General features: G+C 47.0%; 1 protein-coding gene across 2 annotated transcripts; it reads left to right on the top strand.

Annotated features, from left to right (window-relative positions):
* The first annotated feature begins 36,428 nt into the window (after positions 1–36,428).
* Positions 36,429–111,289, top strand: LOC129712462 (G protein-activated inward rectifier potassium channel 4-like). Of its 2 annotated transcripts, none has more exons than XM_055660925.1 (4): positions 36,429–36,525; positions 76,776–76,903; positions 82,379–83,355; positions 108,939–111,289. In XM_055660925.1, exons 3-4 carry the CDS (start codon positions 82,422–82,424, stop codon positions 109,316–109,318), a joined length of 1,314 nt encoding a protein of 437 aa, XP_055516900.1. In that variant the 5' UTR covers positions 36,429–36,525; positions 76,776–76,903; positions 82,379–82,421; the 3' UTR covers positions 109,319–111,289. The 2 variants fall into 2 exon arrangements, with proteins under 2 accessions (XP_055516900.1, XP_055516899.1); XM_055660924.1 differs by lacking the exon at positions 36,429–36,525 and adding an exon at positions 37,415–37,676.
* The last annotated feature ends 32,890 nt before the right edge of the window (positions 111,290–144,179 follow it).

The raw sequence follows: 144,179 nt of genomic DNA on the forward strand, positions 1-144,179 counted from the left end.
CAAGTCAATGGATATTTTTAAGGCAGACTTGATGGGTCAAATCGTCTAATTCTGCTCATATCCCTTATGACCCTTACCACCTTATAACTAAACATTATTCCCTTATCATGTAATCTATACATTGTAAATGGCTTGCTTGTAAACATGGATTGTCTTTCCGCTGACTGGATAGCACGCAACAAAAGCTTTTCACTGTACCTCGGTACATGTGACGATAAACTAAACTAATTGACGAGACCAAGCGCAGGCTCGGCCATCGTTTCGCTGAACACCTCCGCTCAGTCCGCCTGGACCGGTTGCCAAACACTTCAACTCCCCCTCCCATTCCTACACTGACCTTTCTGTCCTGGGCCTCCTCCATTGTCAGAGTGAGGCCCAGCACAAATTGGAGGAACAGCACCTCATATGTTGCTTGGTCAGTTTACACCCCGGCAGTATGAACATTGACTTCTCTAACTTCAGATAGCCCTTGCTTTCCCTCTCTTCATCCCCTCCCCTTCCCAGTTCTCCCACCAGTCTTATTGTGTCCAACTACATTCTATCTTTGTACCCCTCCCCCCCCGACATCAGTCTGAAGAAGGGTCTCGACCCGAAACGTCGCCCATTCCTTCTTCAGAGACGCTGCCTGACCCGCTGAGTTACTCCAGCACTTTGTACCTGTCCACGTTCTCCACAGAGATGCTGCCTCACCCGCTGAGTTACTCCAGCACTTTGTACCTGTCCACATTCTCCACAGAGATGGTGCCTCACCCGTTCAGTTACGCCAGCACTTTGTGTCTACCTTTGATTTAAACCAGCATCTGCAGTTCTTACCCACTCCGCAGTAATTAAAGAGTCCTTTTCAGAATGGCAGGCAGTGACTAGTGGGGTGCCGCAAGGCTCGGTGCTGGGACCACTGTTATTTTTTACAATATATAAAATCATGTATAAAATCATGAGGGGAATAGATCGGGTAGAGAGACGCACAGAGTCTCTAGCCCAGAGTTGGGAAATCGAGGACCAGAGAACCCAGGGCAAAGTGAAGGGGAAAAGATTTAATAGGAATCTGAGGGGTAACGTTTCCAGATAGAGGGTGGTGGGTGTATGGAACGAGCTGCTGGAGGAGGTAGTTGAAACTGGGACTAAGAAAACAGGTGGACATGTACATGGATAGGACAGGTTTGGAGGGATATGGGCCAAATGCAGGCAGGTGGGACTAGTGTAGCTGGGACATGTTGGCCGGTGTGGGCAAGTTGGATCGAAGGAACTGTTTCCACGCTCTATCACTCTTTGTCTATATTAATGATTTAGACATAAATGGTAAATCTCCAAGTTTGTGGATGACACAAAGCTGGGTGGCAGTGTGAGCTGTGAGGAGGATTCTATGAGGCTGCAGGGTGACTTGGATAGGCTGGGTGAGTGGGCAGATGCATGGCAGATGCAGTTTAATGTGGATAAATGTGAGGTTATCCACTTTGGTGGCCAGAACTAGGCAGATTATTATCTGAATGGTGTTGGATTAGGAAAAGGGGAGATGCAGCTAGACCTGGGTGTCCTTGTACATCAGTCACTGAAAGTAAGCAAAAAAGCTGGAGAAACTCAGCGGGTGCAGCAGCATCTATGGAGCGAAGGAAATAGTCAACGTTTCGGGCCGAAACCCTTCTTTAGACTGATCGCAGGCGGGGGGATGGGAGGAGACAGCAGGGGGACTGCGGAAGGGGAGGAGATAGCAAGGACCAACAAAATTGGGAGAATTCGATGTTCATGCCCCCAGGATGCAGACTCCCCAAGCGGAATATGACGTGTTGTTCCTCCAATTTCCGGTGCTGCTCGCTGTGGCCATGGAGGAGACCCAGGACAGAGAGGTAATCCTCCATCAGTTTCGCCACCTCCAACGTGACCCCACCACTCGCCACATCTTCCCATCTCCCCCCATATCTGCCTTCCGCAAAGATCGCTCCTTCCATAACTCCCTTGTCAATTCTTCCCTTCCCTCTCGTACCACCCCCTCCCCGGGCACTTTCCCTTGCAACCGCAAGAGATGCAACACTTGTCCCTTTACCTCCCCCCCTCGACTCCGTTCAATGACCCAAGCAATCGTTCCAGGTGCGACAGAGGTTTACCTGCATCTCCTCCAACCTCATCTATTGCATCCGCTGCTCTAGATGTCAGCAGATCTATATTGGTGAGACCAAGCGGAGGTTGGGCGATCGTTTCGCCGAACACCTCCGCTCGGTCCGCAATAACCAAGCTGACCTCCCGGTGGCTCAGCACTTCAATTCCCCCTCCCACTCCGTCTCCGACCTCTCTGTCCTGGGTCTCCTCCATGGCCACAGCGAGCAGCACCGGAAATTGGAGGAACAGCACCTCATATTCCGTTTGGGGAGTCTGCATCCTGGGGGCATGAACATCGAATTCTCCCAATTTGTGTGTGTGTGTGTGTGTGTGTGTGTGTGTGTGTGTGTGTGTGTGTGTGTGTGTGTGTGTGTGTGTGTGTGTGTGTGTGTGTGTGTGTGTGTGTGTGTGTGTGTGTGTGTGTGTGTGTGTGTGTGTGTGTGTGTCCTTGTTCAATTTAGTTTACTTTAGAGATACAGCGCGGAAACAGGCCCTTCGGCCCACCGAGACCGCACCGACCAGCAATCCCCGCACACTAACCCTATCCCGCACACACTAGGGGACAATTTAAAATTTTACCAGCCAATTAACCTGCAAACCCGCCCGTCTTTGGAGTGTGGGAGGAAAGCGGAGCTCCCAGAGAAAACCCACGCAGGTCACGGGGAGATCGTGCAAACTCCGCACAGACAGCACCCGTGGACGGGACAGAACCCGGGGCTCTGGCGCCGCGAGGCAGCAACTCTACTGCCACGCCGCGCTGTGTTGGCTGGGGAAGCGGGGGGGGGTCTCAGATGGAGATGTGGATCACGGGGGTCTCAGGTAACGGCTCCAATCAGTTCCTCTCCTCACCCCGTTGCTGGTATTCATCTCGTGTGGCCCTCAGAGGAGACAGGAGCACGTCGTCCAGCTGTGGAAACAGCTGTAACACAGTCCAACATCTGTCAGAGAGTTGGGGCCAGAGGGGAGGGGAGGGAGTTACAGAGACCGGGGGGGGGGGGGCGGGGGGGTGGGGTTACCTTGGTCAGAGATTTGACCATTTTCATGAGGACAGAGGTGATGAAGATGATTTGTGTGTGTGGTTTAGAAACTCTCACCTGAACCATAAACAACGTCACAGGTAAACCTTCTGCCTTCTCTCTGTCACCCTGCGGCAGAGGCAAGTAGATGAGATTCAGCACTCCCTCCTTAACACCCCTCATTCCCTCTCCCCCTCCCTCATCCTCTCTCTCTCTCTCTCTCTCTATCCCTCCCTCATCCTCCTCTCCCTCCCTCATCCTCTCTCTCTCTCTCTCTCTCTCCCTCATCCTCTCCCCCTCCCTCATCCTCTCTCTCCCTCCCTCATCCTCTCTCCTCCCTCCCTTCCTCTCTCCATCCTACCTGCATGAAATACTGGTGCAGGAGACAGTCGACCCACGGATCAGAAACCGCAGAGACCACATCTCATTCGAAGCGTCACAGCATTTAATTAGAACCTGCTCAAGGGGGGAGGGGAGGATTTGTGATTTGTGAAGTTAAAGACCTCTACATATTGCGTGAAATCGGACATTTTACCCTTGTGTTTTTCCCCATGTCCGTAGCGAGAATCAGCTCTCATCCACTGATCAAACCCCAACTATTTATAGCCCCCCCCCCCCCCCCGCCGCCGTTGATGGCTCCTCACGTGACATAAGCGGCGGCTGCAACCAGAGCGCGTGTCATGTGGACAACTCCAGCCCACGGCGGAAAAAGGCGCCAAAAGCCTCCCCCCACACCACCCCACCACCCCCCCCTGGCGAAGTTGGCGCAAGACTCGCGACCAACGGCTTTTGGCGCCTTTTCCCGCCGTGGGCTGGAGTTGTCCACGTGACCCGCGCTCTGGTTGCAGCCGCCGCTCACGTCACGTCACCATATAATATAACCATATAATAATTACAGCACGGAAACAGGCCATCTCGACCCTTCTAGTCCGTGCCGAACACATAATCTCCCCTAGTCCCATATACCTGCGCTCAGACCATAACCCTCCATTCCCTTCCCATCCATATAACTATCCAATTTATTTTTAAATGATAAAAACGAACCTGCCTCCACTACCTTCACTGGAAGCTCATTCCACACAGCTACCCCTCTCTGAGTAAAGAAGTTCCCCCTCATGTTACCCCTAAACTTCAGTCCCTTAATTCTCATGTCATGTCCCCTTGTTTGAATCTTCCCTACTCTCAGTGGGAAAAGCTTTTCCACGTCAACTCTGTCTATCCCTCTCATCATTTTAAAAACCTCTATCAAGTCCCCCCTTAACCTTCTGCGCTCCAAAGAATAAAGCCCTAACTTGTTCAACCTTTCTCTGTAACTTAGTTGCTGAAACCCAGGCAACATTCTAGTAAATCTCCTCTGTACTCTCTCTATTTTGTTGGCATCCTTCCTATAATTAGGCGACCAAAATTGTACACCATACTCCAGAATTGGCCTCACCAATGCCTTGTACAATTTTAACATTACATCCCAACTTCTATACTCGATGCTCTGATTTATAAAGGCCAGCACACCGTCTAGTAAGAGCAGCTCACCGAGGGCCGGTGTGAGTGGAAGCTGGTCTGTGCTCTGACATTGCTCCCAGACAGTATCACTCAATAAAATAGATGATATGCATGCGTTAGTTTTGCACCAGTCATATACATCATGCTCCCAGTCTCTGAGCTGTTCCAAAACGCGTAGTAAGGAACTGCAGATACACGTTTACACCGAAGATAGACACAAAATGCTGGAGTAACTCAGTGGGTCAGGCAGCATCTCTGGAGAAAAAGCAATATGTGCCATTTTGGGTCAGGTCGGGTCTCAACTCGAAACATCACCTATTCCTTTTCTCCAGAGATACTGCCTGACCCGCTGAGTTACCCCAGCACTCTGTTTCTATCCTCTGAGCTCTGACACCTCTCCTGACTTGCAGTGTCCAGCTTGCTGCTCTGTGTGTAGTATCTGAGCGCAGGGTTCCTGCAGAGTGTGAGTGGAGCATTAGCTTACAGCCAGGGGATGGAAGGTAACCGAGTTATTGGATGTGCTGGATTGCCTCATAGATTGTGACCATCACGTCCACGAGCTCCTCAGCCCCACCCCTACACCTACCCTGAAGGGCAGCAAATGGCACAGCTTGTGGAGCCGCTGACACACACGACAGAGACCCGGGTTCAATCCTGACTTCGGACACACTATGTGGAGTTTGCACATTCTCCCTGTGACCGCATGCATTTTCTCCAGGTGCTCCAGTTTCCTTCCGCATTTCCAAGGCATACAGATTGTGGAGGCACAGTGGCACATAAGTATTGTTGCCTTACAGCGCCAGAGTCCCGTGTTTGATCCTGACTACAAGTGCTGTCTGTACGGAGTTTGTACATTCCCCCTGTGGATTTCCTCTAGGTGCGGCTTCCTCACACATTCCAAAGATGTGCAGGTTTGTAGGTTGACTTGGGATGTGGGAACAACTGGAGAAAATCCACACGATCACAATGAGAACATGCAAACTCCACACAGACAGTACCTGGGGTCAGGATGGAACCCGGGTCTCTGGCGCTGTGGGGCAGCAGCTCTACCAGCATCGTAATCAATCTCATTTTCTTCATCAACCACGTTGTCATGGACAGAAAGACAACATCGGCCGCCCTGACGCACCAACAAGGAACAGACAAAAATGTGTTGGAAGGAACTGCAGATGCTGGTTTAAACCGAAGATAGGCACAAATAGCTGAAGTAACTCAATGCGTCAGACAGTATCTCTGGAGAAAATGAATATGTGATGATTCGAGTTGAGTCCTTCCTTTTCTCCAGAGATGCTGTCTGATCCGCTGATTTACCCCAGCTTTTTGTGTCTATCTTAGGCAAAGTGTGTCAGACCAGGTTAACTTCCAAGTAAAATGTCAACAAAACCGCAGCAGCACTCTACACTCATGCTGAACTAACAGGAAGAACTAAATAATCCACAACCAAAGCATACAAGCAGCGCAGTGGTGCAGCAGTAGAGTTGCTGCCTTACAGCGCTAGAGACCTGGGTTCGATCCTGACTACGGGTGCTGTCTGTACGGAGTTTGTATGTTCTCCCCATGACCGTGTGGGGTTTTCTCTGGGTGCTCCAGTTTCCTCCCACACTCCAAAAACGTGCGGGATTGTAGGATAAATTACTTTGGTAAGTTGTAAAAATTGTACCTAGTATGTGGGATACTGTCAGTGTACAGCGTGATCATTGGCCGGCATTGACTCGGCAATCCTGGTGAACAAAATGCTACCAATCAACACGAGAAAATAGCTACAGCACCAAATAATTAAAGAAACAATTTGTGGAGTTATCAAGCACCATTTATCCTTAATGCAAAACAGCACTTTTCATCCAAACACAGACTTGAAGCTGAACAAATGTTCACTGACCCTGGTTCCAGGTCAGCATTAACTAGATGTGGCAACAGGGAACCCTGAATGCACCCTATAATTCCCACTACCCTGTTTAAGTCTCTGCTTAATTTTGATGTGGTTATGTATCTTGTTCAACCTCCAAATCGCAGGCCATTGTCACCTGGAGACATATTGCCATTCTTTCATCATCACGTTACCAGACTCCAGGAACAGTTTTGTCGTGGCAAGAATTCACCAGTGGGCAGAGGAACAAATTCAGGGACATTCACAAAGTCTTAAACAATTGTAACATCTTCATGGACTCCTGGGGATCCATGGCCCGTGACAAGTGGAGTTAAAGAAGGAACATTTGGAATGATCCTGATAAATTTAAGACCATATGTTGAGAATAAATGGAGGAAGGAGTGCACCATCTCATGCCTTGCCATCTTTCTCATCAGTCCCATCCTGCCTCATCTGTGGAGGCATCTAAGGATCACACAGTGCTCGTCACTGCCTCAGATGCCAAAGAACGAGAGTGGAAGCACGTGGAAATGGTGAGAGCTCCAAATTCCTCAGCTTAAATATTACCAGCAATCTGTTCTACACCAACCACATTGAAACGACAGCCAAAAATGTACCTTTCATCACAGTGGGGAATGTGAGGTTGCCGAAAAAACAAGATGGACGTGCTAACTGTACTGATGAGGACTCGGAGGGAGTGCCGTGAGTGCAGTGATCTCAGTGTTTTGCGGGGACAAGGCTCCATAAGGACATTCCGGAGTCTAGTGCGAGTGCGGATGTCTTTCTGACTGTTTAGGGGGACAGGGACTGCAGGGAGAGTTACAGCAGTCGGTACAACTCTGGTCATATCACGGTGAAGGAGCGTGTGCGTGGCCCGGACATTGAACTCTAGGATGTGGGTCTCCGCTTATGCTGGGTGCCCTGGGGATTCTTACACACCGTTATGGTGGTTGTTTAAGTCTATGTTTAATTTTGATGTGGTTATGTATCTTGTTGCTTTTTTTAATAACTGTTGGCAAATCAAATCCTTATTTGTTTACATACTTGGCTAATAAATTAATTATAATTACAATTACGAAAGCACATCACGCCTTTACTTCCTCAGGAGACTGGCATGTCTCTCAGATGACTTCATAGAAAGCATGCTGTCAGGTTGCATCACAGTTTGTTTTGGGAACAGCTCTGTCTAAGACAGCAAGAAATTGAAGTGAGTTGTGGATGTAGCCCAGTCCACTATATAGACCAGACTCCCCACCATTGACTTCATATGCACTGCCTCAGAAAAGTAGCCAACATAATCAAGGACCTTTCCTACCCCCATCAATACTTTATCTCCCTGCTCCCATTGGGAAGAAGTTATAGAAGCTTAAAAGCGTGCACCCCCAGACTCAGGAACAGATTCTTCCCCTCTGTTTTTAGACTTCTGAAAGGTCCTTCCACAAGCTAGGATCCAGTCCTGATTCTCCACTCTACCTCATTGTAAACATTGAACTTTTTATCTGTAGCTTTTATGTTACAATGGTGAGAACTATATTCTTTCTCAACACTCTACCTATTGTACTTGTGTTTGGCTTGATTGTATTCATGTACAGTATTATCTGACTTGATCGGATAGCGTGTAAACAAAGTTTTCCACAGTATCTTGGTACACGGGTGATTCTTCAGTAAGTGTCTACTTTTGAGTTTCTGGAAACCCGATTATAAAGTTTAAATTTTTGCAACTTTGATTGGTGTTTCACATAGATGAACATCTCTACTGGGGGAAAAATATGCTTGGCGCAATCTTTTAGAGAATTTAATACATGTTTTCCTCTTATTTGACCATTGCATTCAGTCATATCTGTCATTTTTATGATGAACAACAACTGTAAAATATAACTGATTAAGAATATAAAATCAAATTTTACACATTATGAGCATAAAATGCTCATGTGACGAATGACTCACTTTGATGGAGATGATCAAGTTTGGGAGTGTCATGTGATGGAGATGACTAAAACTATCTTAAGGCTCCAACAGTTTGTTAAAGGTTGAGAACAGGAAGCAACATATGAACAGGGATTAGTGTTTCCCTGACACTGGTGACATGGTGATGGAGATGGAGATGGAGATGGAGATGGAGATGGAGATAGGGATAGAGATAGTAATAGACATAGAGATGGAGCTGGAGCTGGAGCTGGAGATGGAGCTGGAGCTGGAGCTGGAGCTGGAGCTGGAGCTGGAGCTGGCGATTGAGCCGTAGCTGGAGCTGGAGATGGAGCTGGAGTCCAGGAGATTGGGGGTTAAATGACAGAGATGACCATTACGGATATGACGGCCCGAACCTTTAGCCCAGCATGGCCTTGCCGGGAGGCAATGCCTGGCGATATCGTTTGTATGTATGGCCTTGCCGGGAGGCGATGCCTGGCAATATCGTTTGTATGTATGGCACACGACACTCTGTTATCTACACTGCAAATCAAAAAACTGAAAAGTTTAGATTTTCTAAAAGTTCTACAGCATTGGGATATGACGCTGATTAAATATACTATAACCATATAACAATTACAGCACGGGAACAGGCCATCTCGGCCCTACAAGTCCGTGCCGAACAATTATTTTCCCTTAGTCCCACCTGCCTGCACTCATACCATAACCCTCCATTCCCTTCTCATCCATATGCCTATCCAATTTATTTTTAAATTATACCATCGAACCTGCCTCCACCACTTCCACTGGAAGCTCATTCCACACCGCTACCCCTCTCTGAGTAAAGAAGTTCCCCCTCATGTTACCCCTAAACTTCTCATCCATTATGCTGTGAAAACCGTAGTTTTGACACGCTTCTCGTTCCGTAAAGCAGGAGAAACTCACACGATTAGTGACTTTCAAATCCTGCGGTCTTTTAAGACAGGAAGTGCGCGTCTACTCCATTTATACCCTTGAGGGATGGCGCAACATGCATTTATACCCATGAGGCATGACAGTATCTGACTCCAATCGTCGGGACAATACATTTTTGGAATAAAACAGTAAGATTTATAATTTTATAAAGAATAAATGCATATTTTTAAGGGTGAAAATATTTAAGTGATTAATACCTACCATTTAAGAGTATTTTCATTTCAGATAGATCCCCCATCAAATAAATATGCCGACTGGAAATTTTACAAGTTACCATCGGGACATGGGGTTTTCCGGGGCAGGGGAAATTAAAAAAAATATAACACTTTATTCATCTAGGGTTTAATAGTAAGATTAAACGAGAACTTACCAGTTCGAAGTTTGATCTGTATTTTATGAGGAGTTACGATGAGGGATTACGTGAAGAACCCGCCTCAGCACGCATGCGCGGCATACTTCAAAGCAGCGGTGTGGAATCACAGATAGACACAGTTATTTGAAGTAAACATAGTAAGACAAGGAGACATCAGTTTGCTAGTTTGATCTATATAATGAGGGTGGGAGCGGAGGGCACGTAATCCCTCATCGTAACTCCTCATAAAATACAAATCAAACTTCGAACTGGTAAGTTCTCGTTTAATCTTACTATTTTACTTCGGAGTCACGTGAGTGACTACGTGAAGACCTCAAAGCTCTGTGATTTCAAACCGTGTAACAGTTCATACTTCACTCGCTGCCGAAGTCATTCGAGGGAGGAAGTATCTTATCGTAATCAACCATGAATCTGTTTGTAAAACAATAATGGTGTTATTAACAACAACAAGATCAATTGCTCCCCCGGGCTTAAATTATATATTTTTTGCAGATTCTTTTTCTGCAAACGATACTGGTTCTGTCAGTGGTTTGTTAAAAAACGTTTGGAACGTATACTCCCTGGAGTGGTGAATCTCTGGAACTCTCTGCCACAGAGGGTAGTTGAGGCCAGTTCATTGGCTATATTTAAGAGGGAGTTAGATGTGGCCCTTGTGGCTAAGGGGATCAGGGGGTATGGAGAGAAGGCAGGTACGGGATACTGAGTTGGATGATCAGCCATGATCATATTGAATGGCGGTGCAGACTCAAAGGGCCGAATGGCCTACTCCTGCACCTAATTTCTATGTTTCTATGTTTCTATGGACCAACCTGCAGTAGCCAGGATGAGGTCCATAGGATCTTCCATTCTCTTAGTCACTGACGTGGGAGCCGTCCTGGTGGAATAAGACTTATACACGTCAGTATTTTCTCCAGCAACTCCCAGTACCTGCTTGAGCCACTAGAGATAGTTTAGCTCGTCACCCGACCAAGAGGTTTATTGTGGCTGACCCATAAGGCTTTTTCCTCTCCCTCGGTATTCCTTATTGTGTCGATGTAGATCTCTGAGTGGTTCATGACACATAAAACGTGGTTCAGGTGGGTATGCTCGGATTTCATGACTGGACCTGATGTTCCTGGTCTGTTCTGTTTGGCCAACCCTTGAATGGGAATGTGACACTATCTGGTGTCATAACCATGTTGTCCCATCGCAGTAGATGGGAGAACTGGCTCTTTGTGTTGATGTAAGGCCACCAGCATGTCCATCTTCAGGGTAGGCTGTTCCAGGGTGAGTGACCTGGCTGGTGATCATCCCCTAAGGTACGTCAGGGTTTCACTGACATCCCAATTTGGGTGTACCTATTTCTGGGGAATGGACTGAATATACCTCTCCTGTATCTGATCACCAGTGAGCGGTACCCAAGTTGAGTAGGCTGACAGAACATTTCCTTCATTGTGGTGAAGACCTGCCAAGAGCTCCAGTACAGTTTTGTTGTAGTTGAATGTGTAATTCTTGTTTTGGAAAAAACAGTGTCCCATTTCTTGATGCTCCTCAGGTATGTTCCTTAGGATATGCGACGGAATGCTGTCATCAGGTTGATAGCGTTGCTGATCCAAACACAGCAGTGGTCTTCCCAATTTTGCAATTCTTTTAATGACCATATTGAGGATCACTGGGAAGTTTGCCTGTAGACTTGGTCCACTGTAATTTGCGTAGTACCCGACTGATGAAGCCGTAGTACCTATTGAAGAGGTAGAAGGAAAGGAGAATTTAGAGATTAGATTTCCCCCACCCCTCAATACGTGGGAATGTCTCCATTGCCGCTGCCTTGAAATTGGTTTCATGTGACGCAAGTTAATACGTGGTGATTTGATTGGATATAAGGAATTGATATCTGGTGTCCATATTGCTTAGTAATTTCAGCAAATATTTTTGGTTTAAATGTATGTTTACAGTATTTAGCTCACCTGATAGGTGAGGTTACTGATGGTCAAATATGTTTGACGACATACGGTTACCAATTGTTAATAAATTGTCACCTAATATCGATGTTCCCTGCCCAAGTGGTTTGGTATATGCCACCACTGTGATGTTGTTAACTTATAAATGAACATGCAAATTTTGTGGGTTACTGAGCAATGCTTCACTAGAATTAAGTAAGTTAATATATAAAACGTTTAAGTCAATTTTGCTTAGGCACTAAGTATTACAAGCTCAGTAACACATCAGGACACATAAGATGTTACTCAAAACAGGTGGAAGAGTACAACCATAATCCTTCCTGCTGATAATTCCATGATAACACTCCAGATTAATCCATATGCCCCCATATCACAGGTATGGATATAGATTTGAACACTAGTATCTCAGCTCATAGGAAAGGTACAATGTTCAGTAGCTGGTAATGCTGCTACTATCCCAATACTTTGCCACGTAGTTGATTGGTGGTTAATGTTACCATAACTGATAGTCTTAATGAATACCAGATGAAAGTTGTGGATGGTCACGTAATATCTAGATATATGCCCGCTAAATAAATCAGTATCTAATGCAGCTAACGCTGTATCAGAGGATAGTGTGTCGTTAATATATAGACATGCCATGACGGATGTTTCTTAAGTGTCAGGGCTGGTTGATACAGGATAGCTTTGACTTAAATGCCGCAATGCTCATCATGGTTACTCCATCCAGGTAATTGCGGTATCCGAAACTTATATGAGAAGGTACTGAATAGTATGCATCTTCAAGGTTGATGTCTACCATAAAGTATCTTGGTCCCATGGTAATAGTTACAAATCCCATGAATGAGTATACCTGGTGAATATTCAAGTGGTTTATGAATGATGGTGCGACATTCACCATCGCGGGAGGGTAGACCCCTTGGGGTGCTTGCTAAATTGGTGGCAAGATATTGTATATAGCTACCAAAGTGATAGCTTCCTAACCAGGTGTGATTCACCCACCCCTTGTTAGTACAACCCTTCACCTTTATGTGGTGGTAGGAACCATACTTATCTGTCTTTATTGCTGTTTTCTTTGGTTTCTGGTTCCTTATTCTTGTAGGGATGATGTTTGTTAGGGGTGGCACATTTTCCCTGGGGCCTGCTCTGGGCCGTGGCCTAAAACCTACGGGTTTGGCATGCAGGCTCCGAGCTTTCACCAGTACCTTGGGGTAGACGCCGCTGGTGGACGCGGAGAGGTACTGCTGTCTGGTATTCTGTGTGGTGCTCATTCCAGACTCTGCCCTCTTGTGCCGAATAGTTTGAACACTTCGTCCAGTTTTTTAGGACTGGTTTGGTAAATGCCAGGTAGCAGGTTCTGTGCTTGTGAGGTTGGCATTCTCATAATCCTGTTAATTTCTTAGATTGAGGGCAGGTTTGTGACTTCACTAGAGAAGTTCTGGGATATACCGTTGAACATTTGGGTCTGGTGTTTTGCCATACTACCCTGCCCTTCTGGAATGAGCAGGTGGACATGATAGCCGACGTCAGGTATCAAATGCATTTTTTAAAACATTTAGGTTAAATGCGCTGCTCAATGTATCCCCCAATAATGGCGGGCACTTTGAGTAAATGCAATTTAGGGGTGGCGTGATAAATCCAACGCCTCATGGCTACCTGTCTTGGAGAGGTTTTTTGGAAAAGACAGGTAGTAGGCTGGCCATCAGTTGAAACTGAAGCCATTTCACTCGTGGTGAAACCACGTAGCGGCCACACCCAGCAGCTCTTCCTGTTCCTGTACCTCATGCGTACTCCCGATGTTGTTCAGCCAGTGCCCCTCTTCTTGACCAGCCCAGCTCTGGTCGCCAAAGCTGTCCTTATATGAGGAAGGAGCAATGGCCAGTGCATGAGGCACTGTGGAGGGAGTGCCTGAACTCCCTCTGCGAAACTGCTCCCCATAAGCAAGTCTCGCTGGAGCTTATGCTCCACGAGCCATTCCATGTGGCTCAGGCGGCTGTCTCTGCCCTAAACGGGCGGTGAGACGTCCCCGTCCAACGAATTGGAACCACCGGCCGGATTGTTGACATCCAGTCCGCTGCTCAGGCGCTAGTGGAACTGGGCTCGGCTCGGTGTCGGGGATGGCAGAGCGCTGGGTTGGCGGTCCTACCGCCCTCTGTCCCCCTGTGATGAGACGCCTGTCTGCTGGAGCCGAGCTGGGGACAGGTTTCTTGGAGAGTCTTGTTCTGTTCTTTCTTCTTGGCTGTTGGAACAAGCAAAGAACTCTCCTTTGCCAGTTAAACCGACCTCAGAGTAGACTTACCTGATGGTCCATTCTTTAGCGGAACGCCTGACTCCCATGTTTTCTGGACTGGAACCCGGCACAGTTCCCTGTCTGTGGACCGCAGCGTGTGCGGTCCTGGTGGCATCTTTCCCCCCTTCTGCGAACGGAACACTCCTTCCCCGGAGTCCAACGGGGGTCGCTTGCATCCGGGCTGGCACCGGTGCAGCTCCCTGTCCGCGGACCGCAGCATGTGCGGCCCTGGTGGCGCTCTCCCCCTTCCGTGAAACGGAAAATACTCCTTACCTGGAGTCCAACGGGGGCCGCTTGCGTCTGGACTGGCACCGGCGCAGCTCCCTGTCCGTGGTCCGCAGCGTGTGCAGTCCTGATGGCGCTCTCCCCCTTCCGTGGAACGGAACACTCCTTCCCCGGAGTCCAACGGGGGCCGCTTCTTCTGCTGCTTTGCTCCTCCTGGAGCAACAAACAGACGCGAGTCGCTGTTGACCTGAAGGTAAGACTTAACTAGCTTCCTTTCAGGGTTGTAGCGAGAGAGCTGGGAAGGAACTGCAAATGCTGGTTTTTTCCCAGCCTAACTCCCGCCTGCCGCTATTGCCTGCTGAAACGTAATGCCGCGCATGCGTGCTGAGGCGGGTTCTTCACGTAATCACTCACGTGACTCCGAAGTAAAATCATTATTTATCAGGATTATGTTTATTAACAATATAGAAAAAGAAGAAATGGTAAAGAAGTATGGAATTTCTGTATATAAGGCATCAAAGTAGAGGGACACCAAAGTAGACAGTTACTGAAGAATCACCCATACATGACAAGAATAACACTAAATCATCCTCCATTATCCGACAAACCTGCACGTTTTGGACTGTGGGAGGAAACTGAAGATCTCAAAGAAAACCCAAACAGGTCCTTACGGACAGCACCCTTAGTCAGGATTAAACCCAGGTCTCTGGCGCTGTAAGGCATCAACTCTACCACTGCGCCACCGTGCCGCTATACATCAGAAGGCTCATTGTCCCATTCTCATGGGCAATTAGCGATGGAAATAAGCCCCCTTTGTTCAAAAAGCTCATAATTTGAGAATTCATCTAAAAAGTTTTATTTAATTGAGTAAATCATATTCACTGGCATCAATCAAAATGATGCTGAAAGCCTATAATTGTAAAAATCCAGCTGCTTCATAAATTAATTATTCATTATTCGAATAAAGAAGCAAGGAATCCCAGGTTGGAGATTTGCCAAATCTCTGAGAAAAGATATTGTGATTTGTTTTGGCCCCAGTATACCTGCCAATCATATGACAATAATTCCCTTCCATGCCAGTTGGCGAACACACCGATGTAATGATTGTACCAATGGTAATCATTGCTAGCTATTCAGACTCCTGGCTAGTGAGCCAGAGATCAATGCAGACTGTGGAAGCTGAGAAATGTCACTTAAACTACGTACTGTAGCTACCTGTGAAATAAAAGGCTGCCACTGGTGTCCTGAGTGAGGGTATTATACTGTCCAGACGTGGGCTATGAAGAGCCCGACCCAAAATGTCACTTACCCTTGTTCTCCAGAGATGCTGAGTGAGTGAGTTTAAAATGATAGGGAGATTCCGGAGATGGTCTACGTGAATTTGAGTGCAGGATGGAAATTAGTAGTGAAGTTAATTAAGTCCGTGAGTTCTGCATGGGTGCAGGAGGTGGTCGAAGGGTCTCGACCTGAAACGTCACCCAATCCCTTCTCTCCAGAGATGCTGCCTGTCCCGTTGAGTTACGCCAGCACTTTGTGTTCTGTGTAAGAATCCAAGATCTGCACTTCCTTATATCCTCAGACTAACTTCCCTAGGCTAATTGAGACTTCAGATTCACAGCAATATTGATTACTGCTGATTGCTCTCTGGAATAACATACAAAGGGCAAATAGGGAGGGCAGCAAATGGACTTGCAGTAACACTCACCTCCTGTAATAAAAAATATTGGTGATGATATGCCAGAATTTGTCCCGTCCCCACCTCTCTTCTCCCAGTTTTCTACCCTTTCAATGGTTCAATAGTCATGTATGCATAGCACAATGAAATTCTTTTGCACAACCCACAAATGCGTGGTCACCGTTATTTTGCTGCCGTTTAAAATAAAGAGAAAAAAAACACAGAAAGCACAAACAGTTCCAACTGCAAAGTGCAGTCCAGGTGTTAAAGGTTTTGCAGCACCCACAATCCAGGTGAACCAAGGCAAGCCACCCAGGGTTGCCTCCTGCAGCCGACCTTAATGGAGCTGGAGTCAATACCCTCGCCTACCGGCCCACTCCTCATGTCCGTCATCGCCAGCCGCTCCCTCATCCTCCACTCTCCGTTCTTTAGGGCTCTGAGCTTCCTCCATACGTCGCCATTGGATCTTCAATCTCAGTGGCCGTAGAGTCTTCATTCTCATTGACCGCCGGGCTGTCCTTGTTTTCGTCGGTCCTTGTCCAGTTTGTCCACTTTGTCCTCATTCTCCCTGGTCATTTGGGCCGCCGGGTTCAGGCCTGTTTGCAGCAACCACCAGCCAGGTCTGGACTTGACTGTCTCCACGACATCACCAGGAGCTCCCCTTCTGTCCGACTGAAGAAGGGTCCAGACCCAAAATGAATCCCGACCATTACCTCCACTGATGTTGCCTGACCCATTAAGTTCCAGCGGTTTGCTGTGTTACTGACAATGTGGGAGTTGGGGCCGGTTGTGACTTTAGGCACCTAGCCGTCTTTGTGGTAACTGCTCCACTCATCCATTAGAAACTGGCCCAACGACAGAGGAGAAAAATCCTGAAGAAGGGCAGTCACCTGTTAAACCCTTGTGGCTCCTCCAACATTGCTACACTTCCACCGCTGTTTACACATTGAGCATTACAGACAGGCTGGGAGTTGTGGATGTAGTCCAGTCCATCACACAGACCAAAGTCCCCATCATTGACTCCATCACACCACGCTGCCTCAGGAAAGCACCCAACATAATCAAAGATCTTTCCCACCCTGATCATTCCTTAATTTCCCCGCTCCCATTGGGCAGAAAATACAGTTGCTTCAAATGTTCTTCTGGCAGCACGGTGGCGCAACGAAAGAGTTGCTGCCTTACAGTACCAGTGATCCTGACTATGGGTGCTGTCTGGACAGAGTTTGTATGTTCTCCCCGTGACCTGGGTACTTTGGTTTCTTCCCACGCCAAAGACGTACAATTTTGTAGGTTAATTGGCTTCTGTAAATTGTAAATTGGGTGAATCAAATTGGCAGGGGTGCTGAGGAAGAGGATTGCTTGGAATGTATGCGGGATAGTTATCTAAATCAACATGTAGAGGAACCAACGAGAGAGCAGGCTATTTTAGACTGGGTATTGAGTAATGAGGAAGGGTTAGTTAGCAATCTTGTTGTACGTGCCCCCTTGGGCAAGAGTGACCATAATATGGTTGAGTTCTTCATTAGGATGGAGAGTGACATTGTTAATTCAGAAACAATGGTTCTGAACTTAAAGAAAGGTAACTTTGAGGGTATGAGACGTGAATTGGCCAAGATTGACTGGCAATTAATTCTAAAAGGGTTGACGGTGGATATGCAATGGAAGACATTTAAAGACTGCATGGATGAACTACAAAAATTGTTCATCCCAGTTTGGCAAAAGAATAAATCAGGGAAGGTAGTACATCCATGGATATCAAGGGAAATCAGGGATAGTATCAAAGCGAAGGATGATGCGTACAAATTAGCCAGAAAAAGCAGCATACCGGAGGACTGGGAGAAATTCAAAGACCAGCAGAGGAGGACAAAGGGCTTAATTAGGAAAGGAAAAATAGATTATGAAAGAAAACTGGCAGGGAACATAAAAACTGACTGCAAAAGTTTTTATAGATATGTGAAAAGAAAGAGATTAGTTAAAACAAATGTAGGTCCCTTGCAGTCAGAAACAGGGGAGTTGATCATGGGGAACAAGGATATGGCGGACCAATTGAATAACTACTTTGGTTCCGTCTTCACTAAGGAAGACATAAATAATTTGCCGGAAATAGCAGGGGACCGCGGGTCAAAGGAGTTGGAGGAATTGAGTGAAATCCAGGTTAGCCGGGAAGTGGTGTTGGGTAAATTGAATGGATTAAAGGCCGATAAATCCCCAGGGCCAGATAGGCTGCATCCCAGAGTACTTAAGGAAGTAGCTCCAGAAATAGTGGATGCATTAGTAATAATCTTTCAAAACTCTTTAGATTCTGGAGTAGTTCCTGAAGATTGGCGGGTAGCAAACGTAACCCCACTTTTTAAGAAGGGAGGGAGAGAGAAAATGGGGAATTACAGACCAGTTAGTCTAACATCGGTAGTGGGGAAACTGCTAGAGTCAGTTATTAAAGATGGGATAGCAGCACATTTGGAAAGTGGTGAAATCATTGGACAAAGTCAGCATGGATTTACGAAAGGTAAATCATGTCTGACAAATCTTATAGAATTTTTTGAGGATGTAACTAGTAGCGTGGATAGGGGAGAACCAGTGGATGTGGTGTATCTGGACTTCCAGAAGGCTTTCGACAAGGTCCCACATAAGAGATTAGTATACAAACTTAAAGCACAAGGCATTGGGGGTTCAGTATTGATGTGGATAGAGAACTGGCTGGCAAACAGGAAGCAAAGAGTAGGAGTAAACGGGTCCTTTTCACAATGGCAGGCAGTGACTAGTGGGGTACCCTAAGGCTCAGTACTGGGACCCCAGCTATTTACAATATATATTAATGATCTGGATGAGGGAATTGAAGGCAATATCTCCAAGTTTGCGGATGACACTAAGCTGGGGGGCAGTGTTAGCTGTGAGGAGGATGCTAGGAGACTGCAGGGTGACTTGGATAGGCTGGGTGAGTGGGCAAATGTTTGGCAGATGCAGTATAATGTGGATAAATGTGAGGTTATCCATTTTGGTGGCAAAAACAGGAAAGCAGACTATTATCTAAATGGTGGCCGATTGGGAAAGGGGGAGATGCAGCGAGACCTGGGTGTCATGGTACACCAGTCATTGAAGGTAGGCATGCAGGTGCAGCAGGCAGTAAAGAAAGCGAATGGTATGTTAGCTTTCATTGCAAAAGGATTTGAGTATAGGAGCAGAGAGGTTCTACTGCAGTTGTACAGGGTCTTGGTGAGACCACACCTGGAGTATTGCGTACAGTTTTGGTCTCCAAATCTGAGGAAGGACATTATTGCCATAGAGGGAGTGCAGAGACGGTTCACCAGACTGATTCCTGGGATGTCAGGACTGTCTTATGAAGAAAGACTGGATAGACTTGGTTTATACTCTCTAGAATTTAGAAGATTGAGAGGGGATCTTATAGAAACTTACAAAATTCTTAAGGGGTTGGACAGGCTAGATGCAGGAAGATTGTTCCCGATGTTAGGGAAGTCCAGGACAAGGGGTCACAGCTTAAGGATAAGGGGAAATCCTTTAAAACCGAGATGTGAAGAACTTTTTTCACACAGAGAGTGGTGAATCTCTGGAACTCTCTGCCACAGAGGGTAGTTGAGGCCACTTCATTGGCTATATTTAAGAGGGAGTTAGATGTGGCCCTTGTGGCTAAGGGGATCAGGGGGTATGGAGAGAAGGCAGGTACGGGATACTGAGTTGGATGATCAGCCATGATCATATTGAATGGCGGTGCAGGCTCGAAGGGCCGAATGGCCTACTCCTGCACCTAATTTCTATGTTTCTATGTTTCTATGTAAACTGTCTCTCGTATGTGTAGCTGTACAGAGTGATCATTGATTGTCGCAAAGTCCAAAGTAAAGCCTTGATTAGCTTGGTAAAAATTGTAAATTGTCCCTAGTGTGTAGGATAGTGCTAGTGTACAGGGATCGCTGGTCGGCACGGACACGGTGGGCCAAAGGGCCTGTATCCGCGCTATATCTAAAATTAAATAAACTCTAAAACTCTCTTATCAAACTTCTGAACAGTCCTTCCATAAGTTAGGATACAGCCCCGATTCTCCAACTTACCTCATTAGGGTGTGAATATGCGAGCCCACCACGAGCTACAAGAATAATCCAAGGAACGAAAGGGTTAAACTATGATGAGCGTATGACAGCACTGGGCATGGACTCGCTGCAATTTAGAAGGATGAGGGGCAAATTAATTGAAACGTACCAAATAGTGAAAGGCTTGGATAGAGTGGATGTGGAGGGATATTTCCACTTGTGGGAGAGTCTAGGACAAGTGGTCATAGCCTCAGAATTAAAAGGTATTTCTTTAGGAAAATGAGAAGGTATTTCTTTAGTCAGGGGGTGGTGAATCTGTGGAGTTCTTGGCCACAGAAGTCTGTGGAGGCCATGTCAATTGATATTTTTTAAGAGATAGATAAATTTGTTATTACAGGTGTCAGGGGTTATTAGGAGAAGGCAGGAGAATGGGGTTAGGAGGGAGAAATAAATCAGCCATGACCAAGTAGACATGATGGGCTGAATGGCCTAATTCTACTCCTATCACTTATGAACGTGACCCAGCAGTCTGTCTCCAGAGTGTTGAGATGCCTGCTGTCTGCAGTGATGTCTCTAAAACACACCGGAGGGTAGTGCCAGGATAGAGGTCTTTCTCAAACACTCGTCCTCAGAGGCCCAAAGGCTGTGCTGGCTCTTTGCCGACAATCGTACATGTCATTAGCAATGTCTTCACCAAGAACACACTCCTAAGGTCGGAAAAGTGAATCACTGCTTCCTGGGTTTCACTGTGCATCTTAATGTTTGGGGGCAGGGGGTCTGGAAATGGTGAAAATAAACCTTTGCCTTCCAAATGCGTGGTGGATAGCCCAACTGCCCGTATGCTTTAATGAAGAAGTTGATCGTAGACATTTTTAAGCTCACATTCCAGAGCTCAGGGTGCTGTGTGCCTCTTATTTTAGGTCTATCATAGCAAAAGATTTTCACTGTACCTCGGTGTATGTGACAATAAACTAAACTGAACTAATTCTCCGAAGATAGACACAAAAAACTGGAGTAACCCAGCTGCTCAGATTAAATCTCTGGAGAAAAGGAGCAGGTGATGTTTCGAGTCGAGAGTGAGACACAGAGATAAGGAGGGGGAAGGTGTGAGAATGAGTAATCAAAGGGGATGACGTTCAAGGAAAATGTAGAGTAGATCATTCTTAGCTAGGAGAAGTTGACAACGAAGTACACCATGTAAAATTTAATCAGGAGGAGAGACAGACTGATCGAAGAACTGGGAATTGGGAGGAATGGAGAGAGGGGAAAGCAGGGGTTACTTGAAATTAGAGAAGTCAATATTGGTGTAAGCTGCCCAAGCTTACACCAATATTGAGGTGCTGTTCCTCCAATCTTCACTGGGGCTCACACTCTCAACGGAGGAGGCCCAGGACAGAAAGGTCACTATTGGGATGAGAAGAGGAGTTAAAGTGTTTAGCAACCGGGAGATCAAGTAGGTTTAGACAGACTGAGCGAAGGTGTTCAGTGAAACAATCGCCGAGCCTGCGCTTGGTCTCGCCGATATACAAGAGTCCACGCCTGGAACAGCGGATGCTTTAGATGAGGTTGGAGCAGATGCAAGTGAACCTCTGCCTCACCTGTAAAAACTGGCAAGGTCCTTGGACAGAGTTGAGGGAAGAGGTCTAGGTATAGAGAGAACTATTTCTCAACCCTTTTTAAATTCTAGAAATTTCCATTTTTCTAAGTCATTTTCCCAATACCTGGTTGCCTGAATCATCCACCTAAAAAAAAGTATCATTATAACCATATAACCATATAACAATTACAGCACGGAAACAGGCCATCTCGACCCTTCTAGTCCGTGCCGAACACATAATCTCCCCTAGTCCCATATACCTGCGCTCAGACCATAACCCTCCATTCCCTTCCCATCCATATAACTATCCAATTTATTTTTAAATGATAAAAACGAACCTGCCTCCACCACCTTCACTGGAAGCTCATTCCACACAGCTACCACTCTCTGAGTAAAGAAGTTCCCCCTCATGTTACCCCTAAACTTGTCCCTTAATTCTCATGTCATGCCCCCTTGTTTGAATCTTCCCTACTCTCAGTGGGAAAAGCTTTTCCACGTCAACTCTATCTATCCCTCTCATCATTTTAAAAACCTCTATCAAGTCCCCCCTTAACCTTCTGAGCTCCAAAGAATAAAGCCCCTAACTTGTTCAACCTTTCTCTGTAACTTAGTTGCTGAAACCCAGGCAACATTCTAGTAAATCTTCTCTGTACTCTCTCTATTTTGTTGACATCCTTCCTATAATTAGGCGACCAAAATTGTACACCATACTCCAGAATTGGCCTCACCAATGCCTTGTACAATTTTAACATTACATCCCAACTTCTATACTCAATGCTCTGATTTATAAAGGCCAGCACACCAAAAGCTTTCTTTACCACCCTATCTACATGAGATTCCACTTTCAGGGAACTGTGCACAGTTATTCCCAGATCCCTCTGTTCACCTACATTCTTTAATTCCCTACCATTTACCATGTACGTCCTATTTTGATTTGTCCTGCCAAGATGTAGCACCTCACACTTATCAGCATTAAACTCCATCTGCCATCTTTCAGCCCACTCTTCCAACTGGCATAAATCTCTCTGTAGACTTTGAAACTCTACTTCATTACCCGCAACCCCACCTATCTTAGTATCATCTGCATACTTACTAATCCAATTTACCACACCATCATCCAGATCATTGATGTACATGACAAACAACAGTGGACCCAACACAGATCCCTGTGGCACCGCACTCGACACTGGCCTCCAACCTGACAAACAACCATCCACCATTACTCTCTGGCATCTCCCATTCAGCCACTGTTGAATCCATCTTGCTACTCCACCATTAATACCCAACCATTGAACCTTCTTAACCAACCATCCATGAGGAACCTTGTCAAAGGCCTTACTGAAGTCCATATACACAACATCCACTGCGTTACCCTCATCAATTTCCCGTGTAACATCTTCAAAAAATTCAAGAAGATTAGTTAAACAAGACCTTCCAGGCACAAATCCATGTTGACTGTTCCTAATCAGACCCTGTTTATCCAGATGCTTATATATATTATCTCTAAGTATTCTTTCCATTAATTTGCCCACCACTGACGTCAAACTAACAGGTCTTTAATTGCTAGGTTTACTCTTAGACCCCTTTTTAAACAATGGAACAACATGCGCAGTACGCCAATCCTCCGGCACTATTCCCGTTTCTAATGACATTTGAAATATTTCTGCCATAGCCCCTGCTATTTCTACACTAACTTCCCTCAATGTCCTAGGGAATATCCTGTCCGGACCTGGAGACTTATCCACTTTTATATTTCTCAAAAGTGTCAGTACTTCCTCTTCTTTGATCCTCATAGTTTCCATAGCTACTCTACTTGTTTCCCTTACCTCACATAATTCAATATCCTTCTCCTTGGTGAATACCGAAGAAAAGAAACTGTTCAATATCTCCCCCATCTCTTTTGGCTCTGCAGATAGTTGTCCACTCTGACTCTCTAATGGACCAATTTTATCCCTCGTTATCCTTTTGCTATTAATATAGCGGTAGAAACCCTTCGGATTTACTTTTACCTTACTTGTCAAAGCAACCTCATATCTTCTTTTAGCTTTTCTAATTTATTTCTTAAGATTCTTTTTACATTCTTTATACTCCTCAAGCACCTCATTTACTCCATGCTGCCTATAATTATTGTAGATCTCCCTCTTTTTCCGAACCAAGTGTCCAATTTCCCTTGAAAACCATGGCTCTTTACAATTTTTACGATTTCCTTTCAACCGAACAGGAACATAAAGATTCTGTACTCTTAAAATTTCACTTTAAATGTACTCCATTTCTCTTCCACATCTTTCCCATAAAACAAACTGTCCCAATTTACTCCTTTTAAATCCTTTCGCATCTCCTCAAAGTTAGCCTTTCTCCAATCAAAAATCTCAACCCTAGGTCCAGTTTTGTCCCTCTCCATAATTATATTGAAACTAATGGTATTGTGATCACTGGACCCAAACTGTTCCCCAACGCATACCTCTGCCACCTGACCCATCTTATTTCCTAACAGGAGGTCCAGTACCGCCCCTTCTCTAGTAGGTACTTCTATGTATTGTTGCAAAAAACTATCCTGCACACATTTTACAAACTCCAAACCATCCAGCCCATTTACAGAATGTGTTTCCCAGTCTATGTGTGGAAAATTGAAATCTCCCACAATCACTACCTTGTGCTTACTACTAATATCTGCAATCTCCTTACATATTTGCTCTTCCAATTCTCGCTCCCCATTTGGCGGTCTATAATACACCCCTATAAGTGTTGCTACCCCTTTCCCATTTCTCAGTTCCACCCAAATAGCCTCCCTAGACGAGCCCTCTAATCTATCCTGCCAAAGCACTGCTGTAATATCTTCCCTGATAAGCAATGCAACACCTCCACCTCTTGCCCCTCCAATTCTCCCTTCACACCTGAAGCAACGAAATCCTGGAATATTTAATTTCCAATCACAGCCCTCCTGCAACCATGTTTCACTGATCGCCACAACATCATACTTCCAGGTGTCAATCCAGGCTCTAAGTTCATCCACTTTTCTTACAATGCTCCTAGCATTAAAATATACACATTTAAGAAACCCACCCTCTCTTATTCTCTGTTTATTTTATTTTTCTTCTCTCTCCCCTACATTTTGGGTCAGAGTGCTACCATTCTCTGCCCCCTGCTTCACACACTGACTGCTAGCTTTCCCAATTTGAGTCCCTCCCCCCAACCATACTAGTTTAAAGTCTTCCCAGTAGCCTTTGCAAATCTCCCCGCCAGGATATTGGTCCCCCTCGAGTTCAAGTGCAACCCGTCCTTTCTGTACAGGTCGCACCTTCCCCAAAAGAGGTCCCAATGATCCAGAAACTTGAATCCATACCCACTGCACCAGTCCCTCATCCACGCATTTATCCTCCACCTCACTCCATTCCTACTCTCACTGTCGCGTGGCACAGGCAGTAATCCTGAGATTGTTACCTTTCCAGTCCTTCTCCTTAACTCTCTACCTAACTCCCTAAATTCTTCTTTCAGGACCTCTTCTCTTTTTTTACCTATGTCGTTGGTACCTATATGCACCGCAACCTCAGGCTCCTATCCCTCCCATTTCAGGATTTCTTGGACACGTTCAGACACATCCCTGACCCTGGCACCAGGGAGGCAAACTACCATCCGGGACTCCTGTCTGCGTCCACAGAATCGCCTATCCGACCCCCTGACTATAGAGTCCCCATTGTTCTTACTCAATGAGAATCAATTGGCTCCTTCAGAATAAAATATGATGCTCTAAGTTAATTGGTGCGGATGTGTGTGGAATAGGAAGCTGAGAATGAGCTATGAATTAGAGGGCAGATATTATTATTTTAACTTTGTAAAATAGTATGCACACATGAATATATACACATGAGATTTGTTCACAATAATGCATTACAAAATGTGTCGGAAGGAACTGCAGATGCTGGTTTACACTGAAGATAGACACAAAAAGCTGGAGTAACTCAGCGGGACAGGCAACATCTCTGGAGAGAGTGAATGGGTGACGTTTTGGGTCGAGACCTTCTTCAGACGGTGCATTACTGTTGATTAGGCTCAGGAACATGACTGACATCCCCAGAGTGCTCGTTTCTGATCTGCCAATAGTTGATGGTTCCTCATCCTTTACAACATTTGAGCATAAGAGACAACTGCCCAGTATAAATATTCAGAATGGAAAAAGGATCTGAATTGAAATTATTCCCCGTTTCTTGCAGAAATAAGATTTTATTTAATCCCTAATCTCCGTTTGGAGCCGCAATTGGCTTCCAATGTTGAATAATGTAGGAATGATATTTGAGCTAGGATGGATAATAAACCGGCCAAACTTCCACAGTAACACCTGCTCCTTCCATCAACCAGGATCAGCACTGAGGCACATGGCCACATGTTAGTTATATCAAGATATTTTAAAATATGCAGAAGCTGAACATCTGAAAAAGATCAGAAAGTGCCGGAAACTCTCAGGCGGTCAGGTAGTACCCTATTTCCTTTGCTCCATAGATGCTGCCGCACCCGCTGAGTTTCTCCAGCAATTTTGTCTACCTTCGATTTTCCAGCATCTGCAGTTCCTTCTTGAACATAGTTTCTGATTAAAGCAGGAGAAATCCGAGTTAAAGTTGCAAGTTGCAGTGACTAGAGGGCTACCGCAAGGCTCAGTGCTGGGACAGCTATTTACAATATATACTAGACCAAGTGCAAACCCGTCGGGTCTGTTCCCCCAACGTGTGGTGGGGGGATGGTGGGGGGAGGAGGCGGCATACAGCGTCACACACACTAACTATCCCCCCCCCCCCCCCCGGACTCACGCTAATTACCCCCCTTGATATTATATTAATATTATTAATTTGATCCTTTTACTCCATAATCACACTATCTACTGACGCATAGCCCCCAACTTGCAGTCACATCTAGAGCGGGGGGGGGGGGGGTGAGGGGTGGGGGCGAAGGTAGAGAGTGAGGGCAGAGAGCGAAGGGGCAGAGACAGAGAGGGTGAGTATAGAAGTTGGGATGTAATGTTAAAATTGTACAAGGCATTGGTGAGGCCAATTCTGGAGTATGGTGTACAATTTTGGTCGCCTAATTATAGGAAGGATGTCAACAAAATAGAGAGAGTACAGAGGAGATTTACTAGAATGTTGCCTGGGTTTCAGCAACTAAGTTACAGAGAAAGGTTGAACAAGTTAGGGCTTTATTCTTTGGAGCGCAGAAGGTTAAGGGGGGACTTGATAGAGGTTTTTAAAATGATGAGAGGGATAGACAGAGTTGACGTGGAAAAGCTTTTCCCACTGAGAGTAGGGAAGATTCAAACAAGGCGACATGACATGAGAATTAAGGGACTGAAGTTTAGGGGTAACATGAGGGGGAACTTCTTTACTCAGAGAGTGGTAGCTGTGTGGAATGAGCTTCCAGTGAAGGTGGTGGAGGCAGGTTCGTTTTTATCATTTAAAAATAAATTGGATAGTTATATGGATGGGAAGGGAATGGAGGGTTATGGTCTGAGCGCAGGTATATGGGACTAGGGGAGATTATGTGTTCAGCACGGACTAGGAGGGTCGAGATGGCCTGTTTCCGTGCTGTAATTGTTATATGGTTATATGGTTATAGGGTGAGAGTGAGGGGGGAGAGAGAGGGTGTGCTGAGAGGGGGTGAGGTGGGGAGCGGGGAGGGAGGGGGGAGGGAGGGGAGGGTGGAGGAGGGAAGAGGGTAGGGGATGTGAAGGGGAGGGGGTTTAGGGGAGGGAGGGTGGGGGAGGGGAGCAGGGGAGAGAGAGGGAGGGGGGGAGAGAGAGAAAGAGGGGAGAGAGAGAGAGAGAAAGAGGGAGAAAGAGAGAGAGGGGGGGGGGAGAGAGAGGAGAGTGAAGGGGAGAGGGGGGGGAGCGAGAGAGAAAAGGGGGGAAAGAGATAAAGAGGGGAGAGAGAGAGAGGGGTGGGGGGGGAGAGGAGAGGAGAGGGGGAGGAGGGGGGGGGGTAGAGGAGAGGGGGGGAGGAGAGGGGGAGGGGGAGAAGAGAGGGGGGAGAGGGGAGAGAGAGAAGGGGGGGGAGGGGAGGGAGGGGGGAGAGAGAGAGAGAGGGAGAGAGAGAGAGAGAGAGAGAGAGAGAGAAGAATAGAGAGGGAGGAGAGAGAGAGAGAGGGGAGAGAGAGAGAGAGAGAGAGAGACAGAGAGAGAGAGAGGAGAGAGCAGAAGATAGATAGATAGATATGCCATTTATTGTCACTATACATGTACAGTGAAACTGAAAGCTGCTCGTACTCAGTGCATACATACAATTTAGCACAAAAAACAAGAGACAGAAAACAAAAAACAGAAGGGATTTGGGGGGGGGAGGGGGAATAGGTGCACAAATTCTGCGGCGCTACATTCATATATACATATATACAGATGGAAGTCCGTGTTGGGCGGTGTAGTCAGTGCTTGTGTGAATTTGAATTTATAGTAGATATAATTCTCGGAAAGCAACTATTCCTGAGTCTGTAGGAGAGGGGGAGGGGGGAGGGGAGAGGAGGGGGAGAGAGGAGGAGAGGGGGGTAGAGGAGAGGGGGGAGAGGAGGGGGGAGAGGAGAGAGGGGGGGAGAGAGAAGAGGGGGAAGAGGAGAGGGCGGGGAGGTGAGAGGAGGGGGGAGGGAGAGAGAGAGAAAGAAAAGAGGGATAGGTAGAGAGAGAGGGGGGGAGGGGTTTAAAAGGGGGGGAGAGAGGGGAGGGGGAGAGGTGGGGAGCAGGGAGGGGGAGGGAGGGGGAGGGGAGGGAGGGAAGGGGGTAGGGGTGTGTGGAGGGGAGGGGGGATTAGGGGAGGGACGGTGGGGGGGGGGGATGGAGGGGAGGAGGGGGAGAAAAAGAGGGGGAGAGAGAGAGGGGTGGGGGAGGAGAGGAGAGGAGAGAGGAAAAGGGGAGAGGAGGAGGGAGGGTAGAGGAGAGGGGGGGAGAGGAGAGGGCGGAGAGGAGAGGGGGAGAAGAGAGGGGGGAGAGGGGAGAGGAGAAGGGGGAAGAGGAGAGGGGGGGAGGGGGGAGGGGGGGGGAAAAGTGGGAAGGGGAGGGAGGGGGGAGAGGAGAGGAGGGGGGAGAGGAGGAGAGGGGGGGAAGAGGAGGGGGGGGAAAGAGGTGCGGGGAAGAGGAGAGAGGAGGGGAGGAGGGAGAGGAGAGGGGGGGAAGAAGAGAGGGGGGAGAGAGGAGGAGGGGGGAGGGGGGAGAGGGGGAGGATAGGGAGGAGAGGGGGGTAGAGGAGAGGGGGGGTAGAGGAGAGGGGGGGAGAGGAGGGGGGGGGGGAGAGGAGAGAGGGGGGGAGAGAGAAGAGGGGGAAGAGGAGAGGGCGGTGAGAGGAGGGGGGGGGAGGGAGGGGGAGGGGGGGGGGGGGGGGGGGGGGGGGGAGAGGAGAGGGGAGAGGAGAGAGGGGGGTGAGAGGTGAGGGGGAGAGGAGAGGGGGGGAAGGGGAGGAGGGGGGAAGAGGTGCGGGGAAGAGAGGAGGGGAGGAGGGAGAGGAGAGGGGGGGAAGAAGAAAGAGGAGGGGAGGGGGAGGGGGGAGGGAGGGGGAGGGGGGAGAGAGGAGGAGGGGGGTAGAGGAGAGGGGGAGAGGAGGGGGGGAGAGGGAGAGGAGAGGGGGGAGAGAGGAGGGGGAGGAGATGAGGAGAGAGGGGGGAGAGAGGAAGAGGGGAAGAGGAGAGGGCGGTGAGAGGAGAGGGGGGGAGAGAGAGAGAGAGAAAGAAAGAGGGATAGGGAGAGAGAGAGAGGGGGGGAGGGGGGGAAGGGGGGGGGGAGAGAGGGGGGGGGGGGGAGAGGTGGGGAGCAGGGAGGCGGAGGGAGGGTGGAGGGAAGGAGGTAGGGGTGGGGTGGTGGAGGGGAGGGGGATTTAGGGGAGGGACGGTGGGGGAGGGGATGGATGGAGAGGAGGAGGGAGGAAAAGAGAGGGGAGAGAGAGAGGAGAGATAGAGAGGGGAGAGGAGAGAGGTGAGGGGAGGGAGAGAGGGGGAGGGGGAGAGGAGGGGGGGAGAGGAGAGGGAGGAGAGGGGAGGGGAGAGAGAGGGGGGAGAGGGGGGAGAGGGGAGAGGAGAAGGGGGGAGAGGAGGGGGGGGGAGAGGGGGGGGGATGGGGGAGAGGAGGGGAGAAGGGGGGCGGAGGGGGGGGGGAGAGGAGAGGGGGGGGGAAGAGGAGGGGGGGAAGAGGTGCGGGGGAAGAGGGAGGGGAGGAGGGAGAGCAGAGGGGGGAGAAGAAGAGAGGGGGGGAGAGGGAGGAGAGGGGGGAGGGGGGAGGGGGGGGGGGAGGAGAGGGGGGTAGAGGAGAGGGGGGTAGAGGAGAGGGGGGGAGAGGAGAGGGGGGGAGAGGAGAGAGGGGGGAGAGAGAAGAGGGGGAAGAGGAGAGGGCAGTGAGAGGAGGGGGGGCAGGGAGGGGAGAGGGGGGTAGAGGAGAGGGGGGGGGGAGGGGGAGAGGAGAGAGGGGAGTGGTGAGGTGAGGGGAGAGGAGGGGGGAGAGAGGAGAGGGGGGGAGAGAGAGAGAGAGAAAGAAAGAGGGATTAGGGAGAGAGAGAGAGAGAATGCCTTTTTACTCAACCCAAACCCCCCAAACAACCATTTGCAGGCAGTACTTTTTTCCTCAAACTAAACATAACCATATTTTCATTTTCAAACCAAATTATGGGTACTTAATCACAGCTGTGTAGACATTTGTTCAGTCATTCAGAGCTCAGACCTCCATGTTGTAGAGACTGATTGGGGCGCACCATTTCCTGGTGTTATAATCCCTCCCCCCCTGCCACCTGCGGGGGCAACAGAGAGAATGGGGAATTTTGTAAAATCATTAATATCTCTGTCATTTTTCATCGACAGGAAAAATCCTCGACACACATACGGCGGAGGGGGGCACTGAGCAAGATGGCCAAAAATGACGGCCGTAGGTGGTGGCGTACTCTCAGAAATTGTAGCACAGAATGCCAAAACCGGTCAAGAACAGACTTTTAGTAATATAGATTAATGATTTAGACAAGGGAATTGAATGCAACTTCTCCAAGTTTGCGGATGACACTAAGCTGGGGGGCAGTGTTAGCTGTGAGGAGGATGCTAGGAGGCTGCAAGGTGACTTGGATAAGCTGGGTGAGTGGGCAAATGTATGGCAGATGCAGTATAATGTGGATAAATGTGAGGTTACCCACTTTGGTGGCAAAAACAGGAAAGTAGACTATTATCTGAATGGTGGCCGATTAGGAAAAGGGGAGATGCAACGAGACCTGGGTGTCATGGTACACCAGTCATTAAAAGTAGGCATGCAGGTGCAGCAGGCAGTGAAGAAAGCGAATGGTATGTTAGCATTCATAGCAAAAGGATTTGAGTATAGGAGCAGGGAGGTTCTACTGCAGTTATACAGGGTCTTGGTGAGACCACACCTGGAGTATTGCCTACAGTTTTGGTCTCCAAATCTGAGGAAAGACATTCTTCCCATAGAGGGAGCACAGAGAAGGTTCACCAGACTGATTCCTGGGATGTCAGGACTTCCATATGAAGAAAGACTGGCAGACCCGGCTTGTACTCGCTAGAATTTAGAAGATTGAGGGATGATCTTATAGAAATTTACAAAATTCTTGGGGGGTTGGACAGGCTAGATGCAGGAAGATTGTTCCCGATGTTGGGGAAGTCCAGAACAAGGTGTCACAGTTTAAGGATAAGGGGGAAATCTTTTAGGACCGAGATGAGGAAAACATTTTTCACACAGAGAGTGGTGAATCTCTGGATTTCTCTGCCACAGAAGGTAGTTGAGGCCAGATCGTTAGCTATATTTAAGAAGGAGTTAGATGTGGCCCTTGTGGCTAAAGGGATCAGGGGTTATGGAGAGAAGGCAGGCACAGGATACTGAGTTGGATGATCAGCCATGATCATATTGAATGGCGGTGCTGGCACGAAGGGCCGAATGACCTACTCCTGCACCTATTTTCTATGTTTCTATATCAGTGAGTTTTGATCAGACTGTATGTGATGGGGTCTGTATGTGATGGGGTGTGTATGTGATGGGGTCTGTATGGATGGGGTCTGTATGGATGGGGTCTGTATGTGATGGGGTCTGTATGTGATGGGGTCTGTATGGATGGGGTCTGTATGGACGGGGTCTGTATGTGATGGGGTCTGTATGTGATGGGGTCCGTATGTGATGGGGTCTGTATGTGATGGGGTCTGTATGGATGGGGTCTGTATGTGATGGGGGTCTGTATGTGATGGGGTCTGTATGTGATGGGGTCTGTATGGATGGGGTCTGTATGGATGGGGTCTGTATGTGATGGGGTCTGTATGTGATGGGGTCTGTATGTGATGAGGTCTGTATGTGATGGGGTCTGTATGTGATGGGGGTCTGTATGTGATGGGGTCTGTATGTGATGGGGTCTGTATGTGATGGGGTCTGTATGGATGGGGTCTGTATGTGATGGGGTCTGTATGTGATGGGGTCTGTATGTGATGGGGTCTGTATGTGATGGGGTCTGTATGTGATGGGGTCTGTATGTGATGGGGTCTGTATGTGATGGGGTCTGTATGTGATGGGGTCTGTATGGATGGGGTCTGTATGTGATGGGGGTCTGTATGGATGGAGTCTGTATGTGATGGGGTCTGTATGTGATGGGGTCTGTATGGATGGGGTCTGTATGTGATGGGGTCTGTATGGATGGAGTCTGTATGTGATGGGGTCTGTATGTGATGGGGTCTGTATGGATGGGGTCTGTATGTGATGGGGTCTGTATGTGATGGGGTCTGTATGTGATGGGGTCTGTATGGATGGGGTCTGTATGTGATGGGGTCTGTATGGATGGAGTCTGTATGAGATGGGGTCTGTATGGGTGGGGTCTGTATGTGATGCAGCAGAGAGCAGTGCACCATGCAGGCACCGGGCAGTAAACAGTGCACAGTACAAAAACAATACCAACAAACCCACCACCATAGAACAATTCGTAAATATCAAATATACTGAGTATTAAACAACTACATTACTATCCTTTTCAACGAAACATTCCATCCCCCGCAGCGGCCAGCAGTCCCGAAAATCCCCCAGAGCGCCCATGCACAGCGCGTAGTCTCTCTTTGGTACCAATTGAGAGCAGAGAAACCCTGGAAAAGGGACTGGCAGCCGGCTCAGGCAGAGCCCTCTTCTGCCTGGAGCCGTGACTCGTGGATGGCCAGGTTGGCCAGGCCCAGGAGCAACCCAACCAGGTCATTTTCGGTCCTACCCTTCCCCTACGCACAGGGTGTCCAAAGATGAGGATGGTGTGTGTGATGTTCAGCCAGAAGGCACTGAGCAGCCCTTTAGATATTGGAACAGGGTCTGCAACCTCACACACTCCATGTAGGAGCAGTGCACAATGCAGGCACACTGCTGATTGTTAAGAGGTATTCACCTGAAACATTATCTCTTCACAACTGCTGCCTGATCTGCCCAGTATCCACAGTATTCCAGCTTTATCATACACCATTCATCCTTAATTTCCATGTTGTAAACCCTCGTTCTGCCTGCCTGCCTGCCTGACACTAGAACAGGCATACGTTTCCACACACAGGCAGCAGAAACCACAAACACCTTCTCAAGAACAAGCAGTAAGAGCAATAACTATCACCTTTGCCACATTTTAGATTCTTTCGTTTAATCTTTTTTTAATAAAAATCATGGGAAAGGAAGGCCAGATGAAGTGAATGGGGTGGGTGGTACAGAAGTGTGAAAATGCACATCTACAGTTTCAGGGACAGTTTCTTCCCAGCCGTTATCAGGCAACCAAATCATCTTATCAACAACTAGAGAGTGATCCTGACCTGTTATCTACCCTCGGACTCCCTTTAACCGGACTTTACTGGACTTTATCTTGTACTAAACGTTATTCACTTTATCCTCTATCTGTACACTTTAGATGGCTTGATTGTAGTCATGTATCGTCTTTCAGCTGACTAGATAGCATGTAACAAAAAAGCTTTTCACTGCTCCTCGGTACACGTGACAACCACTAAACCAAACTAAATTATAAAAAATGTAAATTACCCCCAAAGAACTTAGAAAATTGAACAGTACAGCTCAGAAACATGTCCTTCAGTTACAATGTCCGAGCAAAACATGATGCCAAGTTAAACTAATCTCCTCTGCCAGCATATAAGCAATATACCTCCATTCCTTGCATTTCAATGAGTCTATCAAAAGCCTTTTAAATGCCACTGTTCTACCTGACAATATCATAAAGCACCAGGTCAGGCAGCAGGCATCTGTGGTGGTAATCCCAGGTGGAGCAGGTCCACACCTGAGCTGCACCAGGTCAACTCTGGGTTACACACCGCAGGGAGTGAGTAAAGGTCACAGTGAGAGTGTACGTTGGCAGTGAGAGACAGCAGAAGTTGGGACCATTGGGTTCACAGCAAAGACGTTTCTCCAGGATTAGAAGATATTAGCTATAAGGGGAGGTTGGACAAACTTGGATAGATACAAAGTGCTGGAGTAACTCAACAGGTTAGGCGGCATCTCTGGAGAAAAAGGATGGGCGATGTTTTGGATCAGGACCCTTCTTCTGACCTAAAGTAGAAGGGATGGAACTGGAGGTAAGAAAAGGGCAGAACAAAGCAGGGTCAGCAACATTTGATCAAAGAAGGGTGGAGCCCACAATAGCCCGTTGTTGGCTGGAGAAGAGGTGATAGTGAAGGGAAACAGGGATGCGAACAGTGGAACTAAGAGGATGACTAGGGTGGGGGAGAGTGGGAATGCAGGGTTACTTTTAATTAGAAAACACGCCAGAGGCTGGAAACATGTTCCCGATGTTGGATAAGCATCTGGATAAACAGGGTCTGATTAGGAACAGTCAACGTGGATTTGTTATGGTCTGAGCGCAGGTATATGGGACTAGGGGAGATTATGTGTTCAGCACGGACTAGAAGGGTCGAGATGGCCTGTTTCCGTGCTGTAATTGTTATTTGGTTATATTATATGTTGGGAGAGTCTAGAACCAGGGGCCACAGTTTAAGAATAAGGGGTAAGCCATTTAGAAAGGAGACAAGGGCATTTCTTTTCACACAGAGAGTTGTGAATCTGTGGAATTCTCTGCCTCAGAAGGCAGTGGAGGCCAATTCTCTGGAGGCTTTCAAGAGAGAGTTAGATAGAGCTCTTAAAGATAGCGAAAGGATATGGGGAGAAGACAGGAACGGGGAACTGTTTGTGGATGATCAGCCATGATCACAGTGAATGACGCTGCTGGCTCGAAGGGCTGAATGGCCTAGTCCTGCATCTATTGTCTATTGTCTAAATCAAAATCACACCACTAGGTTATAAACTGTGCAAGCAAAAGTTTGGACAAACTTGGATTGTTTTTTCTGGAGCATCGGATGTTGAGGTGAGACCTGATAGAAGTTTATATAATTATGAGAGGTACGGATAGGGTAGACAGTCAGATCTCTTTTGCCAGGGTGGAAATGTCAAAGACTGGAGATGAGGGGTGCAAAGTTTAAAGGTGGTGTGTGGGGCAAGAGTGGTGAATGAGTGAAAAGCACAGCCAGAGGTGACAGGGGAAATGGTGGGCTGTGGATCACCTGCAGGCAGAGGAGATTAGTTTAACTTGGCTTATGTTCAGCGCAGATATTGTGAGCAAGAGGGCCTGGTCGTGTGTTGTACTGTTCTTAGAGACACAGCAGGAAACAGGCCCTTTTGATCCACCGAGTCTGTGCCAACCAGCCTTCACCCCATACACTAACACTATCCTACACATTACGGACAATTTACTGAAGCCAATTACCCCACAAACCCGTAAGTCTTTGGAGTGGGGGAAGAAATTGGAGATCCTGGAGAAAACCCACACAGTCAGACTCCATACAGATAGTACCCATAGCCAGAATTGAACCTACGTCTCTGGCGCTGTAAGGCAGCAACTCTACTGCTATGCTACCATGCCGCCTTGCATTCTGTGTTCCATGTTCTATGTTCTAAGGCCAAGAGGAGATCTGATAGAGGTGTACAAAATCATTAATGGCTTGTCAGAGTGATTAAAGTATCATGTGTAGGTGGGAACTGCAGAAGCTGGTTTGCACTGACGATAGACACAAAATGCTGGAGTAACTCAGTGGGTCAAGCAGTATCTCTGGAGAGAAGGAATGGGTGACATTTTGGGTCAAGACCTACCTCTCCAGGGATGCTGCCTATCCCGCTGTGTTAATAAAAGAATGTTACCAGGAGTAGGTCTTAGTGATAAGAAAAGACAGGTTTAAGGTGAACAGGGAAAGATCAAGGAATGCAATGATGTGACTCACAATACACAGGCTGAAGGGCCAGAGGGAAGCCAATCTAGACATTGAAAGGCCAATGCATAAATATTTACGGGAAGATGCTGTAGCCACACTTGCCTATGTATCTTCTTTCTCTGTGGTAAAAATCTAAGGTTCTATAAAACCAAGTGGACAATTAAATTGAACCAATTTCTTGATTTCACAAGTGCATTTCCTCTGCATGCCTTTTCATTAATTTTAAAGAGCTATTTATTTAATTATATTAAAACCAAGGGCAGACAAGCAAGGAAATCTATCTGCCACTGAAAGTGATTAGAAGTCACCAGCTGCTGTGGGCATTCTCTTCACATCACTTCAGTTTTGTGCTACTTTTTTAAGAGCTCGTTTATTTATTCAGCTAAAATCACGCGACAATATAATGTGAAATATTCAAAGCATATTCTGTGGTGTTTCTGCAGAAATGTTTTATTACAAACTTGCCAGAATCTGCAGCATCGCTCACACAACAAGTCACACAAAAGGTAATGAGTGGGAATGGCTCATTTCATCGTTGTAGTAAAGCATTAATTTTAGGCAAACATTGCAACCATTGTCAGGTGGGGGTGGGGGTGGGGGTGCGGGGGGGGTGGGGGTCCGGGTGGGGGTGGGGGTGGGGGTGCGGGTCACAGCTCTCCGCCGTTGCTGAGTGCGGGCTGACGGCGGAGAGCTGACATCACACGGATACTGTCTAGCATTTTACCGATTCGCTCGCTGTCCGCCGCCGCCGCCGCCGCCTTGCAGTGAGGCCGACGCAGAGTGACGGGGCCGCCGCGCTGTAAGTGTGGGGCTAAAGGAGCGGGGGGGGGGGGGGGGGGGGGGGAGGGAGCGGGGGAACAGGGAAGCCCCTCACCTCGGGGGAAGCCGGGAGGGACAGCGGCTGAAGTTACCCCGGACCCCGGGCTGGGTGGAGTCGCCGTGCCGGGGGTCTCCGCTCTCGGCGGGAGGAGAGGAAAGGGTGGGGGTGGGGGGAGGGAGGAGGCGGGAGGAGAGGAGGGGGGGAGGGTGAGGAGGGTGGAGTGGGGAGGGGAGGGTGGGGGTTGGGAGGGGAGCATGGGGGAACAGAGTGGAGCTTGGGGTGGTGGTGGGGAGGTGAAATGAGCCGGCGCAGCCCCCGGGCGGGTACCGGCAGACGCCACAGACCAGGTCCACAGCTGACTCTGCCGGCGGCCAGCGGCCGGGTAGTCACTGTAGCCCGTGGGGTGGGGAGGGGGCGGATTGGGAGTTGCGGGCATGGGTGAGGGGGGCGGGGGTGATTAAGATGGGTGGGGAGTTGCGGGCTATGGTGAGGGGAGGGGGAGGTGGGACGAGGGGAAGGGGGTGAGTGTATGAGGTGGGTGCTGCAGGTGTGGATGACGGGGGGACTGTGGGGTGGTGGAGTGGGGTGGGTCAGTGTGGGGAGAGGTCGTGAGGCAGTGGTGATTGAGGGGCGGGTGTTGCGGGTACGAGTGATGGGTGGGAGGGAGTGGTCGACGAGTGCATGGATCGTGTTCACTGATAACTAGCTCTGATTGCGGGGGGCGCTCCCTCGCCGGGGGGGGGGGGGGGGGGTAGTGGTGGTGGGAGGGGCAGTGTAGCGGCGTTACAGCTCCGCACATATACCGCGGGCGGGGCCTGGAGGGGTGGGTGGAGGGAGGGAGGGGGGGGGGGGGGAGTGGGAGGAATAAAGGGACTTGTATCCGGACTGGAGACAAGATGCTGCAATATTCAGCTAAACACAAAGTGCTGAAGCGGGCCAAGCAGCATCTGTGGAGGACGTGAGTGTGTGATGTTCGGGGCGGGACCCTTCTTCGCTCCTGTGAGACTGGAGCCTCTCTCGTGAAAATCCGTCGACCGGTCGGTCTCTCGCTGATATTTCCTGCACGTTTGATCTCAGAAAAATTGAGGGGTCGCGGTGGGGATGCAGTGATCCCGATTCCAAGACAATCGGTAAGCGGCAGCCGGGTTAAAATGACTGTGGAGCGGGTGGACGTTTCTACACAATGACCCGTTGAGATCCCCCAGTTCTCTGTGTTGTCGTTTAGGTTCCAGCATCGTGTATAACTCATTGAGTCTGCATTAATACGACCGGCAGCTGAGCCCAGCTGGGGCTGAGAGCGTAAGGTGACTGAGAGCCACGAGTCAATGGGTGGAGGGGATTAAAACATATATTTAGGGGAATTGAATGGTGGGGGAGGAGGGGCGAGAGGGGGGAGGAGGGGGGAAGGGGAGAGAGAGGGGAGAGAATGGAGGGAAGGAGGGGGGTGAGGGGAAGTGGGGAGAGAAGGGGGGGGGAAGGGGAGAGAAGGAGGGGGTGAGTGGGGTGAGGGGAGGGGGGCACTTCCTGCAGAAATGTCAGAGGAGCCGTCAGCGACACAGTAGCCCCCCCCCCCCCCCCCCCCCGCCAGGAGCTGCCCTGCGACGAGTTCTAGCACCGGTTTAGTAACATATTTACAATGTTTACACGGTCCTCCGCTCCGTGCTCTAAGGATTGTTCAAATTAAGATGCGTGTCCACAGAACCTGCGGCTGCGTTTTACTTTCTTCAAAAATCACACTGCGCTGTTCCTTCCCCGTTTACCCGACCTCCCCCGGGCGAGTCTGTTACATACACCCAGACTCTACACCGGGAGTGTGTACCCGGGTCAGGGGTTATGGGGAGAAGGCAGAAGAATGGGGTTTGGAAGGAGAGATAGATCAGCCATGATTGATTGAATGGCGGAATAGGCTTGATGGGCCGAATGGCCTGATTCTACTCCTATTCCTTATGACCTTATGACTCTAACCCGGGAGTGTGTAACCCCGAGTCTACCCGGGCGCGGCGGGCGCCTGTTCCACGGAGTCGCACAAACACTGAGGCAGAACCGCGCGGGTGTTCACCAGTACAGGGGCTGAGGTGACAGGCGCTGTGGTGACAGGGGCTGGGGTGACGGGGGCTGTTGTGACAGGGGCTGCGGTGGCTGGGGTGACAGGGACTGGGGTGACAGGGGCTGGGGTGGGGTGACAGGGACTGGGGTGACACTGGGGTGGGGCTGGGGTGACAGGGACTGGGTGACACTGGGGGACAGGGACTGGGGTGACAGGGACTGGGTGACAGGGACTGGGGACTGGGGTGACAGGGGCTGGGGTGACAGGGGCTGGGGTGACAGGGACTGGGGTGACAGGGGCTGTGGTGACGGTCAGGCCACTGATGTTTAATCCGAATTGAGAAAAGACGAGTTCAGTCTGGTTGGGAGCATGAATGGAGAGCGGAGAGCGGGACGGACAAGGACTTGAATCCGCCAGAGGCAGGTGGATGCGAGGGAGATGAGTGGAGGTAGGGTTTGGACGGACAGTATGTGGTGGTGCCGTCGGGCCGGGTGGGCGAGGACTGGGGGAAGGGTGTCGATTAGAGGCGTAAACAAGAGAGGACAAATAAAACTAAAGTACAGGAGACGAGGAAGCGACTGTTCCAGATGAGGAGACACAAGGAACTGCAGATGCTGGGATCCTGAGCAAAACACAAAGTGCTGGAGTAACCCTCTGACTTGTTGAGTTACTAGAATACTTGGGTAGGAAGGAACTGCAGATGTTGGTTTAAACCGAAGATAGACACAAAACGCTGGAGTAACACAGGCAGCATCTCTGGGTAGAAGGAATGGGTGGCGTTCTGAAAGCTTCCATTTATGAAGAAGGGTCTCGACCGGAATCGTCCCCCATTCCTTTTCTCCAGAGGCGCTGCCGGTGCCGCTTAGTTGCTCCAGCATGTCGTGTCTATCTTACTAGAATACATTGTGTATTTCTGCAGGTAAGGTACAGGAACAGCCTACAGTTTAAGTTTAGTTTATTGTCGCATGTAACGAGGTACAGTGATATGCTTGTTTTGCGTGCTAACCCGTCAGCAAAAAGACAACACATGAATACAATCGGGGGTACAGATACACCATATACACATGTACATGATTGTAATCATGTATTGTCACGGCCTAGCCGGTGACGGGCGCGGGCAGTGAAGGGACGGGACCCAGTGACTGGGGAGGGTGGAGCAGCCACAGATCCGTGTCCGACATCTGATCCCGTCACCCAGCTAGTGCCCGCTGTGCCTCACTCCATCCAAGTAACCATGTGTCCGCCCCTCTGTGTCTGTATCTGTATCCGCCCCTCACACGGCCGGGTCCGGCGCGGCCCCACAGACTCCAGTGTGATCATCTGTCTTGGGACCCGGTTGGCACGGTGGCGCAGCGGTAGCGTGGCTGCCTCACAGCTCCAGAGACCCGGGTTCGATCCCGACTACAAGTGCTGTCTGTGTGGAGTTTGTACTTTCTCCCTGTGACCGCATGGGTTTTCGCCGGGTGCTCCGGTTTCCTCCTAACATTCCAAAGACGTATAGGTTTGTCTGTTAATTGACTTCGGTAAAGATTGTACATTGTCCCTAATGTCGTGTAGAATGTTCGTGTACGGGGAGTGGGACGGGGATCGCTGGTCGGCGCGGATTCGGTGAGCCGAAGGTCCTGATTCCGCGCTGTATCTCTAAACTAAACTAAACTAAAATAAACTGGGCGGGTGTAGACATGACCCTGTCTCCGCGACCTACTCGAGACCACAATACTGACAGAAGGAGCGGCAGATGCTGGAATCTGGAGCACAAGTCTTATGCCGCTGCATCGTGAATTCACGACTCTTACTCGACCCGAATCGTGAGACATTCCTTCTTTCCAGAGTTGCTGCCTGTCCCGCTGAGTTACTCCAGCACTTTATGTCTGTCTATCTTCGGTTGAAATCAACATCTGCAGTTCCTTCCTACACATGGATACTTTATCCGTTCTCCTTGTTTGAGCTACAGTATATCACTGCCCAGCACTCCTGCAGTCAAAGGGGGTTGGGGAGTATCTTTCATGGGCCATTCTATCTCCTCTCTTCACTTTACTTACACCCAGGATACGGTTTATCTGGGCCAGCAGTTACTCAGAGTTTAAAGAATGCTGGATCCATTCATACAACGTGCTGCATTAAGTCAGCGGGGCAGGCAGCATTTGTGGAAGGAATGGGCAGGCGACGTTTCGGGTTAGGACCCTTCTTCAGACAGTGTTGACATCTGTCAGTGACAGGCGGGGAGAGTAGAGCTGGGCGAGACGCCAGGAGTGATCTATGTCCCCTGCCCACCCACCCCATATACCATCCAAATGGCAGCGTTGACCTGCCTCCAGCAATCTTCTTACTTTCGTTTAGAGCTACAGCACGGAAATAGGCCATCGGCCCACCGAGTCCACGCCAAGCAGCGATTATCACGTACACTAGCGACATTTCGTTGTCTCTGTACTGTACACTGACAATGACAATTAAAATTGAATCTGAATCTGAATCTGAATTAACCTACAAACCTGCACGTCTTTGGAGTGTGGAAGGAAACCGGAGCACCCGTAGATAACCCACGCGGTCACGGAGAGAACGTACAAACTCCGTACAGACAGCACACGTAGTCAGGATATACCCGGCGTCTCTGGCGCTGCGAGGCAGCAACTCTACCGCTGCTCTTTGGACCCGCAAGCTGCCCAAGCCCCAGAAATTAGATTACAGTAGTTAAGAAGGGCCTCGCCCAGAAACACCACCTATCCATGTTCTCCAGACATGCTGCCTGGCCCGCTGAGTTACTCCAGCAATGTGTGTGCGTTTGTTTATTCCTGCGGGGTGATTGTTGCAGATACTAAATGAAAGCCAGGCAAAATCTGAAATAAGAAAAACAATAGGCAATAGGTGCAGGAGTAGGCCATTCGGCCCTTCGAGCCTGCACCGCCATTCAATGTGGTCATGACTGATCATCCAGAATCAGTACCCCGTTCCTGCTTTCTCCCCATGTCTACCTGCCTCCGCTATCTTTAAGAGCTCTATCTAAAAACGAATGCTGGAATCACACAGTAGTTCGGACAGAATCTGTGGAGAGTGAAACAGTTGTGAATAAGGTTGGAGGCACCAGGAACTGCAGGCGTCAGTTTACAAAAAAAAGACTCAATGTGCTGGAGCAACTCAATGGATCATGGGCATCTCTGGAGAACTTTGATTAGTAGTACGGGTGTCAGGGGTTATGGGGAGAAGGCAGGTCGAGCCAGCACCGCCATTCAATGTGATCATGGCTGATCATCCCCAATCAGTACCCCGTTCCTGCCTTCTCCCCATATCCACTGACTCCGCTATCGTTAAGAGCCCTGTCTAGCTCTTTCTTTAAAGTATCCAGAGAACCGGCCTCCACCGCCCTCAGCGGCAGAGAATTCCACAGACTCGCAACTCTCTGTGTGAAAAGGGCTTTCCTCATCTCCGTTCTGAATGGCTTACCCTTTGTTCTTAAACTTTGGCCCCTGGTTCTGGACTGCCCCAACATCGGGAACATGTTTCCTGCCTCTAGCGTGTCCAAACCTTTAATAATCGTATATGTTTCAATAAGATACCCTCTCATCCTTCTAAATTCCAGAGCAAACAAGCCCAGCCGCTCCATTCTCTCAATTCAATTCAATTCAACTTTAATGTCATTGCACAAATACAAGTATGGGTACAACGAAATGCAGGTTAGCGTCAGTCCGTAGTAATAATGCAATATAGAAATAAAAATACAGAATGTGGACGGAGAGCATATGACAGTTCCGCCATCCCGGGAAGTAACCTTGTAACCTACGCTGCACTCCCTCAATAGCAAGAATGTCCTTTCTTGCAATTGAGGGAGGTAGATCAGCCATGATTAAATGGCGGGGTAGACTTGATGGGCAGAATTGCCTCATTCTGCCCATCTTGGTCCGAAGCCTCCCTGCTAAACCTTCTGGATGGGTGACGTTTCGGGCAGGGACCCTTCGGACCAAGATGGTCACTCGGTCTATAACATGACTCTAATTCTGAAGAAGGGTTTCGGCCCGAAACGTCGCCTAGTTTCTTCGCTCCATAGATGCTGCTGCACCCGCTGAGTTTCTCCAGCAATTTTGTGTACCTTCGATCTTCCAGCATCTGCAGTTCCTTCTTGAACACTCTAATTCTCTTCCTGCAGGTTCTGCCTGATCCCCCAGTGTTCCCAGCATGTCCTGTTTTACATAGACACAATGTGCTGGAGGAACTCAGCGGGCCAGGCAGCATCTCTGGAGACAAAGAATGGGTCACGTTTCGTGTCGGGACCCTTCTTCAGACTGAAAGTAGAGGGGAAGGAACTGAATGCAGGAAAAGGTCAGGACTAATCGGAGCCGGCAACGGATGACCAAAAAAAGATGGAGCCCATAATGGCCCATTGTTGGCTGTGGAAGAGGTGATAACGAAGGGATTCAAGGATGCGAACAGTGGAACTAGTAGACAAACACAAGGTGCTGCAGTAACTCAGTGATAGACAAAAATGCTGGAGAAACTCAGCGGGTCAGGCAGCATCTATGGAGCGAAGGAATAGGTGACGTTTCGGATCGAGACGTTTCATCAGACTGAGCATTTTAGGTGTAAACCACATCTGCAGTTCCTTCTCACACGGTGGAACGAGTAGGACGATGCACGGGTCACATGTAATTAGGGAACCAAATTACAAATTACAGCTCTGGGCTGTAAGCTGGGACAGATCTTGGAGTTGACCAGACGTCTCCAGTCCTGTCCCAGTGAACCGTCTCTGCGTGTTTTATGCCAGAGCCCAGGATCACCGCTCTCGTGTGCAGGCCGCGGCCTCTGGCCGATCCCGGGGCGGGCCCCTGTCGGAGTAGTGCCGGGACTGGTCAGTGCGGGCGTTCCCCCGCCCACCCGCAACCCTGCAACCGCACCCCCACGCCCTCACCCCACCCGCCTCTACACCCGCACCCAACACCCGCACCCACATCCCTGCACCCGCACCCAACACCCGCACCCCCCCACGCCCTCACCCCACCCGCCTCTACACCCGCACCCACAACCCTGCACCCGCACCCAAACCCCGCCTCTACACCCGCACCCAACACCCGCACCCACAACCCTGCACCCGCACCCAACACCCGCCTCTACACCCGCACCCAACACCCGCACCCACAACCTTGCACCCGCACCCAACACCCGCACCCCACCCGCCTCTACACCCGCACCCAACACCCGCACCCACAACCCTGCACCCCACCCAACGCCTGCACCCCACCCGCCTCTACACCCGCACCCAACACCCGCACCCCACACCCTGCACCCGCACCCACAACCCTGCACCCGCACCCAACACCCGCACCCGCACCCCACACCCGCAACACCCGCACCCACAACCCAACACCCGCACCCACAACCCTGCACCCGCACCCAACACCCGCATCCACAACCCTGCACCCGCACCCAACACCGCCTCTACACCCGCACCCAACACCCGCATCCACAACCTTGCACCCGCACCCAACACCCGCACCCCCACCCGCCTCTACACCCGCACCCCCTCCCCACCCGCCTCTACACCCGCACCCAACACCCGCACCCCACCCGCCTCTACACCCGCACCCAACACCCGCACCCCACCCGCCTCTACACCCGCACCCCCCCCCCCCACCCGCCTCTACACCCGCACCCACCATCCGCACTTGCCCCCCCACCCCTACACCGGCACCCGACCCCCCCCCCCCCCCCACAAGAAAGCTAGCAGCGGGATGCCTGGGGTCCGGGGGGGACGTTAGCCGGGAGCGGAGCGAGTTGGCCGGAATAAGGTGGTTGTTTACGGCGCTAGTTGAGGCCAGACCGCCGCACAATGACACGAGTTTTATTAAATTGAATTCTTTCTCATATTTCCAGAGCGGCTAATTCTCAGCTCCCTGCTCATTCTCCGCTCGGTGCCTGCGGCTTTTCCCGAGTTTGTGTACAATTACATTCCCCGCCCCCTGTGGACACAATCCGTCCTTGCAGCCGGCCGGCCGGGGTCATTGAGACTGGGGTAGGATAGGGAAACGGGCCAAAGGTCCGGCGCTTCGCTTGTGAGCAGATGCCTCGCCTGCAACCTGGACAATGAGACCGACCGCCAGTGTGCGCTTGAATTCCGTGCAGCTGTGACGCATTAGCACCACGCCGGGTTTCCACTAGATGCCGGCGGTGTGTGGTCATGTCCCGCTGTTTCTCTGCATACGCCGTGGAGAGGTAGCGCCGCCCCGGGGAGCCGACACACGCCGGTGTGGGTGTCAGGGCGGGCGGGTATGCAGCCTCATTACTGCCGCCCCCCCGCTGGCCCTCGCTGCTCCAAGGTGCGTCCATTCTGTCAGAATGCTCCCCCCACACCCACCCGGTATGCCGTAGACGGCAATTCATAAGTAAGAGGAGCGCAATTAGGCCGTTCGGCCCACCGTCTACTCTGTTATTCAATAATGTTTGATCTATCTTTCCCTCTCAACCCCATTCTCCTTCCTGCCTCCACCCCATAACCCCTGACATCCGTACCAATCAAGTGTAGGGAAGAACTGCAGACGCTGGTTTAAATCGAAGATAGACACAAAATGCTGGAGTAACAGCGGGCCAGGCAGCAGCTCTGGAGAAAACGAATGGGTGACGTTTCAGATTGAGACCCTTCTTCAGAAAAATTCTATCTTTCCTTGCCTTAAAAATATCCATTAAAATATCCTTGTTTGGCGAAAAACTCCACAGATTCACCACCTTCTGACTAAAAAAAAATTCATTCTCATCTTTATTCTAAAGGAACGTCTTTAATTGTGAGGCTGTGACCTCTGGTCCTAGACTCTCCCACCAGTGGAAACATCATCTCCACATCCACTCTATCCAGGCCTTCCACTGTTCGGTGTTTCAATGAGGTCCTCCTCACTGTGGACCCCGTGCTCCTGCCTTCCCTTCTCCTCTGTCCACTGGAACTATCCGAGGATGCATCCCCTCTCCCAGTGCCTGCTGAGGCTGCTCCTCGAGTTCTAGCTGCTAGACAGTGCCCTGCTCCTGATCTCAGGGTGAAAACACACACACAAAGTGCTGGAGGAACTCAGTGGGCCAGACAGTATCTGTGGTGGGAATGGATAGGTGATGTTTCAGGTCAGACTGATTGCATTGGGGGGGGGGGGGGGGGGGGGGGGGGAGAAAGCTGTACAAGAGATGATATCCTTCCCTGGAGCTTTACCTCTCCTTATCTGACACATTTTTAAAATCTCCTTTGTCCTTATGTGCACTCTTTCTCTTTGCCTGACCTATAGTACCCTACCCCACCCAAGTCATCGCACTAGTTTCACTGTCGTCCTGTGGTGTTTTACTCTCTGTATAAATTGTTATCACCTACCTCACAGCCAACAATGGACCATTGTGGGCTCCATATTTCCTTGATTATCGTTGCTTTTTGCATATGTTTCATTTGTCCCATGTGCCTTCGATATCTCTCATTTCCCTTTCACCTGATTCTCGGTCTGAAGAAGGGTCCCAACCCGAAACGTCACCAATACATTTCTCCCAGCGATGCTGTTTGACCCGCTGAGTTATTCCAACTTTTTGTATAGTACTCTATAGTACCATCTATAGTACTCGAGTTTGGTTTGATTGTACTTATGTATAATATTATCTGATTTGATTGGATAGCATGCAAAACAAAGCATTTCACAGTACCTCGGTACAGGTGAAAATAATGAACTTAAACCCAATCAACCCCCCTCCACACCTATAACCATCGCAGCACTTTGTGTCCTTCTTTGTAAACTAGCACCTGCAGTTCCTTGTTTCGCCACCTATCACTCACCAGTCTTAATCCCACCCTCACCTCCCTTTCCCAACTTTCTCCGCCTTACTACGATCAGTCCGAAGAAGGGTCCTGACCTGAAATGTCGCTTGTCCATTCCCACCGCAGATGCTGCCTGACCTGCTGAGTTCCTCCAGCACTTTGAGTCTTTTACCCCGAGATGAGGAGCAGGGCATTGTTTTACTTAAGGGGCTGTCCCACTTGGGCGACCTAATCTGCGTTTAGAAGAGTGTCTTCCACCTTCAAACTCGCAGCATGGTCGACACGTGTTCCTGGAGGTTGCTGGAACTCCCCTTCATGCTCGAGGGAAGTTCCAGAATACTCCTGGTCTCAGCTAGTTCGCGGAAAAATTATCAGCGTGTTGAAAAATTTTCCACGAGTAAAATTTGGTCCGCATGGGTCTTTTTAACTCGTAGTGCAGTGGAGTGGGGTCGTTATTTACCTACAGGCAGTTGAGGGCAGCCGTAGGCAATCTTCACTGACTGGGCATTTTGATTGGCTCATCGGAGTTTTCAGGACCAAGGAAGACCTACCGGTAGGTAAAATGCCCGCTAAATTTTATTATACTTCTTAAAATTGTCTCCACTCCTTCTCTCTCCCCCCCTTCTCCCCCCCTTCTACCCCCCCCCCCTTCTCCCCCCCCCCCTTCTCCCCCCCCCCCTTCTCCCCCCCTTCTCCCCCCTTCTCCCCTCCTTCTACCCCCCCCCCCTCTAAAGGATTTACTGTACACTGTGCAGCCGTATTTTACCTCCCTCTTCATCGTGAGTGTGAATTTCAGACAGCGCTCCCCCGCTTTCCCTTGCCCCCGCCTTTGCGATGTGTTTGTGTGTGCGGTCGGTCGATCGATCCAGCTCGCAGTTTCAACGCAGATGGTCGATCCAGCGCGAGGCTTTCCAGGCGAGTGCCCTCGAGCTTGAAGGTCGAAGACACTCTTCTGGACTTGCGGATTAGGTCGCCCAAGTGGGACGGCCCTTAAAGGTGCCATTACCTGCAATACCTCATGTCTCCAGGTCTTGGACATGGAACTGTGGAGAGGGGTAGAGGTCAGCGGAACTGATCTGGGTCAGATAGCACGGTGGCGCAGCGGTAGAGTTGCTGCCTTACAGCGCCAGAGACCCGGGTTTGATCCTGACTACGGATGCTGTCTGTACGGACTTTGCACGTTCTCCCAATGACCTGTGTGGGATTTTCACGGGAGCTCCAGTTTTCTCCCACATTCCAAAGACATATACGTTGTAGGTTAATTGGCTTAGTGAAGATGTAAATTGTCCCTAGTGTGTGTAGGACAGTGCTAGGGTGTGGGGACCATTGGGCGGCATGGACTCGATGGGCCGAAGGGCCTGTTTCCATACTGTATCTCTAAAGTAAACTAAGCTAAACTAAAAGCAACTCCTTGTTGATAGACACAAACAGCTGGAGTAACTCAGCGCGTCAGGCTCCGGAGAGAAGGAATAGGTGACGTTTTGGGCTGAGACCCTTCTTCCGACTCCTCGGTGATCTGGCCCTGGGTCTGGCCACACTGATGTGAGCACCAGGACCAAATATGGGTTGGTGCAGCCCAAGGGCCAACCCCTCACCCGAGGTACCCTCTATACCTGGGGGATGCTGAGGGGGGAACTCTGCTGATTCTTGGAGGGCCTTCTGGGAGTGTGGGGGATGGGGGGAGTGGGATGATGGGGGAAGGGGAGGAGTGGGGCCAGGGGGTAGGAGAGCTACCGGCACTAGTGGACATATTGGGAACCTAGTACAAGGTTTTATTTCATGTTTTATTTTGTTTTTAACGGCTATTTTAAAACAATGACATAGAAACATTCAATTAGATTATCTTCTGTTACCATATATCTTCATAACTGTAGTCAATAAAATTGTCGGAAGCTCTGTCTTAAGACTGTGATTAGACTCGGGGTCAGGCAGCGGGCAAACAGGCCATTCGACCCAACGTCCTTCTATACTACCCCCCTCTCAGCGCTTGGTACCATGTCACCCAATGCTTAAATACTCCATGTAGTAGTCTGGGCAGTTTGTAATGCTGTGAGTGAGCTAACTTCTACCACTCACATACAAGTATGTTGCAGTTAGTTAGTATAAAGTGCATTACAATACAATACAATACAATACCCTTTATTGTCATTTGAACCTCAGTGAGGCTCAAACGAATTCTGTTTCCACAGCCATACAAACAAAGACAATTCCTAGACATACACTCAATATACACTTAATTCACACAAACATCCATCACAGTGGACCCACTGTGAAGGAAGGCAAAGTCTTTTCTCTCCCCTGCTCTTCATGTCTCTCCCGATGTCTAAGCCCCAGGCGGGCGATGATAAGTCCCACGGCCATTTTAGGCCACGCGGGGCGATGTACAGCCCTGCTCACAGTCTAAAAGTCTCGAAGTTGGAGCCCCCGGCGGGCGCTGGAATGTCCCACGGCCATGAAGCCGTGCCGGGCGATGTACGACCCCGCTCTGGGTCGTTCCAACCCCGCGACAAGGGCTGGAGAAGTCGCGTTGCGGGAGCTCCGGGAAGCGGTCTCTCTCCCCCCGGACCCACGAGCTCCCGATGTCCCAGTCCACCGGACCTGTGGCGTTGCTGGAGCCTCCGAGCCCCAGGAGTCGAGTCACAGCAGCGAGTCACCACCGCTCCCCACGCTCCGAGGCCGGCCAGCCGCACGATAGTGAGCAGTCCGCAGCTCCGCAGTCTCCCCGGGTCACCCGGGTCGTTCAGGTTGGAGGCCGCTCCACAGTGCCAGGCCCCAACGGCAACGGAGACCCGACAGGGAAAAGGTCGGATCTCCCGGACAGGGAAGAGATTTTAAACGGTTTCCCGCCCCCCACATATATACATTTAAAACCAATATTAAAAAACACCAACACTACATTTACATAATACATGTGTGTGTTACATACAGTACATTAGTGTGTATACACGCAGTGTGTTGCAGAGGGTCAAAACTTTCTCCCAGTGTGGAAATGTCAAAGACAAGGGGGCAGAGCTTTAAGCTGAGAGGGGTAAATCTAAAGGAGATGTGCAGGACACGTTTGAGGGTGGTCGGTGCCTGGAACGCGCTGCCAGGGGGCAGATACAATAGTGGAGTTTAAGAGGCTTTTGTATAGACACCTGGATATGCAGGGATCAGAGACTTGTTAAACACAATGTCCATTTCATAAAACTATGTTGTCTGTGCTTAATCAAATTAATCAAATTAAGCTCTTGTAGCTGATCTGTTATTACTTAATGGATGGTTTGCAGCACTGATAACTAGTGTGCTGACTTTCTGTGTCTTCTGTCTCCTTTCATTCAAACAACAATGTTACATTTATTATTTTCCATAAACTGGATTCTATGATCCAGGACATTTTGCAAATTCATAACGTCACCATCTCTGCCTGCACCTATTTCAGAATCCCCGGATACAGGTCAATAAATCCAGCACATTTATCAGTCTTAAATTGCGTATTACTTTCTGGAGTGATATTAATTGTTTTAAATTTACATCCTATTTTACCCCCTGCTTACCAGCTACTTTTAATATATTTTAAACATTTATTGTGAAATCAGATGCAAGATAGTTGTTTGACATTTCCATAATTTTCCTATGAATTCCTATTAATCCAAGGAACAAAGGGATATGGATGATGTGCAGGCAGAAGACATGAGTTTACCTTGGCATCATGTTTGGCACAGGCACTGTGGGCCGAAGGGCCTGTTTTGGTGCTGTAAGAAGAAGGTTTAGAACCCAGAACATCACCTTCTCTCCAGCGATGCTGCCTGACCTGCTGAGTAACTCCAGCATTCAGTGTCTATCTTCTGTACTGTTTAGTTTAGTTTAGAGATACAGCGTGGAAACAGGCCCTTCGTAGAAGAGTGGGTCTGGCAGACTTGTCCTCATGAGAAGGTGTACTGAGTAAAAGAGTTGGGATAACTGTTCTCCCTGGCACAGAGGAAGCTAAGGTGTGACCTTTTTGAGGTTAAGAAAATCTTGAGGGACATGGGTAAGGTTAATTGTCACTGCCTTTTTTCCTCAGGGTACCCATCTAAAAGCAGAGGGCATAGGTTTAAGATGAGAGAGGAAAGTATTAAACGGGACCTGAAGAGTAGGTTTCACACACAGTGTGGTGGGTATAAGGATGAACTGCCAGAGAAATGTCCTCCAGAGATGCTGCCTGACCTGCTGAGTTCCTCCAGCTCCATGTTCTAAGCAAGATTCCTAAATTGTCAATTCTGCTCCTATCATTTATGAACATGAACAGCGTGCTGGTGAAAGTCAGCGGGTCAGGCAGCATCTCTGGTGAAAAAGGATGGTGATATTTTGGATGGGGACCCTTCTTCAGAACCTTTGTCATGAACCTACATCTGCAGTTCTTTTGTTTCCTCATAAACTAGCGGGCCTGATACTCTAACCAACCTACGTTGACTCACTTTGAAATATTCCCATTTATTTAACCATATCTCAATGTTTCTAAGACATGTGGCAAACTAGTAAGATGAAGATCAATTGTGATGTTCTAGCACTGTGTGTGGTTCCTTGCCCATGTGCTCAGTATCTATGTGTTCACTGATTGGAGCTTCCCATCACTTCCAGTGCCTGATCTCGTTTCTCAAATCATCCGTTTTGAAGTTAGGGGTGGCACGGTGGCGCAGCGGTAGAGTTGTTGCCTTACAACACCAGAGACCTGGTTCAATCCTGACTACGGGTGCTGTCTGTACGGAGTTTGTGCATTCTCCCTGTGACTGCGTGGGTTTTCTCCAGGTCATTAGGTTGAAATGAGGCAGAATTTCTTCAGTCAGAGGGTGGTGAATCTGTGGATTTGCACGGTAGGCCATGCAGGCCAAAACAATGGATATTTTAAAGATGGAGACTGACAAGTTCTTGACTAGTGCGGTTGTCAAGGATTATGGGGAGAAGGCAGGAGAATGGGGTTGAGAGGGAGAGATAGATTAGCCATGATTGAATGGCGAAGTCGACTGGATGGGCCGAACGGCCTAATTCTGCTCCTATAACATGAAATTATGAAACCGGGGATCTCCCCCAAGTCCACGGTGGGAGCACCTTCCTCATAGGACCACAGGGCTCAAGGCAAGCTCGCACCATCTCCCGGACAGCAGCGGGTGGGAAGTCAGTGCTGTGATTGTCAGCACCACCCACACCCCATCATTAACAAATAAACAGTGTGGGAAAACTGCTACTTGTCTGTGATTTGCATAATGGGAGCTGACTCAATAGTGTGTGTTTTACACAGCGTGGTATAATCTCTGTCATAAATACATTAATCAGGACCAGGATAAAACCACAGACAATAGTCATTTAAAAAATCCTCTATTTGAGTGTTCACTGGATAGTTTAACAAGTGCGATGCATTATTAAAGAGGGGATTAAAGAAGGTACATGAATGACGCAAAGAGAAATGACTGGAAGTCAAGTGTGATTGTCGTCTTGGTGGATCCTTCCTGTGAGTCGTGAGATGGGTGCAGATACCAATCATGGAGCCATAGACTTTATGTCCCCCCAGTGCTTGACATATTTTACCAAGTGGAGACTGTTGCATGGACAGAACACCACATGGTCCTTGACAGAGACGGACCTGGGTCCAAGGGCATGGATTCCACCATGGTGGGGAGGCTCTCCCTGCCTCAACCTCCTTCCACCTTCTCAGTAGTCATGGTCTCCACCTACCGGCCAGACACCATCCTGTGCCTGTTCCACCGATGATGTCCCCATCTTGGTCAGGAGCCTACCCCTGGACCTGCCCACGACAGGTCACCCCGCCCCTGTCACAGCTCCCCACGGTTAACATCTCAATATCTCAGGCACACGCAAACCTCCCCTCTACCACCCGTCGAGTAGATTTATAGACATTCTAGTCAAATTCAACGTGTTGAAAGGAACTGCAGATGCTGGTTTACACTGAAGATAAACACAACGTGCTGGAGTAACTCAGCGGGTCAGGCAGCATCTCTGGAAAGAAGGAGTAGATGATATTTCGGGTCGGAACCATTCTTCACCTAACCTGCAGTTCCTTCCTACATAAAAATTCTAATGGATTACTGTTGCATAGAACTTGTCACTTAGCAAGTGTGAGAGCTAAATATTTAACAACTAAACATTATTCTGAATTGGAATAGTTCACAGGTTTTTTAATTTACATCAATTTTCAGGTTGCTCATCTTCATAAAGTTCACACTCTGAAAACTAGATCCCCTTTTCACAAAACCAACGGATTAATACAAAATTGGTGGAGGAAGGTAGCAATGGAGGGCCGTTTTCCAGACTGGAGGCCTGTGAGTAATGGTGTTCCACAGGGATCAGTGCTGGGTCAATTGTTGTTTCTCATTCATATTAACAATTCAGATGACAATGTTGGTGGTGCAGTGAGAAGTGGATGATCTAAGATGAAAACAGGTTCTAATTCCACTGGGGAACTGGGCCAAGGAATGGCAGATAGAATTTAATTCAGAAACCATTAAGGGCCTGTCCCACATGGCAAATTTTTCGGCGACTGCCGGCTCCTTTGGCTGACGGATCAGGTCACCGGAAAATTTGCGGCGTGACACAGCATGATGCGACAGTGGCGTGACGACGTATGACACGTGGTGTTTTTTCAAGTGTCGCAACATTTTTTTGTCGCCGCTGGATTTTGAAATAACCATATAACAATAACCATATAACAATTACAGCACGGAAACAGACCATCTCGGCCCTACAAGTCCGTGCCGAACAACTTTTTTTCCCTTAGTCCCACCTGCCTGCACTCATACCATAACCCTCCATTCCCTTCTCATCCATATGCCTATCCAATTTATTTTTAAATTATACCAACGAACCTGCCTCCACAACTTCCACTGGAAGCTCATTCCACACCGCTACCACTCTCTTAGTAAAGAAGTTCCCCCTCATGTTACCCCTAAACTTCTGCCCCTTAATTCTAAAGTCATGTCCTCTTGTTTGAATCTTCCCTATTCTCAAAGGGAAAAGCTGGTCCACATCAACTCTGTCTATCCCTCTCATCATTTTAAAGACCTCTATCAAGTTCCCCCTTAACCTTCTGCGCTCCAGAGAATAAAGACCTAACTTATTCAACCTATCTCTGTAACTTAGTTGTTGAAACCCAGGCAACATTCTAGTAAATCTCCTCTGTACTCTCTCTACTTTGTTGACATCCTTCCTATAATTGGGCGACCAAAATTGTACACCATACTCCAGATTTGGTCTCACCAATGCCTTGTACAATTTTAACATTACATCTCAGCTTCTATACTCAATGCTCTGATTTATAAAGGCTAGCATACCAAAAGCTTTCTTTACCACCCTATCTATATGAGATTCCACCTTCAAGGAACTATGCACGGTTATTCCCAGATCCTCTGTTCAACTGTATTCTTCAATGCCCTACCATTTACCATGTACGTCCTATTTTGATTTGTCCTGCCAAGGTGTAGCACCTCACATTTATCAGCATTAAACTCCATCTGCCATCTTTCAGCCCATTCTTCCAAATGGCCTAAATCACTCTGTAGACTTTGGAAATCCTCTTCATTATCCACAACACCCCTATCTTGATATCATCTGCATACTTACTAATCCAATTTACCACACCTTCATCCAGATCATTGATGTACATGACAAACAAATGTTCAAACTCTTTTGGCGACACTGATATGACGCCGACAGTCGCCGAAAAAAATCGTCAAGTGGGACAGGCCCTTGAGATGTTGCACTTTGGAAAGTTAAACCAGGGCAGGATTTACTCAGTAAATGGTAGGGCACAGGAACATGTTGTAGAACAGAGACAGGGAAGCTGTTTCCCAAAAGTGAAGACGTGTAGATAAGGTGATGAAAAAGGTGTAAGTCACACTCGCCTTCATCAATTAGGACATTGAGTGTAAGAGTTGGGACATCATCTTGCAATTATACAAGTCATTGGTGAGAACACACGTGAGTACTGTGTGCTTTTCTACGAGCTGTAGGAACGATGTTTAATGCTGGAAAAAATGCAGAAAAAGTTCCCAGGGACCTGCTGAGCAGGTTTTTCACACAGGTGTTGGATGGAATAAGCTACCAATGGAAGTGATAGAGATGGGCACAGTTTCAATTTTTAAAGGACGTTTGGACAGGTACAGGGACAGGAGATGTTTGGAGGGATATGTAGAAACTAAGAATTCATATGCTGGTTTATACCAAAGATAGACACAAAGTGCTGGAGTAACTCAGCAGGTAAGGCAACATCTCTGGAGAAAAAGTAGGGTGACGTTTTGGGTCATCCTAAAGTTTAGTGTCTATCTAAAGTGTGAGGGTGATGGGGTAAATCCCAGCAAATGGGACTGGCTCGGGTAAAATATGTAGTCAGCATTCACAATATGGGTTAGAATGGCCAGCTTCCAGGCTGTGTGATTCTGTGATCTTGATTACTGAGGCTCACTACCATCTCATTCACCATTAATGTATGGATTTCATAGCATCATTTAGACTGGACAGAACATGCTGAAAACACAAGTGGGTCAGGCAGCATCTGCGGAGGAAGAAACAGAGTTAACATATCATGTTGATGATCTTCTGCCCATTTAAGAAAAGTCAGCAACCTGAACCGTTACCTCATAAGGTCATAATTAATACGAAGCAGAATTAGGCCATTCAGCCCAATGTCTACTCTGCCATTCAATCATGGCTGATCTATCTCTTTCTCCTAACCCCATTCTCCTACCTTTTCCCCTGACAACCATACTAATCAAGAATCTGTCTAACCAGGTTTTAAAAATATCAATTGACGGCCTACACAGCCTTCTCTGTCTCTCCTTATTGAGTATTTCTTACAATTTTTGCTTTTATTTCAGAATTCAAGCATTTACAGTTTTTTTGCTTTCGAACATTTAGATTCATCAGCTTGATATTTAAATATCAGGACAGATTCTATTCTAGTAAATGAAGGGAGACAGATTACTAAGCAAACATTGGTTTGAAGGAATCTATTTAAATGACATTGACAGACATTGTTTGTATGAATGGAGGCAAACGGCACCAATGACGAATGAATCATCATGAATGGTCCTGGAGTTTCTTTAGTTTACAATCACAATAATACTTTATTAGCCAAGTATGTTTTGCAAAATATGAGGAATTTCATTTGCCAAGTCAGTCATACAAATAAAAAGGAATGGAACACACTAAACATATTTTAAAATAAACATCCATCACAGTGACTATCCCACATGATGGAAGGCGAAAAAAAGTTCAATCTCTTCCTTTTGTTCTCCCGTGGTCGGGGGCCTCGAGCCCTCCGTTGACGGGATGATCTTGCTTCCCGTAGCCGGCGGCGGGTTCTCCACGTCAAGGCGATCAGCTCCTGCATCAGGGAAATGTCAGCTCCTCTGTGCCGGCGATCAGACCCCCGTCGGGGCTGTTCGAACCTTCAGTGACATTGGAGCTCCCGACATCCACGGCCTCTCCCATGACTGCGAGCTCCCGATGTAAAGTCTGCAGGCCGCGGTTGGAGCGATCCCAGGCAAGGGATCGACTCCGATGTTAAGTCCATGCCCTGCGTTGGGGCCCCAAGGTCAGTCCGAGGAGGCCTCCAGCTCCATCCATGGTAGGCTGCAGAGCGACTGGAGAATGTGATCCGAAAATTAATCGCATCACTGGCAAGGTAAAAACTGAAAAAAAAAGTTTCCCCCTCCCCCCTACATAAAACAAACCAGAGAACATTTACACAAACCTTCAACACATACTAAAACATTTGTTTTTAAAGAAGATAAAACAAACAGACTGTTGGCGGGGCTGCCAATTGTGTGGAGCCCTTGGTAGTTTAATTCAGAGATACAGCATGGAAACAGGCCCTTTGGCCAACCCAGTCCGCACCGATCAGCGATCATCTGTACACTAGATCCATTCTACATACCAGGGACAGGTTACAGAAGTCAATAAAAATACAAACCTGCACGTCTTTGGAATGTGGGATGAAACCGGAGCATGGTTTCCACATGAAAACCCACATGGTCACAGGGAATACATACAAACTCCATACAGAGAGCACCTGAGGTCGGGATCGAACCCGAGTCTCTGGCTCTGTAAAACAGCAAATCTACCACTGCACCAGTGTGCTGCCAATTTTGGACACAACCCTTTTGTGAAGGAGATCAGGACAACAAAAACCTCGGAGATGAGATTTACAAGAAAGGTACAAAGGATTAATGACCACAGAACATTGGGGTCATTCTCTTTAGAGCTGAGAAAATGAAGGAACTTATTTACAGAAGTTCCAAATTATAGCTGAGCAGATGTCAGGGGTCAATGCTGCACAGGCTGGAGGATCAGTCACTGTGAGGTACAGACTTGATCAGTGGAAATTTACAAGAATCCTTATCCACCATATGTTGTTATTCCTGCGACTGACAATTGATGTCATTGCAAAACCAGCAGTGATCCAAGTTCCAAAGCCTGGGAACAGGTGCATTTGGTTTGGTTTACTATCGTCACATGTACCGAGATACAGTGGAAAGCTTTGTGTACTATCCAGGCAAATCATATTACACATGAGTACAACCAGTCAATTGCACAGTGTGGAATCAAGGACCAGAGGACATAGGTTTAAGGTGAGAGGGGAAAGATTTAATAGGAACCTGAGGGGCAACCTTTTCACACAGAGGGTGACGAGCATATGAAATTGTCCCTGAATCTGGCGGTGTGTGTTTTCACACTTCTGTATCTCTTATCTGATGGGATAGGGGAGAAGAGGGAGTGGCCCGGTGTGACTCGTCCTTGATTATGCTGCTGCCCTTGCCGAGGCAGCGTGAGGTGTAGATGGAGTCAATGGAAGGGAGGTTGGTTTGTGTGATGGTTTGGCTGCGTCCACAATTCGCTACAATTTCTTGCGGTCTTAGATGGAGCTGTACCCAAACCAAGTTCTGATGCAGGTTACACAGTTCTTGTGTAACCTTCGATTCTCCAGCATCTGCAGTTCCTTCTTAAACACAAGTTCTGATGCATCCTGATAAAATGCTTTCTACAGGACATCTATAGAGGTTGGTGAGAGATGTAAGGGACATGCTGAACCTCCTGAGCCTTCTAAGGAATTAGAGGTGTTGGTGTTCTTTCTTGGCTATTGCTTCAATATGGACAATTTGTTGGTGATATTGACTCCTAGGAATTTGAAGTTTCTAACCATCTCTACTTCAGCGCCGTCAATGCAAACTGGGGTATGTGTATTGCCTGGCTTCCTGAAATGAATCATTATCTCCTTTGTCTTGATGACGTTGAGAAAAAGGTTGTTTTCTTGACACTAGGTCATGAGGTTCTCAATCTCCACCTGTACTCCATCATGACATATATCTGGCGGAGATATTCCAGATCATAGCCCAGCATAATGTCTGTGGGTGGGAATGTCCCTCGACTTCTGCTTTTGTCCAGTTTACATGGTGTGAATATATTTCTAGTTGTGCATACTGTGAGCATTCACATGTTCCTTTGAGCGTGTAGGGAGGAACTGCAGATGCTGGTTTAAATCGAAGATAGACACAAAAGGCTGGTGTGACTCAGCGGCTCATGCAGCAACTCTGGAGAAAAGTCATAGGTGACGTTTTGGGTTGAGATCCTTCACTCTCTGTCCCATCCCCACCCACCGAAGTCATTCTACTTGATTCAGAGTCGTCCTGTTGAGTCTCATTGTCTGTGACTCATTTTCACCATACCCACAGCCTGTTTCCTTTATCATCATTACATTTTAGCATATATTTCATTCATTTGTTCCATCTGTCTATATCACCGTCTTTATCTCTCGTTTAGCTTTCCCCTGACTCTCAGTCTGCCTGTCCCGCTGAGTTACTCCAGCTTTTTTTGTCCATCTTCCGTTTTTTTGAATTCTGAAGCAGAAGAGCTGCAGTGCACAATAAATTACATTTCTTTGTAACAGAAATACGTCACTGGGAGGGAGTTCCACATTTAGGCCCTGGCGATCGAGGGGATGACCACCAGTGATTGGCTATTTATGGGTAAAGCTGCAGGTGAGAGCTGGGGGAACTGGGAGATAGCAAAGGCCGTGGGATGGAAGGGATTTGGAGAAGATGAGGCATAGAATAAGGCCATAGAAGTCTTTTGGCTTTTCTAGTCCACACCACATAAAGATATACACACAAAATGTCAGAGTAACTCAGCGGGACAGGCAGCATCTCTGGAGTAAAAGAGTAGGTGACCTTTCAGTTCTGGACTCTTCTTCAGCAAGGCGTTCCTTCTCAACTATCTAAAGACATTATACTTTCCAGCTTTTGGTCCGTAGAGTGGTGGACCTCTGCACTTCCAGCACTCATCCAGGTACTTTTTAAAAAGAGGGAAGGTTCCTAGCTCAACCAGTTTAGAGTCATAGAGTACTGAGCAGACCCTTCAGCCCAACCAAGGTACCCCAACTAAGCTAGTCCCATTTGCCTGAATTTTGTCAATTTCCCTGTAAACCTTTCCTATACATGTATCTAATGGGCCTGTCCCACTTAAGTGATTTTTCAGGCAACTGCCGGCGACTGCCCTGGCGATCTAAGGCATGACCACACACACACATTGCTTCCTTCACCAGCCCATTATGCAGGCGGGGGGCAGGGCAAGCAGGGGGAGCAATGTCGGAGTGAAATTCACACGGTACAGAGCCAAGGTGAAACAGACACACACCGCAATGAACAGGAAGGTTGGCGTTGTAATTAAGATGGTGAAAGCACAGTTTACGGGAAGGGTCACGTAAGTCCTTTAAAAACGGGGGGGGGGGGGGTGAGAGGAGGGCGAAGGAGTGGAGACATCTTTTAAGAAGCTGGAGATACATGGCTGTGTAGCCCGGCAGACATTATCCTTGGTTCTGAAAACTACTGCTTACGTTTTTTTGCACCAATGAGCCAATGAAATTCACCTGTCAGCACCGGCTACAACCTATGAGAACCTTCGACGTCGTGGTGACCCACCTACACACGAGAATTCTCGCTAATTCTCCATGGCGGCTTAATTCTGGTCGCCGCATAATGAGGCCGCGATTCCCCAGCAATCATCCGCAAACATGTGGCGACCATGTGGCGACCACATAGTCTCCTGCAGTCGCCTAAAAAGTTGCCTAAGTGGGACAGGCTCATATATATTTTAAATGTTGTTTGTGTAACCATCTCAACTACCTCCTCTGGCAGCTCATTCTATATACCCCTGACCCTCTGTGAAAAAATTGCCCCCCCCAGGTTCTTATTACATCTTTCCCCTCTCACCTTAAAGCTGTGTGCTCTGGTTTTTGATTCCCCTACCATGGGTACAATAATCTGTGCATTCAGCCTAGCGATTCAGAGAATTCCAGACGACAGTGAAAAAAGCATTTCCATTAATCCCTCTACCTCTTAAATCTATGCCCTCCAATTATTAATCTCAGTGCTCACGGTCATAGGTCCTTTGCATTTACCATTTATCCTGACCTTCCTTAACTCAAGAAATCTTAATAATTTCCCCATTCAGATTCTTTTTCTGAAGAAAATATTACTCAGCCGTAGGAAATGATGAGCCTTGGAGCCTCGCGCAAAGGACAGTCTACACCCTATGGTCCACCCAGTGTGGTTGTAGCAGATCTACTCATTGGCTTTGGTTCTAATTCCCACTTTCACCACAAAACCTTTGATTTTCCCTGTTGTCCATCACTCTAGCCTTATATATATTTAATGCCACAACTCTCGTGGTTGGAGGTTTAACTATTTATAGCACTGAGAGGAGTTATTTCTCCTCAAATTGGGTTAGAATCACTTGCCCCTTATCTTGACATCCACCAAATCTAGACCTAGGTGGATGGGCATCCCTCGACATCTACCCAATGAACCCCTTGTGTGTTTCAACAAGATCACCTCTCATTCTTCTGAACGCCAGGTCATAGACTTTATTTGCAGTTACTTTTCTCAAGGTCAGAAGCCTCACCCAGAAACCACATTAAAAAAACCTTTACTGGAACGTCTCTACAGCAAACATATCCTTCTTTACTTCATGAGATAGTGAGCTCTAGGATGAGTTTACCATAGCCTCTACAGTATACAGTTGCACCAAACTGCCACACTTCTTAAAATCAAGACCAATACAATCTCAGTTCTTCCTACCAAAGGGAATAACTTCACAACTACTTGCATTCGTTCCAACGACTATCTTTATCCCCAATCATTTAACCAGTTACAATTCATTGAAGAAACCTTCTCGCAATCTGATTATCCCTGAACTTTGTGTCATCAGCCAACCTGGATAATTTCACTCAGTCTCTTTCATTTAAGTCATGTGCAATGAGCTGAAAATCATTTAGGGCACAGATCAGAGTCCTGAGGCATCTCACAAGTTAGAGTTTGCCCACTTGTAAGTTGGGCCTTTATCCTGACTTGTTTTATGCAATGACCACCAATCTCTGCCATTGTACTGCCCTTGACTCTATCAACTCTCAATGTTCTGCCAACTGCAATATATTATCAATATACCAATGTACTGTCCTTAACTCCATCAATGGCACAGCGGTAGAGTTGCTGCCTTACAGTGCATATAGCGCCAGAGACCCCGGTTCGATCCCGACTATAGGTGCTGTCTGTATGGAGTTTGTACATTCTCCCCGTGACCTACATGGGATTTCTCTGAGATCTTCCTCCCACACTCCAAAGATTTACAGGTTTGTAAGTTAATTGGCTTGCTATAAATTGTAAAATTTCCCGTGTGTTTAGGGTAGTATTAATGTGCGGGGATTGCTGGTCGGTGCGGTCTCGGTGGGCCAATGGGCCTGTTTCCATGCTGTCTCTAAACTAAACTAAACTAAACCAAACTAAATTAAACTAAGCTAAACTGCCAATGTACTGGCAAGGTACTAATGTACTGCCCTTAACTCTTTCAACCTTTATTGACTGTAATTAGGGACGATCAAATGCCTTTCTGAAATCTTAGTTATCTGTATGCAGTAATTCCCCATTCTCAAACCATTCATCTTCAAAGTACTCAAATAAAGTTGTTAAACATAATTTCCAATTCATGAAACCATGTTGATTCTGCTTAATCAAATTATGTTCTTGTAACTGATCTGTTATGACTTAACGGATGGTTTCCAGCGCAGCACAGGTGTGCTAACTGTCTCTGTCTTCTGTCTCCTTCAATTCACAAAGCAGTGTTTTGTTGTTTTCTGATCGGCTGGGGGCTTTCTAGAATCCAGGGAATTCTGCAAGTTCACAGCTTCTCCACCATCTCAACACACACATGTTTTAGAACCCCAGGATCCAGGCCAAGAGATCATCTTAATTTATGTGTTATTTTCTGAAGTGATATTAATTGTTTTAAGTTCACATCCTATTTTACTACCTGCTCACCTGCTGCTTTTGCTCAATTTAAACATCTACGGGGAAATTAGATACAAATGCCTGTTTAACATTTCCACCGTTAGTTGTTTCCCCATGTGAACCTGCAAGGGGCCATTGTTTACCACGGCCACTCTCGTCCTTTTTCACATATAGAGTATTCCTGCGTTATGGCAGTTTGAGTAGTGGAAATTCACCTTAATCCAATTCAAAATCACTTTGAAACTTGGAATAAAAATTCACTCTCGCAGCATTTGTGGTGGAGGCAGATACAAAAGTTGCATTTGAGGGACTTTTGGATAGGCACATGGATAGGCAGGGAATGGAGGGAGATGGATTGTATGCAGGGTATAAGAGTTGGTCTTGGCATCATGGTCAGCCCAGGCATTGTGGGCCAAAGGGCCAGTTTGTGTGTTTTGTTCTATGTACAGTAAGTACAAAATGTAGACAGAGAACTGAACTAGTTGATTAAAGAATCATACATGCAGGTTGCTGTACTGCAGAGGGAAGCCTCTTCAGTGATTTTCTTTGGAAACTGACAAGGTAATCTCTTCCATTGAGACGTACAACGTACTTTATCAAACAATGCGACATTCATTTCTAGTTAATTAATACATCAACCCTTTGTCTTCTGCTTACTGTCAATAAGAATTTCCTTGCCTGTAAATCATGTGCCTGCATGTCATATTGTTGTGGGAAAATCTCCTGCAGGAACACTTCTCACATAACGTGTGGGAGTCAATGGGGACAAACAAGTTCATGGAAAGTCGCAACATGGACAGTTATCCAGTCAGTTACTGTAGTTATACATCATGGAAACATGCCCTTTGGCCCAACTCGGCCATCTCAATCAAGTTGTGTACCTGAACTCATCCCTTTACCATGCATTTGGCTAATATCCCTCTCGATCATTCCTAACCATATATCTGTCCAAATACCTTGTAAACATTGCAGTTGCACCTACCTTCTGGCACCTTGTTCCACATGTCCACCATCGTCTCTGTGGAAAAGGTTGCACCTCAGATCCATTTTAAATCTTTTCTCCATCACTTTACATCTGTGCCCTCTAGTTTTAGAATAGTCTACCCTGTGGGGAAAGTGTGCAATCCATCTTATCTATGCCCTTCATGATTTGATCCACATTAGCTCAGCATTCAGTGTCAGAGTAAGATCTGTGTTCTCCAGGGAAAAGGTCTCAGCTTATCCAGTGTCTCCTTATAACTGAAGCCCTCCCATCCTGGTAACACTTTTGTGAATCTTCTCTGCACCCTTTCCACCTTTGTATTGCTGGCTTTCTTGGAATACAATCCCTCCGTAAACACTGGGGTGTGTTGCACTTTCAAATATTGTTTCAATGTTTCTATATGCCTTGTTAATTTATCTTTATATTCTATGTGATTAGTACAAAGTTAGTATGCCAGTACAGCATAAAATCAACATAATGGGATGTGGAGGACTTTACCTCTTGTTTATTGAAGGTGAATTGGAAACGTTTAGAGAGGCCACGTCTCAGTTATACAGGGCATTGGTGGCACCAGGTTTGGATACCATGTACAGAATGGGTCTCCTTCTTTAATGCAAGGACGTTACTATGTTGGAAGATATTCAGAGAGGGTGTAAGATAATAATACCTGGCTAGGTTTGCATTCGTTGGTATTTGGAAGAGTGAGAGAGAATTTGTTTATAATATATTAGACCCTGAGGCATTTAGGCAATGAAGTGGACTTCTAGAGGTTGAGGATGTGAAGAGAACTTTACCACTTGTCAGGAATCAGGAATTAGTGGTCACTGTTAAACATAAAAAGTCATCTGCAAAGTATTTTGTTCTCTGAGGGCCATGAATCTGCCTACATTACCCTTTGAGGAATAAAGTCATAAATAATTTGAATATGTTTAAGCAAGGCACACAACAAAAGCTATCAATTGTACCTCGGTACAAACTAAACTGAAAGTTAAATATTGCAGTGGGATGAAAGACTGCTGGGGAGAAGAAGGGTTTGCAGAGTCGAGGTTGATACTGGCATGTGTTTATTATTGTCACGTGTATTGAGGTACAGTGAAAAGCTTTTATTTGCATGCAATTCCTATTAAATCAAATCACACCAAACATGAGGACAATCCAGCCATCCACAAGTACGAGCAAAGAAAAAAATACCAGAATATTTCAAATATCCAAATATAGTTTCTCAGGCCTGGATGGAGTGGATGTGGAAAGAATGTTTCCACTAGTGGGAGAGTCTAGGACCAGAGGTCATAACCTCAGAATAAAGCAACGTACCTTTAGAAAGGAGATGAGGAGAAATTTCTTTAGTCAGAGGGTGGTGAATCTGTGAAATTCATTGCAACAGACAGATGTGGAGGCCATCAATGGATATTTTTAAGGTAGATATTGATATATTCTTAATTACCGAGCGTGTCATGAGGTAATGGAGAGAAGGCAGGAGCATGGGGTTGAGAGGGAGAGATACATCATCCATGATTGAATGGCAGAATAAACTAGATGGGCCGAATGACCCATTTCTGCACGGTGGCACAATGGTAGTTGCTGCCTTAAGGGCCTGGTCCTACTTTCACGACCTAATTCACGTGGACATTTTTCATCATGCTAGAAAAACGCCCCGACCTACTTGATGCCACGAGTACCTACGACTAGCATCATGGCCTGCTACAACCTACCTACGACCTCCTACAACCTCGTGACGACCATGCTGCGAGTATGAGTCAAGGGCAAACTCGGCAGAGGTTGTGAATTAGGTCTTGAAAGTGGGACAGGCCCTTCACAGTGCCAGAGACCCAGGTACGATCCTGACCACGGGTGCTATCTGTACGGGCTTTTACATTCTCCCCATGATCTGCGTGGATTTTCTCCGGGTTCTACGGTTTCCTCCGACACTCCATATTTGTCGGTTAATTGACTTAGTATAATTGGAGATTGTCCCTAGTGTGTGTCGGATTGTGTTAGTGTGTGCGGGGATCGCTGGTCGGCACAAACTTGATGGGTGAAAGGGCCTGTTTCTGGCTGTATCTCCAAACTAAACTAAACATTTGCAGTTTGAGTGCCACTGATGCTGATTGGAACATGTACTCCACCTTGCCTACTCCAGCTCTGAATTTGTTTAATGCATTTCTCCCTTCTTGGTTTCTTGGTCCTCCAAAATATTCCAAATGGAATTTAAACTGGAGTGAAGAGGATTTCCAAAGTCTACAGAGTGATTTAGGCCATTTGGAAGAATGGGCTGAAAGATGGCAGATGGAGTTTAATGCTGATAAATGTGAGGTGCTACACCTTGGCAGGCCAATTCAAAAGAGGACGTACATGGTAAATGGTAGGGAATTGAAGAATACAGTTGAACAGAGGGATCTGGGAATAACCGTGCATAGTTCCTTGAAGATGGAATCTCATAAAGATAGGGTGGTAAAGAAAGCTTTTGGTATGCTAGCCTTTATAAATCAGAGCATTGAGTATAGAAGCTGGGATGTAATGTTAAAATTGTACAAGGCATTGGTGAGACCAAATCTGGAGTATGGTGTACAATTTTGGTCGCCCAATTATAGGAAGGATGTCAACAAAATAGAGAGAGTACAGAGGAGATTTACTAGAATGTTGCCTGTGTTTTCAACAACTAAGTTACAGAGAAAGGTTGAATAAGTTAGGTCTTTATTCTCTGGAGCGCAGAAGGTTAAGGGGGGACTTGATAGAGGTCTTTAAAATGATGAGAGGGATAGACAGAGTTGATGTGGACCAGGTTTTCCCTTTGAGAATAGGGAAGATTCAAACAAGAGGACATGACTTCAGAATTAAGGGACAGAAGTTTAGGGGTAACATGAGGGGGAACTTCTTTACTCAGAGAGTGGTAGCGATGTGGAATGAGCTTCCAGTGGAAGTAGCTTCCAGTGGAAGTGGTGGAGGCAGGTTCGTTGGTATCATTTAAAAATAAATTGGATAGGCATATGGATGAGAAGGGAATGGAGGGTTATGGTATGAGTGCAGGCAGGTGGGACTAAGGGAAAAAAGTTGTTAGGCACAGACTTGTAGGGCCGAGATGGCCTGTTTCCGTGCTGTAATTGTTATATGTTATATGTTATATATGAAACTCATTACTTTTTTGTCGTCACTTTCTGATCTCTTCCAACTCTCACACCCATCATTATCTATTGCAATTTAATTAGTCTTTTCTTCCAACCTGGTTATCAATGAAAGACTGCAGTTCTCTCAGAAGGTCGTTCTCCACTATGATTTCAAGGCAATTAGGGATGGATATTAAATGATAGAATTGTCAAAAACAAACATTCCTCTCCAGTTCTTTTATCCACCACTGTAATGTTTACAAATAGTAAGATTAAACGAGAACTTACCAGTTCGAAGTTTGCTCATTATTTTATGAGGAGTACGTTGAGGGAATACGTGAAGAACCCCGCCAGGACGCATGCGTGTCATTCTTCAAAGCAGCGGTGTGAAATCACAGATAACTGTAATGACTGAACATAGTAAGATTAGAGAAGAAAATACCAGTTGAGTATATGATCATGGGTGGGAGCAGAGGGCACGTATTCCCTCAACGTACTCCTCATAAAATAATGATCAAACTTCGAACTGGTAAGTTCTCGTTTAATCTTACTATTTTACTTCGGAGTCACGTGAGTGACTACGTGAAGATTTCAAAGCTCTGTGATTTCCTGCCATGGAAACGAGTCCATGCATCACATCTGCCTTAATGACTGTGGGAGGAATTGTGTCAACATATTTTAGACATGAATCCGACATTGAAATCCATGAAAATTTATTAACACAAAATTATAGCCCCTATTTATCGGGTAAATTAAATTACAGAACTTAAAATTGTTTCTGCAAACGTTCCAGGTTTAATGACTGGTTTATGATAAAATAGTTGGAATGTTTTTTTCCCCTGACCATCCTGCTGTCTTGAGGATTTGGACCATTGGTACATCCAACTGCATAGCTGCCGATGTAGCTGCAGCCCTGGTGGAATGAGATTTAAAAATATTAGTATCCACCCCAGCCTGTATTAGAACCTGTTTCAGCCATCTTGAGATGGTCTGGACCGTCACTTTTTTGTGTGTTTGCTTGTGGCTGATTAAAAGTGCCTTCTCATTGCCTCTGATGATTTTCGTGTCTCCATGTATAACAACAAATGTCATACTAGACAGAGACGATCATCTGTTGGGTAAGACCTAAATTCTATATTGAGGCCTGCTGATCCCCGTCTGTTCTGCTTAACTAATTCATAAATATGAAACGTAATATTTCCAGATGAAGAAGTCATGTTGTCCAGTCTTAATCTATGTAATGACTGTACCCTTTGTGCCGTGACCAAAGCCATTAACATGACTGTTTTTAATGTCAGTCTATGTAGGGACAGAGCTGTTAATAACCATATAACCATATAACAATTACAGCACGGAAACAGGCCATCTCGGCCCTACAAGTCCGTGCCGAACAGGAATTGGTCTACAGCTGTTGCTGGAGACCAATTCCTGAGCATCTTCAGGACAATACTCACATCCCATATTTGGGAGTACCTGGTTCTTGGGGGATTGGTATTAAAGATTCCCCTCATAAGTTTTGTTACCAGTGGGTGAGTCCCAACAGATTGACACTCTGTTCCTTGCCATAGTTAGGTTGATAGTGCACTTCTGGCGCAGTTGATGGCACTATAACTGAGCCCCTCATTACAATGGAGGCCTGCCAGGAATTCCAGAACAGACAGGATGTTCATTTCTTTGTAGGTGATGCTGTTTTTGTGACAATACATCTCCCATTTCCTGATATAGACCAGATACTGTTTTTTGGTGGACTGTCTGTGGGCCGCCGAAATCATGTTCATTGTTCGGTCCGTCAGTCCCTGTTATAGTAGAGGTATTTTTAGACTCTACAAGTTAATAAATCCATATAGTTATGGCATGGGTGGCTATCCCCTGTTACGGGATGAACCAATAAATCTGGTCTATTCGGGATGGTGATACATGGTTCTAATACCATGTTGAGTATCACAGGGAACCATGGTTGAGTAGGCCAATCGGGTACTACCAAAATACCAGACGCAGAGTCTTGCTGTATTTTCCTTAATACCCGACTGATGAGGCAGAAAGGAGGGAATGCATAAATAAACAACTTCCCCCAATGCAGCGAAAATGCATCTGTCGCCGCTGCCCCAGGGTCTGGATCCCATGAAACATAGTTTGATAACTGGTGATTAAGCCTTGATGCGAATAGATCGATATCTGGTGTTCCATATCGTGCTGTAATATTAACAAATACTTTTTTATTCAACATCCATTTGGTGTTTTCATTAAATTTGCGTGACCTGGTGTCTGCCACTAAATTTAGTTTACCTGATAGGTAAGTAGCTGATATCCAAATAAGTCTCTGGATACACCATTGCCAAATTGTATTAGCCAGATTGTCACATGATGTCGATTTGTTTCCACCCATGTGGTTGATATATGCTACCACAGTGGTATTGTCGATCTGTAGTCTAACATGCTGGTGATATGACCCAGTACAATATGACTTTAGGCCATAGAATGCACCCAACATTTCCAGGTAGTTTATGCCCAGTGTTAGTAATAATGATGCCTCCTGTGCAGTCCATCTACCTCCACAGCTGGAGATGGAATTGGTGGCACCCCAACCAAGTGCACTGGCATCAGTTTGTTGCACCATAGAAGGGTTGCTGATAACGATTGGATTGCAACAAAACCAAATGTTATCTATCCACCATTTTAGTTCCATTATAGCTTTGATTGGTAGCTTCATTGGTCTGTCAAAATTACCAGCATTAATTTTGTGCTCGAATTTTTGCTCTCTGTAAATTTTGGTAATGTAAAGGTCCGAATTGTGTGGCTGTAAAAGCAGCCACCATTTTGCCAATTACTTTTGCTACCAATCCGATGGATGGTTTACTGATGTCAATGAGGTTATTGCAAGCCTCTATTAAGTCTATAGCCTTTCCCTTTGCACCGACATGTGAACTGAGTCAATGGTGAACCCCAAATAGTCCATAGTAGTGGAAGGCGTTAATTTAGATTTAACAGGATGGATAATAAACCCCAGTTTTTCAAATAGCTGTTTTGTGGCTGTTACAGTTTGTTTGGCCAAATCCAAAGTTTTGCCCACAATAAATATGTTACCTAGATATGCCATGACCATGTGTTTTCGTTTCCGTAGAAACACTAGGGCTGGTTTTAAAATTTTTGTGAACAGCCTGGGGGCTGATGTTAATCCATTTGGCAGCGCTCTATATTGCCAGAGCTGTCCCATCCAGTTGAATTTTAAGTAACATCTGTGGTCACCTCGTATAGGCACTGAACAGTAAGCATCTTTTAAATCGATGCTAGCCATGAAGTAACCTTTGGAAATCAATTGTTTTGCAGTAACAAAAGTTTCCATTTTAAAATGAATATATTGTACAAATGTATTCAATTTGGTCAGATCTATGATGATGCGACAACCACCATCTTTTTTGTTTTTGGTAAAGATATTGGACACGAATTCTAGCGGTTCGTGTTGGGATTTTTCAATTATCCCTTTTGAGTAAAGCCGCTCTAGTTCAGCATGCGCTTCTGATTTTTCTTTACTGGAAAGTACGAACATTCGGTTCGGTACATGCTGAACTGGAGGGCTGTATTTGTGTATACATTCTATGGTATATCCCTGGATATTGCTTAAAATATAAGTGTCGGTAGTTAACATACTCCATGCATCCAGAAAGGAGTGTAATCTCCCCCCAACCTCCATGCTCCCCGCAATTTGTAGGGAACCAGACCCACCTACCTCCATAGTTACCAGTGGCAGGTTTACTTATTTTTGTAAATCCTTCGTTGATGTTGAGGCGTCAGTGTCTGGGTTTGTGGTTTGGTTGATGTTGGAGGTTTGCGTATCTTCCAAGAAGGCCGGCCTGGGCCATGGCCTAAAAAAGACTTGTGTTCAGTGTACCGATATTGAACCCCAAATAATCCATTATGTTGGTAGGCGTTAGTTTAGATTTAACTGGATGGATGATAACCCCAGTTTTCACCCAATTGTATGGTGTTTGTTACAGCTGGTTAGGCCAACTCCAAAGTTATGCCCACAATTAGTATGATCATATAATTATGTATTTGGTAGAGCTCTATACTGCCAGAGCTGCCCCATCCAGTTGAATTTTTTAAAATAACGTTTGTGATCAGTCCGTGTAGGCACTGAATAGTAAGCATCTTTTAGGTCGATGCTAGCCATGGAGTAGCCTTTGGAAATCAGTCCTTTAGCAGTTACCAGTTCCCATTTTGTACTGTATATATAGTACAATGTATTTAATTTGGTCAATTCGATGATGATGCGACTGTCACCATCTATTTTCTTTTTGGTAAAGATATGACACAAATTCCAGCCAATCGTGTTGGGTTTACCCATTACCCCTTTTGCACAATTCAATGGTATATCCCTGGATACTGCTTAGGATATAAGTGTCTGTAGTTAATATACACCATGTATCCAAAAGAGTGTAATCTCCCACCAATGTGTGTATTATCCACTCTTCCTATAATTTGTAAGGGACCAGACCCACCTACCTCCATTGTTACCAGTGGAAGTTTTCTTCTTCTGTGTGGTCTTCGTAGAGGTCGAGGCGCCATTGTCTGGGTTTGTTTTTGGGTTGGGGGTTTGCGCATCTTCCAGAAAGGCCGGTCTGGGTTATGGTCTAAAAGACTGCTGTCCTGTATGCCCGGCCTTTGAGCTTTCACCAGCTTCTCTTGTTCTGCTGGTGGGTGCATAAGGGTGCTGTCTTTGGCTGTAGGAGATCCTTAATGTTGTCGCCTTTATGAGCCCCAGGGCTTTCCTAAGTCCTGCTCTGACATGTTTCCAGATGCTATTTCCACGACTGGAACATTCAGGGATGCGCAGTTTCCTGGTCCCAAGTATTTTTGCAGTGGTGTCCATCGTGGCCTGGCTGTATGTATTTGGACATCATGACCAGTAGATTTTGCCTTCCTGCACCCCCTGCAAAACCCCTGTTCAGGTTCAGCCCAGAATTGATCCCCCAGTACTCCCCTCTGAAGAGGGAGATGCACTGTGCAGTCCTAAGTAAGGTGCTGCTGTGGGTATTTTTTATATCCCCACGGTGACTAGACTCCTCTCCCGGAGTCTGTCATGTTGGGGCTCGGCTCCATAAGCTGCTCCAACCGGCTCCAGCACTCACGGTCGCTGGCCGCCCAAAGTCGGACTCATCAGTCCTCGACTCTTTTGGTTTTCTTCTTGCCTTCCCGCCCAGACGCAGTGTTTAATCTGGCCGGTGCGGGGGCGAAGTCGGGCACAGCTGTTCCCTTACGGGTGATTCCTGTGCCGCCGGCCGCTGCTGGTGTCCGCAACTTCCCCTCTGGTCGATCTTCCAGCTCTGGTCGATTTCTTTGTCTTGTGCATGTTTCCCCCCACCTGTAGAACAGTATGGGAACAATAAAGACCGCAGTATCACATACCTGCAGGTCCAGGCTAAAAACTTGCCGTTAAGGGGGAACGTCTTCCACCCCTCCTCCTGCCGTTTTGACTTGTCAAAGCCAACGGCTCCGTTCTGTATAGTCTCCTGCCCAGCCATGGTGTTTAATCTGGCCAGTGCGGGAGCGAAGTCGGGCACAGCTGTTCCCTTACTGGTGATTCCTGTGCCGCCTGCCGTTGTTTGCACAGCTCTCCATGTTTCCCCACCTGTGAAACAGTATGGGGAGAATAAAGACTGCAGTTTCACTTACCTGCAGGTCCAGGTTTAAACTGTCGCTACGGGGGAACATCGTTCCACCCCGCCTCCTGCCGTTTCGACTTGTCAAAGTCGACGGCCCCATCTGAATAGTCTCCCGCCCGGCCGTAGTGTTCTGGCCGGCGAGGGACCAAAAGTCGGCACAGCTGATCCCACTTACGGGACTTGTGCCTTCAGCTGCCGCTGGCTCCCGCAACTTCGCGGTCCTCCCCAGCCAGCTTCATCGCAGCACTTGTGGACACTATTTTGTCCAGTTTCCCCCCCCCCTGTGTAAAAACAGCGTGGGCACAAAACTACCGCAGAGTAAATCACTTACCTGCAGGTCGCGGGTTCAAACTTACCGCTGCGAGGGAACGCTCCACCCCGCCTGTCGTTTCGCAAGCGTGAAAGCGATATGGCACGCATGCGTCCTGGCGGGGTTCTTCACGTAGTCACTCACGTGACTCCGAAGTAAAATGGTCATTAAAGCTTTTATTGGTTTTACCTAACTTATTGTAAGTTGTCTGTTTTAAGTAAATGAACCTTACCACAGGGTTAGAAGAAGTGTAATCTAGAGAGCTATGGGAATCAGTAGGTTTGTAATAGATGTCGGTCAATAATCTGTTTCCTGTGATGGAGACGGTGAGGTCTAGAAATGGTAGGGAGATGTCGGAGATTGTCCAATTGGATTTGAATGCAGGATGGAAATTAGTGGTGAAGTTGCTAAAGTCAGTGAGTTCTGCATGGGTGCAGGAAGCAGCACCGATGCAGTCGTCAATGTAGCAGAGGCAGAGTTCAGGGATAGGGCCAGCGTATGCCTAGAACAGTGTCCTACAAAGAGGCAGGCATAGCTGGGACCCATACGAGTGCCCATAGCTGTGCCTTGGATTTGGAGAAAATGGGAGGAGTTGAAAGAGAAGTTGATGAGTGCGAGGATCAGCTCTGCTAGGCGGAGGAGATTATTAGTAGACGGAAATTGGCAGGTTCTGTGGTCACATAAATTCACATTATTCCCTTAATAAACTGCCAATAAACCCAACTCCAAATTGCATGGAACTGGCCTTTTTTTCACTTAAATATTTACAGAAGCTGCAAAAGCCTGATGAATCTGAGCAGCCTGCATCACTATACCCAGCTAATGCATCATTCCTGTGTATGTTTACAAAAAGTTAAGATAGCTCCACTGTACATTTTCATAAATTGTGTTTGCAAATAATCCTCATACTTAATATACAGTACGTTGCTATCTTAGATACAACAGGGAACATTCTTACATTACAAGTCATTTGCAACACATTTTTATGGCAATATTCATTTTATACTCGCCGGACAGTAAATTGTAAATTGTCCCTAACCTGTGTCGTGCATGTAGGATAGTGTTAGTGTACGGGGATCGCTGGTCGGCACGGACTGGGTGGGGCGAAGAGCCTGATTCTGTGCTCTATCTCTAAACTAAACTAAACTAAACTAAACTAAACTAAACTAAACTAAACCAAATGAATAATGTTGGTGTTATGTGAATCAATGCAGGCACTTGCAATTCTCCCAATGATCAGTAATGAGCTGTGTGGCTCACTTTGGGCAGTTTTTGTGATGTGAGGACATTTGCAGCACGTTTACTGCAAAACAAACTGACTCCTGCTCCAACCTCTGTCTTGTATCACAGTGCATCTCCTCAAATAATTATTCTGCCATAGTTAATATAAGTAATTGACCAGTACAAATCCTTTAACATGTTACAACACAAGCTGAAGGTCGGAGACATTTACAGTTCTGTTCTCCTCACTTCATGCACAGTTTTAATGCCTCTTGAGTGTTCGGCAAATGTTTCCATTAGTTCCCTGTTGCTGCCTCTCAAGTGTTTTTAAAAATGTGCTGCCCTAAATAAATAATACAGAACTCAAGTGTCTGTGCATTTCCCAGCCAAAGTAGAAATTTCCAGTCTATCTTCTATTAAAAACTTGCTCTCCTCCTGCAGTTACTTGTTAAATGTATCACTTGTCCAGGTTCTGTACCAGCTGAAGAAGTTGCACTGAGTTTCCACTTTGACTTTTCTGCGCAGTGACTGACTGTCCTTTGACTTACAAGTCTCATATGGACCAAGGAGTCAAAGTATCTGGGAGGCTGAGATTAGTTAGTTTAGTTTAGTTTAGTGTAGTTTAGATTAGTTTAGTTTAATTAAGAGATACAACATGGAAACAGTCATTTCAGCCCAACGCATGTCTGACCAAACTGGCTGAATTTTCTGAGATAAGGAGAGTGCAGTGGATGTGATTTTTGTGGACTTCAGGAAAGCCTTTGAAAAGATATAACATGAGAGACAGGGTCCAAAATGTTAGCACCCGTGGATTCCAGGGAAAGTTGGCAAGTCGAGTCTAAAATAGTTTTGGGAATCGGTGATGGGAGAGGGTTGTTTGTTATTATATGTCAGTGACCAGTGAAGTTCCACAGGGATCGATTGGTGCTGGGACGCTGGCGCTTTGTAATACAGACTGTGCTGGGGTTACGTAAATGTCCTGTTCCTGACAACTGTCCGTAGGGCAATTCTCTCTTAAATCAAGAATATGTCGACAGTAATCTGGCTCTATTCCTCTATATATATTCGCTGTAATTTTATATCACCCTAATATCACTCTTATGGAATACATTCTGTATCCAGTCATTAATGAATCATGAAACATTTTATAATGATTAATATCATTATAAGAATCATCAATCTGAAGAAAGGTTTCGGCCCGAAACGTTGCCTATTTCCTTCACTCCATAGATGCTGCTGCACCAGCTGAGTTTTTTCCAGTACAGGTACTTTTGTCTACTTTATAATGATTAATGTTATTACTAACTTTAAAATGCTTTAATGGGAGAATTTGTATAAAACCACATATCCATAATTCATATTATTCACTATCCTAGAGGCTCCTGTATAAATAAATAATCTGGATGTGGATGTAAAAAGCAAGATTAGTAAATTTGTAGATGAGACAGTGAGCTTAATTTAGTTTAGTTTAGAGATATAATTCGGAAACAGGCCCTTCAGCCCTTCGGGTCTGTGCCGACCAGCGACCCTGTACACTAGAAGCACCCTACACACGAGGGACAATTTACTATTTTACCAAGCCAATTAACCTACAAACCTGTACATCTTTGGAGTGTGCGGGGGAAACTGGAGCACCCGGAGAAAACCCATGAAACCACGGGGAGAACGTACAAACTCTATACAGACAGCACCCGTAGCCAGGATCGAACCGGGGACCCTGGCACTGGATTACAGCAACTCTACCGCTGCATCACCGTGCTGCCCTAAAATTCAGTTATTGACAGTGTGGTGAACAATCTTACGGTTTGGATGGAATAGGCTGAGAAATGTCAGATGGAGTTGAATCCTGATAAATGTGAGGTGACGCATTTCAGGGGAACTAATGAATCTAGGATATGCACCAAGAGTGGCAGTGACCTAGAGGGGTATGGACGATGTGGGAATCTAAAGATCCTTGAAGGTGGCACCGCAGGTAAATAAGATGGTCAAGAAGGTTCATAGGATGGAAGATTGCAACCTTCACGTGGTCCGCCCTGTTTCGACTAATGCAATCAACTCGACGTGCACAAATGTAAGATCAAATAGAACAAGTTGTCCAACAACTTTAGGCTGTGCACGCTACATGAAAGAAGAAGAAAAAGAAGGTTCATTAGTCGGGGCATTAAATACAAGAACAGAGAGGATGTACTCCAACTTCATTAAACATTGGTGAGATCTCAGTGCAGTACAGCGTGCAGTGCTGGCCACTACAGTACAGGGAGGGTATGATAGCTTTCCAGAAGGTGTACAGAGGATTCACCACAATTCTCTGCTGGGATGGAGCTTTTCAGTTAAGAGGAGAAATTGAAGAGATTAGGTCTGTTCTCGTTAGAACATAGAACACAGAACATTGTAACAAAATGATCTCGACCCGAAACGTCACTCATTCCTTCTCTCTAAAGATGCTGCCTGTTTGCTGAGTTACTCCAGCTTTTTGTGTCTATCTTCGATTATAAAAGAAGAACAGGCCTACCCTATATTTACCCCAAAGACACCTTGATACTCCACTGCTCTGTGTGGTTCGGAGTGCTGATTCTGAAATTGAAGTAAATTGCAGCATCAAAGGAATGATTGAAATCCCAGTCTCCTAATTCCACTCGCATCAAAACACCCACATCATGCCACCTACCCAAGTTGGAGCTGTTACTGGCCAATGATGGAGCAGATTGGGACGGTCAGAATCTTTTTACCAGGGTGAAAATGTCGAATACACTAGAATGAAAAATGAGAAGGGGAAAGTTCAAAGCAGATGGAAGGGGAGAGTTATTTTACACATAAGAGAGGAATCGGCAATGTGTTGCCAGAGGTTGTGGTGGAGGTAGATACTGTAGTGGTGTATAAGAGGCTTGTCGACAGGCATAGGATATGCAGGGAATGGAAGGGTGTGGGTCACATGCAGGCAAAGGAGATTAGTGTCACTTGTCATCATGTTCAGCATGGTTATTGTGGTCAGAGGATGTTCTAAGCTGCCTAATGTGTTCCTTTGCCATTCACTGTGTTGACCATCCTGGTTCATTAGCCCTGATGATATTTGGTAGTTGAAAGCCCCTCTAACCACTTGTGCTGCCTATTCCCAGGGAGGAAGGGAGGGTTGGAGGGTGGGAGAGAATCCTGTTTATTCCCAGGGCAGGTGGGCTGATCAAGTCCAGTCTTAGGGAGAGAAGCTGGAGATAAACGTGCATCAGTATGGATGTTAGCCGCGAGCAGAACAGGTATCACCGTGACCCTGCAGTTGAACAGCCCGTTAATTGCCAGCAGTTTGGCCAATCGCCAACTACAATACAAAACGTGTACACTCTGGAGTTTAGAAGGATGAGAGGGTATCTTATTGAAACATATAAGATTGTTAAGGGTTTGGACGCGCTAGAGGCAGGAAATATATTCCCGATGTTGGGGGAGTCCAGAACCAGGGGCCACAGTTTAAGAATAAGGGGTAAGCCATTTAGAATGGAGACGAGGAGACACTTTTTCTCACAGAGAGCTGTGAGCCTGTGGAATTATCTACCTCAGAGGGCAGTGGAGGCCGGTTCTCCGGATACTTTCAAGAGAGAGCTATATAGGGCTCTTAAAGATAGCAGAGTCAGGGGATATGGGGAGAAGGTAGGAGGAACGGGGTACTGATTGGGGATGATCAGCCATGATCACATTGAATGGCAGTGCTGACTCGAATGGCCGAATGGCCTACTCCTGCACCTATTGTCTATTGTCTAAAACTTCACCACTCAACCCCATGTCTGCCTGTCCTGTTGAGTGTTTCCAGCAGTTTCTGTTTTTATTTCAGATTTGCAACATCTGCGGGATCGTGCCTGAGGGATCTGAACCACCAGGGAAGGAGAAATAATCTTACCTATGCTAAAGAGTGGAGCCACGCTTAGCCTCCATATACCTCCTGGTTCATTGTATATCAGGGTGAGTAACACAGTGATGCTTTGGCCCGAAACGTTACCCATTCCTTCTCTCCAGAGATGCTGCCTGACTCATTGAGTTACTCCAGTATTTTGTGTCTACCTCCCTTTATCTCACAAAGTACTGGAGGGAGAAACTCAGCGGGTCAGGCAACATCTGTGGAAACATGGACAGGTGAGGTTTCAATTTACAAAATGTTACCTGTTCTTTTTCTCTGGAGATGCTGTCTGACCCACTGAGTTACTCCAGCACTTGTGTGTATCTTCAGTATAAACCAGCATCTGCAGTTCCTTCCTGCACAATTTGTCTGCTCCCGTAATCCTGCCATGAGATCACGATTGTGCACATATTCCTGACGGATTGGGCTGTTGCAATGGAGAGAGTGTGAAACTCTCAGGCCTGTTGTGTCACCGCCACAATATTGATTCAGTGTTCATTTGTTCAATAATGCTTTATTTGTCACAAATTCTCTCTGCATCTATTACACAGGCAGGCCATGTTTTGGTGCCATTTCCAAAGTCCAACGTCCTGTCTGCTCTCGATGATTACTGGAGCAGTTCCCGCAAACCGACGTCCCTCTCCTCTCCTCTCCCCTCCCGACCATCATTGTGGCCCGGAGGTGTCCTATGCAGCCGACCTTGAAGGTGCTGGAGGCATTACCCCGGTTCACTCTCCTATCAGTCTGTAACCCCTCCTCACGGAATCTCACCTCCTAACGCATGACCAGACTTAGTTTGGTAACATTTGCTCCTCTAGCTCTTTAAGGACGGCACGGTGGCGCAGCAGTTGAGCTACCCCCTTACAGCACCAGAGAACCGGGTTCGATCCCAACTACAGGTGCTCTCTGTACGGAGTTTGTACGTTCTCCCCGTGACCAAGTGGGTTTTCTCTGAGATCTTCGGTTTCCTCCCACAGTCCAATGACGTACAGGTTTGTAGGTTAATTGACTTGGGATAACTGTGTTGTCACTAGCACAGATCATAGAGCGGAGCAAGATGGTCCACTCCTGCAAAATCCAATGGACTAACATGTAGTACGCAACGGGGCGGGGCGTCCGCCATTTTAGCAAATCCGACCCGACTTCTGTGAAATGTGTAATCAGCAAAGATCATAGAGCGGAGTCGGGTCAAGTTGGTTTCTTTATTTGAAAATAGAAATGAGGAAAATTATCAAGGGAATGATTTGGTATGGTAATTGAAAAGTTTCTGAAATACTAACTTAGAATGGAATCGGAGCATGCAACCATTGTCTTTTTTGAGGAGGACGGATGAGAGCTTTGGTTTATAGTCCAGGATTGAATTACTTTTAGGAAATGTTTGCTTGCTGTCAGAGCAATATTCCAATGGCCTGCATTATCTGCAATTCGAACATTAAAAATGGCATGACGGAGAGGGCAATGCTTGGGAAAGAACTGCCGATGCTGGTTTAAACTGAAGATTGACATAGAATGCTGGAGTAACTCAGCAGGACAGGCAGCATCTCTGGAGAGAAGGAATGGGTGACGTTTCGGGTCGAGACCCATCTTCAGACTGAAAGTCCCTTTCCCGTAAATACATGCTTCATTCCTCTCTTTTCATTACTTGTATGACAGTTTCTAAAATCGGTGCACACAATGCTTTGGGGCCCGTTTGAATGGGTGAAAAATACAGCAATTCCGAATCTCCCTGCACTTAGCCCCGTAGAGTTATTTTCTTTACTCTTTTCTTTACTTTTCTTTTCAATACACGTGAAAGCAAATGACAATACAACATGAAGATTTTTGCCACAAACAACCAAAGAACCTTGTAATGATTAGCATTTTATTAACTTCGCCTTTTCATTTTGGATTGAATAAATAAAAGTGATAGACGTTTACATGGAATTCAAAATATTTTTTAAATGATGGGTAGCATTTTGGAGATTTGTAGAGAAATGGAACACTTAATGTTGAGGCACCGTTACTGTAGTCCGACGCTTAAAATACCCGCGTTTTAAAATCTAAATATTTCTTTGCTGTAAAGTAAATAGTTACACATGGTCATATGGTTACCCTATATTCTGCTAATTGGTATTCGTATATATATATTTTAAAACCACGTAAATGATAAATTGCAGGAACAACATGTTTTTAAAAGTTTACTTCAGTTGTGATTAGTTAACGGTGTAAACCATTTGAAATAGAAACCAATTATATTTTTCCAAGACAAAAATCGAGGAAAAATGGCCTGAGTGCATAAATTCCTACTTCACAATCAAGAAACTGCATTAAGAAACATCGGATTCTAATTTGAATTTAGAATCCCAATACGATCCATTAGGAACCGCGACAGTTCTGCGTGCGGCACGCACTTGGGCAAATGAAATGCATCGGTCTTTAGCGATTCAGAACTGTGTTCTGCATTGCAACAATTTCATACATATTGAGCTAGGAGCTGAAGCTAGCGTCTGCCGTTTTAGAGCACTGCACAATTATAGGTAATCAAAAGAAAAATAATTAACTTTATCTAACACCTGGGTGAGAAGGGTCCAGAAGAGACGCCATGACCAAAGGGAGGGGAGACGGAAGTCGGTTACGGAAATGACACTGAGGATTACCCATGACCTACTATGGCTTTTTCAATGAGTGAACTATCTTGCTCCGCTCTATGTTCTTTGGTCGCTGTTATTGATGATGAGCCATGTTCACATTGAATGGCGGTGCTGGCTTGGTGGGCCGAAGACAATAGACAATAGGTGCAGGTGTAGGCCTTACGGCCCTTCAAGACAGCACCGCCATTCAATCTGATCATGGCTGATCATCCACATTCAGTACCCAGTTCCTGCCTTCTCCCCATATCCAGCTATCTTCATGAGCCCTATCTAGCTCTCTCTTGAAATTTCCCGAGAACCAGCCTTCACTGCCCCCTGAGGCACAGAATTCCACAGACTCACAACTGACTGTGTGAAAAAATGTTTCCTTATCTCCGTTCTAAATGGCTGACCCCTTATTCTTAAACTGTGGCCCCTGGTTTTGGACTTCCCCAACATCGCGAACATGTTTCCTGCCCTTAACCCTTGTCCAAACCTTTAATAATCATATGTTTCAATAAGATCTCCTCTCATCCTTCTAAATTCCAGAGTATACAAGCTCAGCTGCTCCATTCTCTCAGCATATGATCGTCCCGCCATCCCGGTGAACATGGTGAACCTATGCTGCATTCTCTCAATAGCAAGAATGTCCTTCCTCAAATTTGGAGACCAAAACTGCACACAATACTCTAGGTGTGGCCTCACTAGGGCCCTGTACAACAGCAGAAGGACCTCTTTGCTTTTATACTCAACTCCTCTTGTTATGAAGGCCAACACGCCATCGCTTTCTTTACTGCCTGTTGTATCTGCATGCTTACTTTCAATGACTGATGAACAAGAACTCCCAGATCCCTTTGTACTTCCGCTTTTCCCAACTTAACACCATTTAGATAATAATCTTCCTTCCTGTTTTTGCTACCAAAGTGGATACCCTCACATTTATCCACATTAAACTGCATCTGCCATGCATCTGCCCATTCTCCTAACCTGCATTCTCATAACAACCTCCTCACAGTTCACACAGTCAGCTTTGTGCCATCTGCAAATTTGCTAATGTTATTTGTAATCCCTTCATGTGGCAAAGAATTCCGGTAGGCGGCGCGGCTCTGGCCAGCAGCGGCCTCTGCAGCCTGTCCGCGTTTTTATTATTTTTTTGTCTGTGTTTTTATGTAGTTTTTGTTATTTTATGTTGGGGTGTGTGTGTGGGAGGGGGGGGGGGGGAAACTTTTTGAATCTCTCCCTGCACTGGAGACCCGACCTTTTCTCGTCGGGTCTCAGGTGTCGTTGAGGCCGCAACGAGGAGCGGCCTCCAACAGGAAGAAGCCGGGGACTCAGGTGTCGACTCACCGTTGCCGTCGCGGAGCTGGCCGAGTCCGGAGCGGGTGGAGCGGTGGAGGAGCGCTGCTGCTGCCGCTGCTGCTGCTGCTGCTACCGGAGAGTCGGAGGCTGCTGCTGCGGGTCTGTGGACGACGGCGCCGGGAGCCCACGGCTCCCTGGAGGGAGACCGCTTCTCAGGGCTCCTGCAACGGCGACTTCTCCCGCCCGAGTTGCGGGGTCGAAGAGCTCCTGGAGCGGGGCCTGACATCACTGCCCCGCGCGGCTGGAATGGCCGCGGACTTTGCGAGCGCACACCGGGGGCTCTAACACCAAGACCCGGTGTGCGACCTCGCACCACCCGGCGTGGCTTCAATGGCCGCGGGACAATCGCCATCGCCAGCCGGGGGCTATGACTTTGACTCTGACATCGGGGGGGGGGGGAGAGTGCAGTGGAGAGATAAGTTTATTTGGCCTTCCATCACAGCTATGTGATGGATGTTTATGTTAAATGTAATTATGTTGTGTCTGGGGTCTATTTGTGTGTAATGTATGGCTGCAGAAACGGCATTTCGTTTGGACCTCCAGGGGTCCAAATGACAATTAAATTGACTCTTGACTCTTGACTCTTGACTTCATCTAAATCATTAATATATATAGTAAATAGCTGCTGTCCCAGCACCGAGCCTTGTGGTACCCCACTAGTCACTTCCCACCATTCTGAAAGGGACACGTCAAGCCCTATTCTTTGTTTCCTTTCTGCTAACCAATTTTCTATCCGTCAGCACTCTACCCCCAATACCATGTTGCCCACTAATCTCGTATGTGGGACCTGATCAAATGCTTTCTGAAAGTCCATGTACGCACCATCCACTGGCTCTCACTTGTCCATTTTCCTAGTTCCATCCTCAGAAAATTCCAGAAGATTAGTCAAGCATGATTTCCCTTTCGTAAATCCATGCTGACTCAGACTGATCCTGTTACTGCTATCACAATGTGTCGCCATCTTCTGGAATCTTTTATGATTGACTCCAGCATCTTCCCCATCACCGACGTCAGGCTAACTGGTCTATAATTCTCTGTTTTTTCTCTCCTGCCTTTCTTAAAAAGTGGGATGACATTAACTAACCCCCCCCCCCCCCCCCAATCCACAGGAACCGATTCTGAATCTATAGAACATTGGAAAATGATCACCAATGTGTCCATGATTTTTAGAGCCACTTCCTTAAGTACCCATGGATGCAGACCATCAGGCACTGGGGATTTATTAGACTTCAGTCCCATCAGTCCACCCAACAACATTTCCTTCATTTCCTCCTTCACCCCAGATCCTCTGGCTGGTACATCAGGGAGATTGTTTCGGTCCTCCTTAGCAATGACGAATCCAAAGTACCTGTTCAACTCATCTGCCATTTCCTTGTTCCCCATAATAAATTCACCCTTTTCAGTCTTCATGGGCCCAATTTTGGTCTTAACTAATTGTTTCCTTTTCACATACCTTAAGAAGCTTTTACTATCTGTGGGCCTGTGTCTGCACGGTATCTCTAAACAAAACCTTATGGGCATGTTGTGCTGCGGTGTGATTTTTACAAACAGAATATGGAATCTTTATTTCAGGTGTGCATTGTGAGGAGCAGGCAGGAGTTGTAGTCGGGGCAGAATGCCAGGAGAGCCTCGAATCGCCCGCAACAATGACATGGACTTTCGGGCGAATATAAGAGAATCTAAGAAGCTGCCTAAACAAGCCCGCGGCAATGTGCTAACCACAGACAGGCCGAGGTTGCTCAATGAGCCAAAGAAACGCAAACAAAGGTACGTGAACAAGGATGGGAAATGCAACGTCCACCATGGGAATGTGCAGGAGACTTACCGCTATTTCAGTGACCTCTTCACCACCCTGGTGGACCTCAAGTGGCGCTTTAACCTTTTAATCTTCACATTGGTCTTCACCATTACCTGGCTGTTCTTTGGCTTCATCTGGTGGCTGATAGCGTACATCCGCGGAGATCTGGAGCATTTGGGAGACTCCACCTGGACGCCGTGCGTGGACAATTTGAACGGGTTTGTGTCGGCATTTCTATTTTCTATCGAGACTGAAACGACAATTGGCTACGGGCACAGAGTTATCACGGAGAAGTGTCCTGAGGGCATCATCTTGCTGCTGGTCCAGGCCATCCTGGGATCCATCGTCAACGCCCTGATGGTCGGATGCATGTTCGTGAAGATTTCTCAGCCCAAGAACCGTGCGGAGACGCTGATGTTCTCGCACCGTGCCGTCATCTCTCTCCGAGATGAGAAGCTCTGCCTGATGTTCCGCGTGGGGGATCTCCGCAACTCCCACATTGTGGAGGCTTCCATCCGGGCCAAGCTCATCAAGTCCCGGCAGACCAAGGAAGGCGAGTTTATCCCCCTCAACCAGACGGACATCAACGTGGGCTTTGACACCGGCGATGACCGGCTCTTCCTCGTATCGCCGCTCATCATCTCCCACGAGATCAACGAGAAGAGCCCCTTCTGGGAGATGAGCCGAAGTCAGCTGGAGCAGGAGGACTTTGAGATTGTGGTGATCCTTGAAGGCATGGTAGAGGCAACAGGTAGGATCTGGGCAGTGTGTTGCTTTCATGAGTGTTCATGTGGTAGGAACAGAATTATGCCATTCGGCCCATCATTCAATCATGGCTGATCTATCTTTCCCTCTCAACCCCATTCTTCCTTCACTGGACACCCTTACTAATCAAGAATCTATTTATCTCTGCCTCTTTGCAGTGTGGGTTATCAGGTGACATGGCAGTGAGCGGGTAGCGGACTCGACCATTGGTGCCGGTACAAAGTTACACATGGCAATATTTTATAGCAACCCGAGCAGCAACTAATTCACTCAGGAACCCGAGGGGTAAATTTTTCACTGGCAGGATGGTGGATATATGGAACAAGCTGCCAGAGGAGGTAGTTGAGACACGTACAATAACAAAGGACCCTTCAGCAGGTACATGACAAGGAAAAGCTTAGAGGGATACGAGCCAAATACATACAAATGGGACCAGTATTGATGGGCATATTTGTTGGGCCACAGGGCCTGCTTTCTAATCTGTATGATTCTATGTATAGGGCGGCAGAGACGTGCAGCGAGTAGAGCTGCTGCATCACGGTATCAGAGAACCAGATGTGATCCTGACTTCTGGTGGTGTCTGTGTGGAGTTTCCTCCAGGTGCCTCCCAAATCCCAAAGATGAGCAAGTTGTAGATTAATTGTCTTCAGTAAATTGCCCCTATTGTGTGGGGAATGGATGAGAAAGTGGCATAACATAGAATTAGTGTGAACAGGTGATCGGTGGTCGGCATGGACTTGGTGGGCTCAAGGGCCTGTTTCCATGCTATATCTCTGAACTAAACTAAACTAAACTAAACTAAACAAAGATTGAGGAGCCAGTGGACCTGGAAGGTCCAGAGAGATTGAGACCAGCCAATCTCAAGGGCCAGGATGCTCTCCATAAATTCCCTCAGTCTGGCCTGGCCCGAGCCAGGAGCCATTGGTCTGTACCATGGATGGAGGTTCTAACCCAGTCCTGAAGTAAGTGGTAAAGGAATTGGGCGATCAGAGGGTGACGCCTTTCACAGGGGGAGGAACAAGAAGAGCTGCCGCGTGAAGGCAGATGGATTAGTCAATGCAAAATAGAAATTGAATCTCTGCAGAAAAAGACGCAATGACGTTTTCCTTGTGTCGTAATGATGTCACCCATTCCTTTTCCCCACAGATACTGCATGTCCCATTGAGTTACTCCAGCTTTTGGTGTCTATCTTTGGTTTAAACCAGTTCCTTCCTACATGGTTGCTGGACCTCTTGAGCTCAGTAATGCTCCTCCATAACATCCTCCCACCATGTGGTTTGGGCCAACATGAAAGTATCAGTGATTCCCCACTCAGCTGAAAGACTTACATACAGAAACTGGTGCCCTCCTTGCCCAGAGAAGATCAACACTTGGATCTTGAGCAAAACGTAAAAGTGCTGGAGAAACTCACCGGGCCAGGGGGGGGGGGGGGGGGGGGGGGGAGGGGGAGGATGGACAAGTGACGTTTCAGGTCGGGATGCTTCCTGAGTGGGGAATGGGAGAACGTTGGAAATGAGCCGGGTGTGGGACAAAGTCTGGCAAGTGATAGGTGGATACAGATAGGGAGGTGGGGGCTGGGTGGCAGGTAGGTAGACAATGGCCAGAGATGAAAAGGAGACAAAAGGGAATGAGAAAAGGAGGGGAGGAGTGAAATTTAAAGCCAGAGGGAGTGATGTAGATGGAAGGGAACAAGGGGGTGAGGGAAAGAGTGGCGGGACAGTGAGAGATGCACATAAGGCCGGGGGACAGGGAGAGGAGTAGGGAGGTGTTAGTTAAAATTGGAGAATTCAACGTATATTCCATTGGGTTGTAAGCTCCTAGAGCGGAATATGAGGTGCTGTTCCTCCAGTTACATTCGAATCTGACTGGAGGGTAGCAGGGCTAGAGTGAGTGTGTGTGTGTGTGAGGGAGTGTGTGTGAGTATGTGTGAGTGTGTGAGTGAGTGAGTGAGTGAGTGTGAGTGTGTGAGTGAGTGTGTGTGAGTGAGTGTGTGTGAGTGAGTGTGTGTGTGTGAGTGTGTGTGTGTGTGTGTGTGTGTGTGTGTGTGAGTGAGTGTGAGTGTGTGTGAGTGAGTGTGTGTGTGTGAGTGTGTGTGTGTGTGTGTGTGTGTGTGTGTGTGTGAGTGAGTGTGTGTGAGTGAGTGTGTGTGAGTGAGTGTGAGTGTGTGTGTGAGTGAGTGTGAGTGTGTGTGTGAGTGTGTGTGTGTGTGAGAGTGTGTGTGTGTGAGTATGTGAGTGAGTATGTGAGTGAGTATGTGAGTGAGTGTGTGTGAGTGAGTGTGAGTGAGTGTGTGTGAGTGTGAGAGTGTGTGTGTGTGTGTGTGAGTGTGAGTGAGTATGTGTGAGTGTGTGTGAGTGTGAGTGAGTATGTGTGTGAGTGAGTATGTGAGTGAGTGTGTGAGTGAGTGTGTGGGGGTGTGTGTGTGTGTGTGTGTGTGTGTGTGGAGAGTGCGGCACAGTTAACATCTCAGGTCAATAAACTAGCATCGGAATAATTTTTTAAATTTTAAAGAGAAGTTCCGACCAAGGGTTATTTGCCTGAACTGCGAAGTGTTCTTTTCTCCACAGACGCTGCCTGACCTGCTGAGTGATTGCAATGTTTTCTGTGTTTACTGCAGGTTTGCAGCAGCTGCACCTGTTAGTGCAGATGTACTGCAGTCAGTTGATCAGAGTGAAGAACAGTTGGATATGACAGGTTCCTGTAAAGGTCAAGTATTTTTAGCAGCGCTGCAGTAATTGAGGGAATGTGTTAGCCTGGAAGCAAGGAGAGGAACACAGTGGAAAATATTACAGCAGATGTATCGAGCCACTCACACAGGCACACACGTTCACAGCTCACCGGCAATGCTCTCTGCATTCAGGGATGAGTGAACATCTGTGTTAGTGGAGACTGTATGTGCAGGACGGAACAAACAGCTCTTCAACAGAGCACAGACACCCTCCATGTACCTTCTGTCCTGAACATCCATGTCGGACAGAAGTCAAGGTACACCCAAGTCCCAGGGGAAGTGAGAAAAGTTACCTGACAGACCCCACAGACAGAATGACTCTCTCTGCGGAGTTTGTATGCTCCCCCCGTGACCTGCGCGGGTTTTCCCCGGGTGCTCCGGTTTCCTCCCACACTCCATAGTTGTCAGGTTTGTAGGTTAATTAGTTTGGTATAATTGTAAATTGTCCCCAGTGTGTGTAGGATAGTGTTCATGTGCGGGGATCACTGGTCAGCATGGACGGAGAGCCGAAGGGCCTGTTTCCGCACAGTTTCTCTAAACTAATCTAAGCTAAACATAACTAAATCAACCCTTCCACATCTACGTAAGACCAAGAGCACCAAGGTCTGCAGAATTCCCATCACTTCCTGAAGTTAGTTCAATGTAATCTCTCCCCACACACAAAGATCAGGGATTCACAGAGTAGATGGGCCAAATGGCCTGTTTCTGCTGCTATGTCTATGGACAGCCCCCCCATATGATGTGTGAGGTAGTTATGCTCCGGTGTGCTTTCCCACAGAGGGCTGGCCTCTGTGAGTGCAGCAGCCTCCATCTCCTGCTGTTGCTGCAGGACTTTCCCTTTGAAGGCCCTTTATCCAGGGGTTTGCTCCAGCCCTTTCCCAGCCCCTGGGCCCAGGAGGGCTGATCTCCAACCACAGCTACATGCTCCGGCTGTAGTCAGCTCTCCTGCCCACCCAGAGGCAGCACTAGACCGCAGTATATCCACCCTCCCACTGCCATGTCCATTGTCCAGGGTGTTGGAACATGCTGGTAGTGAGGGCAGTAAAGTAACCAGAATACCACCACTTAGTTTCCACAACATCAAATGATGAATCAAATGATTCCTCAAAGATGGGACAGTCATTTACACTTTCCCCATATGGGCTCTGAGTTGTTTTTTTCAAAGAGAAATACAGCGTGGAAACAGGCCCTTATAAATTCATGTCACTGGACCAATATTAGGCCACGAGTCTACTCCGCCATTCAATCATGGCTGATCTATCTTTCCCTCTCAACCCCATTCTCCTGCCTTCTCCCCTTAACCTTTGACACAGATACTAATCAACAATTTGTCAACCTCCCCTTTAAAAACACCCAATGATTTGGCCATTGACTTGGAATTCCACAGATTCCACACTCTTTGGCGAAAGAAATTCCTCCTCATCTCCTTTCCAAAGGTATGCCCTTTTATTATTTGGCCCATTGTGTCTGCACTGAATGTCAATTTACACAAATCTAATCTAATCAGACTCAAGGAGGATCCTGGCCCAAAACATCACATATCCATGAACTCCAGAGATGCTGCCTGACCCGCTGAGATTTTGTAAACCAACATCTGTGGTCCCTAGTATCTCCATTACTCTGATCCAATTTATTCTCTTCATATTGTCACCAACTCCCCCCAGATTCTACCACTCAGCCCCACACTAGGGGTAATTTACTGAGGCCTACAAATCCGCATGTCTTTGAAATGTGGGAGGAAACCAGATGGAAATTCACAGGGAGAAGGTGCAAAACCTGCACAGACGGAACACGAGGTCAGGATCGAACCTGGGTCACTAGCGATGTGAGGCAGCAGTTCTACCCACTGCACCACTGTGCCGCCCCTGGTCTGAGCATCCGAGGATCATTGGAGAACGTGCACCTTGACAGTTGCTACCTGTGGGACAGCATACTAAGTGGTGATAATTGTTCAGGTTGCTTTTGTCCCGGTTTGTATGTGGAGCAGAGAGATCTGGAGGAGATTACACTTCTTTGACCATTCCAGATCAGATCACAGTAAAACTAACTGCCTCTGCCATCAAAGTTTAATGAAATTATTTTTCACAGATACATCATGGAAACTGGCCCTATGGCTCACCGAGTCCACACCGACCAACGATCCCCACACATTAACACTATCCAACAAACTAGAAACAAATTACACTTATACCAAGACAATTAACATACAAACCTGTACATTTTTGGAGTGTGGGAGGAAACTGGAGATCCCGGAGAAAACCCACGCAGGTCATGGGGAGTATGTACAAACAACACAGATTGTCAGGATCGAACCCGGGTTTCTGGTGCTGTAAGGCAGCAACTTTACCGCTGCGCCACTGTGCCGCGCTACTTTGATTTGTTATGAAATCAAGGAAATGTGATCTATAATGGCACAATGGTAACTGACAGCCAGGCATCTGTACCACTGATCTGGAGACACGAGTTCAAATCCAAATGTGGCATTTGGCCATTTAAATTCAAATAATGTAATAAATATGGAATATTAAAATACAATCTAGTCTCAGTGAAAAAAACTGTATTGTTGTTAACACCATCTGATCCATGAACCTCCTCCAGGAAAGGCACCAGCTGACCTCACCTGCACTACATGTGACCCTAGACCAATGCACTACAGAAATGCTGGAAATACTCCAACAGTTAGTCAGTACCTGTGGGGAAACAAACAGGGTTCATCTTTAGCGTAAAAGAAAGGACACAAAGTGCTGGAGTAACTCAGCGAGTTAGGAAGCATCTCTGGAGAAGCATGGATAGGTGGCGTTTACAGTCTGAAGAAAGATCCTGACAAGAAACGTCACATATGCATGTTCTTTAAGCTTAGTTTTAGTTTAATTTAGTTTAGAGAACCGGAGCGGAAACAGGCCATTCAGCAGCTGTCGAGTGTACTGCCCATAGCAGTGCGGCATAGAGGCTGAGATCAGTCTGCACACAGGTATAGTTTTAGTTTTATAGTTTAGTTTAGAGATACAGCATAGAAACAGGTCCTTCACCCCACCGAGTCCACGCTGATCATCGATCACCCGTTCACACTAGTTCTATGTTATTAGTTTCTCATCCACTCTCCACACACTAGGGACAATTTACAGAGGGCCAATTTTACTTCAGAGTCACGTGAGTGACTACGTGAAGAAGGGCCGTCCGTCTGCGTGCGTGTCATTACGTCTGAACGCAACACGCGCGACGGACTGGCAGGCACTGTGTCCTCCCAGCCGTCGGGATGAGCAGGTAAGGAAAGTTGAAATCACTTACCTGCGTTCTTTTGGGCTTGAAGCTTTTTTTTTTCAGAGCCCAGATGTCGAGGAGACGGCCCGCGGGGATGTCGGCTGCCGAAGACCGCAGCTTTCCAAATAGCGGGCGATGGTCTTGTTCCCGACATTAGCGCCGACAGCAGAATCGGCAGAAGACTTTGCGCGGGAGCAGGAGCTCTGTGGTTGTCCTGCGGGACATAATACCACCCGCAAGTCTAACAAACCCGTTGACTCAGATGAGTCCGGGGAAGAGGGATACCCTCCCTCAATGGAGAGCGTCTGAGGACGACTCTCTCACATGGAGCAACTTATGGAGGAGTTGCTCCAACAATGATCCGCTCCGAAGGAGGGAGCTGTATCAGCACGGCCTACAGCAGTGCCGGTGCCGGGAGCCTCACACATGGGGCAGCCCAATGTCTTCCCCATTGGAGGGGGAACTACATATGGAAGAAACCACTCTGAATCAGAGTACAAAAGAAGATGGGGGGGGAACCTTCCTAGGGACAAGCAGAGGAAAGGAAGTAAGTAAGTTTTACTTATATTGCACTGTTCGGGTCAACTCGCATTGACACCAAAGTGCTTTACATAAAAGGAATAATAAGCTTCCATACAAACAACAGAAAATAAGTACTTCTGCAATCACCCAGGTTCCACTGGGTGCTTCCCTGGATGGAGATCTAGCTAATTGACAGCCCGCGTATTATGGAGAACCCGCAGGCAGCAGCACCTGTTTCAGGGCTGCATAAATGTCTCCTGCTCTGAGGAGAGGAGCATTCATGGTCCGTTTCAGTCTGACCCAAAGCTAGAACCTCATTTAGGTCCACTGGAAGGGCCATGTCAGCACAGGTATCCTCAGGGGCCTGCGGCAGCACCTGTTTTCAGGGCTGCCCATGAATCTCACTCTCAGTGGAGGGGAGTGTGAGTGATCAGTAGGTAACTGATCTCGAATTTAAAGCATGAACATACTGAATCACATGCATATGGCCTCAAGAGCCAGCAGTTGGCAGAATATATGGCAGAACGCTACAATGCCGGCAAGGGAACAGCGCTATCAGCCGCCGAATCCTCTCTTCAGGTAAGACCAAAAGAAGGAAGCAAAAGCTGTCGGACCAATCTAGGTACCAACGACAAACAAAACTTCATCAGTAGGCGACAACACACCCCACACCTCCATAGGGGGTAAGCGGTTCACTGAAGCCGGTGGTAGCTTGAAAGCTGGGCACGGAAATATGATCAGTCGTCTTTCAAGGCAGACTCAGAATTATGGTCAGAATTGTCCTACAAGACAGGCTCAGTATGATGAGGTTTTCAGACCAGACCCAAGCAGAGGTCAGGAGAAACATGGAATCCACACTCCCTACCAGTCCTACTCCCCAATCAAGGAGAGAAAAGGAACCCGCATCAGGGGCCTTTGGGCTTACCACAAGACCACCGGTAGCCATGGAGGTGGGTGGGTCTGGGTTTACTGAAACAAGGGATTGTGGACCAGTTACATGTTGGTAATTTTACTCTTGTGTTTTTGTTCAAAATGACAATAACATGAATTTTCAGAACTGGTTTTAAAAAACATAATAACATGTGATTATTTTTACTGCACAACATACATAGGTTCCAAGCAGACTTGGAACTTGGACTGGAGTTGTCTTTGAGGCAGGCCCAGTATTTTGGGCAGCATTGCCATGCAGGACATATGACAGATGGAGGATGTCACTTCATCCAGGTTTAACTCATATGTGCAGTATAGACTTACAGAACAGCAATTCTTGTTACGGTCTAACAACTGTTTTATAGGAGCTGCCTATAAAATGGTCACATGGCATGCATCGACCTCAAAGATGCATACTATTCGGTGTCTATTCACTAAGAACAGGAGATATTTGAAGTTTAACTGGATGGCATGGATCTGCCAAATGGGTTGACATCAGCTCCTAGACTATTGACTAAACTACGGAAACCAATTCAGGGTCTACAAACGTCTCAGAACTACATAGTAATGGCATATTTGGACAATTTCATTTTGTAGTCACCAAGAATTGGCATAAGCATCAGTCAAAGCAAACCAAAACCCTGTTTGATAGAATTGGTTACCTCATCCATCCAGTTAAATCAAAATTGACACCTACAAGGGTAATTGATTACCTAGAATTTACTATCAAAGACAGTAAATATGTTGGTGACTTTGCCTAGGGGCAAACAACTATATTAATCAAGCCTGCTATGACCTGATAGTCAAAATACTAGCCATCTAGCCAATACTATCCAGGCAAACAGCGAGTGTAATTGGCAAATAGTAGCTGCATTTCCAGCAGTACGTACGGGCCTTTGCATTACCAGAATTTACAGCGAGCAAAGGAACGAACACTCAGATTCCATGCAGGCCAAATTGGCAAAACTATGGATTGCCAGCGGAGGCCATTGTTGAATAACTATGGTGGATAACGAATGTGAGAAAGCTCAAGGTAAATTTTGCTTGAAAGCCATCGAGGGTTCTTCAGACCTATGCAAGCGGCTAAGGATGGGGAGACACAAACACAGTCTAGAGCTGTGGGGGCAGATGGAATGAGCAGGAGTCTGTAATTCCCCAACACATGGAATCAATTACCCAGAGTTGTTGGGGGCACAATTTGGACTCAAGGTTTTTGTTCAAATTCAGATTGATAACACCATTGCGGTGGCACATATCCATTAACAAGGGTGGTGTAAAATCTGTATCTTACGACAGATTGTCAAACCTCATTTGGCACTGGTGTATCAAGAGGAATATTTGGGAAATCTACGAGGTAGATATAAAACGGTGACAGATGCTGGATCATGAATGTTTAATAACAACACAGAATGGATGTTGAATCAGGCAGTATTTAACAAAATAACTACACGATTTGGCATACCAGATATTGATCTGTTTGCATCTAGACTAAACCATCAGTTATCCAGATGTGTGTCCTGCAAGCAGGATCCAGGAGCAAAGGCAGTGGATGCTTTCTCCCTCAATTGGGGAGGATTGTTTATGTATGCTTTCCGCAAATTTGTCTCACAAACCGATGCTTAACCAAAATCAAGCAAGACTAAGCCACAGGCATATTGGTAGTGCCAGATTGGCCTACTCAAGCCTGGTTCCCAAAAATTTTGGGAACTATACTCCAGCCAGTTATGGCTGTGCCCAAGAGCAGGGACCTCCAAGTGAACCCAGTTACAGGGAGTAATCATCCACTACATGAACGTATTAACTTGTTGGTCTGCAGATTCTCAGGAGGCCATTTCAAGGCATAGGACTGTCCGAACAAATACAACACAGTTCGGATAACAGATGTCTTGGATTTCCTATCAGCTCTGTACCATAACTATAAACAAAGTTATAGTGCAATCTATAGTGCCAGAGGTGCACTCTCCTCCTATCTGATGCTGGAAGCAGGGCACGGGTCGATAGGAACGCACCCCTTTACAACAAAATTCATGAAGGGAATTTACAATTTAATACCACTAAGTACACGGACACATGGGATGTGAGCGTGGTACTAACCCTACTTTGACAGTGGGGACCGCCTATAACTAACCCTGAAGGTGGTATGCTGACAAAGAGTCCAGACACTGCAGAAGCTACGGTTGGACCACATGACCACCAATATGAACAACATAACATTCGTAATCAGGAACCTGATAAAACATAGCAGGCCAGGAATGCCAGTGATGGAGATCCAGTTCTTGGCATATCCAGAGGACCTACGGTTGTGTGTGTGGTAACATACTAACACCACTATCTGAGAGTTACGGAGAACCTCAGAGACTCAGAACAATCGGTCCTCATCAGCCATAAAAAAAAAACCACACCAGAAGGTGTCAACTCAAACCATCTCCAGATGGTCAAAGGGGGTAATGGCGGTAACAGAGTGAACATTTATATGGTTAAACCTCACTCCACCAGGGCTGCATCTACGTCACCAGCAAGAGCTATGGACGTGCCTCTTGACGACATCCTCGTGGCTGCAGGATGGACGAATGAAATAACGGTCCACCGGTTTTATAACAAACCTATAACCGGAAATGGGGGTGTTTGCACGTACCATTTTAAGTTCTGTCCCTTAATTTACCCCCAAGGTTGGGAGGGGTAACTAGTTTTTTTAAACTTTTCTTTCATTTAAAGCATCAGTGTCTTTACTTAACTACGTAATGTCTGAATGCTTTAATGATTACACGCATCCATGGTCAATCCATTCAGTGTGTGACGCCTGGATTCATAACCGGCGTAAAATCACAGAGCTTTGAAATCTTCACGTAGTCACTCACGTGACTCCGAAGTAAAATAGTGTGGCGGCTCCTAGGGGTCGTGCCATTATACTGCCGAACCCCTCGGCACAGGAGTGGCGCAGTCCGGAGGCAGTCCTTAGCCGGAGGGTATAAAAGGCAGGGTTTGGGTGCCATCTTTCCCTGGTTTTGTCTTCCCCTGAACCGGGAGGAATTAAAGTAAAGTGCTTCTCAAACTTCAGACTACTTGCCTCATTTTGAGACCCACGCACTACATTGGTGACCCCCGACACTCCATTGGCATCATGATGGAGACAGAACAAAGCCCTACCTCCTCACACGCCAGCCCGACCCTGTCTCTGGACGCGGTCTCCGTAAAACTGCCCAGCTTCTGGACCACACGGCCGCTCATCTGGTTCCAGCAGGCGGAGGCCCAGTTCAACCTGTGGGGCATCACGGTCGATGCCACCCACTTCTATTACCTTGTGGGAGCCCTCGACCAGGATGCGGTGGAAGAAGTATCGGACTTCCTCGCAGCCCCCCCGGACAATGATAAATACCTCGGCCTGAAACAGCTCCTGCTCCAAATTTACGGACTAAGTAGGATGGAGCGGGCAGGTAGGATCCTGCATATGGGTGGCCTGGGCGACCGGCGGCCATCTACCCTCCTGAAGGAAATGGTGGCGTTATTAGACGGGCACACGCCGTGCCTGTTGTTCGAGTACACTTACCTGCATCTGCTGCCGGCCTACATTAGGTTGCAACTCACCGACGCCTCGTTTGCCGACCTTCGGGCCCTCGGGAGGCGCGCCGACGCCATGTGGATGGCGCGCCCTGATGACGTCAGCGCGCTGGGCGTCAACAGAGACGTGGTCGCGCTCAGGTCGACGCGCCCGGATGACGTCAACGCGCTGGCCGTCGGCAGGCACGCCGATGACGTCAACGCGCTGGCCGTCGGCAGGCACGCCGATGACGTCACCCCAGCAGCTCCCGATTTCCTCCGGTGGGGCGGGGGAGCTGTGGAAGGAGTGACAGCTCCAGCCCGACGGCCCGCACGATTACCCCCAGCGGCAGTGAGGGGTACTGCACCTGCAGTCCAGCGCCAGCAAGCTGCAGGCACCACCAGCAGGGGCAGGCAAGCTCCAAATAACACCAACACAAGGAGCTGGTGCTATTTCCATCAGCGCTGGGGTGCTGCAGCACGACAATGCCGCCAGCCATGCACGTTCCCGGGAAACGCCTGGGCCGGCTGCCAATAGTCCCCGCGGTGGCCGGCCAAATTCACCGCCTTTTCGCTTGGGATCGGCGCTCCGGGACCCGCTTCCTCGTGGATACAGGAGCGGAGCTCAGCGTCCTGCCCCCTTCGCTGGCCGACATTCGTTCCGGTAAGCGGGGGCCCGTCCTCACCGCGGCGAACGGCAGCCCCATCCGCACATATGGACTGCGCATGGTTCCCATCGTGCTCAGCTCCTGCCATTTTTCATGGAACTTCACCATTGCCGACGTCTCCCAGCCATTGCTCGGGGCCGATTTTCTCCGGACGCATTCCCTCATGGTGGACGTCGGGCGTCAGCGTTTGGTCAACGCCACTACAATGGAGCCGATCACGTTGCGCTTGGGTCAACCGGTGGGACGGCCACTGGCGTCCGTGGACTCCCGATTCGCACGAATCTTGGCTGCGTTCCCGGACATTCTCACTCCGCAGTTTCATTCAGCAACCCCCAGCCACGGAGTTGTACATTATATCCCGACTACCGGCCCACCACTCCATGCACGAGCACGATGACTGACACCAGATAAACTGCGTCTGGCACGGCGGGAATTCCGCACGATGGAGGCCTTGGGGATCGTCCGCCCTTCGAGCAGCCCTTGGGCGTCCCCACTCCACATGGTCCCTAAGTCAAGCGGGGGCTGGCGACCTTGTGGGGATTACCGACGGCTGAACGCTGCAACAACAGCGGATCGATACCCCGTACCCCACATCCAGGACTTCACGGCCCATTTGGCTGGGGCCACATTTTTTTCAAAAGTGGATCTGGTGCGGGGTTATAATCAGATACCGGTTCACCCGGATGACGTACCTAAGACGGCTATCATCACGCCATTCGGGCTTTACGAGTTTACTCGGATGCCGTTCGGCCTCAAAAACGCTGCACAGGCCTTTCAGCGCCTCATGGACGGGGTGTGTCGTGACCTCGAATTCGTGTTCGTGTACCTGGACGACATCCTGGTGGCCAGCCGCTCGCAGCAGGAACACTGCGCTCACCTTCGACAGCTCTGTCAGCGGCTCAGTGAGCATGGTTTGGCCATCAACCTGGACAAGTGCCGTTTTGGGGTCAACGAAATTGACTTTCTCGGCCACCGCGTGACTGCGCAAGGCGCGGTTCCCCTGCCTGACAGGGTTGACGCCATCCGTCGGCTTCCCCGCCCACGCACGGTGCAGGAATTTGTCGGCATGGTGGCATTCTACCATCGTTTCGTGCCATCCGCGGCCCACATCATGCGGCCCCTGTATCAACTTCTGGCGGGTGGGCAGCAAAAGAGCGTTGAGTGGACCCACGGGGCGGAGGCAGCTTTCGACGGCGCGAAGGAGGCCCTTGCTCGGGCCGTGCTGCTGGTCCACCCACGGGAAGATGCCCCAACTGCTCTCACTGTGGATGCCTCGGAGTCGGAGTTGGTGCTGTACTGGAGCAGCTGACAGGCGGAGTTTGGCGGCCTCTGGCCTTCTTCAGTCGGCACCTCAACCGCGCGCAGACCAAGTACAGCGCGTTCGATCGTGAGCTCCTGGCTCTGTACCTGGCTGTGCGCCATTTTCGTTACTTCCTGGTGGGCCGCCCGTTCACCGCCTACACCAACCATAAGCCGCTCACTTTCGCCCTGCAGAAGGTTTCCGACCCCTGGTCCGCACGTCAGCAGCGGCAGTTGGCTTACATCTCCGAGTACACCACAGCCATCCGCTACGTCAAGGGGAAAGAGAACCGGGTGGCCGACGCATTGTCCCGCCCTGCTATAAATGCCGTGTTCGAGGTGGCGCCCGGAATGGACTATTCTGCTCTGGCGGCGGCACAGCTCACGGACGACGAGGTGCCCACCTACCGGACTGCCATCTCCGGCCTCCGTCTTGAGGATGTCCCTCTCGGTCCTGGGGTTGTGGCGATCCTGTGCGATGTGTCGTCCGGTCAGCTGCGCCCCATCTTCCCTGCCACCTGGCGCCGGAGAGTGTTCGAGGTCATCCACGGACTGGCTCACCCATCAATCCGGGTGACAACGGCATTGGTGGCAGCTCGCTTCATGTGGCACGGTCTGCGCAAGCAAGTTGCCCATTGGGCTCGCACCTGCATCCCGTGCCAGACGGCAAAAATCCAGCGCCATGTCCGCGCACCTCTCCAGGAGTTTGGTCTACCTCACCGGTGGTTCGGCCATCTCCACGTGGACATTGTGGGGCCCCTTCCACCGTCCAGGGGCATCACCCACCTTTTGACCATGGTGGACCGCTTCATGCGGTGGCCGGAGGCCATTCTGTTGGCTGACACCTCATCGGCTTCGTGTGCTCGTGCGTTGTCCGCGCACTGGATTGCTCGCTTCGGGGTGCCGGCGCGCATCTCCTCCGACCGGGGGCCACAGTTCACCTCCGAGCTGTGGTCAGCCATGGCTCGCTTGCTGGGGGTGCAGCTGCACCACACCACGGCTTACCACCCGCAGGCTAAAAGTCTGGTGGAGAGGTTCCACCGGCAGCTGAAGGCGGCATTGAAGGCACGACTCACCGATCCGGACTGGATGGACGAGTTGCCATGGGTCATGCTGGGCATCCGGACCGCTCCCAAAGAGGACTTGGCCTCATCATCGGCGGAGCTGGTGTACGGGTCGACACTCACAGTGCCCGGGGAGTTCGTGCCGTCGGCGCCGGAGCAGCAGGAAACGCCCTCCTCCACCCTTCAACGCCTTCGCGAGTGAGTTGGCAGGCTCGCACCCGTCCCGACGTCCCGCCATGGGACATTTCGCCCACACGTGCCAATGGCCCTCACGGACTGCCCATACGTCTTCCTGCGCCGTGATGCCCACCGGACGCCACTCCAGAGGCCGTACGAGGGCCCGTTCCGGGTGCTGGAACACGGGCAGTCGACTTTTGTCCTGGACATGGGGGGCCGGCCGGAGGCCGTGTCGATTGACCGTTTTAAAGCCGGCGCACCTGGACATTGACCAGCCGGTGCTGGTTGCTCAATCTCGGCCCCGATGGCGCCCCCCCTCACGACTCCCTCCACCTGTCCTCCCGCCGGTCCCTCGACCTGTCCCTCCACCTACGCCCCCGCAAGCCCCGGAATCTGCTGACTTCCGCACGCGGGCCGGCCGGGTCGTGCGCCCGCCGGTCCGTTTTGTGCCTCTGGTTCTGGGGGGGGGTCCTGTGGCGGCTCCTAAGGGTCGTGCCATTATACTGCCGAACCCCTCGGCACAGGAGTGGCGCAGTCCGGAGGCGGTGCTTAGCCGGAGGGTATAAAAGGCAGGGTTTGGGTGCCATCTTTCCCTGGTTTCGTCTTCCCCTGAACCGGGAGGAATTAAAGTAAAGTGCTTCTCAAACTTCAGACTACTTGCCTCATTTTGAGACCCACGCACTACAATAGTAAGATTAAACGAGAACTTACCAGTTTGAAGTTTGACCTTGATTTTATAAGGAGTTACGATGAGCGATTACGTGCCCACCGCTCCCACCCTCATATTATCAAGGTCACATGGAAGTTCTAGTTTTTTCACAATCTTACTATTCTCAGGTCTTCTTTGTTATCTGTGATTTAACACCGCTGCTTTGAAGATTGACGCGCACGCAGACGGACGGCCCTTCTTCACGTAATCGCTCATCGTATCTCCTCATAAAATCAAAATCAAACTTCAAACTGGTAAGTTCTCGTTTAATCTTATTATTAAACTACAAACCCGCATGTCTTTGTGAAACCGGAGCACCCAGTGGAAACCACGTGGTTAAAGGAAGAACATTCAAACTCCACACACAGACAGCACCCAAGGTCATGATCGAACCCAGGTCTCTGGCACTATGAGGCAGCAGGTCTCCCAGCTGCACTCCTGTGCCACATAAGTAGTGGCCCTTCCAAATCCTTCTATGTCTTACACCAGTATAATGCCCTGATATAGCGCCCGTGACATTAGCAAATTTGCAGATGACCCAAAACTGGGTGGCAGTGTGAACTGTGAGGAGGGTGCTATGAGAATGCAGGGTGACTTGGACAGGTTGGGGGAGTGGGCAGATGCGTGGCAGATGAAGTTTAATGCAGATAAATGTGAGGTTATCCACTTTGGTAGCAAAAACAGGAAGGCAGATTACTACCTAAATGGCGTCAAGTTGGGAAAAGGAGAAGTACAACGGGATCTGGGGGTCCTTGTACATCAGTCTATGAAAGTAAGCATGCAGGTACAGAAGGCAGTGAAGAAAGCCTTTATAACAAGAAGAATCGAATATAGGAGCAAAGAGGTCCTTCTGCAGGTGTACAGAGCCCTAGTGAGATCACACCTGCAGTATTGTGTGCAGTTTTGGTCACCTAATTGGAGGAAGGACATTCTTGCTATTGAGGGAGTGCAGCATAGGTTTACAAGGTTAATTCCCGGGATAGCGGGACTGTCATATGCTGAGAGAATGGAGCAGCTGAGCTTGTACACTCTGGAGTTTAGAAGGATGAGAGGGTATTTTCATTGAACGTATAAGATTGTTAAGGGTTTAGACACGCTGTAGGCAGGAAACATGTTCCCGATGTTGGGGGAGTCCAGAACCAGGGGCCAAAGTTTAAGAATAAGGGGTAAGCCATTTAGAATGGAGACGAGGAAACACCTTTTCTCACAGAGAGTGGTGAGTCTATGGAATTCTCTGCCTGAGGCAGGTTCTTTGGATGCTTTCAAGAGAGAGCTAGATAGGGCTCTTAAAGATAATGTAGTCAGGGGATATGGGGAGAAGGCAGGAATAGGGTACTGATTGGGGATGATCAGCCATGATCACATTGAATAGCAGTGCTGGCCCAAAGGGCCGAATGGCCTACTGCTGCACCTGCAGTCTATTGTCTATTGACCAGAAATGTCATAAGTTCATACGTTATTGGAAAAGCCTTAGGCCATTTGACCCATCAAGTCTACTCCGCCATTCAATCATGGCGGATCTATCTTTGCCACTCAACCCCATTCTCCTGAAATTTTTCCATAACCCCTGACATCTTTACTGCACAAGAATCTGTTACTCCAACTTCAAAATGTTAATCGCCTTGGCCGCCATCACCATCTGTAATAACGATTCGAGTATAGGAGCAGGGAGGTTCTACTGCAGTTGTACAGGGTCTTGGTGAGACCACACCTGGAGTATTGCGTACAGTTTTGGTCTCCTAATCTGAGGAAAGACATTCTTGCCATTGAGGGAGTATAGAGAAGGTTCACCAGACTGATTCCTGGGATGTCAGGACTTTCATATGAAGAAAGACTGGGTAGACTCGGTTTGTACTCGCTAGAATTTAGAAGATTGAGGGGGGATCTTATAGAAACTTACAAAATTCTTAAGGGGTTGGACAGGCTAGATGCAGGAAGATTGCTCCCGATGTTGGGGAAGTCCAGAACAAGAGGTCATAGTTTAAGGATAAGGGGGAAATCTTTTAGGACTGAGATGAGGAAAACTTTTTTCACACAGAGAGTGGTGAATCTCTGGAATTCTCTGCCGCATAAGGTAGTTGAGGCCAGTTCATTGGCTATATTTAAGAGGGAGTTAGATGTGGCCCTTGTGGCTAAAGTGATCAGGGGGTATGGAGAGAAGGCAGGAACAGGATACTGAGTTGGATTATCAGTCATGATCATATTGAATGGCGGTGCAGGCTCGAAGGGCCGAATGCCCTACTCCTGCACCTATTTTCTATGTTTCTATGATTCACCATACTCTGACTAAAGACATTCCTACTCATCTCCTTTATAAAGGTAATTGAGGCTGTAGCTTCTGGTCCTAGACTCTCCCCCTAGTGAAAATATCCTCTCCCACTCAATCCAGGCTTTTCATTCTTCAAAATAGTGAAATGTCAGCAATTCCTTCCCCCACAGTCGCTGCCCGGCCCTTCTGAGTTCCTCCAGCAGATTGTTTGTTGTCTAGATTCCTGCATCTGCAGTCTCTTGAGTCTCCACACACCGTTGCAGCATGATCAGATACTGAAGATACTCAAAATGCTGGAATAAATCAGCACCTATGGAGAGAAGGAATGGGTGACATTTCGAGTCGAGACCCTTGTTCAGATGCTGAAGTTGCTTTTCTCACAGCACTGTGGGAATGCCTTTGTGTAGGTGATGGAGAGTCGGGTCTCTAACCCTTGGTTTGAGAATTTCAGACGTGACTCGCCACAACCTGCATAAAGCTAAGCCTTGCTGAGCTTTCATTAATAGAGGGGTCCACAATATTGTCGTCATGTATCCCAGGATGCAGCACTTTCAGGTGGGACATTGGGGCGAGTAAAAGGGAGGAGGTATTGCACTGTCAATCAATCATTGCATGAATTCAGGATTGAGGGAGGATATGTTCAAAACATCTTCTAGGAGCAAAATGAGGCCATTCGGCCCATCAAGTCTACTCCGCCATTCAATCATGGCTGATCTATCTCTTCCTCAGCCTCATTCTCCTGCCTCCTCCCCATAACCCCTAACACCTGTACTAATAACGAATCTCTCAATCTCTGCCTTAAAAATATCCAGTGACTTGGCCTCCGCCCGCCATCTGTGACAATGAATTCCTCGACAGCTTCTTCAATGTGCCGAACAGGGAGATTAGGAACAAAAAGGGGTGTTGTCCCTTTGCTGGTGGCGTGCTGCTGACCTCCAAAAGGAGATAGAGAAGCAGATATGCTAACAAATATCAGGGGGTACAATACAATTAGTTATTGTACTGGGGCATTTCAATTTCCCAAATATTAATAGGAAGAGAATATTTTGACGTGTTCATGAGAGCTTTTTGTTATAGTATGTTGATAGCTCAATGAGATATAACCATATAACATATATAACAATTACAGCACGGAAACAGGCCATCTCGGCCCTACAAGTCCGTGCCGAACAACTTTTTTCCCTTAGTCCCATCTGCCTGCACTCATACCATAACCCTCCATTCCCTTCTCATACATATGCTTATCCAATTTATTTTTCAGATCAATCAATATTGGACCCTGGGGAATGTGCAGGTGAAGGGAAAATCAGGAGAGGATCATTTTTGAAATAATGCCAAGAACCCGTACAGTTTTGAGATAGTACTTAAAGCAGAGATAGATAGATTCTTGATTAGTACGGTGTCAAGGGTTATGTGGAGAAGGCATGAGAATAGGGTTAGGAGGGAAAGATAGATCAGCCATGATCGAATGGTGGAGTAGACTCGATGGGCTGAATGGCCTAATTTTCTCCTATCATTTATGACCTATGACCTTATAGTGTCCACAACACGATGCAGTTTTGAAATAGTACCAGTAACACAATATATTTTGAAGGGTAGGTAGACAAGTAGACAAGTAATAAAGGTCTTACATTGGGTTAAGGCCAATTTCACTAGCAATAGGGAAGACTTGATAAAGGTAGACTGACATCTACAACATATATCTGCAGTTAAGTCACCATCTGCACAGGGGCAAGTGTTCACAGGAGAAATAACAAGAGTTCAGGGACATTTGAAAGAGTAAAGGTCAGAGGTTACAGGTACAGAGATCCCCTAATGCTACACAAGTCTCACCTGCCTGCGCTTGATCCATATCCCCCTAAACCTATCCAATCCTATCCACCAAAAAAAATATGCACATATGGAGGGTTGTACAAAGGTGAGGAATGGGAACATAGAATACATATATGTGGGTGGCATGGTGGTGCAGCAGTAAAGTAGTTGCCTTACAACACTTACAGCTGCACAGGGTAATTGGCTTGGTATAAATGTAACTTGTCTTGGGTGTGTGTAGGATAGTGTTAATGTGCAGTGAACGCTGGTCTGTATGGTCTTGGTAGGTAGGCCGAAAGTTGAAAAAGGTGCGGAGAAGGTTTACGAGGATATTCCAGGACTTGAGGACCTGAGTTATGGGGAGAGGTTGAGCAGGCTGGGGCTTTATTCCTTGGAGCACAGGAGGATGAGGAGTGATCCTATGGAGGTGTATAAGATCATGAGAAGAATAAATGGGGTAGATGCATAGAGCCTTTTACCCAGAGTAGGGAATCAAGAACCAGAGGATATAGGTTTAAGGTGAGAGGAGAAACAAATAATGGAAAACCCGTCGGTAACGTTTCCACATGTTGGGCATAACGAACGAGGTGCTAGAGGAATTACTGGAAGCAGGTACTATCACAATATTTAAAAGACATTTGGGCTGGGTCATGCAAAGGAAAGGTTTAGAAGAATATGAACAAAATGCATACAGGTGGGACTAGTATAGATGGGACATGTTGGTTGTCGTGTGCAGGTTGGGCCAATGGGCCTGTTTCCATGCTGTATGACTCTATGACTGTGCCTGGGAGAATGGGATTCATTCCAGGTTTCTACAGGAGGCGAGGGAAGTGATTGTGGTATTCTGGCAGAGTTTTTTTTAATTTTCACCGATCACAGGTAATACCCAGATGACTGGAGGATGACAGAATGTCTCCCTTCACAAGAAGGGCAGCAGAGATATGTGAAGGAAAAAACTGCAGATGCTGGTTTAAATCGAAGGTTGACACAAAATGCTGGATTAACTCAGCGCGACAGGCAGCATCTCTGGAGAGAAAGAATGGGAAAAGTTTCAGGTCGAGACCCTTCTTCAGACTGGACTGGACAGAGATAGAATGTAGTCGGAGACAGTAAGACTGGTGGGAGAATAGGGATGGGAAGGGGATGGAGAGAGAGGGAAAGCAAGGGCTATTTGAAGTTAGAGAAGTCAATGTAAGCTGTCCAAGTGAAATACGAGGCACTGTTCCGCCAATTTTCGTTGGGCCTCACTTTTACAATGGAGGAGGCCCAGGACAGAAAGGTCGGATTGGGAATGGGAGGGGAAGTCATAAGTGCTGAGCAACCGGGAGATCAGATAGGTTAAGGCAGACTGAGCGGAGATGTTCAGCGAAACGATCGCCGAGCCTGCGCTTGTTCTGGCCGATGTACAGAAGTTGACACCTGGAACATCGGATACAGTAGATGAGGTTGGAGGAGGTGCAAGTGAACCTCGGCCTCACCTGAAAAGACTGTCAGGGTCCTTGGATGGAGTCGAGGGGGGGAGGTAAAAGGACAGGTGTTGCATCTCCAGCGGTTGCAGGGGAAAGTACCTGGGGAGGGGGTGGTTTGGATGGAAAGGGACAAGTTGACCAGGCAGTTGCGGAGGGAGTGGTCTCTGCGGAAAGCAGAAAGGGGCGGAGTTAGGAAGATGTGGCCAGTTGTGGGATCCCGTTGGAGGTGGCGAAAGTGTTGGAGGATTATATGCTGTATGCGACGGCTGATGGGGTGGAAGGTGAGGTCAAGGGGGACTCTGTCCTTGTTGTGAATGGAGGGAGGTGGAGCAAGAGCAGAGTTATGGGATATCGAGGAGACCCTAGTGAGAGTCTCATCTATAATAGAAGAGGGAAACCCCCGCTTCATAAAGAATGAAGACATCTCCGATGATCCAGTATGGAAAACCTCATCGCGGGGCGCAGATGCGGCGTAGGCGGAGGAATTGGGAGTAGGGGATAGAGTCTTTACAGGAAGCAGGGTGGGAAGAAGTGTAGTCTAGATAGCTATGGGAGTCAGTAGGTTTGTAGTAGATGTTGGTCAATAATCTGTTTCATGGTGTCATGGTACACCAGACATTGAAGGTGCAGGTGCAGCAGGCAGTAAAGAAAGCGAATGGTATGTTGGCTTTCATAGCAAAAGGATTTGAGTATAGGAGCAGGGAGGTTCTACTGCAGTTGTACAGGGTCTTGGTGAGACCACACCTGGAGTATTGCGTACAGTTTTGGTCTCCAAATCTGAGGAAAGACATTATTGCCATAGAGGGAGTGCAGAGAAGGTTCACCAGACTGATTCCTGGGATGTCAGGACTGTCTTATGAAGAAATACTGAATAGACTTGGTTTATACTCTCTAGAATTTAGGAGATTGAGAGGGGATCTTATAGAAACTTACAAAATTCTTAAGGGGTTGGACAGGCTAGATGCAGGAAGATTGTTCCCGATAACCATATAATATAACCATATAACAATTACAGCACGGAAACAGGCCATCTCGACCCTTCTAGTCCGTGCCGAGCACTTATTCTCCCCTAGTCCCATCTACCTGCGCTCAGACCATAACCTTCCATTCCCTCCCCGTCCATATAACTATCCAATTTATTTTTAAATGATAAAAATGAACCTGCCTCCACCACCTTCACTGGAAGCTCATTCCACACAGCCACCACTCTCTGAGTAAAGAAGTTCCCCCTCATGTTACCCCTAAACTTCAGTCCCTTAATTCTCAAGTCATGTCCCCGATGTTGGGGAAGTCCAGGACAAGGGGTCACAGCTTAAGGATAAGGGGGAAATCCTTTAAAACCGAGATGAGAAGAACTTTTTTCACACAGAGAGTGGTGAATCTCTGGAACTCTCTGCCACAGAGGGTAGTTGAGGCCAGTTCATTGGCTATATTTAAGAGGGAGTTAGATGTGGCCCTTGTGGCTAAGGGGATCAGAGGGTATGTGGAGAGAAGGCAAGTACGGGATACTGAGTTGGATGATCAGCCATGATCATATTGAATGGCGGTGCATGCTCGAAGGGCCGAATGGCCTACTCCTGCACCTAATTGCTATGTTTCTATGTTTCCTGTGATGGAGGTGGTGAGATCTAGAAATGGTAGGGAGATGTCGGAGATGGTCCAAGTGAATTTGAGTGAAGGATGGAAATTAGTTGTGAAGTTGATGAAGTCAGTGAGTTTTGCATGTGTGCAGGAGGTAACACAGATGTAGTTGTCGATGTAGTGGAGGTAGAGTTTGGGGATAGGGCCAGTGCATGCCTGGAACAATGATTGTTCAACATACCCCACAAAGAGGAAGGCATAGCTGGGGCCCATATGAGTGCCAATAGCTGCGACTTGGATTTGGAGGATGTGGGAGGAGTCGAATGAGAAGTTGTTGAGTGTGAGGACCAGCTCTGCTTGGCGGAGGAGAGTATTAGTAGACGTAAATTGGCTAGTTCTGCAGTCGAGGAAGAAACGGAGGGCTTTAAGACCTTCCTGGTGGGGGATGGAAGTGTAGAGTGACTGGACATCCATGGTGACGATTGGTGAGTGGGGGCCTGGGAAAATGAAGTTGTTGAAGAGACGAAGGATATGCCTGCTATCTATTGATCTGCGAGCCAAGTGTCACTGGGGGAGAAGATAATGGAATAGATACTGAGGGCCAGGATTAATGATCAATTGGAAAGACAGGAACTAATCCAAGACAGCAAACCTAGCTCTGTCAAGGGAAGTTCCTATCTAACAAAAATAATTGACTTCCGTGAAGAAATTTTATTTATTTAGCAAATGCAAAGTCCTTTAGCCAAGCAGTTGCCTCTTGATCTGCTGTATGAAGGGTGACAAGCCCTCCTTTAAGTCTTTGTTGAGGGCATGCTTCAATGATGTGTTGCATTGTTTGCTGCTCTCCACAAGCACACTGTGGGGTTGGACTGCTGCCCCATTTGTGAAGGCTGGCCAAGCAGGGGCCTGAATCTATTCAGTGTCGTCCACTGCTTCCTCGGGAGATTGGTGCCAGGGACCGGTAGGGTGGGGTCTGACACCAGATGTTTATATGTAGCAATGTTACAAAATTTTGAGATTTAAAAAATCAAGTCTGCAATTTATCCCATCAGACAAAGCATAACAATAAGTTTAATTTGACACCTAATTCACTTTCATATCTCAAGTCATAAAAAAGTTATGGCCATTTTCATACTCGGAAATTAGCATCTTGTTCCCTATTGATTTTCTATGGACGTAACAAAAAAGCTGTGATCGTGGACAGTCAAAAGCCCATAACCTTCTTAAAAATTAAGAGAACTGAATGAAATTTCCAGTTATCATAGATTGAACCATTCTGAAACAAATATAAAATAATCTTACTTGGATGACCTGAAATTAAAGCATATAATTAGTTAGTTACCCAATTGTAGCTAATTTCAAACTTCAATTACTAGATCTAAACATCTATCCATTTCTTAATAAATGATTAACATTTTTAAATAGCCCAAGTGTCCAAATAATATTCACAAATAATTCACAATAAAACATGATTTTTAAATCTCATTTACATCAATTTATAGGCCAAATGGAAGGAATTTAGTGTTCAATTGCTGTAAATTAAAGTCAATTTAAATCAGCTTTCTAGTGGGTTCCTGTGAACGCGCTGGTTTAGAACGTTCACATTGCGCTGGATTTGTGCCCTCAAGTGCCCAGAAAAATACTGCGGGATATAAAGAGCCCAAAATGAACTACTTGCTATAGAAAACTTTATATACAGGGTTCTTCAGAAGCCCCATTTAATGTAAAAATAAGGTACATACCTTTAATTGTTTGCTTTATAAAACCCTGGGGCTGCGACAGATTGCGAGTTTAGAGAGTGATTTTAAACTACTATAACTATTTTACAAGGCCATAAAAACTAATAATACCTTTTGCGACGGGGTCTTTCAGTGATTTTCCGTTAATGATTTACTAGGCTGAACATTTTCGATTGCAACAGCCTAGTAAAAATCGCGTTTTAAACCCGCCCCCTCTAAACAGTGCCAAATTTGCGCACACTGGGTGGGGCAGATGCTCAGCCACGATTCAGGTAGGTTTTGTAACATACCTATTATATGGGACGTCCTTGGACTCCCATTCCTTTTTCCAAGCTGATTGGATGGTGAAATCAGCTGGCGGTGGGTTCTTCCAAATTGGTCGTCTAGATGGAAGTCGAGCAGTGGGTGGGTTGAAGATGTCCATGTGAATTGGCAGGTGAGGGGAGTTTTTGGTCTTTTGGAGCATCCTTTCAGTAAGGACTACTTGCCGGATGTGTGGAGGGGCTATGTTGGATAGGACAGGGAGCCAGGGGAGTGGCGTGAAGAAACAACAATGTCTATTAGAACATAGACCATAGAATACTATGGGGTGTGAAGAAGGGTCTCGACCTGAAATCTCCAGAGATGCTGCCCGTCCGAGTTACTCCAGCTTTTTGTGTCTATCTTCTTGATAGAATAGTATGGCACAGGAACAGGCCCTTCGGCCCACAACATCTGTGCCAAATACGATGTCAAGACCAACTCTTATCTGCCTGCACATAATCGATATCCCCCCATTATCCATGCACCCATCCAAAAGTCTCTTAAAGACCTCTATCGTATCCACCATAATCCCTGGCAGCGCATCCCAGGCACCCACCACCATCTGTTTAAAACAACCTGCCCCACACATATTTGAACTTTTACCCTCTCACCCTAAAGCTATACCCTCTAGTATGTGATATTTCCACCCTGGGAAAAAGACTCCGACTGTCAACCCTACCTAGGCCTCCCATAACTTTATCTGCTTCTCTCGAGTCTCCACTAAAATTCCAGTATTCCAGAGAAAACAATCAAAGCCTTTCCAACCCTGTAGCTAATAACCCCAAAATCCAGACATCATTCTGGTAAACCACCTCTTTACCCTTTCAAGAACCTTCACATCCTTCCTATAATGGGACAACTAGAACTGTACACAATACTCCAAATGCGGACTAATCAATGCCCAATAAAGCTATATCTGACTTCTTGACTACCATACTCAATGCCTTGACCAATGAAGGCAAGCATACCATGTGCTTAAGACAGACACAATTTGCTGGAGTAACTCAGTGGGTCAGGCAGCATCTCTGGAGAAAACGTTTAGTTCAGTTTAGTTCAGAGATGCAGCACGGAAACAGGCCCGTCGGCCCTCTGAGTCAGCGCCGACCAGCGATCCTCGCAGACCAGCAGCTTCCTACACACTAGGGGACAATTTACAACTTTATCCAGCCAATTAACCATAGTCAGGATCGAACCCGGGGCTCTGGCGCTGTAAGGCAGCAACTCTACCGCTGCACCACCGTGCCGCCCATAAAAGGATGGGTGACGTTTCGGGTTGGGACCCTTCTTCAGACATCCCAACCTGAAATTCTCCATTCTATTACTCCAGAGATGCTGCCTGACTCGCTTCATTACATCGGCACTTTATATCTAGTATCTTCGGTATGAACCAGCATCTGCAGTTCTTTCCTACACATACCATCTGCCTACTCCCCCATCTCTGTCCTGTTTCACCTTGTGCTAAATATTCTGCATCCACTAATCCAATGTACTTTCCCACCAGGAATGACCTGCCAGGCCCGCAGCTCCTACTCTGACTCCGAGGTCCTCTGGGGCCATCGCTTCACCCCCGTGCTAACCCTCGAGAAGGACTTCTACGAAGTGGATTACAACAGTTTCCACGAGACGTACGAGACTAACTCCCCGACCTGCAGCGCGAAAGAAGTGTATGGCATGCTGAGGGCAGGACGCGCTCTGTCCGAGATCTCCTTGCCAAACCTGCCCGATGAGGTGGCTGCCAAAGATACTGGTGAAGAAAACTGCAACACAAACTGCCCCACAGCTCAGCCAGTGGAGTCCAAACCATTCCCCCTCACTGAAGAGTACTGCACAGGGTTCTCGGCACGATTCGTACAAGGCCTTGAGGAGGCTCAGAAACTCTAGGGGAGCCTGGCTCCAGCGAGCCTGGTGATTCAACCAGTTGTCACCGTTCAGCCACTGACATCCCAAACCAGTGATCTACCATGTGAGCCGGACTGAGATGTACATTCGAGGTCCTCACCATTATCCCCATGTAGATTTAAGTTAGCGAGCGGGCTGTGTCATTTGTACATAATGAATAAACATTACCATCCATTATCTGGCAGTCTGCTTATTGTTGTAACTGCTGCTATATATGTTTGAAATTTGCTTTTGGGAACTTTTTGGGCTAGGGAGACACGGTGGTGTAGCAGTAGAGTTGCTGCCTTGCATCGCTTACAGCGCCAAAGACCCAGGTTCAATCCTGACTATGGGTGCTGTCTGTGCGGAGTTTGTACGTTCGCCCCATGACCGCGTGGATTTTCTCTGAGATCTTTCCATACTCCAAAGACGTACAGATTTGTAGGTTAATTGGCTTGGTATAAATGTAAAATTGGCAATTGAAAAGGTTAATGAGGGCAAAGACATAGACATTATTTTCTTAAATGTGCATATTTTAATGCTAGGAGCATTGTAAGAAAGGTGGATGAGCTTAGAGTCTGGATAGACACCTGCAAGTATGATGTTGTGGCGATCAGTGAAACGTGGTTGCAGGAGGGCTGTGATTGGAAACTAAATATTCCAGGATTTCGTTGCTTCAGGCGTGATAGAATTGGAGGGGCAAGAGGTGGAGGTGTTGCATTGCTAGTCAGGGAAGCTATTACAGCAGTGCTTTGGCAGGATAGATTGGAGGGCTCATCTAGGGAGGCTATTTGGGTGGAATTGAGAAGTGGGAAAGGTGTAGCAACACTTATAGGGGTGTATTATAGACCGCCAAACGGGGAACGAGAATTGGAAGAGCAAATATGTAAGGAGATAGCAGAGATTAGTAGTAAGCACAAGGTAGTGATTGTGGGAGATTTCAACTTTCCACACATAGACTGGGAAACACATTCTGTAAATGGGCTGGATGGGTTGGAGTTTGTAAAATGTGTGCAGGATAGTTTTTTGCAGCAATACATAGAGGTACCTACTAGAGGAGGGGCAGTGCTGGACCTCCTGTTAGGAAATGAGACTGGACAGGTGGCGGAGGTATACGTTGGGGAGCACTTCGGGTCCAGTGATCACAATACCATTAGTTTCAATATAACTATGGAGAGGGTCAGAACTGGACCTAGGGTTGAGATTTTTGATTGGAGAAAGGCTAACTTTGATGCGATGCAAGATGATTTAAAAGAAGTGAACTGGGACATTTTGTTTTATGGGAAAGATGTAGAAGAGAAATGGAGGACATTTAAAGGGGAAATTTTAAGAGTACAGAATCTTTATGTTCCTGTTCGGTTGAAAGGAAACAGTAAAAATTGGAAAGAGCCCTGGTTTTCAAGGGAAATTGGACATCTTGTTCGGAAAAAGAGGGAGATCTACAATAATTATAGGCAGCATGAAGTAAATGAGGTGCTTGAGGAGTATAAGGAATGTAAAAAGAATCTTAAGAAAGAAATTAGAAAAGCTAAAAGAAGATATGAGGTTGCTTTGGCAAGTAAGGTGAAAGTCAATCCAAAGGGTTTCTACAGCTATATTAATAGCAAAAGGATAAGGAGGGATAAAATTGGTCCATTGGAGAGACAGAGTGGACAGCTATCTGCAGAGCCAAAAGAGATGGGGGAGATATTGAACAATGTTTTTTCTTCGGTATTCACCAAGGAGAAGGATATGGAATTATGTGAGGTAAGGGAAACTAGTAGAATAGCTATGGATACTATGAGGTTCAAAGTAAAAGAAGTACTGACACTTTTGAAAAATATAAAAGTGGATAAGTCTCCAGGTCCTGACAGGATATTCCCTAGGACATTGAGGGAAGTTAGTGTAGAAATAGCCAGGGCTATGACAGAAATATTTCAAATGTCATTAGAAACGGGAATACTCCCCGAGGATTGGCGTACTGCGCATGTTGTACCATTGTTTAAAAAGGGTTCTAAGGGTTCTAAACCTAGCAATTATAGACCTGTTAGTTTGACTTCAGTGGTGAGCAAATTAATGGAAAAGATACTTAGAGACAATATATATAAGCATCTAGATAAACAGGGTCTGATTAGGAACAGTCAACATGGATTTGTGCCTGGAAGGTCATGTTTGACTAATCTTCTTGAATTTTTTGAAGAGGTTACTAGGGAAATTGACGAGGGTAAAGCAGTGGATGTTGTCTATATGGACTTTAGTAAGGCCTTTGACAAGGTTCCTCATGGAAGGTTGGTTAAGAAGGTTCAACTGTTGGGTATAAATGCAGGAATAGCAAGATGGATTCAACAGTGGCTGAATGGGAGAAGCCAGAGGGTAATGGTGGATGGCTGTTTATCGGGTTGGAGGCAGGTGACTAGTGGGGTGCCTCAGGGATCTGTGTTGGGTCCTTTGTGGTTTGTCATGTACATCAATGATCTGGATGAAGGTGTGGTAAATTGGATTAGTAAGTATGCAGATGATACCAAGATAGGGGGTGTTGTGGATAATGAAGAGGATTTCCAAAGTCTACAGAGTGATTTAGGCCATTTGGAAAAATGGGCTGAAAGATGGCAGATGGAGTTTAATGCTGATAAATGTGAGGTGCTACACCTTGGCAGGACAAATCAAAATAGGACGTACATTGTAAATGATAGGGAATTGAAGAATACAGTTGAACAGAGGGATCTGGGTATAACCGTGCATAGTTCCTTGAAGGTGGAATCTCATATAGATAGGGTGGTAAAGAAAGCTTTTGGTATGCTAGCCTTTATAAATCAGAGCATTGAGTATAGAAGCTGGGATGTAATGTTAAAATTGTACAAGGCATTGGTGAGACCAAATCTGGAGTATGGTGTACAATTTTGGTCGCCAAATTATAGGAAGGATGTCAACAAAATAGAGAGAGTACAGAGGAGATTTACTAGAATGTTGCCTGGGTTTCAACAACTAAGTTACAGAGATAGGTTGAATAAGTTAGGTCTTTATTCTCTGGAGCGCAGAAGGTTAAGGGGGGACCTGATAGAGGTCTTTAAAATGATGAGAGGGATAGACAGAGTTGATGTGGACAAGCTTTTCCCTTTGAGAATAGGGAAGATTCAAACAAGAGGACATGACTTCAGAATTAAGGGACAGAAGTTTAGGGGTAATATGAGGGGGAACTTCTTTACGCAGAGAGTGGTGGCGGTGTGGAATGAGCTCCCAGTGGAAGTGGTGGAGGCAGGTTCATTGGTATCATTTAAAAATAAATTGGATAGGCATATGGATGAGAAGGGAATGGAGGGTTATGGTACGAGTGCAGGCAGGTGGGACTAAGGGGAAAAAAATTTGTTCGGCATGGACTTGTAGGGCCGAGATGGCCAGTTTCCGTGCTGTAATTGTTATATGGTTATATGGTTATATGGTATCTACCTTTGTTGTTACCAGCATCAGCAGTTCTTTCTTAAACATTAACTGTGTGATGTTCTGGGCTGTTTCCACAACTTTCTACAAGTTCTTGCAGTCTTGGAGAGATCACGCTACCTCCTCCTTCTCCCACTGTGCCTCTTGCAAGGATGCCATCCATCACTCGCAATTTCTCCATCTCCATTGCATCTTCACCCAAGATATGTCTCCAGCACACCAGAGATATCCTCTTTCTTTAGAAAAGGTACTTTCCCCCCTGCTATCGCAGATGGATCCCTCACCCACATCTCCCCTGTGTCCACAGTTCTGCTCTCACTTCCCCTCCTCCCCCCCCCCCCCCCCCCCCCCCCCCCCCCAGACAGCACAAGGATATAGTACTCTGGTCCTCACCTTTTATCCCACCAGCTTCCTCATACAATGCATCAATGCATCACCCTCCATTTACCTCACCTTCCATGTGATCCCACCATCAGTCACATCTGCCCATCCCCACCTCTTTCCACCTTCCACAGAGACCATTGGCTCTACAACTCTGATCAGCTTGCCTGAGATACATTTTGCATTCTTCATCTGCCTCTCTGTCGGTCAGTCCACCTGTCCATCAGTCTACCAGCCTGCCTAAATATCTACCTGTTTGTATGTTGTTAAAGAAAACTTTAAAACACACCACAAAGGTCAGACAAAGCAGTCAAGACATAATTTATTCCATTGTGAGAGGTACGGACAGGGGTTTCTGCGGCAACAGATGGGATGCAAGGATGGTGTGCTGCCTTCCCGGTGCCAGGATCCAGGATGTCACGGACAGAGTGCAGAAAATCCTCTAGGGCGAAGGTGAACATCCGGAAGTGGTAGTGCATGTCGGCACAAATGATGTCGGAAAGAAGGGGATGAATATTCTGCAGCGTGACTTTAGAGAGCTCGGAAAAATGTTGAAAAGCAGGACCTCCAGGGTTGTTATCTCCGGTTTGCTTCCAGTTCCCCGTACTGGCGAGAGCAGAAACAGGGACATATGGGACCTGAACGTGTGGCTGAGGAACTGGTGCACGGGGCAGGGATTTAGATTCTTAGATCACTGGGATCTGTTTTGGGGTAAGGGGGAACTGTATAAAAGGGATGGATTGCATCTTAACAGGTGTGGGACCAGCATTCTGGCAGGCAGGTTTGCCACTGCTACACGTGTGGCTTTAAACTGAATAAGGGGGATGGGGTGTTGAATGGGATAGTGGAGGATGGAGTTAAAGGGAAAGGGTTTCTTAAATGTGTGAGCGTAGAGACCGAGGGGTGTAAAATGAAGGTAGAAGCAATAGGTAGCAAGGTGAAAAGTAAAAGTGGCAGGCAGACAAAACCAGGGCAAAAATCAAAAAGGGCCACTTTTCAACATAATTGTATAAGGTGTAAGAGTGTTGTAAAAACAAGCCTAAAGGCTTTGTGTCTCAATGCAAGGAGCATTCGTAATAAGGTGGATGAGTTGAATGTGCAGATAGCTATTGATGACTATGATATAGTTGGGATCACGGAGACATGGCTCCAGGGTGACCAAGGCTGGGAGCTGACCATCCAGGGATATCCAATATTCAGGAGGGATAGAGAGAAAGGAAAAGGAGGAGGGGTAGCGTTACTGATTAGAGAGGAGATTAATGCAATGGAAAGGAAGGACATTAGTGTTTGGAGGATGTGGAATCGGTATGGGTAGAGCTGTGAAACGCTAAGGGGCAGAAAACGCTGGTGGGTGTTGTGTACAGGCCACCTAATAGTAGTAGTGAAGTTGGAGATGGCATCAAACAGGAAATTAGAAATGCATGCGACAAAGGCAAAAGTTATAATGGGTGACTTCAATCTACATATAGATTGGGTGAATCAAATTGGCAGGGGTGCTGAGGAAGAGGATTTCTTGGAATGTATGTGGGATAGTTATCTAAATCAACATGTAGAGGAACCAACGAGAGAGCAGGCTATTTTAGACTGGGTATTGAGTAATGAGGAAGGGTTAGTTAGCAATCTTGTTGTACGTGCCCCCTTGGGCAAGAGTGGCCATAATATGGTTGAGTTCTTCATTAGGATGGAGAGTGTTAATTCAGAAACAATGGTTCTGAACTTTAAGAAAGGTAACTTTGAGGGTATGAGATGTGAATTGGCCAAGATTGACTGGCAATTAATTCTAAAAGGGTTGACGGTGGATATGCAATGGAAGACATTTAAAGACTGCATGGATGAACTACAAAATTTGTTCATCCCAGTTTGTCAAAAGAATAAATCAGGGAAGGTAGTACATCCGTAGATAACAAGGGAAATCAGGGATAGTATCAAAGCGAAGGATGATGCGTACAAATTAGCCAGAAAAAGCAGCATACCGGAGGACTGGGAGAAATTCAGAGACCAGCAGAGGAGCACAAAGGGCTTAATTAGGAAAGGAAAAATAGATTATGAAAGAAAACTGGCAGGGAACATAAAAACTGACTGCAAAAGTTTTTATAGATATGTGAAAAGAAAGAGATTAGTTAAAACAAATGTAGGTCCTTTGCAGTCAGAAACAGGTGAGTTGATCATGGGGAACAAGGATATGGCGGACCAATTGAATAACTACTTTGGTTCCGTCTTCACTAAGGAAGACATAAATAATTTGCCGGAAATAGCAGGGGCCCACGGGTCAAAGGGGGTGGAGGAATTGAGTGAAATCCAGGTTAGCCGGGAAGTGTTGTTGGGTAAATTGAATGGATTAAAGGCCGATAAATCCCCAGGGCCAGATAGGCTGCATCCCAGAGTACTGAGGAGTTCCTGAGGATTTGCGGGTAGCAAACGTAACCCCACTTTTTAAGAAGGGAGGGAGAGAGAAAACGGGGAATTACAGCCCAGTTAGTCTAACATCGGTAGTGGGGAAACTGCTAGAGTCAGTTATTAAAGATGGGATAGCAGCACATTTGGAAAGTGGTAAAATCATTGTGAAATATACAAACTTAAAGTACACGGCATTGGGGGTTCAGTATTGATGTGGATAGAGAACTGGCTGGCAAACAGGAAGCAAAGTGTAGGAGTAAACGGGTTCTTTTCACAATGGCAGGCAGTGACTAGTGGGGTACCGCAAGGCTCAGTGCTGGGACCCCAGCTATTTACAATATATATTAATGATCTGGATGAAGGAATTGAAGGCAATATCTTCAAGTTTGCGGATGACGCTAAGCTGGGGGGCAGTGTTAGCTGTGAGGAGGACGCTAGGAGACTGCAAAAACAGGAAAGCAGACTATTATCTAAATGGTGGCCGACTAGGAAAAGGGGAGATGCAGCGAGACCTGGGTGTCATGGTACACCAGGCATTGAAAGTAGGCATGCAGGTGCAGCAGGCAGTGAAGAAAGCGAATGGTATGTTAGCTTTCATAGCAAAAGGATTTGAGTATAGGAGCAGGGAGGTTCTACTGCAGTTGTACAGGGTCTTGGTGAGACCACACCTGGAGTAATGCGTACAGTTTTGGTCTCCAAATCTGAGGAAGGACATTATTGCCATAGAGGGAGTGCAGAGAAGGTTCACCAGACTGATTCCTGGGATGTCAGGGCTGTCTTATGAAGAAAGACTGGATAGACTTGGTTTATACTCTCTAGAAGTTAGGAGATTGAGAGGGGTTCTTATATAAACTTACAAAATTCTTAAGGGGTTGGACAGGCTAGATGCAGGAAGATTGCTCCCGATGTTGGGGAAGTCCAGGACAAGGGGTCACAGCTTAAGGATAAGGGGGAAATCCTTTAAAACCGAGATGAGAAGAACATTTTTCACACAGAGAGTGGTGAATCTCTGGAATTCTCTGCCACAGAGGGTAGTCGAGGCCAGTTCATTGGCTATATTTAAGAGGGAGTTAGATGTGGCCCTTATGGCTAAGGGGATCAGAGGGTATGGAGAGAAGGCAGGTACGGGATACTGAGTTGGATGATCAGCCATGATCATATTGAATGGCGGTGCAGGCTCGAAGGGCTGAATGGCCTACTCCTGCACCTAATATCTATGTTTCTATGTTTCTATGTACAATACAATACAATACAAATTGCTGGAAGAAATCAGCAGGGATCTGTGGATGATCAGCCATGATCATATTGAATGGCATTGCAGGCTCGAAGAGCCGAATGGCCTACTCCTGCACCTAATTTCTATGTTTCTATGTTTAGAGCCATCAAATACAGTGATCATTGGGAGCAATCTAGGAGATTAACTCTAGGAGAACAAAGATTAATCTACTCATTATATACAGAATTTTCATTTGATGTATTGGTTACTGCACAGAGAGTGGTGAATCTGTGGAATTATCTGCCACAGAAGGTAGTTGAGGCCAGTTCATTGGCTATATTTAAGAGGGAGTTAGATGTGGCCCTTGTGGCTAAAGGGATCAGGAGGTATGGAGAGAAGGCAGGGATGGGATACTGAGTTGGATGATCAGGCATGATCATATCGAATGGCGGTGCAGGCTCGAAGGGCCGAATGGCCTACTCCTGCACCTATTTTCTATGTTTCTCTGTAATACAGTGTGGAAACAGGCCCTTCAGCCTAACTTGTCCACACCGGCCAACATGTCCCTCCAACGTCTTATACAACTGCAACATCACCTCCCAACTTTTATACTCAATGCTCTGACTGATGAAGGCCTTTTTGAACACAAATCAGGCATTTAAGCATTTTTCCTTCTTTCAAATGATCTTATAACAACAATTATAAACCATACACCTCCAAACAATACAGATCAGTAAACACAGCCCAATTCCACCTCCTGTTACTGTTTCAATCTCTTTTTATTGTTTTACGATTGCCATTTGTCCTTTGACAACAGAGTCCCCAAGTCTCTGTAATTCCCACAACAAGCTCTTACAGCCATGTCTCAGTTGTGGGAATTACAGAGACATGGCTGCAAGAAGAACGGAGCTGGGAACTGAATATTCAGGGGTATACGTCCTATCAAAAAGACAGACAGGTGAGCTGAGGGGATGGGGTGGTTCTGTTGGTAAGGAAGGAAATTCAGTCCCTTGCGAGGGTTGACATAGAATCAGAAGATGTAGTCATTGTGGATAGAACTGAGAAATTGTAAATTTCTCTGAGAGGCCCAGGACCATTGGTGCAGTGGAGGAGGGTCAGGGCGGTGAGTATATAAATCGGGCGCGGGGCTTGTTTTCACAGAGGCCCAGGACCGTTGGTGCAGTGGAGGAGGGTCAGGGCGGTGAGTATATAAATCGGGCGCGGGGCTTGTTTTCACAGAGGCCCAGGACCGTTGGTGAGCAGTAGAGGAGGGTCAGGGCTTACCAAATTCCGTAACGTTCCACACTCCATAGGGAGGGTTCTGGTGGAAGCCGCTGATTGGTGGAAGCAGACTAGAGGAAGCAGCTGATTGGGTGCAACATCAGGTTAGCATTTGTGCTTTCTGGTTAAAGGGGCAGTGCTTTAGTTAAGGTACAGTGGGTTAAAGGGGCAGTGCTTTAGTAAAGGTACAGTGCTTTAGTAAAGGTACAGTGAGCCAAGGGTACAGTGGGCTAAAGGTACAGTGCTTTTTGTTTATATAATAAAGGTGCAGTTTAAAGGTCACGAGGGAGCAGCTGTTGTGAATCAGATACCTGCTGATTTCTCCCAGCAGTTTCTATTGTATTATACTGGTATCAGATCCAGGGTAAGGCGGGAGAATGACAGTCAGAGCAGTATACTGTTCTGGATGTCAGATGTGGGAGGTCATGGTGTCGGATGGCCCTCCAGACATCCACATCTGCACCAGGTGCAGCGAGATGGGGCTCCTAAGGGACTGTATTAGGATCCTGGAGCAGCAGCTCGATGACCTCGCTCTGATCAGGGAGAGTGAGGAGGTCATAGAGGGGAGTTATAGAGAGGTGGTCACTCCAAAACCACGGGAGAGAGACATGTGGGTCACGTTAAGGAAGGGCAAGGGGCAGAGGCAGGAACGAGTGAGTACTCCAATGTCGGTACACCTCGCAAATAAGTACTCCTGTTTGAGTACGGATGGGGGTGACAGCCTACCCGGGGGCTAGTGACAACGGACGGGCCTCCAGCACAGAGACCGGCCCTGTTGCTCCAAAAGCTAGGGAAAAAAAGAGGGCAATAGTAATTGGGGACTCTATTGTTAGGGGGTCGGATAGGCGATTCTGTGGACGCAGTTGGGAGACCAGGATGGTGGTCTGCCTCCCTGGTGCCAAGGTCTCGGACGTGTCTCAACGCATCCAAGATATCCTTAAATCAGAGGTAGAGGAGCCTGAGGTCGTGGTACATATAGGTACCAATGACATAGGAAAAAAAAGGGAAGAGGTCCTGAAGGGAGGATTTAGGGAGTTGGGAGGAGAGCTAAGAAAAAGGACCAAAAAGGTAACAATCTCAGGGTTACTGCCTGTGCCACGCGACAGTGAGAGTAGGAATGGAGCGAGGTGGAGGATAAATGCGTGGCTGAAAGACTGGTGCAGAGGGCAGGGATTCAAGTTCCTGGATCATTGGGACTTCTTTTGGGGAAGGTGGGACCTGTACAGAAAGGATGGGTTGCACTTGAACCCGAGGGGGACCAATATCCTAGCGGGGAAATTTGCAAAGGCAGCTGGGGAGACTTTAAACTAGAATGGTTGGGGCGAGGGACTCAAATAGCGAAAGGTAGTAGACAGAATGGGAGGCAGGAAGCAGAAATGGGAAGCACTCGGACACAAGAGGAGAAAGGAAAAAAAGGAAATAAACAGAGAATAAGAGACGGGGGTTTTCTTAAATGTGCATATTTTAATGCTAGGAGCATTGTAAGAAAGGTGGATGAGCTTAGAGTCTGGATAGACACCTGGAAGTATGATGTTGTGGCGATCAGTGAAACGTGGTTGCAGGAGGGCTGTGATTGGAAACTAAATATTCCCGGATTTCGTTGCTTCAGGTGTGATAGAATTGGAGGGGCAAGAGGTGGAGGTGTTGCATTGCTAGTCAGGGAAGATATTACAGCAGTGCTTTGGCAGGATAGATTGGAGGGCTCATCTAGGGAGGCTATTTGGGTGGAATTGAGAAGTGGGAAAGGTGTAGCAACACTTATAGGGGTGTATTATAGACCGCCAAACGGGGAACGAGAATTGGAAGAGCAAATATGTAAGGAGATAGCAGAGATTAGTAGTAAGCACAAGGTAGTGATTGTGGGAGATTTCAACTTTCCACACATAGACTGGGAAACACATTCTGTAAATGGGCTGGATGGGTTGGAGTTTGTAAAATGTGTGCAGGATAGTTTTTTGCAGCAATACATAGAGGTACCTACTAGAGGAGGGGCAGTGCTGGACCTCCTGTTAGGAAATGAGACTGGACAGGTGGCGGAGGTATGCGTTGGGGAGCACTTCGGGTCCAGTGATCACAATACCATTAGTTTCAATATAACTATGGAGAGGGTCAGAACTGGACCTAGGGTTGAGATTTTTGATTGGAGAAAGGCTAACTTTGATGCGATGCGAGATGATTTAAAAGGAGTGAACTGGGACATTTTGTTTTATGGGAAAGATGTAGAAGAGAAATGGAGGACATTTAAAGGGGAAATTTTAAGAGTACAGAATCTTTATGTTCCTGTTCGGTTGAAAGGAAACAGTAAAAATTGGAAAGAGCCCTGGTTTTCAAGGGAAATTGGACATCTTGTTCGGAAAAAGAGGGAGATCTACAATAATTATAGGCAGCATGAAGTAAATGAGGTGCTTGAGGAGTATAAGGAATGTAAAAAGAATCTTAAGAAAGAAATTAGAAAAGCTAAAAGAAGATATGAGGTTGCTTTGGCAAGTAAGGTGAAAGTCAATCCAAAGGGTTTCTACAGCTATATTAATAGCAAAAGGATAAGGAGGGATAAAATTGGTCCATTGGAGAGACAGAGTGGACAGCTATCTGCAGAGCCAAAAGAGATGGGGGAGATATTGAACAATTTTTTTTCTTCGGTATTCACCAAGGAGAAGGATATGGAATTATGTGAGGTAAGGGAAACTAGTAGAGTAGCTATGGATACTATGAGGTTCAAAGTAAAAGGAAGTACTGACACTTTTGAAAAATATAAAAGTGGATAAGTCTCCAGGTCCTGACAGGATATTCCCTAGGACATTGAGGGAAGTTATTGTAGAAATAGCCGGGGCTATGACAGAAATATTTCAAATGTCATTAGAAACGGGAATAGTCCCCGAGGATTGGCGTACTGCGCATGTTGTACCATTGTTTAAAAAGGGTTCTAAGGGTTCTAAACCTAGCAATTATAGACCTGTTAGTTTGACTTCAGTGGTGAGCAAATTAATGGAAAAGATACTTAGAGACAATATATATAAGCATCTAGATAAACAGGGTCTGATTAGGAACAGTCAACATGGATTTGTGCCTGGAAGGTCATGTTTGACTAATCTTCTTGAATTTTTTGAAGAGGTTACTAGGGAAATTGACGAGGGTAAAGCAGTGGATGTTGTCTATATGGACTTTAGTAAGGCCTTTGACAAGGTTCCTCATGGAAGGTTGGTTAAGAAGGTTCAACTGTTGGGTATAAATGCAGGAATAGCAAGATGGATTCAACAGTGGCTGAATGGGAGGAGCCAGAGGGTAATGGTGGATGGCTGTTTATCGGGTTGGAGGCAGGTGACTAGTGGGGTGCCTCAGGGATCTGTGTTGGGTCCTTTGTTGTTTGTCATGTACATCAATGATCTGAATGAAGGTGTGGTAAATTGGATTAGTAAGTATGCAGATGATACCAAGATAGGGGGTGTTGTGGATAATGAAGAGGATTTCCAAAGTCTACAGAGTGATTTAGGCCATTTGGAAAAATGGGCTGAAAGATGGCAGATGGAGTTTAATGCTGATAAATGTGAGGTGCTACACCTTGGCAGGACAAATCAAAATAGGACGTACATGGTAAATGGTAGGGAATTGAAGAATACAGTTGAACAGAGGGATCTGGGTATAACCGTGCATAGTTCCTTGAAGGTGGAATCTCATATAGATAGGGTGGTAAAGAAAGCTTTTGGTATGCTAGCCTTTATAAATCAGAGCATTGAGTATAGAAGCTGGGATGTAATGTTAAAATTGTACAAGGCATTGGTGAGACCAAATCTGGAGTATGGTGTACAATTTTGGTCGCCAAATTATAGGAAGGATGTCAACAAAATAGAGAGAGTACAGAGGAGATTCACTAGAATGTTGCCTGGGTTTTAACAACTAAGTTACAGAGATAGGTTGAATAAGTTAGGTCTTTATTCTCTGGAGCGCAGAAGGTTAAGGGGGGACCTGATAGAGGTCTTTAAAATGATGAGAGGGATAGACCGAGTTGATGTGGACAAGCTTTTCCCTTTGAGAATAGGGAAGATTCAAACAAGAGGACATGACTTCAGAATTAAGGGACAGAAGTTTAGGGGTAATATGAGGGGGAACTTCTTTACGCAGAGAGTGGTGGCGGTGTGGAATGAGCTCCCAGTGGAAGTGGTGGAGGCAGGTTCATTGGTATCATTTAAAAATAAATTGGATAGGCATATGGATGAGAAGGGAATGGAGGGTTATGGTACGAGTGCAGGCAGGTGGGACTAAGGGGAAAAAATAAAATTTGTTCGGCATGGACTTGTAGGGCCGAGATGGCCTGTTTCCGTGCTGTAATTGTTATATGGTTATATGGTTATATGGTTAAAGGTAAAAGGACCCTAATGGGAGTTAACTACAGGCCCTCAAACAATAGCCTGGAGATAGGTTGTATCAAGAGTTAAAATTAGCATGAAAAGAAGGTACGGTGGCTATGGGAGATTTCAACATGCAGGTAGACTGGGAAATTCAGATTGGTACTGGACCCCAAGAAAGGGAGTTTGTATATTGCCTCCGAGGTGGATTCTTAGAGCAGCTTGCACTGGAGTCTACCAGGGTATAAGGCAATTCTGGATTTAATGTTGTTTAATGAACCGGATTTGATAAGGGAACTCAAGGTAAAGGAAACATTAGTAGGTAGTCGCCATAGTATGTTTTAATCTGCAATTTGAGAGAGAAACGGTAAAATCGGAAGTGTCAATATTGCAGTTGAGCAAAGGGGACTGTGATGGCATGAGGGAGGAGCTGGCCAAAGTTGACTGGAATGGGACACCAGCAGGGATGACGGTGGAACAGCAATGGCAGGTGTTTCTGGGAATAATCCAGAAGATGCAGGGTAATTTCATTCCAAAGAGGAAGAAAGATTCTAAGGGGAGAAAGGGGCGACAGTGGCTGACAAGGGAAGACAAGGACAGTAGAAAACTAAAAGAGAAGACGTATAACATAGCAAGGATGTGCGGGAAGCCAGAGGAATGGGTAACATTTAAAGAACACCAGAAGGTAACTAAAAAGGCAATATGGGGAGAAAAGATGAAATATGAAGGTAAGCTAGCCAAGAATATAAAGGAGGATAGTAAAAGCTTCTTTAGGTATGTGAAGAGGAAAACATTTGTTACGACAAATGTTGGTCCCTTGAAGACAAAACAGGTGAATATATTATGGGGAACAAGGAAATGGCAGATGAGTTGAACAGGTCTTTTGGTTCTGCCTTCACTAAGGAAGACACAAACAATCTCCCAGATGTACTAGGGGGCAGAGGACCTAGGGTGTCGGAGAAACTGAAGGAAATTCACATTAATCAGGAAATGGTGTTGGGTAGGCTGATTGTACTGAAGGCTGAAAAATCCCCAGGGCCTGACAGTCTGCATCCCAGGGTACTAAAAGAGGTGGCTCTAGAAATCGTGGACGCATTGGTGATTATTTTCCAATGTTCTAGAGATTCTGGTTCCTGTGGATTGGTGTAGCTAATGTTATCCCACTTTTCAAGAAAGGAGTAAGAGAGAAAACAGGGAATTATAGACCAGTTAGCCTGACATCAGTGGTGGGGAAGAAGCTGGAGTCGATTATCAAAGATGTAATAGCCGCACATTTGGATAGCAGCAACAGGATCGTCAGCCTGGACTTACGAAGGGGAAATCATGCTTGATAAATCTTCTGGAATTTTTTGGGGATGTAACAAGTAAAATGGACAAGGATTGAGGGACTGTCATATGATGAAAGAATGGAGGGATGGACTTGTATTCACTGGAATTTAGAAGGATGAGAGGGTATCTTATAGAAACATAAAATTATTAAGGGATTGGACAAGCTAGATGCAGGAAACATTTTCCCGATGGTGGGGGAGTCCCGAACCGGGGCCACAGGTTAAGATTAATGGCCATTTAGAACTGAGATGAGGAAAATCTTTTTCACACAGAGTTGTGAATTTGTGGAATTCTCTGCCTCAGAAGGCAGTGGAGCCGAATACATGGATGCATTAAAAAGAGAGTTAGATAGAGCTCTTCGGGCTAGTGGAATCAAGTGGTATGGGGAGAAGGCAGGAATAGGATACTGATTGTGGATGATCAGCACCTATTGTCTATGTATCTATGTATCCATGTGTAGGAAATATCTAGAATAAACTTGTTTTTTTTTATTTTAATTATTGTTTCTCAGTGTTAGAACTATTCGTTCCCCTACTCCTGTGCCTCTTTGGGTGACACAGTGGGGTGGCGGTAGAGTTGCTGCCTTACAGTACCAAAGACCTGGTTCGATTCCGACTGCAGGTGTGGTCCATACAGAGTTTGTACATTATCCCTGTGATCGCGTGGGTTTTCTCTGGGGTTTTTCTCATGGGTTTTCTCTGGTCCTTGATTATGGCGACTGCTGTCCAAAGGCAGCATGAAGTATGGGTGGAATTGGTGCAGGGAGGAGACTAGTTTGTGAGATAAACTGGGCTGTGTTCTGTTCTCTGTAATTTCTTGTCATCTTGGACAAAGCATTTTCCAAAACAAGCTGTGACGTATGCCAATAGATGCATTCTGTGGCGCAACTACAGAAATTGGAAAGAATCAATGCAGATTTGCCAAATATCCTTAGTCTTGTGTACAACACCTGTTACAAGGGAGCAGGTTCAAGGATCTGACCCGTAGAACAGAAACATGCTCACTCATCTGTTTAGATGCAAAACAGTTTTATTGGCAAGAGAGAACAAAAACAATACTTGTCTTGGCATGGGCGGGGCCTGTTTTACAGCAACGCACTTCTCCCTCTCTCTCTCTCTCTCTCTCTCTCTCTCTCTCTCTCTCTCTGCCTCTATCCGTGGCGCAGCCCGTCAGTGAACCTCTCTCTTACATGACCTAAACTAACTTCTGGCTTACTAGTGCCTGCCTTCATACAGGCAAGAAATCAGCTGTTGAAATAATCGCAAGTAAGTCCTGGCCAATAGTGATGCTCTCCAAATTCAAAGCACAACCAATGGCAGGGACTCCACCCCCCCTCCCCCCCCCCCCCCCCCCCCCCCCCCCCCGGAACAAAGCACTATCAGCCACAGACTGGCACATAAAGCACTACACAGCCCTACAGACTTTGCGCTTAAAGTCAATACCGGCGCCGGTTTGGCACGCAAGAGACCGCTGTCGGCTTAACACATGGGAATTTAAACAAAGTGCTGTCAGTTGCAGTGCTATGGGTTCTAAATATGGGGCTACCGGCCACAGTGTTATGGGCTTTAAACATTGTACTATGGCCACAGCACTATGGAGTCACAGAATGTTCAGGAAAATTCTCGTATTCAAAACCACACTTTCTAAAGATGAATGAACAGTTCCTTCTCTCCAGAGATGTTGCCTATCCTGTTGAGTTACTCCAACTATATATGTCTATCTTCTGTTAAACCAGCAGTTCTTTCCTACACATGTTACCAAGCTCACTATTTCCTTCCAGTCCTTCATCTCATCATTGTTCCATATCTGGTCAACTACGGTGGAGTCATCTGCAAACTTGAAAATGGAATTTGGGATGTTGAGTTACCGCACAGTCGTGAGTGTGAAGGGAGTGTAATGTAAATGCCAGTGCCCCTTGAGGCCAGGAGTAGAAGCTGGCGAGTGTGCCTGTGTCTTGTGACTGAGGTCGTGACCTTCTAGAAGTTTATGTTAGTTGTTGGAAATAAACTCTTCTTAAAAGATGTCGGACGTGTAATCATTGTGCTAGTCACAACAGGGTTATACACATACCTTACAGGGAGTGTAATAGGGGACTGAGAATGCATCCTTACAGCATATCATTGGTAAGAATGATCCTGGATGATACTTTGTTGCCTATCCTTAAAAGGGGGGGGGGGGGGGGGGGGCTGACTAGACTAGACCAAGAGTTTGGAAATTCGTTTTAGTTGGGATCATAGTTTTGACAGTAGAAATTAACTTGTTTTGTTGGATGTCCCAAACCTTAATGCCGTCATCAATAAGCCATCATCAATACCACCAGAGATAATCTGATTACTTGTGTCATTAAATGTTGCTGCCAGTATTTGCAATCAATCGATAATGTTTCATTATTAATGTTCAATGTTTTATGTGTCGTTCTTAATTGTCGCTGTATGTCATGTTGTTACTGGCGAGCAGAGCATCAAGGCAAATTCCTTGTATGTGAACATATTTGGCCAATAAACATTCATTCATTCATGTTGCCAGGACTCAAGGGCTAGAGCTATGGGGAGAGGTTGAGACATATCAAGCTTCATTCCTTGGAGCACAGGAGGATGAGGGGTGACCTTATAGAAATGTACAAGATCATTAGAGGAATCGATTGGGTAAAGTATTTTGGCCAATTTTGAGTTGAAGAATCGAAAATGAGAGGACAGAGGTGAGGGGGGAGTAAGATTTATTAGGAACCTGTCTGAAGATGGGTCTCGACCTGAAACATTGCCTATTTCCTTCGTCCGTAGATGCTGCCTCACCCGCTGAGTTTCTCCAGCATTTCTGTCTACCATAGGAACCTGAGAAGTAATATTTGTACACAAAGGGTGGTGGGTGTAGCTGTTGTAGGAGGTAGTTGTGGCAGGTACTGAGAGACATTTGGACAAGTACATGGATAGGGTAGGTTTAGAGGGATATGGGACAAGCGCAGGCAGGTGGGACTAGCGTAGGTGGGACATGTTGGCCGGTGTGGGCTAGACAGGCCGAAGGGCCGGTTTACATGCCGGATGACTCTATTCCTCTAAAGGTTCTCTATATCCAGGTTATCTCTCCCACTCTCCAGAACATTGAATTCATTAATCTCACTAATTTCCCTGGTCAATAGTCCAACACATTCTGGAGTTTTCCAATGAATGAGGAATCATTCCAGCAGTTCAGAAAACGACCTGGAAAGAGAAATACTGGATTCTTTCAAGAAGCAGAATGAACCAACAATGCTCTACGTATGTCTCGGGAACAACTCTCTCTGGAATCTATCCTCAAATTCATTCATCTCTCAGACTTCAGAATCAGCCCTGGAATCAATAATGCAATCTGCAGTCGGGATTCACTCCCAGAATCAACCTCCGTCTCCACTGGTACCGTCCCACAGCAATAATCAGGCATATGTCAAACATTACAATATCATCGAGGGGATAAAGGTGAGAGGATTGAGGAGAGAGGGGGTGAGGAAAGGGGGGTTGAAAAGAGGGGGGTTAGGAGGGTAGGGGGTTGAGGGGGTTTGAGGAGAGTGGGGAGTTGAGGGGGGTTGAGGAGGGGAGTTGGGGGGGGTTGAGGAGAAGGGGGGTTGAGGAGGGGGGTAAGAGAGAGGGGGTTGTTGAGGAGGGGGGTGAGGAGAGGGGGGATGAGGAGAGGGAAGTTGAAGGAGGCTGCACATTGGTAATCAGTTGGGGTTGCATTTCTGGTGAATCTCATCTTTTACACTTTCACAGTCGTTCCTTTTTACTGCATTGCAGGATTTTACGTCTAAATTATGTATAATTGATACATAAGTTATGTTTTTGCGTTTCTCTGAGTCCATGTGTCTGTAACGTGGCAGAGTTTGCACTATCTTTTAGTTTAGTTTACTTAGTTTCGTGATACAGCCCGGAAACAGGCCCTTCGGCCCACTAAGTCCATACCAACAAGCGATCTCCACACACTATCTCTATCCTACACACACTGTGGACAACTTTTACATTTATGCCAAGCAAATTAACTTACAAACCTGTACATCTTTAGAGTGTGGGAGGAAACCAAAGATGTTGGAGAAAGCCCACACTGGTCACTGGGAGAACGTACAAACTCCATACAGACAGCGCCCATAGTCAGGATCGAACCGGGATCTATGGCACTTTAAGGCAGCAACTCTACGCCACCGTGCTGCGCCTGTCTGTACACCTCACCTTACGTGCATGTGGCAATAAACTCGACCAGACTGGATTTGACCTGATAGAGGTCTGTTGCCTCCCTTGTTTCACATGAGTGGCATCAACAGGTGACAAACTGGCTTGCAATAAAACCATCTCTACAGGAACATGTGCTGGTGATGTTTGTCAAAACTTCTTAAGCCTTCGGCCCACACTAAGCCTGGGAGGCAGTGCTGAGGCTGGTGTTGGGGACGTGCCAGCTCTCATGGCATAGTGTGTGGTCGCAGCAGACCGCAGCCCCTGGCTTCAGCAAGGCTACATGGCAGTAGGTTCAGCTGGCAGTGCTCCTGTGCTTAGAGCCAGTGCAACACACACAGTGGTGGAGCTCAGGAGGGGATGAAATATCACAGTCTATTCAACCCGTGAGTGGCTCAGCTGTAGGCAGCTCACAGACATGTTGCTCCAATCTGGACCATCACAGTCCCCACATCCCACTGACGTCACCTATCACATCCTACTAGCTGCCATGATAATATACCATCTAGCTGCAGGGGGACCGTTTCAGAGTTGCTAATAAACCACTGAGAATTACCAGGACAGATTTAAGCCCTATGATTAAAAGCTACCTCTGCAATGAACAAAGGTTGAATCTATTTAACCTCCCATCTCCCTGGAGACGGTTTCTGAAGCGCACTGAAAGCCACCTCTGAACCAGCCTGAGGTCTAAGTGTATCTGATTTGTGGTTCTGAACTGTGATCAGTAAACCGTAGATTTATGTGATGAATTAGACAGTCATTAATGCATGATATAAACAACGGCTGCCTTCTTTCTCTATTAGTGCACCCATGGTTATTCATGTCTGAGTCACCGGCTCTGCATGGAGCCTGACTCGACGGAAGAGGGACATGTTTTGTATGCTGTTTCGCTAACTATGGATACCTTCATGGTGATGATTCAAAACAGTTGTGGTCTCAGCAACAAGCTAAAGGGCCTGTCCCACTTTCACAACCTAATTCACAACCTTTTTTACTAGTGGACATTTTTCATTATGTTGAAAAAACGCCCAATCTACTTGATGCTACAAGTACCCACTAGTACCTCCTACGACCTCGTGACGACCATGCTGCAAATATAAGTCAAGGTCAAACTCGGCAGAGGTCGTGAATTAGGTCGCGAAAGTGGGACAGGCCCTTTACTTCACACAGCCTAGACTTGTAATTGTACAGTCTGCACCTGGGCTGGAATGTCCTGCGTCTCCTCCATTGCCAGAGTGAACAACAGCGGAAATTGGAGGAACAGCACCTCATATTCCGCCTGGGGACCTTGCGTCCGGATGGCATTAACATTGAATTCTCCCAATTTTGCTAGCCCTTGCTGTCTCCTCCCCTTCCTTAACCCTCTAGCTGTCTCCTCCCACCCTCCTATCCGCCCGCCTTCAGGCTCCTCCTCCTCCCCTTTTCCTTCCTTCTCCCCCCCCCCCACCCCCCCATCAGTCTGAAGAAGGGTTTCGGCCCGAAACGTCGCCTATTTCCTTCGCTCCATAGATGCTGCTGCACCCGCTGAGTTTCTCCAGCAATTTTGTGTACCTTCGATTTTCCAGCGTCTGCAGTTCCTTCTTGAACACAACGTCTTTGGGGGAGTGTTTGCTAGTGCTGTCAGGGAGGATTTAAACTAATGTGGCAGGGGGATAGGTACAAGAGCAGAGAGGCAGGGGGGTGTAAAATGAGGGGAGAAGCAATAGGTAGCAAGGTGAAAAGTAAAAGTGGCAGGCAGACAAAACCAGGGCAAAAATCAAAAAGGGCCACTTTTCAACATAATTGTATAAGGTGTAAGAACGTTGTAAAATCAAGCCTGAAGGCTTTGTGTCTCAATGCAAGGAGTATTCGTAATAAGGTGGATGAATTGAATGTGCAGATAGCCATTAATGATTATGATATAGTTGGGATCACGGAGACATGGTACCAGGGTGACCAAGGCTGGGAGCTGAACATCCAGGGATATTCAATATTCAGGAGGGATAGAGAGAAAGGAAAAGGAGGTGGGGTAGCGTTGCTGGTTAGAGAGGAGATTAACGCAATGGAAAGGAAGGACATTAGTTTGGAGGATGTGGAATCGGTATGGGTAGAGCTGCGAAACACTAAGGGGCAGAAAACGCTGGTGGGTGTTGTGTACAGGCCACTAACAGTAGTAGTGAAGTTGGAGATGGTATCAAACAGGAAATTAGAAATGCGTGCGACAAAGGCAAAACAGTTATAATGGGTGACTTCAATCTACATATAGATTGGGTGAATCAAATTGGCAGGGGTGCTGTGGAAGAGGATTTCTTGGAATGTATGCGGGATAGTTATCTAACTCAACATGTAGAGGAACCAACGATAGAGCAGGCTATTTTAGACTGGGTATTGAGTAATGAGGAAGGGTTAGTTAGCAATCTTGTTGTACGTGCCCCCTTGGGCAAGAGTGAACATAATGTGGTTGAGTTCTTCATTAGGATGGAGAGTGACATTGTTAATTCAGAAACAATGGTTCTGAACTTAAAGAAAGGTAACTTTGAGGGTATGAGACGTGAATTGGCCAAGATTGACTGGCAATTCATTCTAAAAGGGTGGATATGCAATGGAAAACATTTAAAGACTGCATGGATGAACTACAAAAATTGTTCATCCCAGTTTGGCAAAAGAATAAATCAGGGAAAGTAGTAACAAGGGAAATCAGGGATAGTATCAAAGCGAAGGATGATGCGTACAAATTTGCCAGAAAAAGCAGCATACCAGAGGACTGGGAGAAATTCAGAGACCAGCAGAGGAGGACAAAGGGCTTAACTAGGAAAGGAAAAATAGATTATGAAAGAAAACTGGCAGGGAACATAAAAGCAGACTGCAAACATGTTTATATATATGTGAAAAGAAAGAGATTAGTTAAAAGAAATGTAGGTCCCTCACAGTCAGAAACAGGTGAATTGATCATGGGGAACAAGGATATGGCAGACCAATTGAATAACTACTTTGGTTCCATCTTCACTAAGGAAGACATAAATAATCTGCCGGAAATAACAGGGGACCGCGCATCAAAGGAGTTGGAGGAATTGAGTGAAATCCAGGTTAGTCGGGAAGTGGTGTTGGGTAAAGTGAATGGATTAAAGGCCAATAAATCCCCGGGGCCAGATAGGCTGCATCCCAGAGTACTTAAGGAAGTAGCTCCAGAAATAGTGAATGCATTAGTAATAATCTTTCAAAACTCTTTAGATTCTGGAGTAGTTCCTGAGGATTGGCGGGTAGCAAACGTAACCCCACTTTTTAAGAAGGGAGGGAGAGAGAAAACGGGGAATTACAGACCAGTTAGTCTAACATCGGTAGTGGGGAAACTGCTAGAGTCAGTTATTAAAGATGGGATAGCAGCACATTTGGAAAGTGGTGAAATCATTGGACAAAGTCAGCATGGATTCACGAAAGGTAAATCATGTTTGACGAATCTTATAGAATTTTTCGAGGATGTAACTAGGAGCGTGGATAGGGGAGAACCAGTGGATGTGGTGTATCTAGACTTCCAGAAGGCTTTCGACAAGGTCCCACATAAGAGATTAGTATACAAACTTAAAGTACACGGCATTGGGGGTTCAGTATTGATGTGGATAGAGAACTGGCTGGCAAACAGGAAGCAAAGAGTAGGAGTAAACAGGTCCTTTTCACAATGGCGGGCAGTGACTAGTGGGGTACTGCAAGGCTCAGTGCTGGGACCCCAGCTATTTACAATATATATTAATGATCTGGATGAAGGAATTGAAGGCAATATCTCCAAGTTTACGGATGACACTAAGCTGGGGGGCAGTGTTAGCTGTGAGGACGATGCTAGGAGACTGCAAGGTGGGTGACTTGGGGCTCTACACCTCCCTGTGTGCCTGGGTCCTGGACTTTCTCACCGCCAGGCCCCAGGTAGTCAAGATGGGAGGGAATACATCGAAGTCCCTCACCCTGAGCACAGGATCACCCCAGGGTTGCGTCCTCAGCCCCCTATTGTACTCCCTGTACACACATGACTGTGTGGCTAGGTTCAGCTCCAATTCAATAATTAAGTTTGCTGATGACACTGTGGTGGTGGGCCTGATCTCAGACAACGATGAGAAGGCCTACCGGGAGGAGGTGGCTGATCTAGCACTCTGGTGCCAGGAGAACAGCCTCCTCTTGAACATCAAAAAAACGAAGGAGCTGATCATGGACTTTAGGAGGGCACATCATCCGAGGACGTACACGCCATTGAGTATAAATGGGGACCCTGTGGATAGGGTGAACTGTTTTAAATATCTGGGAGTCCACATCTCTGAGGATATGACATGGTCATCACACGCCTCAACACTGGTGAGTAAGGCAAGGCAGCGCCTTTACCACCTCAGGCAATTGAGGAAATTCAGAGTGTCTCCGAGGATCCTCCAGTGCTTCTACGCAGCGGCGGTGGAAAGCATCTTGTCCGGGAACATTACCATCTGGTTCGGGAATTGCTCTGCCAAGGACAAGAAGGCTCTGCAGAGAGTAGTGCGTTCGGCCGAACGCACTATGGGAACTTCACTCACCCCCCTGCAGGAACTATACAACAGGAGGTGCAACTCCAGAGCAAACAAAATCATAAGAGACCTCTTCCACCCCTGCAACGGACTGTTCCAGCCGCTACGGTCAGGCAAACGCCTCCGTTGCCATGCGGTGAGAACGGAGAGGTTGAGAAGGAGTTTCTTCCCAGAGGCAATTCGGACTGTAAACGCCTTTCTCACCAGGGACTAACTGTACAGAACGTTTTTCCTTCTATTATTTATTATGTAAAATAATATGTGTGTTATGATTGTGTTTATAATTTGTTTGGATGTTTTGTTGTTCCGCGAGCATTGCCACTTTCATTTCACTGCACATCTCGTATGTGTATGTGACAAATAAACTTGACTTGACTTGACTTGACTTGACTTGACTTGGATAGGCTGGGTGAGTGGGCAAATGTTTGGCAGATGCAGTATAATGTGGATAAATGTGAGGTTATCCATTTTGGTGGCAAAAACAGGAAAGCAGACTATTATCTAAATGGTGGCCGATTAGGAAAAGGGGAGATGCAGTGAGACCTGGGTGTCATGGTACACCAGTCATTGAAAGTAGGCATGCAGATGCAGCAGGCAGTGAAGAAAGTGAATGGTATGTTAGCTTTATAACCATATAACCATATAACAATTACAGCATGGAAACAGGCCATCTCAACCCTTCTAGTCCGTGCCGAACATGTATTCTCCCCTAGTCCCATATACCTGCGCTCAGACCATAACCCTCCATTCCTTTCTCGTCCATATAACTATCCATTACAAAAGGATTTGAGTTAGGAGCAGGGAGGTTCTACTGCAGTTGTACAGGGTCTTGGTGAGCCCACACCTGGAGTATTGCGTACAGTTTTGGTCTCCAAATCTGAGGAAGGACATTATTGCCATAGAGGAAGTGCAGAGAACATTCACCAGACTGATTCCTGGGATGTCAGGACTGTCTTATGAAGAAAGACTGGATAGACTTGGTTTATTAGTGAAGACGGAACCAAAGTAGTTATTCAATTGGTCCACCATTATTCAAACAAGGGGACATGACTTGAGAATTAAGGGACTGAAGTTTAGGGGTAACATGAGGGGGAACTTCTTTACTCAGAGAGTGGTGGCTGTGTGGAATGAGCTTCCAGTGAAGGTGGTGGAGGCAGGTTTGTTTTTATCATTTAAAAATAAATTGGATAGTTATATGGAAGGGAAGGGAATGGAAGGTTATGGTCTGAGCGCAGGTATATGGGACTAGGGGAGAATATGTGTTCGGCACAGACTAGAAGGGTCGAGATAGCCTGTTTCCGTGCTGTAATTGTTATATGGTTATATTTATATGGTTATACTCTCTAGAAGTTAGGAGATTGAGAGGGGATCTTATAGAAACTTACAAAATTCTTAAGGGGTTGGACAGGCTAGATGCAGGAAGATTGTTCCCGATGTTGGGGAAGTCCAGGACAAGGGGTCACAGCTTAAGGATAAGGAGGAAATCCTTTAAAGCCGAGATGAGAAAAACTTTTTTCACACAGAGAGTGGTGAATCTCTGGAACTCTCTGCCACAGAGGGTAGTTGAGGCCAGTTCATTGGCTATATTTAAGAGGGAGTTAGATGTGACCCTTGTGACTAAGGGGATCAGAGGGTATGGAGAGAAGGCAGGTACGGATAAGTTGGATGATCAGCCATGATCATATTGAATGGCGGTGCAGGCTCGAAGGGCCGAATGGCCTACTTCTGCATCTATTTTCTATGTTTCTATGTTTCTGTTCACAGTGCTAGAATTAATAACTTCCTCAGTGGCCATTGACAGATAGAAATCAATGATTACCAAAGTGCTGATCTTCATTACCTCTACAGTGTTAACCACAGTGTGAAGAACGGTCTCAACCCAAAATGTCACCTATTCCTTTTCTCCAGTGGTGCCGGAATACCAGGAACACCAACCTCACAACCACCTGGTGGCCTCATGATCCTGTTCCACCAGTGAGTGCTGGATGACAGTGAAATTGTCCCGTTTCTCTTCCTCCGGATGCTGCTTGGCGTGCCGAGTGTTGCCAGAACTCTCTGCTTTCATCTCAGATTTCCAGCATACAATGTTATTGTTTTTCGATGAATTTACTCTGTAGCAGGAGAAGTTCTCCTGGTGACTGCGTGGGTTTCCTCTGGGTGCTCTGGTTTCCTCCCACACCGCAAAAATGTGTGGGTTTGTAAGTTAATGGCCCTTAGTGTGTAGGAAATAATGCGAACGTGGGATAACGTAGAACTAGCGTGAACGGGTGATCAATGGTCGATGTGGATTCGGTGGGCTGATGAGCTTGGTTCCATGCTGTGTCTTTCATTTTAATTCGAATCAAAGGTCTCATAAGTGCAATTGTGAGTTCAAGTTCAAGTTCAAGTGAGTTTATTGTCATGTGTCCCTGATAGGACAAGGGGTCACAGCTTAAGGATAAGGGGGAAATCCTTTAAAACCGAGATGAGGAGAACTTTTTTCACACAGAGAGTGGTGAATCTCTGGAACTCTCTGCCGCAGAGGGTAGTTGAAGCCAGTTCATTGGCTATATTTAAAAGGGAGTTAGATGTGGCCCTTGTGGCCAAGGGGATCAGAGGGTATGGAGAGAAGGCAGGTACGGGATACTGAGTTGGATGATCAGCCATGATCATATTGAATGGCGGTGCAGGCTCGAAGGGCCGAATGGCCTACTCCTGCACCTAATTTCTATGTTTCTATGTTCTATAGGACAATTAAATTCTTGCCTTGCTTCAACACAACAGAACATAGTAGGCATTTATTACAAAACAGATCAGTGTGTCCATGTACCATTATATAAATATATACACCCATGAATAAATAAACTGATAAAGTGCAAATAACAGATAATAGTAAGATTAAACGAGGTTACCAGTTTGAAGTTTGATCTTTATTTTATGAGGAGTTACGATGAGGGATTATGTGAAGACCCCACCAGCACGCATGCGCGACATTCTTCAAAGCAGCGGTGTGAAATCACAGACAATAGTGATGAAATAAACATAGTAAGATAAGAAGAACTAAAATACCAGTTGACCTTTATGATAGAAGGCAGGAGCGGAGGGCACGTAATGCCTCATCGTAACTCCTCATAAAATAAAGATCAAACTTCAAACTGGTAAGTTCTCGTTTAATCATAATATTTTACTTCGGAGTCAAGTGAGTGACTACGTGAAGATTTTAAAGACCTATGACTTCATGCCGTGGAACGAGTCCATGCTTCACTCACTGCCTTAGTTGACCAGGGGAGGAAGTATGTTATCGTATTCAGACATGAATAATGACAATAGTAACCTCCCTCACCCGGGAGGAACTATGAACAGAACTTAACATAGAGTTCGTAAATACCCCCATCTGGCAATGGGTTAGTACTAAATGTGTGAAAAATTTCTTGATTGACTATCCTGCAACCGCTAGGATGTGGTCCCGCTAACTTCCATAACCCTGTTGCTGAGGTTGTTGCAGCCTTGGTGGAGTGATTTGAAATGTCAGTATTTACTCGTGTATAAGCTAGACCCATAATCACCTGAAGATGGTCTGAAGTGATACCTTCTTTTGACGCTAGATGTAACTAACAATATTGCTAGTTCAGAGTCTCTAGGCTCTAGTGATTTAACATTCTGATGTAGATGTGTGACCATACGCAATCGAATGTTCAAGGGATTTGTGAACATCTAGTTTGAGATCTGGTGCCCCTGGTCTATACTGCTTGACTAAGTCATAACATAAGTGTTATTTAGTCTGCAGATATAATCATCCTATCCAGTCAACGTTTATGTAATGACTGGACCCGTAGTGCTGCATGCAGGGCTATGAGCATAACCACTTATAAGTGAGTTAGCCCAAGGACAGGGATGTAGCTGGAGCCCTTCAGCGAAGCGATGTAGCACAACGTTAACACTCCATATCTCTGCGTCCCTAGGTCTGGGAGTTTTCGAGTTGCAGATTTCCTTCATAATCTAGAGCTCAGAGGGTGACCCTCCAGAGTGGATTCTACTCCTCCCAGCCAGTATGATAAAACACTTAGGTATGGTAGATGGCACTTTAGACATCATGATTTGTCAAGCCCTCATATGAGCCTGACTACAAGACGTCAGTCATCCTTGCCAATTATGTAATATAATTATAAAACAAATACCTCCCATCTCCTTATGAGGAAATATTGATATTTTTTGGTGCTGTCCCTGCGATATACAGGGAGCACGTTCATGGTTGGTTTAACAACCCCAGCCGCAGGAACGGTCTTCTCAGTCTCTGTAAGTCAAAGAATTGATTATATCATGCTGAGGACGGTTTCCCGCGTCATGGCTAGACCAATCCTTATGTCTAGAATAACCATATAAGGTTCTATCATTCCCCACATTAGTGGGAACCATGGCTGGTTAAGCCCAGCAGGCACTATAAAAATGCCTGACGCGGGAACTTGCTGAATTTTGCAAACTCGTCTGATGAGGCAGAAATGGAGGAAGACATAAAAGAACATTCCTCCTTAGTGTGGCTAGAATGTAACCAACGCTACCGATACGCCCGACCACCTGCTTCACGGTATGGTACAGCAGTTGCGCCGTAGCGGACAGGAAGGCACTGCAACGGGTGGTGAAAACCGCGCAGTACATCATCAGTGCCCCGCTCCCTGCCATGGATGCCCTCCACCGAAAACGGTGTCTGAGACGGGCTGAGAAGATCATCAAAGACCCCTCCCACCCTAACCATGGACTGTTTGCCCTCCTCCCATCAGGGAGGTGGTACAGGAGCCTCATGTCTCGTACTAGTAGGATGAGAACCACCAATCGCCAACCACCGGTACCTTGGTGTGCAGCTTGACAGTGAGCTGGACTGGAAGAGTCATATGGAGACGATGTACAGGAAGGGACAAAGTCGACTGTATTTTTTAAGGAGGCTAAGGACATTCAACATCTGCCAACCCCTACTGTGCAGTGTCTACCATTCAGTGGTAGCCAGTGCTCTGTTTTTTGCTGTGGCCTGTTGGGGAGAAGGCGCCCGCATAGCGGACAAAAACAGACTGGACAAGCTGATCATGAAGGCCGGCTCGGTGGTCGGGGCTGAGCAACTAACGGTCCAGCAGGTGGCAGAGGCCAGAACTCTGAACAAACTAGGTTCAATAATGACCAATCCCACTCACCCACTCCACGCCCTGAAGGTGATCAAGAGCAGCATCTTCAGTCAGAGACTGATTGCACCAATGTGCAAAACGGAGAGATATAGGAAGTCTTGTATACCAGCTGCTATAAGGTTTTATAATGCACAAAAATAATTTTGGATTTTTTTAGTATTCATTCATTGTATTTTAACTTATTAAGTATTGAAGCTATCTGAGGAAATGTGTGGTGTTATGTCTGTCTTGAAGCTGTTGTGGCACTGTAATTTCCTGTAAAGGATTATTAAAGGTTATTCAATTCAAGAAACAGCTTCTACAACAACACTATCACATTGCTGAACTCGGAGTCCCGCCGATAGATTTCTCCAGTCTCTCCGTCCACATTGTTTGCTTATTCTGTATTTTTTATTTCTATATTGCACTATTACTACCGACTGACGCTAAAGTGCATTTCGTTGTACCCATACTTGTATCTGTGCAATGACAATAAAGTTGAATTGAATTGAATTGAATTGAATTGAATTGAATTGAATTGAATTGAATTGAATGCCACATATTTTCCACTGGTGATTGATCCTGGATGTAAGCTTGTTGGTCTTTAATGTTCACAATGTATTTTAATACTTTGTGATCCAACACCCATATTGTGTACCGTAATGAGGTTTGGGTAAACTATCACCGGATATTTTTACTTGTTTGCACCCATGTAAATAACATTTACCACCACCGAAGTGTATCAACTTGGACTAGAGCATGCAGATTAGGTATATTCGCATAAACCTTTAATCCACAGAATGCACCCAGTGTCTATAGGTGGTTGATACCATGTAACCGAGGAATTGGTAACTCTCCCATCCACATCTGTAACTAGATGGCATGAGCAATTTCTCATCCTGAACAATAGCATCAGGTTGTAATTTAACTGAAGATTTACTGATTTAGTGGAATAGCATAGAGCTGGTAACAATGACCACATGGTATTTGAGTGCTTACTTCTTTTGCATGCTGTATAGTTCTGATTATGCAAAGGCCCAAATAGCACAGCTGTAAGCCAATTATACTTGATTAAAAGAAGGTTGCGTGATCAGTTTTGTTACGGGCTTCAATTAATTCCAATCCCTTACCTCAGGGCAGAGTCCCAGACGATTAAATAGAGTTAAAGGTAATCCCAATCATTAATAAGTTCAGTTGGTATCAACTTAAATTTATCTGGTCAGATGAGAACCCAATTTCTCAAATGGGTTTTGTGGCTGATACAGCTAACCCACTACACATGGTTCCTAAGTCAAGCAGGGGCTGTTGACCTTGCAGGGATTACCGACGGCTGAACGCCGCACCAACAGCGGATCGATACCCCGTACCCCACATCCAGGACTTCACCGCCCATTTGGCTGGGGCCACAATATTTTCCAAAGTGGATCTGGTATGGGGTTATAACCAGATCCCGGTTCATCCGGATGACGTACCCAAGATGGCCATCAAGAACGCTGCACAGGCCTTTCAACGCCGAATGGACGGGGTTTGTCGCGACCTCGATTTCGTGTTTGTGACGACATCCTGGTGGCCAGCAGGAGCACTGCGCCCACCTTCGGCAGCTCTGTCAGTGGCTCAGCGAGCATGGTTTGGCCATCAACCTCGACAAGTGCCGTTTTGGTGTAACCGAGATTGACTTCCTCGGCCACCGCGTGACTGCGCAAGGCGCGGTTCCCCTGCCTGACAGGATCGACGCCATCCGTCGGTTTCCCTGTCCACGCACGGTGCGTGGCCTGCAGGAGTTTGTCGGCATGGTGGCGTTTTACCATCGTTCTGTGCCATCCGCGGCCCACATCATGCGGCCTCTGTATCAACTTCTGGCGGGTGGGCAGAACAAGAATGTTGAATGGACCCACGAGGCAGGGGCAGCTTTTGACGGCGCGAAGGAGGCCCTTGCTCGGGCCGTACCGCGGGAAGATGCCCTGACTGCTCTCACGGTGGACGCCTTGGAGTCGGCGGTTGGTGCTGTGCTGGAGCAACTGACGGGCGGAGGTTGGTGGCCCCTGGCCTTCTTCAGCCGGCACCTCAACCGTGCACAGTCAAAATACAGCGCGTTCGATCGCGAGCTCCTGGCTCTGTACCTGGCAGTGCGACATTTTCGCTACTTCCTGGAGGGCCGCCTGTTCACCGCCTACACGGATCACAAGCCGCTCACTTTCGCCCTGGCGAAGGTTTCGGACCCGTGGTCCGCACGACAGCAGCGGCAATTGGCCTACATATTGGAGTATACAACATCCATTCGCTACATCGAGGGGAAAGAGAACTGGGTGGCCGACGCATTGTCCCGCCCCGCTATCAACGCCGTGTTCGAGGTGGCGCCCGGAATTGACTATTCTGCTCTGGCAGAGGCACAGCTCACGGACGATGAGGTGCCCGCCTACGGCCTCCGCCTTGAGGATGTCCCTCTCTGTCCTGGGGAGTGATAATCCTGTGCGATGTGTCGTCCGGTCAGTCGCGCCCCATCGTCCCTGCCATCTGGCGCCGGAGGGTGTTCGAGGTGATCCACGGACTGGCTCACCCATCAATCTGGGCGACAACGGCACTAGTGGCCGCTCGTTTCATGTGGCATGGTCTGCGCAAGCAGGTTGGCCATTGGGCTCGCACCTGCATTCCGTGCCAGACGGCAAAAATCCGGTGCCATGTCCGTGCGCCTCTCCAGGAGTTTGGTCTACCTCACCGGCAATTCGACCATCTCCACGTAGACATTGTGGGGCCTCTCCCACTGTCCCGGGGCATCACCCACCTTCTTACAATGGTGGACCGCTTCACGCGGTGGCCGGACGCCATTCCGCTGGCCGATACTTCGACAGCTACATGTGCTCGTGCATTGTCCGCGCACTGGATTGCTCGCTTCGGGGTGCCGGCGTACATCTCCTCAGACCGGGGGCCACAGTTCACCTCCAAGCTGTGGTCAGCCATGGCTCGCTTGCTGGGGGTGCGGTTACACTACACCATGGCTTACCACCCGCAGGCTAACGGTCTGGTGGAGAGGTTCCACCGGCAGCTGAAGGCGGCATTGAAGGCACGACTCACCGGCCTGGACTGGATGGGTGGGTAGCTGTGGGTCATGCTGGGCATCCGGACTGCTCCCAGCGAGGACTTGGCCTCATCATCGGCGGAGCTCGTGTACGGGTCGCCACTCACGGTGCCCGGGGAGTTCGTGCCGTTGGCGCCGGGGCAGCAGGGAACGCCCTCATCCACCCTAAAGCGCCTTCGCGAGCGAGTTGGCAGGCTCGCACCTGTCCCGACGTCCCACCATGGGTCATTTCGCCCACACGTGCCATCAGCCCTCAGGATCTGCCCATACGCCTTCCTGCGCCGTGATGCCCACCGGACGCCACTCCAGAGGCCGTACGAGGGCCCGTTCCGGGTGCTAGAACACGGGCAGTCGACTTTTGTCCTGGACATGGGGGGCGGCCGGAGGCCGTGTCGATTGACCGTTTGAAGTCGGCACACCTGGACATTGACCAGCTGGTGCTGGTTGCCCAACCTCGGCCTCGAGGGCGCCCCCCTTCACGGCTCCCTCCGCCTGTCACTCCACCTGTCCTCCCGCTGGTCCCTCGACCATTCCCTCGACCTGTCCCTCCACCTATGCCTCCGCAAGCCCCACGATCGGCTGACTTTCGCACGCGGGCCGGCCGGGTCGTACGCCCGCCGGTGCGTTTCGTGCCTCTGGTTCTGGGGGGGGGGTCCTGTGGCGGCTCCCAAGGGTCGTGCCATCATACTATCGAACCCCTCGGCACGGGAGTGGTTCAGTCCGGAGGCGGCCCTTAGCCAGAGGGTTTAAAGGCAGGGCTTTGGGTGCCATCTTCCTCTCGTTTGGTCTTCCCTACAACCGGGAGGAACATAATAAAAGGTGCCTCTCAAATCACTGGATTTCGTGCTTCCTTTTGAGACCCACGCACTACACTGTACAGATTAAATATTATGGGGTTTAGAATTGAATTCTATCCACATTTCAATCCTCCTACTACATGTTCCAAAGCGAACGCATGTTTCTCTAAAAAAGAGAATAGAAACATTCAAGCAGAGCTTGAAATATGAAGTAGGAAGGAGGTTATTGAAAAGAGTTTATCAAATATCACCAAATTGTATCTAGCAATTCTAGAGCAAATAAGGATGTTGGTTGTAGAATCATTCATCTAACAAGTCTTAAACAATTTTGTACAGTATAAGTATTTCAAAATGGAGACATTACCTATTGCTATGCAGCTAATTTCAAGAGAATGCCATATCACCAGCATAGATCTGCAAGATGCATATTATTCTGTGGCTGTGCATGGTAAAAATTGAAGATATTTAAATATTTAACTGGATGGAATGGCTTATTTGGTTGATATATTAATTGCGGGTGATGCTCAAGCTACAACAGAAGCATCAGTATCAGAAGTAAGCTAAAATCTTTTCTAAGGCTGATATTTGTAACATCCAGATAAATCTATATTGTCTCCAAAAATAAAACAATGAATTACTTGGGGTTCACGATTAATTCAGAACACATGATAGTGATTTTACCCAAGGATATAAGCTGCAGTCAATTGAGGGTTGTAGCAAACTCATTACAGAGTATCAACCATCAATTAGGCAAGTGGTGAGCTTGCCTGGGAAATTAATTGCTTTATTCCCAGCTGTGTAGTTCAGTCCACTACATTATCAACAACTGCAGCAAGCAAAGGAAAATTCTGTGTTTAATGACCACCTATACAATTCTACAGACTGATGCAAGTGCGCTAGGTCCAGGCACTACTGAAACCATTACCAGCTGTGGAAGTAGATGGATGTGGAAGAAGTACCTTTGCTAGAAGCACATGGTATTAACTACCTTGAATTGTTAAGTACATTTCAAATAAGGGGCTTAAAGCTTCGCTCTAATGTACAAAATCTGCATGTGCCGGTTCAGATTGACAACACTATTGTGGTAGCATATGTCAATCACATGGTTGGAATCAAGTTAGAGTCTTGTGAAAAAAGAAATTGGCAAATGTTATCTGGCACAGGTGTATTCAAAACAGTTGACTTTCAACAATCTACCTAACGGGTGGATTCAATGTAATTGCAGACACCATGTCGCGAAACTTTAATGACACAGATGGATGTTAAATCATGACATGTTTATAAAATTGTTGCAAAATTTGGAATGCCAGAAACTGACTTGTTTACATCCAGACTGAGCCACCTATTGTCGCAAAGATGTTTCAAAGGATCCAGGTGGAATAGGTGCATGCATTCTCGCTAAATTGTGTTGGAATGTTTATATGCATTTCCTCCTCCTCATTAGTAGGTCTACAAAAGATCAAGCAGGATGCTGCTTCAGGATTGTTGGTGGTCCCAGATGGGCCTACCAACCATGGTACCCACTAGTGCTAAAAATTGTCACAGAACCTCTTATGGGTACCTTTTTTTTTTTTTTTTTTTTTTTTTTTTTTTTTTTTTTTTTTTAGAAGTTAATACAGCACAAAACAGTACAGTGGCACCTAATTTTAGGTGCCAACTATGTAATACCGTAATCCATTCTATGTACAACCTCTAGTTTTATGTTATAAGAAGGAAGTAAGCAGGACAAGAAAAAGAAAACAATAGAAAGGGGAAAAAGTGGAAAAATAGATGGTAGAGAGTAGAAAAACGTGAAGTGTGTATATAAAAAATAAAAAAAGGAAGAGAGAAAGTGGAAAGTAGAAATAGAAGAGAAGGCCCCTTAAAAGAGAATTTTTCAAATCTGTATTCGGAGATGTAGCTCTATCCGCGTCATGAACTGAAATCAGCAATCCTTACGTCACCGCTGCATCACATGATTCCAAAAAGTCGATGAAAGGAGACCAACTCCTTAAGAATTGGTCATATTTATCTATTAGTCGGAGTCTCATTTCTTCAAGGCGTGCTATGTCCATCATATTCCTAATCCACATTTTAACAGTTGGTGTGGTTGTATTTTTCCAAAATTTAAGTATCAATTTCTTTCCAATTATTAACCCATAATTAAAAAAAACATTTTGATCTTTATTTAAATTGGTATCTTCTCCTATTTTTCCAAATATAATATGGGTATTCTAAGACAAGAAAACCTACTTGTGCACTGTGTATCTGGTGATTTCATCCGTTACATGATTGTATTGATTTATTGATTTGCAGATTCTAAAAAGACCATATCTCGGAAGAGAACTATCAGATCGCACTATGGATGTAATTGCAGGAGCCTGGAGGGATAATACCCAGAAACAGTACATTTCTTAGATTAAGAAATGGGAAGTGTTTTACTCAAGGCAGGATATTTCATACCACACTGTAGACATATTAGATGTTTAGAATTTCTGTCTACACTGCATTTGATGTCAATTTAAGTTATAGAGCGATCAATACTGCAAGGAGTGCCCTATCTACATATTTTAAGGGCATCAGAACAACAGGTTCTAGGATCACACCCTTTGGTCTGCAAGTACATGAAAGGTATTTCAATACCAAACCGCCTAGACCCAGATATACAGAAATCTGGAATGTAAGGGATGTGCTGATGCTACTTCAGGAATGGAGTCCCGTTTCAAATTTGTCTTCAGACAAAACTACCATAAGGTAGTCATGGTAATGGAATTGTTTCAGCACAAAGAGTACAGAC

This window comes from Leucoraja erinacea, chromosome 32, assembly GCF_028641065.1.
Source record: "Leucoraja erinacea ecotype New England chromosome 32, Leri_hhj_1, whole genome shotgun sequence".
Lineage (NCBI taxonomy): Eukaryota > Metazoa > Chordata > Chondrichthyes > Rajiformes > Rajidae > Leucoraja > Leucoraja erinaceus.

Bases quoted from the DNA above. Each gene is read 5' to 3' on its own strand.
- LOC129712462 (XM_055660925.1), top strand. From the start codon at position 82,422: ATGCCAGGAGAGCCTCGAATCGCCCGCAACAATGACATGGACTTTCGG. The intron at 83,356-108,938 runs GTAGGATCTGGG...CTTTCCCACCAG, and splicing joins AGGCATGGTAGAGGCAACAG to GAATGACCTGCCAGGCCCGC.